The following is a 101,184-nucleotide window of genomic DNA, read 5'->3' as shown; positions in this document are numbered from 1 at the left end:
TTACACAAACATCTTCTTCTGTTTTTCTCCACATCTATTTCTTTCTTTCCCCGATACGCGCTATTTCTTCGACTAACATTTACGCCTTCACGGGTCACAACTCACAAGTCGACAGATAACATGTTTTTTTGCCAACAACTAATAAACATATTTTGTTTCATTTTCTTAAATAACATGTCTTGTCTTCAAAGAATCAAACTAGCCTTCTACTTCTTCTAAAGAGTATCATCACTTTAACACTTTTCATATAGATTAAAATATTAAAATATGTTACTATTTTATTAATTAAATCTATTTAACAAATAATATTTGAGATAAATAAAATTATTTATAGAATCAATATATTTTATAATTAATATTAAACTTAAAATAAGTATAAATTGCTTTAAAATTATAAATGTCAATCTTTGTGTAACAAAAAAGTATCAAATGATACTATTTGTAAAACAGAGAAATAATTAGAAATGGCTGATTAACGCCCTCGATTAAAAAATTCTCTAAAATCAATCTATTTTTGAAGAATAAGTTAGTTGTAGAAAAAAAAAAATAGTTGCATGTTTGTCTATTTAAATATATTGATTTATCTTGAATTTGTATATTGCAACTAAGCGATGGATGTTGGGATGTTGCATCAAGTACATACAAATTGGATTACATCAAATGTGTTATATCAAATTGTTGTGGATATTACATCTGATTGTGAGTTTAGGTCCATGAGGTTGTATGTACTAAGGTTTTAAGATGCAAGATACTGGTATATATATCTTGTATTCAAAATAACTTTTATTTTGTACTCGATAAGCTTAATATCAGCTATAATAATAAAATCTCACTTTCTCTGTGGATGTACCCAAATTGATGAACAACGTTAAACCTTTGTGTCTTTGTTACATCGCTTTATCCATCTGTTTTTGCATATGTTCCTTTTCATGTATGTAACGACAAAGTGGTATCAGAGCTTCGAGTCTATGATCTGGTGAGAAGATGGCTGGTATAAATGCGAAGATAGAAAAGTTTGATAGGAGAAATAACTTCAATTTCTAGTATTGCAAACGTTTCTGAAACACCATGGCATCTGCGGACCGCTGTCGGGGAAAGAAGTCTAATGTTGCTGATTTGGATACTTAGGAAGAAAAGGCATTCTCAAAATTTTGGTTGTGTTTAACAGACGAGTTCATCATCGAAGTATCAGATGAGAAAATTGTTGTTATTTTGTGAAAAAGTTAGAGAGTTTGTAAACAAGTTATTTCTAAAGCAACGCCTCTTTGTCTTGCATATGCAAAAATGTATATATTGAGATTTGCGACCATCCTGGCAAGTTAAATTTGATACTATGCGTAACATCGATGTTAAGGTGGAGGATGAAAACACTACAATAATCATGTTGGTATCTATGTCGAACTCATTCGAGAATTTCGTGCAATCGTTCATTATTGACAAAGATATAATGAAACTGGAAGAAGTTAGATCATCGTTTCATAGTCGGAAATTTTATTAAAATAATCCAGTTGAAAACCCAAAATAAAAATAACTTAGGTATTTTCTTTATATATCCCAAAAGAAGAGAAGTAAAGAAAAATATTTACTTTTGAAAATCTTTATAAGATATTACTTGAAGAGATTTGAAATGTATAAAAGAAATAATGGCTATGAGAATTGAAAAGAACCCGCAATATCTGCTAGTTAAGCCCTCTAGTACACCAAAATCTAGTTTTAAACAATTCAAGGAATATAATGTTAAGTTTATGGTATTATTTATAGAAGTGACTTGAATTTAAAGCCTTGTAAATTAAGATCTTTGAAGAACTAACTTGTATATAAATTCTTGTAAAGAAAGTTTTCTGGAAATCGTCAAGCCTCAAAACTCAGATCTAACCACTAAATGAGTAAATGTACAGCCATAAGTGAGTTTTGGCACTTTTAGGGACGACTTTGTTTGTGTTCAGAAAAAAAAAGACGGGATGACTTTTTTTTAGATCACCAGTGTGATGATTTGTTTGGCATTTATATTTTAGATCACCAGTGTGATAATTTGAGAATAAGTGATGCATATGGTGAGAAAGTATGGCATACTTATAAAAAGAAACAAACCGAGCATAAGACCACCTCCATCAGGGACTTTTAAGAGGGGTTCTAAACCAAAAAAAAATAAAAAAAAATGAAAAAGGATAAAAAGCCATAGAACCGCCTCTAAATATGGGATTTTTAGAGTTGGTAAGCACCCTTACGTGTCCCTTTCGTATTGGATTTCTCATTTATGTCTTTCTCTCTCCTTCGTGCGCGTTTTGATCCGAAATCAGTTTTTCTCTTCCTCCTCCTGTCCCGATCACTCCATCTTCTCTCCAGATTCTGATCTCGATCTCCTTCTTGATAAGTATTCATTCTCTTTTGGATTTCCAGTTTTTGTAATCCATAGATCTGTCGATCTAGTTAGGGTTTGATTGATGTTCGTTTGATTCGAGAGCGTTCGATTTTGTCGTATGATGCCTCCGAGGTTGTTCCACGAGGGTCGACTCAGTCTTGTCCTAGCTCACCCGAGTTTGATTCTAGTGTGGATGATTTAGCTTCTCCGAAGAAGTATATTGTGTGGAGCACACAGATGAACACACACGTCTTGCCTGACTTTCTTGTCTGCATCAAAACTCCATTTAACATCAACCGTAAGCAAAAACAAAACTTAAACTGTGTTTTCTTCTTTGTTCCTCTGTTATTGATTCCTTATTGACTTTTGCAGGAAGTCCAAGGAGATTGAGATCGCCATGGATGCCATTTCTGTAGTTAAACTTTGTTTTGTTTGTGATTTATCAGTCAACCAGGAGCAGATGATGTATGTGAGTCTAAAGTTGGGGCTGATCTTTTGGACATCTTTCGTAGAAAGGTTTGTCTCTTTCTTTTGTGTTGCATCAATGCTAGGCTATATTGTTGCTTCAAGTTTTTAACCCATATATTTATACTGGCTTCATCAGATTTCATCTGTCTGAATATATGGTTCTTATTGTGTTTTTTCTCTACCGAATGGTTTACAAAGCATCTCCCTTGTTTTAATTTTCATGTGAATCAACTCGTAGATAGATTGATTTTTTACTCATATTTTGAAAGGATTTAGTATCTAAACTTTGTTTCTCTTGTCTTGTTCTTTTCTCTGTAGGAAGAAACATTAGCTCTAGATGCACGATTTGGAGATAGCAAACTAAACCTTGTCTCGCCCTCACTGTCACCATTAATCCCATCTCCATCTCGTGTCAAAGGAGGAGGTTGTGGTCGAGTAAAGTTTGGGATTAAATCTGCAGCTGTTAGAGTAGAAGGATTCGATTGCTTAGACAGGGACCGCCAAAACTCAAGCATACCTGCCATGGCTTAGGAACGCCAAAACTCAAGCATACCCACAGGTTTTGTTATTTATCCCTTCAAGTAGTTGTTTTCATTTTTTTGTGGATTGTGAATGATCTTTATAACTTTCTTTGATCCTGCCGTTAAACGAACACTCAACGTTTTGAACTCGTCTACCAATTTTTATTTATGCTTTTCTTCCATATTTGTTTAAAATTTATAATTATAAATTTGTATTTCTATTTTTAATATGTTTTTATGTCACATTTGTTTAAATTATATGAAATCCAATAATTTATAAATTTTGTAAAATTTAAATTTAATAATTCACCTTCTAATTTCTTTTTAAGAACCTTAAAGGAATTCTTCCATTGGACCTTCACAAAACTAATTATAGTAACAAGGGATCTTAACTTCATAAAGTACTCATTTAATAATTAAACTAATGGTTAGAACCCATTAAGGGCTCTAGCCATTAGATATGCTCTAACAATTTAAACAGGTAATATATTAAAAATAATATTTTTGACGTCAGATTGAACTTTTCACATAGGTTCAAGCAGACGGCTCATAAGAAATGAAATTACAATCATATCATCAACTTGTAAACGCCTTTTTCCGTAAATTAAATAGGAGAGAAAGACAGAAGTAAAGCATCAAATATTAGAGATTGAAGGAACCAACACTAAAGCCTCTTTGTGTCCCGTGCATTCTCTTTTTAGTCACTGGTGTTGTTCCTGTATTCCAAACACCAAATTAAAAAAAAAAGACCGTCAATATACAATAGTATTACAAACCTAGACAACCGTTCTAGTACTTTTTGCAAAGAAAAAAAAAATCTCATCATGAAGGAAAGTTAATAGTTTTCATTGGTATAATTATTTATTTTCCCTTTATGCAAATGCAACCTATGGTGCTTTTGTTTCCCTGAAATTGACATCATTTTTTGAATCAAGATTATAGTGATAGATTGTTGCTCCGCTGCACTTGAACCAAATCCGTTTTTAATCCATCACACTTTAAATCCAGTTCGTTTCAACCTTTTTGGCACGCTACATGCCTAGTAGACTCTTTTTTTTTTAATGAAAGGCCCTTGCACTTCCATGGTGAGGCTCAAACAAATCCGGAAAAATGACCAAACCATATTCGAAGGATGATAACTCAGCTATCATGTGGACCAACCTATTTAGGACTAGGTTTGCCCTCACAAAGATATTCATCACCACCATAAATTTTCAAATCAAGTGGATATGCTATATGAGCTCAAGATATATATTTACGTTATAATAACCTATAGGAAGATAGGAAAATGGTTAAAGATGAAATAGTTGACCTTAGGTTTGAGGATGCCATACTTCCTAAACTGTTCCCTCACGACTCTGTTGTATATGAAAGCTGCTCCTCTGAATTGCGGCAAAACCAACCATGCTACCAACACTAGCTTCGCCGTGTACCATATCGGTATCCTATATACATTTTCACACAAAAATTCAAAAAAAAATTCTCACATTATTTCCAGGACAATAAAAATACATAGTTAGTATTATTGTTACCACTCTAGGAGCGATTGAAGGATGAGTTCTGAGAGAGTTAAAAAAGAGTAGAGAATCCAATAAGCAAGCCATTGCTCATCATCTGCTTTTGATGGGCTCTCTATTGCTAGCACCGACGCATATCTTACCAATATTATTAATATAAAAAAACAATTTGAATTTAATCTTTGAAATTAAACGAAACAAAATGTGAATTTATCAAAGAAACAATAGTAAGTTACTTACAACGGATAAAGCAGCATCACCACAGGACTGCATATGGTCGTAAAAAGTAAACAAAACACGAAATCACGTTGTTATTATAAAAGAAAAACAATGCAGCCATTTTGATGGAGATAAGTATTAAATCGAGAAAATAATATGAAAAGTCAAGTAAGTACCCAGCGATGGAATGAAGAGCAGAGAGGAAAGTCCAAAGCTTAGTCATTGTAAGAGAAACACACAAAAATTCAAACCAATCAAAGGAAGAATAAAAGAGAAGTTTCGAAACCCTTTTGTTTTCTAACCAACACGACCAAAGATGGAAGGAGATCTTCTTATTTATAATATCAAACTTAGACATTAAAACAGTTTGGCACGTGGTTCAGCCCCTGGTTTAAGCCGGGACAGCCATATTTCAATATTTTGGATACCAAATCGATGAAAATATTTTTGTTAGAGCATCTACAATAATGAAATTACAGGTGTTAAAATAATTGTCATCTCTAGCAATGACACCAAATTTTACACCAAAAATAATATTATATATTATTGATGTTTTTAATTTTAAAATTTTTAATTTTTTATTATTCGTAATTAATAAATATCTAGATTATTATTTATATTTTTGTTATATTTAAGTGATAAATGATAATAGTTATTTAATAATTTATTTTGAAAATAAAAAATTAATTATGTGAAAATAAATTTAAAATACAAATAATACAATATATTTATGTCTAATTACAAATTTGATAGTAATTAAATTATATTATTAAATAAAATATAATAAAATATGTATTTTAAAGATTTTGGCGTGCTTTACATCAAATTTGGTGAATATCAATTTTAATATTTTGTTAAAGATGAAAATAACATCAAATTTGATGTTTTGTGAGACGGCCTTAATCATATAACTAGGCGATCAAAATCGAGTTTATTAGTCCGGTTTACATATTTTGGTGGCTTAAGTTTCAATGAGTTACCGGACACGTGGGCTGAAGAGACAAGAGGTATCAGATTCTAACTTGAGCGTGTCCGACATGTCACCGGCCAATAGAGTCCCGGTGTCGGTGGGATTCTCTTTATTGTGATTTTCCATGCTTTCTCTACTATTGATTTATCATTAATTACACGTACAAATATTTTTGTTTTAGCAACACTCATAAAAATAGTTTAATATGCTATAATATTTATAAAAATATCAGATATATGCTAAACAATTTTGTTAGAAATTATGTACAAATTTTTTTCATATACTTCTTCCATTTTCTTTTTTGAAAGTATTAAATATTTTTTTTAGTTTACAAAAAAAGTATTAAATATTTTTATCAACTAGATACATGGAAGAAAGACACATGAAACCAAGTATCTATTAACGCATTTGAGATATACAATACCGTAAAAAAGACAAAAAAATATTGAAGATACAAATATGCTTTTCAAATGAATGAATGTTAATAAATATATTTTGAAAAACATGTTGAAACTGTATCTAAACGATAAGCCTTTTCTCAAAAAAAAAAACTGTATCTAAACGAATGAAAATTATATTTTGGAAAAGGTGATCGATCTTTGAGAGCATCCCATGATGATGTGATAGAAAAAATTTCTTGGGAATTCGTAAACTCAATGATGTATACCTCCAGGTTTTCTCTATGTTTACTAGTTGATATCAACGATCAGAAACCATCACCACAAGGTGTATTCGCAACTGTAAAACCAAACAATTTTTTTAATAGAATGTAACACCCAAATATCACTTTAATAGACAAAGCACTGCGATGAGTTGCATAAGTTGTTTGGAAAATATGTATTGAGGGTTTTGCAGTGGAAAGCTCAAAATTTGTATATATTAGTTACGAACTTCCATACATTAAACTACATGCAAAACAGCAAAAGTATTTTTCTTTTTTTGGAACAAAACAGCAAAATATTTAATAGAACGAATATTCCATACATCTCAAATGGAGGAAGCAGCGAGATAAGTTGCAAAAAAACTGTTTGGGAGTGTTTTGAAAGTTTTGCAAGAAAGCACAAAGATAGTATATAGTGTATTAGGACATTTTAAACATGACGTAGTATTTACTTTTACTATTTAGAGATAAGAATTTTAGAAACATTTAAGAAATAGGGGTGGGGAGTTGATCAAATGTTCACACATTCATTAATGGTAAAAACATATACTCTCTCCTTTCCTAAATGATAGACTTTTTAGTATTTTCACACATATTAAAAAAACACATTAAACTATCATAATAAATGTATTGTTTTCTGTAATTTTCAATTTTCAATAACTTTTAACCAATAGTAATTCAATAAAGTCAATTAATTTTCTTGAAGTTTACAATTTTATCATAGAAAACACAAAAAATACATCTTTCTGAAACAAACTTTTTTTCTAAAAGTTCTATCATTAAAGAACGGAGTGAGTATATTATAGTGCATTTATATTGAGTTTGTATCATGTGTGCTTCAACAATGAGTTCCTAAGAAAGTTCAAATGAATAAGCCGTAAAAATTGTGTATTCTTGTTTTCAATTCATTTGTGCGAGTGAAACGAATTAGTAAGATTAAGCCATCAATTTCGTATTTTTGGAGATCGATTTCGAGGCTCAAATCTCTGCATGGAGAATTTTTTATGTTACAATACTAACAATAACATGATCATGTAATAAGCTTGAAATAAAATAAAAAATCCATTTAACGACATAAATAGAGTAAAAATTCTAACTTCTTAAGAAAACGATTTACTACATCATGGTACAAGCGTTGGGGTTCTCGTCACTGAATATCTGTGGTGGATAAGCAAACATCTCCACAGGATACCTCGGTGGCTGGTATTGATATTCATTCTTCTTTATATCCACCACTTTGTCACCTCCCTCCGCTGCAGCACCTCCATCTCCGGCCGCCGATTTGGCCACTCCACCACCGTCTTCCTTAGCCTCTTTGCTTTCTTTGGGTTGTTCTTCTTCCTTTTTCTTCTCGTCTTTGTCTTTTGTTTCTTTCTCTTTCTCCGGTGGCTTTAGCGACGGATCTTGCTTGACAATCGCAGCATGCTTCCCGATTTTCTTGTTAACGTACTCAACTAGCTTTTCCGGTGTAAAAACTCCTTTCACGCTCACTTGTGATGCTTTAAAGTCTGGTTCCACAGACTCCACTCCTGTATATGTAAAATGTCATTGCTTTATTTTTTTATAATACAATATTCAAGGAATTAATAATTGAAGAAAGTTGAACTTTCAAATTGCATTACAAAATGTCGAATCCACTATGTACAAAACTAATTTCAGTTCTTAAGCCACTAATGTTATTCTCTGGCCCTCAGAACTCGATTAGTTGATAGCATTTCTGTATATATCTATCGAGCATAAATATCCACACTTTCTAGAAACAACTATTTGTACAACTTATAGTTAGCATATACACATACGTACTGGAGTTTTAGATAACTCCGCATACGAGGAATGTGTACGCTAACAAAAAAAATAGTGTTTGGAACTTTGAGATCCTTGGGAAATATAATAGGTGAAGTAAATACAAAGCACTTGACTTTAGTTGACTCGATTCAAACCCACTACAGTTTCACGTAACCTTGAAATACTAAAAGAAACAGAAAAAATATTACTCCAGTAAAGAGGAAAATTTTGTTAAAAAATATATGATTATAGTAACAAATAATCTGGTGAATGAGTTTCTTTTTAAAGGAGGAGAGAATGAGTTTCTTTTTAAAGGAGGAAATGCTCTAACGGTCTAAACGCATGGTCTCGTATATTGCTCTTTTTAAAGGGCCTACATAGTACACACAATTTTAAAGATGGAATCATCTTATGACATACATAAGAGTCCAAAACATAATGTCCCAATTAAGTGAAGTGAGAGATAAAACTTCGATATAATAGGAGTCATACCCAGTTGAGAATATTATAATTAAAATTTTGAATAATAAGATGAAAAAGAAAACAAACCTTTCATTCTCATGATTCTCTTTTGGATCTCCATGGCACATGCTTCACAATGCATGTGAACTCTCAACACCACTGTCACTACCTGTTTTTCTCGGTGCCCACAAATTTTTTATGTTAATTACACAAAACCAGCTTACTTTCTTCAAATTACAAATCTATCCTCAAAAATCTTAACCTCTTCTTTTTTTTCCTGAGGTTTTGGTTTCTCCTCTTTTTTCTCCGGTTCATCTGAAACCGGTTTAGGCTCTGGGATAGGAGAAAGGAGTTCCACTGGACGGTGGCTCTTTCTTTGCAATCTCTGCAACACTTTTAGTGGATCTGCCTTCTCTCCTTTCACCACAACTTTACTAGTTTTACAATCAGTTGTTACATCCTCCACCCCTAATCACATTTTCAATTATCCCAAAATTAACTAAACCATTACACAAATGGATATGAAAGAAGTGTGTTTAGTTGTACCTTCAAAGCCTTTAAGACATCTATGGATTTTTTTAGCACAACCTTCACAATGCATAAAGATCTTAAGAACAATCTCTTGAGGCTCTTTCTTCTTCTCTTCTTCTTTCTTATCATCTGTTTTTTTCACTTGTGGCTCTTCAGCTTTTTTCTCCATTTTCTCTTCTGATTTCTTCTTATCTTCCTTAAAATGGTAAAAAAGGAGAAAAAAGTTTAGGAATAGTGTTTGGATTTGTGAATCTGAAAGTTTGAAATACAAACCTCTCCCATTGATTTTAGTGTCAGTGTTGACTGTTGAGACTTGAGAGAGTTTTTTTAGTGGCTCACTTATTTAAGTTTTTTCCTCTTCTTTCTACGGACTTGAGAGAGATCTGGTTATGTAAAAGACGCATCCTATTTCTTTTATTTCTTTTTTTACCCACAATAGCCCTGGGACGGATCCATATATCTGGAAAATTTAGAATATCCGGATCCGGATTCGTGGTTTCCGGATATCCGAACCGGATATCCGTCTCGATATTCTATTATCCGCGGATATCCGGATCTGGATCCGTCAAAATAATTAAAAATAATTTTTTTAACAAAAAAAACAATTTTTTTAAATATAATTCATAAATTAAATATATTTATATATGTTTATAATATTGTAAAAACTAAAATATAATATTATAAGATTAATTCATGTATAAATTTTAATATATCAAATATAAATATTAATAAAATATAAAAATTTAATGTATTTTAAAAATACGGATTCAGATCCGGATATCCGGACTTAAAATTTAAGATATCCGGATCCGGATTCGGTTTGCACGGATCCAAGATTTTACTATCCGGATTCGGATCCTGGCACTCCGGATATCCTATTTTCGGAGCGGATCCGGAGCGGATCTCAGATCGAATCCGGATCTCGGATAATAAATCTCAGGCCTATCCCACAACCACAAGTACATAGAACTTATTAGTATTTTTCACATCCAATTATTCATAGATTTTGAAGATCTTTTATAAAATGTTTCCTTCTCAGTGTTTTGTTTTAACTGATTTTTTTCTCAGTGTTTTTAGCTATTTTGTATATTTGACCAATATTGGGTACTCTCTAATCGTATTGTTTCCAAAATTTGAATACAGTTTTAGACCTTATCTACCATAATTCAAATCTTATCTGTTGAAGTAATTACTCGGCTTGATTGTCAACATATTAAGTCTTCTACAAAAAAATAATTGCTTTACTATTCGGCAGAACCTACATATTTAACTGAAATATACTCTTTATGTTTTATAAAGATATCACTTTGACATTTTTTTAATTTAACTTCTAATACTCCACATGTTTTAAAAAGATCCATGTTTTATCACATAATAATTGGTAATTATAAAATTCAAAAAATAATTGTGATTATTTAATTTATGTTGACTTAAAATTGTGTCAAATAGATAATCACAAATAATACATTTTCATCAAAATTTATGTTTTCTTAATATATGTAAATTTTTTAATGAATATTATTTTAGTGAAATGACATTATGAAATCAGTCAATATGTCTCTTTCTTCGAAAAACCCAATAAATCTAGTGTTTATTATCATTTAATATTGCTGATATTTAATATTTAAAATTATTTTGATTGTTTTATTACATTATTTTATTTTTTTAAATAGTTATTATCATTTACTTTCATCTAGCTTTTTATTATCTATACAAATAAATATTCCTCTTAGTTATAAATTCAGATTAAATAATTTTATACAATCTTTTCAAAGATAAAATTTGCTTTTGGAAATCTATTCTCTCATGTTGCATATGCACATTTTTATTGTAAAAACAAAAGCACTTATTTCACCCAAAATATTTTAGAATTTTCTTTGTATAGTTTTATATATATTTCATAATAAAAATTTAAGAATGTTGTGTTAGTGTCATTTCATTCATTCATTCATTGTATTGTTTACTTGACAAACCACAAAGAGTCATGACGTAGTTAATTTTCGGAAAATATTCAAAGTTTTTCAGGCTGAAATAATTGTTTCTAACAAAATATGATAATAATAATAATAATAATGTAGTTTTATTAATAATTACAACAAAGTTTAACACTAAATGTTTTTACGTTAAAATATAATGAAGGTCATACTATTTTCTTTTCTTAATGCTAGACTTTTGTTGATGTTGTAGACTTCATTAATGTTTGATTCAAGTCACGACTACTAAGGCTGGCTATGCACAATAGGTGACTTTATTCAAGGCCATAATTTACACTTACACATCATCTTTTATTTCGTCTACCTATTAATTTAATATTTTCTAATTTTTATATTTACGATAATTTATTTAATAAAACAAAACACTATAATCCACCATTTTATCTCATATTTTCCTTTTTATAATTATATTTTTTTTGGTAAAATTTTATATTTTATATATTTTATAATTATATTTTGTAAGCAAAAAATTGAAAAATATTTTTTTAAACTATAATAACTAAAACTTAAATAAATTGTAAAATTTTAATAAAAAGTATTTTTGTTCCACTTAATATAAAAGAGTAATTTCCTAAAAAAAAAATATTGATATTATATTAAAAATAGACTTCTTATGTATCAAAATAAAAAAAAACCTAGTCTCTATTTAAAGAGCACAAAAATAATAAATTTTGATATAATTTATTTCTACAAAAATATTATTTGATATAAAATAATTGATCTCAAGTTATTAGGATGTAACAACCAATAACACAGTTATACATGTATCAACGTGTATAATCTTTTATTTTTTAAAAGAAATTTGCTCATATTCGATCATGTTTTTTCCCGAACGTAGTTTAAAGGGAAACAAAACCAACATAGTGGATCTTACATAAAATACTTTCAACATGTAGAAAATATTCAACAACAAATAATCCACCTCATTTTTTTTAGGTTTTCAACAGATCCATTGCAATGACATTTGTATACAATGGTGCGTATATATTGTATATTTATGAAATTTGTTGGCCCAGTGTGTTTGTAAAGTATGCTACATAATTTAATATATATATATAGGAAATTTGAAGCACATACAAAATGTGATTTGAAGAAAGAGTTCATAATGCTAGACGTTAACGGCTTTATAATTGAGCATGAAAGTCTTGTGAGAAGTTACAAAAAAAAAAAAAAAAAAAATGAAAGTCTTGTGAGTACACTATTTGAAACCTAGTCAACGTACATGATTATGGGTGTGATTGTAAGTCATTTCTAGAGTAAATAACGAAGGAAAAATATCAGTTATTCTTATTTTTTCTGAAATCTTATCAATCAGGTAAAAACATTTTTCTTCCTCCTACCTCTGGTTACTGTTTACAAGAGAATAAAACACATTAATAGTTTTGCTCCAATTCAAACAAGAGTAAATGTATTTACCCAGTTTATTCTCTCTCTCATTATTTTCTTCTCATTTTCATTTTTTTTTCTTTTCCTCTTATTTACTTTATATTTTCCAGCCACGCTCTATATGTGACAACGGTTTAAACGTTATATTCCTTACGAATAAATTTTTTTGGTAAAAATGAATGATTTATTCCATATAGTACTATATATTAGATCAAATTTACCCTGTCAAAAAATTAAGTTTTCTAAGAATAATTGCATTTAATATTTGGCAGACCTTTCATATTTAACTGACATATACCCTTTATGTTTTATAAATTTATCATTTTGATATTCTTTTTGATATACAAATATCGTCACTTTAATTTTTTAATACAATTTATACTCATTTTAAAATATTAATTATAGAATTTTTTTATTTATAAATAATTTTATTCATCTGAAAGATTATTAATTAAACAAATGTAATTATTAAAAATATATGCATTTTAATCATTTCATTATTTATCTAAAATGTTAAAATAATATTTTCATGAAATGAAAGGAACATAATTGTCTTTTTCTTTGAATTCTCCAAAATGTCCGGCAGACCGAGACTCAATCGACTAATCCATGAGATATGTTTACTAGCGTCGAATAGATCTGATTGTTCCCAATGAACATTAGATACTTCTTTTGCATGACCACACAAACGACATATCTAAAATGGTAAGTTTTAAATATGAAATGCCTACTGATATAATTGTTTTGCAAATGGCAGAACAGAAAACTAGATGTAAATTCACAATGCAAGGGGCAATGCGATGATAGATGGTATTCTTTTTTTTTTTGTAAAAAAAAAGGGTTAAACCCGGGTCTATTAAAGACACAGACCTAACTTCCGGGTGGGAGGTATTCTTTGGATGTCCGAATAAGCCATGATGTAACTACTGTCCCCTTAAGATGATTAGAAAAATCTTAAATGAGTAAAATCCATGAATTCTACTTTAACCCTTTTAACTGGAGAAAACTCTATTAAAAACAACGAAGCTACACGAGATTTACTTTATTTTAACATGCATAGCCGACATCTCGAATATTTCTGGAGCGGTAACTAAGGCATTCCTGCCTACGCCAATTAACAAGATAAAAGGGTATATATTTACTTCTTTTTTACAGATAACAGAAACAGACTAATAGTAAAACAAGAAATCACAAAATAAAATAAAATACAAAATTACACAAATTCAAAGAAATTTTTGGAAAAGTACTTCCGTTTATTTTTAACTTTTTTTTAAGAAAAACCATTGTTTTTCATTTGTAGTACTCCCAGATAAATGTAATGTACATAAATGCAGTGCACATTCTGCATATTAGATTAAACAATTTTTGTTTTAACTTCATTATAAAATTTTAAACTTAAACTAGATTTTGACCCGTGCTTAAAAAGCGTGGATTTTTTTTCATTTATTAATAAAAATAATTTAAAAATTGTTCTATAATAATGTTTGGATTTAAAAAATATCTGATTCAGACCCGTGGTTGAATCTATAGATTCAATACCTTGTATATAATCTGGTTCAGATTTAATGAAAAAAATCATTAATTAAAAATAAGATAAACTCCGATAAAAACTCAAAAATTTGCTATTAACCCGCAATCTGATACCATTGATCCAATAAAAACATAAAATATCTGATAATATTTTTATTTTTTAGTTGCATTGCTCATATAATTTTTAAAACTGTATAAACTTGTGATTCTTTAGATTTTGATGAAATTTTTATCATAGCATTCAACTAAAAATGATAATATAAAAAACTTATTGATATGATACTATTAGTTTATTTTAATTATTGATAACATATCATAAGCTTATACTTTATTTTACATTTAAAATTTAATTTTTATGATAATTTTTAAAATACTCTTAAACACTCATAATTTTCATATCAATTTTATGTATAAAATAACAAAATAAATAATATTTTTAATTTTTGTATATATATTAATTTTTGATTGATGAATAATATTATACGCGAAAAATAATATTCAAATATGTAAATGATATATATGGTTTAGGATATAGAGTTTTGGTTTGTATTGAAAATATGCATGATATTTGAATGATCTATTTTGAATATTGATACATAGGTTTAATAAAATAATATTTTGGTGTCATTATGTTAGTTTTCATAAATATTTATTTTCCAATTCTTTTACTCCAGATTATGTTGCAAATGAACAACAAATGATCGATTGTGCTAATTGAATAGTAGTATGAGACTAATATTAGGTGTATGTTAAAAAATGATTAGTTGTATATTATATACATGCAGTGTAGTCCAAGCTGTGAATAACCGTTTGTGCATGAATTAATTATTGTTTTGACTAATGTATATAATACAAACCGGCTTGAATTCACGGTTAAAGAAAGTATTATAAACATTATTTTAGAAATTATAAGACGATGGTCGTAGATAATGGTTTAAGTTAATAACTAAATGGTCTAAAACTCTTTGTCTTTTAATAGTAAAGATTCGGTTTAACAAAAGATATTCAAATTAATGCAAGAGAAACAAGGGAGTTTACACAAGGGCCCTTACACAAGCCCATTAAACTTAACAGTTGAAAACAAAACCAAAATGGACCAAACATATTAATGTAAGGTCTCGATCTCCATCGTCTATATATTATGGTGTCATGCGGACTTCAATTTGCTTTGTAGTATAATCTTGCGGTGAATATAACATAAGAAGTATCGGTTGGTTTGACCAATGTGTACATGTGAAAACCCTCTCGATTGTACATGGTCTACCAAAACTTATGTAACCAGCTTGCATACAGCACTATTAGATGTAATGTGATTCAATATTACCAATTTGTTTATAATAATTTTCGAAAAAAAGTTCTTCAAATTTTGCATCTTTCACATAATATATATACTAATACTGTGGAGATTATGCACACATAATAATTAGTTACAAGAATGTCATAGCAGAATACAAATTTATGTTTATGCTTCAACGTTTATTTACAAAATTTGAAGATACTATAACACTAAAAATGCATAATTTATCAGTGAATTAATACAGAGCATGTTAAAAGAAAGAACCTCTTCTTTATCCAACTTCTCTATAGAATTTTTTTTTATCAATGTTCTTTCGATTTTTGGTCTTTCCGATGGGCGATGGTAAATAATACTTTACTTTTTTGGTTTTTCTATATGAGCATATCTGGTAGCGAACCTTGATCCTTTCAGTTTACATACTTTGGTCTATAGTTTCTTGAAGGCAATAACTCTTTTGCGGTTCTGGTGCTATGAGAACGGTTCCAGATTTTTATTTCCAGAAGTTTTCGTTCTTTTGGTTGTTTACTATGCTCTTATGTGATGTCAACTCCTCTTTTCATCAGTGGAAGTGGGACGGTTTGCTCATCAGTGTTGTTGTTGATGTGAAGATTGGCGGTGTTGTTTGGGGTAGAGTCTGTTGGACCCAACAACTTTATCTAGTAAGACTCTGTTTTGGAGGACAGTGTTGATATTTGAATGGAGGGTTCATAGTAGATGTGTGACAGTGTGAGGTTAAGGTTCTATAACCAGTTTGCTTGCTCTGTTCATCTCATGTCGTTGTGCTTCTTTAGGTTTTTCTTTCCTTTGTAGTATTTTGTCGGTGGTCTTTTGGGCGCACGCACTCTCGATGGTTTCTCTCCCATTCAGATCAAAGTAGTGGCTCTCTCACGGTTCGATTTCTCCTTCATCGTTGTGGTGTCTCTAGATTCATCTTGATAAGGTGGCGCTACAGTTTCAGCTTCTGTAGTTGGACTTATCAACTTTTGTCTACAAGACAACCAGACCTAGCTTGTTGGTCTTTCTAGTAAGCTTTTATTTTAATTTTTTATATTGTTTAGTTTTTTTTTTAAAAAATTGCTACTTATTTTCCAAAAGCCCCAAAAGTTTAATTATAGAAACTCTTAAAAATCTATAATAAAATAGAGACATTGAATTCTCACTTCTCAGGTAATAGTTAATCCTTCATTTTGAAAATCCTATGTGGTTCACTATCTTATTGTGAGTTTCTTGTAATTTTGTGACGTTTCAACTCCCTTTTGTCATTACTTTCAATTGCTAAAATATATGATTTAGGCCAGTTAATTAACTAGAATTATTGATAATTTTTAAATTTAATCTTTAATTATAGATAGAATTGAGATTTTGAGAGAATATATAAAACAACAGGAAAATGGATGGAAAATATAACTCAATTTAAGGAACTAGCTATATATATATACGAAAATTATAATATCAAGAAACAAAGACCAAGTTTCAAGATATATATTGATATTTGATTTGATTTTAAGCTTTTGTTGGCCCACTTAAGCAATTACAGTATTAGTTTGTGAATATATTTAACAATTTGATATATATCCTATCGTTGTTTGGTCGGCTTTGGAGAAATGTACTTCATATATAAAGTGGATTGGTTACTGCGCTATTTGACTTGAGTTTGAAATGTTTTTTTTTTTTTGACTAATACGAAAGATAAACCGGTCATCTGTCACGATCCACCGTGTTAACTATCTAGTCGGAAACTTAAGCTGAGACTGACCAAACATCGACAATCATTCATAAAGGTGCAACAAAGGCAAAAAGTTTCATTTGATGGTTTAACCAAAAAACATTATTTTGTATAATGTAACTTAGGTTTAGGTATTGCATCTAGGCTTTCTTTTTTGAAAAATAGTGTAAGTAGGTTGAGGGCTGTAGTTTATTCCGTTTGGTTAATGGTCATTTGTATACCCAAAATGTAACATGTTCTGTATATAAACAATAAGACAAAAAAATTATATAGACCATAATTTCGATCAACTAAATTTTCTCGATAACGAGATTTAACCTATATAATTCACAAAAAATATGTAAAAAAGTTAGTTGATCCTGTCATTTGTTTTGGTAGACGCTGTTTTGTGCAAATCCTTTGACTCTCGGTTTTCCTAGAAGTCAAAAACAAAATTGGGAAAAAAGTGAAAACTAGAATTTGATCTGTTTTCACCTTTTTATGCACATGGTAATAAATTGGAATTGGTACAGAGTGATCCAAGTCAATCGTCTGATGAGTGATTTGTTTAAAGCAACACTTTTGTATAATTCCTAATTTCCTAGCATTCTACCTATTTACGCTAGCTCCGCTTTTGTATCTAAACCGTTATTAACACATGATTACTGCTCTAACAACACAAGTAAGACCCCTATAAGTAATAGTTTATTGAGCAGTGTTTTCACATGTGGTTACTTGATAAAGATGTGGATAGAGAGTCCTCGATAGTGCGATTTGCAGAGACTTGTAATAATCACAAGAACATAAGGCAGTTAATTTCCGTATAAGAATGACTAAAAACACTTTTAAAAATGCAGCCAAAATCTTATTGCTTGATGGTGCCCAGAGAGAAGTTTTGCATTCTCTGTCGCAACCTCACATGAGAGCTTTCCACCTCTCATGGTTTCAGTTCTTCTGCTGCTTTGTCTCCATTTTCGCAACTCCACATCTCCGCTCAATCATCTAAGAAATTATTAATCTGCTGCCTCAACTTTTGAGGTCATGTTCTTTTCAAAAACATGAAGAATATACATATACAAAGTTAAATAGTTAAAAACATGACAAACGAATTAAATTAACCCGAAACTATTATGGTCCAAGGAGCCAGGAGATATAAGATTTAAACAAACAAATTAAGCCTTAATAATATATACAAAACAAAATAAAAATCTAGGACTTTAGCATCTCTGGTCTCTACAATAGTCCTTGCATATATGTTGATGCAGTGATGACAATCCCAAAACGTGTTCTGTACCCATGTGTGGCATGAGTCTTGCTTTCAATAGAGAGCTTGTTGGACCAGCGCCTATTTCCCGGTACGATGACATGTGGCTGGTTGGGCAGCTAAAGTTGTGTGTGACCACTTGGGCTTTCGGGGTCAAGACCGCTTTGGGCGCAAGGGAGTACAAGGAAGACCGGTTAAAGCAAAGCGATTAACACGTTCGTGAACCTAAAGAAAGAGCACAAGTGAGGTCATTGGCAAGAAGATATGGTTCCTTTCTGCCAGAACGTTTGTCTCTCCAAAGAACCCTACACCGATGCTGGTCCTGAGATATTTTAGGTCTAATACGAAACTAAAAATATAAACTCTAAATAATTTAAAATTTGATAAAAATTAATTTTACGATTAAAAATTAAAAATTCTTCAAAAGTAATACATAGCTACCAGCTTTAAAAGTTATTTTGTTTTCTTTTTATGTAAATAAGAAACTAAACTTCAAAAATTATTTTGTAAAGTGTTTGAAATATATTTTAGATTCATTTTTTTATATTTTTCTACTAACAACAATAACAAAAATAAGCCTTAAAAGCTTTAAAATTAGGGGCCCCATACCCATGTTTTTTAGTTATAGGCTCAGGACCGGGCCTGCCACCACTAGATGCTATATGGAGTTGTCCAAGATGACAAAACAGAAGCTTGCTAAAGTTGATCCTTTGAGAAATTGGCTGATGCAATGATCGCTTGGACTGAGGCGTGGGAGGAGCTTAATCCTTCAGTTGGTGGAAAAGATGTCACGGCCAAGTGATGAAAAATTGACGATTATGAGTGATGCCTGTTATTGCTGCATGAATAAGTACGTTGTGAGTTTGTTATTGTTGTGGTCTTCTATTTATATATATCATTCTGGAAGTGTGCTTCGTACAATAACGTAATACTGTGTTTTATTGTTGACGTTAACTTTGCTCGACATGTATTAAGCCTTATTGGTGAAATGATGGGTCCTACTTTAAATTACATGGATGAAATGATTGTTTTAACAGGAAAGTACCAGAGGACTTGATACCACTATCATATATCCAAGTAATCGTTTGTCCGGGACGTCGAAATACTCGTTTATGTTGGCCTCCGACAAGCTTCTAAGCCTTGATTATTTCATTGATAATGATATAAATGTTGAAATTTACAAAATTATGCTTAGAGATTTTTTAGAATATTACTTGTGATCAGTTTTAAAAATAAATTAGGTTTGATTAAGAAAATTAAGAGAAAACATTAATTTTGTGACTGAGATGGAAGAGTTCATGTGATCCAATGGTCAAGAATCAACCACTTAAGGAGGCATGTGTCTTTAACTAAAGAGTTTTGTTTGTTTGTCAGGTTTAGGTGGCACTAAATTGGTGGATATTTGCCTCATCATGCATGGCATCCTTAGAGCATGGTTAACGAGGGAGACTCATTTGAGATTCTTAGAACATGATTTGATATTTTTTCTGTTAAAAATCATTTCTTATATTTTTTATTTAGAAAACGTTTTTTAGTGTTTCTTAGTTAAAAACTAAGAAATATATTTTATATTACATTAAAAACTCCTTCCTAAGAACATGCATTGATCATGGTTTATCTCTCTAAACTTAGTTATAGCTTATCTGTAACATTTATATCCCTCTTACGTAAGAAAATCACTTCCTCCGACCTCCCCCACTGGCGTATCTCTAACACTCGAAGTTTTAAGTAAACCAAAAAGTAGATAGATCATGTTCGTTTGCATGCCACATCGACCTATATATAACCAAATATTTGTTTGTTTTACGACATGCAACTGCAACATTTTTTTTTTTTTTTTTTTTTTTGAAAATTACAACTGCAACATATCATGTTGCGTAACATGCGACTTGTGACATTCATAGAATTTTTGCTTATAGCCACAAAATAATCTCGGAGAAAACATAGCTATTTTCGAATTAATGACATATCGTGAAATACAAAACGTGACTAACCATTTCAAATTCATTATTAAGAAAACCACCAAATATTTACTAAGAATGTGACAAAAGCAGACATGATTTTGGTCACGAAATATTCTTATAGCAATTAGGTTAGTCATATTCATATAGCTCCTAAGAAATATGGCACAATTGTGATTAAAATGATAAGAATGAATTCATGCCAATTGCCAACTATGAGTGTTACCGGCCATAGAAAATGCTTTGACTTCTTTTTTTTTTGCTAACTAAAATGCTTTGAGTTCTAAAAACTGCATATGGCAACTCACAAAGATCATTTTCCACTTCTATTTATGAACAAATGCTTGAGACATTAGCTAACCACCCTTACTATTATTTTTCAAGTGGTTATTCAAGTTTCTTTCAAATTCTCATCCCTCTGGATGACAACAATAAGAAGATGATATTTCTTTGTCCTTATGGCACTTACTTACCGTAGAATACGATTTGGCTTGTGCAATGCACCAACATACAATGTTTATTTTTACTTATCCGATTGAAGATATAATGAAAGTTTTCAAGGAAGATATCCCCTATATATTATTTGAGAAGAATTTAAAAAGTTATAACCTGAATTTTGTAATAATTAAAAAAAGGTCCATTCCTATGTGGCAGTTTTATAGAACTTAATAAATCTGACGTGGCGCTTTATTAACGAGTTTCGGTGGAGCATAGTGTAAAAGTAAGCGTCCTAGGAAAATATAATTTGAATGGGTATGGACAGTCATATATATAGTGGTAAATATGGACAGTCATATATATCCTGGTGAATATCATAACGTTAAATTTAATAGCTCAAACGACGCCGGTTAACTTGAATTCGGTTTCGATGTAGCTTTCGTCGTAGAAAAAGGTTTTGCAACTGTTCTGCTTCTCAAATCTCTCCTCATCTCTGTCAAATTATTAGTAGTCTTTCTTTTTAATTTGTTGAACACAGTTCATATTAGTCTATATGTATCTATATCTATATACGTGATACGTGTTTGATAGAAATAAGTCGATGTCAATATGTCAAATTCAAAGTGTTTTCATAGTACTGACATGGTCGAAGGTAAAAACCTTTTAACTTTGTACCGGGTCCAAATCGATTATATAATCAGACCGGTTTATAATATTAAAGACATTAATACAAATACTAATACATCCAGTTTAGGCAATATATAATTATGTAGATTATTAAAAGGTTCGTGTATGAAGCATTGGTCGTATTTGTATGAGTTTATTAAAAAAACGAATATATTTTCCTTGCTTAGCAATTCAGTTTATGTTCAATTTAATATTTAGCAATTCAGTTTATGTTCAATCGAACAGGGATCCACCATTCAAGGAACTATTAGTGATGAAATCATGAGATCAAACCGAACCATTATGGGTGAAGGTGAATGGTATGAAATTTTTAATTTCAAATTGAGGTTCAATTTCAGGCAATTTAGGACCACCAAAAACCGATTCCATGTTATAACGGGAGAAAATACGGTGGTTCGAAAGGTTACAACAACAGCACCATGCAACTATTATGGTTTTAAAGAATTTAAAACCATACTGAGAGGATTTAAAACCATACTGAGAGGCCTTGCACATCCTATGTACTCTGTAGGTATGGTATATTAAATGGTTTAGTTAAATATTATCATCGTACTTTAATTAGCCTGAGACAATGATATTTTCCTGTATGTTTTTCAAATCATAATCCTAATTCACGTGCTCTATATTTTATCCAATAGACGTCTATGGAGCTATGGTTTGTGTGGGTCAACTAGAAGAAGTTGGAGAGCCTGGAGGGCCAATGAAACCAAAAATGGTTTTTAGTTTGGTAAATCCGGGGTTAGTTAGACAGTTACTTTAATCCCGTATTTCAGTTTAGTATATATGTAGTATATTTTAAATTATAGAACTCTTTATATTTTCAGCTATAAACATCTAAAGTGTGTTGCATATGGAAATAATGCACCAGAGATTGATGCTTATTGGAATTCCACAAGAGCAAATGTTGTTTTGTGTGTTTTGAGTTTTTGGCAAATTGAAAGGGGCCAAGGTATAAAATAGTAAAATTTTTATTTTAATTGAAATGTTTACTTACCTTTAACTTAGTAATCTAAATATTATTGTTTTTTTTTCATTAGGGCGACTGACATGGATTAAGAACATTGAAGGTTGTTCAAAGATAGAATTCGAACCTAACATCCCACAGATTCAATCTCTTAGGCAGCTGTAAGAACATTAATAATTTTTGAAAGCATGAGTTTGTTCTTCAAATAAAAAAAGGTGAATTGTGTGTTGACAAAATATTTCTTTCTTTGCAGGATTCCAGCAAATTCTTATTGATGACTTCTGAGAAGAATTCCAGGGATTGAGAAGGACGTATGCTCTTTAGTGTTATGGCATCTATCTATTTTAAATTTATAGTTTAAGTTTTTCATGTTGCTTTTCAATATTCGTTGGTGTTTAACGATTACTTATGTGATTTGCTATCTACTTTATACATTCAATTATATCATATTGAAGTTTTTATATACTTTTCTGGTTTCTGTTTTAATAGAAAAAACAACAGAGTAAAGATCGTTCATTCTAACCTGATTAGTAGACAACGGCTGAGCTTTCAATCTACAATCTTTCTCTTGATTGTCAATCTCTCTGCAATATAACTATTATCCATTACAGAAGCTTTTAAGATTACATATACTGACTACCAAATTATAATACTTATATCGGCAAGTACACTTTATTTATGTTTCGCTGTTTAATCCGAGACCTTTTGTTTGTCTAATCCAGTTGAAGAACTCATTTACGTAGTTTTATAACAATAAGAACCGATGAAATGTTTGTAGATTACAGGAAAACATAACACATTTGTTATAAAGATGGACCCTTTTCATCATAGATTTGGAGGAAATTAAATCCTACTCTTTCCATTTCGGTTTGGATTGTGCGTTTGATCTGATTCAAACCCGCATATCCTGTACAGAACATACCTTATTTACATCGAAGGAGTGAGGATTTGTACATGATCTGAAGGTGTTATATGAAGCTGATCCAGGGAAAAGACACATGTTCTGAGGTTGAACGAAAAGAAATTTATGTCAATGAAATTTCTGTTTTTGAGTGTTTGTTTTCTATTTGCAAACATGCTGAGGCAATGAGAACTTAGCTGAATGACTGAAGCTCCATGTGCTTTTTTGCCGCATCTTCTCTTATTTCAGAACAAATGTATCGGCTCCATTAACAGACACCGTGAGTTTGATCTGATTTATTTGTACATTCCCAGGGATCTGATGCAAAAATTAATTTCACAAATGAATCAAACTTCCATAAATTAAGAACGGATATTCCAGATCTTTGGGGACAACACAATGAGACTAACCTTATGGCTTTTGATTGACGAAGCTAATACATAACTCGGTAGATCTGATAGAACCTTCGATTCATTTCACTGAAGATCTGTGGAAGGTGAATTCATTTCGCATGTAGGTTCGAAGAAGATTTGAGCGTCGTTTGTTCCGAAGCGACGAAATGGAGACGAAGGATAGGGTATATTTTTCGAACAGAAAAGAAAAAAAAATGGTTAATTATGTATTTGGAAAGTGTAAGTGGATTATAACATTGGGCCTCAAAGATTTCATATTACAAAATTGACCTAATGAAATATCTTGCCTTATTAGTTGGCCCAGAATCAACAAAAATATTTTTTTTACTAATCTATCATGTATTTATTTTTTTACATTAACAATATCTATTTAATGATGTAAAAACATTTTTTTAAATTTCAATTTGTATAAGTCGTCTTTTAGTTTTTTAAATCATATATAAACCAGATAAAAAATCATTTAGTAAAAAAATTGAACAAAGTTTTAATTGTATGACTTCACATATTCAACAAAATTTGCGAATGAATTTAGAATTTGAATGAAGCTCCACAATCCCAATTACAATTAATTTCGCTTCCCCCCCCCCCCCCCCCCCGAATTTATAAAATATTATTTAAACAATATATTTTATCTATTTATATATACAACAAACCGACTAACATATCATTTTTATTTTTTTCATTACCGTAATAAGTTTTTTTTAACCTCACCCCGCGCAAGGCGCGGGTCTTATCCTAGTTTTCGTCTATAAGAACAACTTTTATGTTTATTTATCAAATTTATGCAGGATGTTCCAACGCTGTGAAAAAAAAAAAACATTTTCTGCTAAATCGGAAGAAATGCACTTTCACGGTGAGAGATAGGATCGTGTTGAGACATCAGACTTCAAAAAATGACTGAGGTGAACAAAGACAAAAATCAAGGTTATGAGAACTCTATGACCAACGAATTCTATTATAGCCGACGAATTTTATTAAAGAGATTCAGAGGTTTTTTGGGACATGGTTTCTTTCATCAAGGATTTCTTTAAGATTGCAAGACCTTTCACCCAGCTGTTGTGCAAGAATTGTTTTTCCATAATTAAAAGTACTTTTTATATAAATGCAAGTTATATCTATTTATTTATTTTTATAAATTTTACAACATTAATGGTTGTTTTCCTAAATTTGATAAATATATTATACATATTTAGAAATATATATCTTCATAAATTTTAGAAAGTGTTATATATTCAATATTATTTTTCTAAATAACAATATTGGTCAAATTCAAGAAGATTTTATACACATTCATGAAGATTTTTCCTAGAAAATGTTATACATATTCTAAAATATTTTACTAAATATACATATAATTCAAATTCATTAAATTATTCTTATATATTCATGAAAATTTTCTTACACACATTTAAGAATGTTTTATAAATACATATTTGAGTTTACCTAAATTTCGTGAAGATATTATATATATGTATTAATATATTTTTCAGTAATATTTTTATAAATATGCATATAACTAAAATTCAGGAAGATATTATCATATATATTTAGGAATGTCTTCCTAAGCTTTTTGATAATAAAAAACATTTTTCAAAAAAATAAAAATTAAAATTAAAAATTAAAAATATCATCTTTGAGAAAATTCATTTAAATATTTATTTATTTTATATATCTAAAAAAATATTGTCATTTACCTCATTAATGAATGCTAACTTGGTCATTTTTACCGTTATAGGATCATTTGAGATTGTATTTAAGACCATTTGAAACCATTTTTCAAACTAAAATATATCATACATATTTTATATTATGCAACATAAATATTTTAATAAACTTTCTATTTTTTTTTTTGCGTAGGACACTAATCATTACTTAATTGTATACTAGGATAAGACTTGCGTCTTGCGCATGTTAAATTTATATGAAATTATTTAAAAAATATTGTATGGGAAAAATAAATGTATATTTTTGATCGAATTAATATTTTGGCCATTAAACAATTTTTTTAACTTTTTGTTAATTACATAATTTTGTTTACTGATGAGGTGATCTCATTTTTTAAAATATTTTAGGTCAAAAATCACTTATCGAATATGAACCTAACGTTTAGGCCGAAGAATCTCAGGTCTACTATTTGGTTACAATGAAACTATGTCAACTCGGTTTTATATCATGATTTGACAATTTAAAATTTAATTATGGATATGAGAAGTTTACGTTCACGTGTCAATCCTATCTATCATCAATATTTTTTTTTTGTGTGTCTCTTTTTTATTTTGGTTATTGCTCAATATAAATATTAATTTTAGAGTTTATTCTTATTTCATTCATTTGTTTTGGTCTGAGATTTAGAAAATGTTTAAGATTTAAAAGTATTTATATTTATTAGTTATTTTATGTTTTTATGCATATTACTTTCATCTTTTCAAATCTTCATCTGTTAATATATAAGGGATTATAAATTAAGTATTAGGATACTACATAAATTTGGTTGCGGGGCGCACATTTAGTACCGGATATTCCTTTTTCTCAAAAGTATTTAATAATACCAAACATAGCAAGTTGCTTTATACTGATTTATAACGGACAACTCGCAAGTAGAAAATTTCCTTTTTACAAACATCAGCAGTAGTTAGCCGGTGACGGGACAGGTGTGTCGAACAATATCCAAAAAAAAAACCGGAACATTAGAATACAAATTTGATAAAAACAAAAACTTCCAAACAATCATTTATCAATGATCTATCGAATATCACAATTCACAGCAAAATGATATCTTAACCTCTTTGAAATGTATTTATTTGTAACTTGTCATTCTATTATCCATCAAGACAATGATTTTTGGTTTTTGGAATAATTCCGCTTTTTATGTTTTAAGTATATTTTATATCAGTGATTTGTGATATATAAAAATGTCTATATATGATAGAAATATTTAATATTCCCTATGTTTTACAATACATGATGTTTTGAATTATTTCACAAAAATTAAGAAATCTACTTTTCTCCAAAAAGTAACTTTACAAATATAATTTAAAAATCATTCAACCAATTAAAAAAATGACTACAAAATTTGATTTTACACAGTTTTCAATAAAATTAAAAATAATATAAATATATCAAAATTTTATCTATTTTAAAACAACAAACATCTTCTAAAACATCAACTATTATGAACGGATAAAGTATTTTATAATAGTTACATATATTAACAATTGTTATAAGTTTCCATTAAGTAAATTTATTGTCTTATAGTGATCATTTTTGGCTCAACAAACTAATTAATTTTAAAACAGAATTACAAAATTATCAAAATAAAAATTATTGCATAGATAATAATTACATGCGCCAAATATTAAGGTGGATACCACTTTAAAAAAATTAGACCCAAAAAAAAACTTTAAAAGAAAAAAAATGGTGGATACAACTTTTGTGGATACAACAAACAAAGTTCGCATATGCTTTTTACAAATGTTCGTCAATTCATATGAATTTAAACAAGTCAACACGCTCACGTTATCACCTTCTCCTTCGGTACTCGGTAGTGTCTTTCTCGGGTAGCTGTATATGAGGAAGGTTTTTCACAGCTGTAATTTTTTCTGTCAACGGACAAAGTAACAAATAGAAAAAAAGTTAATTATTTGACAGATGTTGACTTTTTTGGTATTTATAAGATGAACTTGTGGAAAATGTGGAAAGCATAAACCTTTTTAGTGCCTCTCCCTTATTACAAAATAATAACTATAGGTATTTGATTCCATATTAAATTGGACTAGAACCAACCTCGAACATTGACGGCAAAAATTTAAATTTTTTTAACACTGATCATCGATTATATCATTATATAATATCTATTTATGTTTCATATGATAATTACAACATATGTAATTACGATGAGAATTTCAAAGACAAAGATTTCACAATATAGTTTACCCTGTAACATTCGAATTGATTGGCGGTTCTACGTGTACTACATATGACCATAACAAATGATTCTGTATTCAGCACTGAAATTTCCGATAATCTTGTGTTCTATAACTGTAAGAGATTATTTTTCTGAAATCGAACCCCAAACATGGTATAGAAACCTTTAAACTTTGACAAATGAATTACAATGCTTTCACAATTTTCTTTATCATCTACCAAAAAGAAAAAGAGAATATAAGAAGTGTTGGACCATAGTTACACAGATTCAAAGGAAAATAAAGTATATAATCTTTTTAATAAAGTCTATACTTATCTATCAAAAATTGTCTTTGGATAGAATCATCAAAAACCATTTAAATACCCATTGAAATGCTTAAATATTTTAAAAAGCCCAGGAGAACAGATGACGTGTGTTATGTAGTTGTTAGATATTGAAAATAATAGGTATGCACGAAAGGAAAATCAGGTGGTATCCATCTTGGAAAGGCCACTAAACCCTTTCCGTTGACAAAACTGAATAAAACAAACATACCAGATCACCAATAAGCTTGAATATATATATCTTTTTTTTATCAAGGACTATATTATAAAAAAAAACTCAATTATTAGACCATGAGTTCGTATATGGTGAAGTAAGGGTTATATGGAAAAGTTAAGGCCGCCCTCTTCTAATTGTCATTGACTTCAAAGTAAACCTATATCTCTTCTTTTCCAATCAAGATTCTCTATATATAAAAGAGATTCAAGAAACATATAACTTCAGAAAAACAAAAACAAAGAAACAAATGGAGACATGGAGAAAAATGAAATCTTTTGGGCATAAGAGCTCTTCAATCACGGCTTCGATCACCAAGAGCAAGTCATGGAATGGCTCTGCTCATCTCGAGAATGCTAATAACAAGGAATCAACTGGAAATATCAAGAAAAAATCGCCGCCGCCGCCACACGGGTGTTTCACAGTTTACGTGGGTCCCACGAAACAGAGAGTCGTGGTGAAAACGAAACTGTTGAACCATCCTTTGTTCAAGAACTTGTTAGAAGAAGCAGAGGCTGAATATGGATATAGACGTGATGGGCCTATTGTTCTTCCTTGCGAGGTTGACTTCTTCTACAAGGTTTTGGCTAATATGAAGTTTAATGGTGATGAGTATGATGAAGAAGAAGAAGATGATGATGGTATGATTAACCCTCCGATTTGCGGTTTGGGTAGTCCCTATAGATGTGCTGGTCTCGATTCCATGGGAGTGAGACGTAGCGGCTCGTACAAGCTTCTTCGATCTCCATCTTTGTTCAAATTAAATAGGTTTTGATTTTTTCTTTTTTTTGAAAATGATATAGGTTTTGATTTTTTTTTTCCCTTTTCCATAATACTAGATATCTAAGATCTTGTTCATACCATTACCTTATGCATAAAAGAAAAAAATGTGAGGAAAAAAAAGAACCCTCACATTTCCCTAAATTATATTCCATTTGTTTTTCTGAGATTTTGATGTCTGATTTTGTATCTTAATATACATGTGAGTGTTTTTGGATGACGCAGACTTTGAATTAAAGAAATTACTAAAAGCACTAAATTTACTGAAACAAACGCTTCCTTGTAAACCGAATTGTTTGTTGTTTAACATAAAGCCACTACATCAAAGACATTCACAACATCAACGGTTTATTAATCTTTAAGAAAATCGACAAAATATTTTCTCCATTCTATAATAATATTTTTTTCATATTTGCTTTGGGGGTTAAGCAAATTAATAACACAGATGGGGTCTAAATGATTGTATATTTAGACTAATAAAACTTGGTATGACAAAGCATTTTCTGGTTTTTGACATTTATGTTGAATAAAAGCTAGTGAAATTAAACATTTAAAAATCCTTTGAGTTGAAAATATAAATTAAAAAAAATTCAGCTAGTTCCTTTAAAATAATCTGGAACTACGATTTCCTCCACTATTCTGCAGACAAAACAGAAGAACGAATAAGAAGGATTTGATTGTTAGTAATCACAAAGATTCACAACTATTTAGATCCATAAAACATACAAAACATGTTATTAAATTAATAGAACATCCTAGTCCCAACATTATTAATTTATAGAGTTTTTATTGTATATATGTGTACATATACAAATAGCATATTGTTTATTTTAGAATATATTTTTTATAAAATAAGAAAAATTGATTTTCCGTATATATATATTGATTAAATTTTATTCTATTTTTATAAAAAAAAAGTTTGGTGTGGTTTTAGATATAATTTTACTAAATATTATCTAAATATATTGAAGGTTTAAGAAAAAATAAAGATGAATTCTATTGAAAATATAAATCAAAGAATACAATGTTTTGTTTGAACTTATATAAACTGCATATATCTAAATTACTAATTTGTAATTTTAATGGGACTATGTATTTCCATATGATTGTCTAAAAAGCTATTTTTATTGTATCTTATTTTGAACCAGTCAAACTCGAAATCGATCGATTTTATTAATTTATTGTGTTTATTAATTTATCTTGAAAATGATATTTTAGATCAATAAAAAGAAAAAGAAAAAGATCTTGTCAAGGTACATTAGACTAACAGTTGAAATAAAAAGACTCCTCACTAAGATTTTGATTGGTAGAACCTTTACAAAAACATTATATTCTTTATCTAATCACTATTTTTATTAACGTGATATATTACTAAAGCTTGAGGTGGTATGTAAAACCAGACCGGAATTTTACATATTTAAAATATCATCTATTAGATGTAAATGTTCTTTATGTAATGATCTTTTATGCTTTTGATGAGAGCATTTAACTTAACAAATATAAAATACTAAATAAAAAATAAAAAATATTTAAATTAAATTAAAAATATACTTATATAAAAATTAAATGGTATTTAAAATAAAATTTATAATTAATATATTTAAATCATTTAAAATAATAATATTTTAGATTAAGAATATAATATATTATATGTAACTAACTATTATTCTTTATTCTAGAGATATATAATATCTATAAATAAACAAATTTTATATTACATAGTAATTTTTTATGATGATTTTGTTTAGGAATCACTTACCCTTACTCTGCACTCACTTATAATAAAAAAAATTGTCATCCACTTTAATAATTTTATTAATGAAATTATATAATATTTGCAACATAGTACTTTTATAGCATAGTGCTAGAATTTTATCAGCAACTCCATATCTATACGGATACTGGGTCATTCGAACATCATTATATTTTGCTAGTTATATAATTGTTCTTTGAATAAATTTAGTGCATATTTAATTTAGCTGATTTCAAGTTTATATTTAATCGTATCATATCTAATTAATTTTAATATGCTATCCTTTTAGCCAATTAATTTTATATTTAGATTTTCTGTAAATAAATTACGTAATTTTATTATCCTAAAGATAAAAAGGAGTTAAATTTCGTATGATTCATGAATTCAATCCTGATTTACTGAGAAAACAACTATAAAGATTAATCCAATTTGTGGATTCTCTGTTAGATAGGATGTCTCAAGGCAAGCATCATAGATTGAATTCACCTTTTGCAATCAAACCTTTATAAAAAGAAAAATGAATTAAATTCCGTATGGTTCATGAATTTAATCTAATTTTATTGGAAAAACAACTAAGATACTGGTCCAGTTAATTCTTTGTTAATTAGGATGTTACGAGGCAAGTATTATAGAATGAATTCACCATTGCAATCAAACCTTGTGACAATTCATCTTATGTTGGAAAAGAGAGCAAAGCCACTAATAAATTTGGGGATAAAGCAAAAAGTGCATTCAGTTTATGAGATTATGTGTTGAGAAGATCCATGGATCTCAACAATGCTTGCAAGTCTTGTTGAGTTATTACACATGTTGTTCATCCAATAATGATAGTGAGTGACTTAATGGAGAGCCAAAAACATGGAAGATGGAAAAATAAGGAACTTTATCGCGGAAGATGATATTTTATTGATACAATCCTTGCCTATAAATCAATTGAGGAATCAAGATATTTTTGTTCGAGTTATACGGATAATAGTCTATATATAGTCAAATTGAGATATTGAGTGGCTAATAATACACTTAATCACGAAGTTGATGTCATAAAGTTAATACAGCTTCAAACATTTGTTTAGAAAACTAATGATATGTCATCTTACATGACAAGTCATAACATGAAACTTTATGTAACTATGAATTTAACAAATCTCCCATGAGATGTGATAATCATTGTCTTCAATGCGGGACTAAATATGAATTCATAAACAATAATATTTTTGAGTGTCCATCAGTTCTTCAAACTTGGCTTTTAACAGCAACACTTTCTTCATTTTTGGTTTTCTCTATTTTAAGTTTATATATAAATATGGATTATTTATTTTATCATAAGAACAATATTGAAGACTAAAAAATGGATAGATATCCTTACCCATAAATAATCTGATATATTTGAAAATGTTCAAAAGGCTAAAGATTTGATATCAATGATAAAAGACTTAGTAACGTGGTATAGCTTTCCTACAAAATTAAAGGAGTTATATATCCTGAAGAGTAGATTTGTGTAGAAATAAAAGTTGTAGATTCATTAGTTAGAAGCCACGTTCGAAAAAGCGGCCGCCTAGCTCGCTTAGGCGCAATCCGGACATCAACCGCGGCGACTTTAGCATAATCGGCCAACAAAATTGGGGATCAGTTATTCGGCCCATTTAATAAATTAATCGGCCCCTTAACCAATTAATCGACCTATTTGACCAATTAATCGGTCCAATTAAGAATTAAACATGCCTAAATTTTAACTTATGAAAGTATTTATTGGGCCTTCAGAAATCAGGAAGCCCAACTACTTTACCCTTCTCCTACACGTTTGTATTCTATATATAGGGTATGAATGGTGACCAGGGAACGGTGAGGAATAATACATTCCTAACGTTCCTAAAAAATATCACAATTCATAAGGAATAATTTTTTTTTTCATTCTCTAACATTCCTTTTTTGTAGAGAAATAAAGAACAAAAGTATTCCTTATTAAATTTGGGAAGGAACAACTATTCATTTTCATTCCTGCAATTTTATTCCTTTACGTTCCTCTTGTTTCTAGAATGATCACCAGTCGGAACCCATATGTAAGCGATATGGGACTTTTGTCCATTTTGATAGTAATAATGCGAAATAATTAAAATGTAAAGAAGAAGCGTTGAACCCGGGGTTATTCAGAGAACCAGAAATGCTTTGGCAACTAGGAAACATTGAATGCTTTGTACATTTGCGCATATGTTAATATATATACATATATACGTATAATAAAAATTCAAAAATCTAGATTAATTTGTGTTTTAATTGTATTGCTAACAATTAACATTTTAAAAATCAATAATAAATTTCAATAATAACATACAAAAACTATTAAATTCTAATATATTTATATTTTATATTTAATTTAAATATTATAATAAAATAAAATAATAATTAAACTAGTCCCCGCATATATCCCGCTTAATCCCCGATTTTTTGGTAACTCGCTAGGCCCGGGATTGCCGCCCGACTAAAAGACATAAAAATTTCAGAGATTATATTCCGTTTGTTGTGTTTATTTCGATATAGTTTTTCAAATACTTTAAATTCAAACTGGAATAATAGATGAGTCATATGATTTGATCTTTTTTAAAAAAAATCATGGTAAATGATCTAGCCATATAAAAGAAAATGGTTTAGTACAATTCTTTTTTTTTTTTAGCAAAGTTTAGTACAATTCTATGTTACCTCTTTATTAAAATTGATTAACGATCGGCTCAGTTTCTGCCTAATGTTTGAAGTAGCCCTGCGGTTTTGTCCGAACCGATAAGTAGCCCTGAGTTCGGTAAGCTTTTGAAAAATAATTTGATTCTCGGTTCGGTTTTTTATTTTTCAAAAAAAAAACTAAAAAACCAAAAATAATTGAGAAAGTTTAGTACAATTCTATGTTACCTCTTTATTAAAATTGATTAACGATCGGCTCAGCTTCTGCCTAATGTTTGAAGTAGCCCTGCGGTTTTGTCTGAACCGATAAGTAGCCCTGAGTTCGGTAAGCTTTTGAAAAACAATTTGATTTTTGGTTCGGTTTTTTATTTTTCAAAAAAAAAACTAAAAAACCAAAAATAATCGAAAAACTGAACCAAAATAAACCGAAAAATAAAAAAAATTCGAATTTAACCGAAAATATCAAAAACAAATTAGAAAATTTTACCGAAATTAACCGAAAACCAAAAAGAAATCGTTTATTTCGAAAGTAAAAGTGAAAACAGAAAATAACTGAGAACCGAACCGAATCAAAATTTAGTTCGGTTAATTTCGGAATCGGTTTTCAAAATTTCGGTTAACCGAAAACTGATGATTGCTGGCAGGGATAGTTAAAAGTGTCGAGGAGAAAGAAAAGTTTAGGAAACGGCACCGTTTCGTATCATTTTTTTTGGGCACCGTTTATTTTCTTATTTACATTTGTTCAACTTCCAATTAAGCTTTTTATGCAGTCGCCGATCAATTAATTCTTTTTGTTCCAATAAAGTTCTTTTGAAAAAAATCGACTCATCAATCTTTCTTAACCTAAAAATGGATGATGTTAAAATATATAAACCAATATATAAACCCAACCAATCACCCCCATAGTCAAATTGGGATATTGAGTGGCTAATAATACACTTAATCATGAAGTTAATACAGCTTCAAACATTTGTTTGGAAAATTGATGATGTGTCATCTTACATGACAAGTCATAACATGAAACCTTATGTAACTATGAATTTAAAAAATCACCCATGAGATGCGATAATCATTGTCCTCAATGCGGGACTAAATATGAATCCATAAACAATAATATTTTCGAGTGTCTATAAGCTCTTCAAACTTGGGTTTTAACAGTAACATTTTCTTCACTTTTGGTTTTCTCTATTTTAAGTTTATATACCAATATGGATTATCTATTTTATCATAAAAACAATATTGAAGATTCAAAACTAGATAGAAATCCTTACCCATAAATACTATGATATATTTGAAAAGTGAAAAGGCTAAAGATCTGATATCAATGATAAAAGACTTAGTAACGTGGTATAGCTTTCCTACAAAATTAAAGGAGTTATATATCCTGAAGAGTAGATTTGTGTAGAAATAAAAGTCGTAGATTCAATAGTTAGAAGACATAAACATCTCAGAGATTTATATTTCGCTTGTTGTTTTATTTCGACATAGTTTTTCAAACGACTTCAACTTCAAACATGAGCATATGATTTGATGTTTTTAAAAAAATCTTGGTAAATGATCTAGCCATATAAAAGAAAATGGTTTAGTACAATTCTATGTTACCTCTTTATTAAAATTGACTAACGATCGGATCGACGATTCGGTTTCTTGCAGGGCTAGTTTGAAGTGTTGAAGAGAACGGAAAGTTAGGAAACTGTATCGTTTCATATCATTTTTTTTTCGGCACCGTTTTGTATCATTAAGGAGATGTTATTGGTTTATATATTTTAACTGATTTAAAAATCCATGTAGTATTCATAAATCCAGTTAAATTATACAGATTTTCAAATTATCTCGGATTAGTATTTACAAATCCAGATATTTTTTCTCGGATTTGAGTCTCTGTATGAAATCAAATCTATTACTAGTAAATATGTATGATTGAATAACACTTAATTTAGATTAGAATTTATAAATCATTAAACCAATGAAACATGATTTCTTTAAAAATTATTGAACGAATAAAATACACTAACCAACCAATAGCACCCCCACTAAGCTTTTTTAACCTTTTTATGCAGTCTCCATTCTCGGGAGATCAATTAATGCTCTTTTTTTCCAATAAAGTTATTTTGAAAAAAAATCGAGTCGCCTTCCTCGTCATCAATCTTTCTTCTTCACCTTTTTTTTTTCTAAACCTAAAAAATGGATGATGATGCTATTCGCGTAAAGCAAGAGATTCTACCGACTCCTACTTCCGTCAACGGAATCAAACCCTCCGTAATCGATCTCTGCAGCAGCGACGAAGAAGACAACGACGGCATCGGTGCTTCCAGAGCCGTCGGCGAGAAGAGAGCGCGAAGCGGTGATATCGATACTCCGGCGAAGAGGGTAGCGGTAGAGGAAGGGATTGGGCAATCGTCGTCGATAGTGGCTCTCCAGGCTACGCCTTGTAACGTCGTGAGGCCTTCTTCTTCCTCTTCGTCGGCACCGTCTTGCAAGCAGTTCTGGAAAGCAGGGGATTACGAAGGAACATCCGGTGGTCACTGGGAAGTCTCTGCAGGTAGCGAATCTCGAACCCTAAGTTGTATATTTGGGGGTAAAGTTTGTTGAGATGTTAATGGGATTGGGAACGCAAACCCTAATTGGTTCAGGTGGGTTTGATCATGTGAGAGTACATCCCAAGTTCTTGCATTCTAACGCTACAAGTCACAAGTGGGCTCTTGGAGGTATCTTTTTTTTTTTTTTTTTCCTTTTAGCAGTGTTTTATTTTAGTTGGATTAAGAATGTTTGTTTGATATTTTGCAGCATTTGCTGAGCTTTTGGACAATGCTCTAGATGAGGTGTGGAATGTTTTGTTTCTATTTTTAATATTTTTCTATTTGGTGGTAATGTTTTTTTTTTTTTATGTTTTGGTTAATCAGGTACACAGTGGAGCTACTTATGTTAATGTCAACATGCTAAACAATAAGAAAGATGGAAGCAGGATGCTCTTGATTGAAGGTATATATATATTTGATTTAGTTTTTTTTTTCTTTCTGTTGTATTCACGTTTTGAACGATGTTGTGTTTAAAAAATTTCAGATAATGGAGGTGGGATGAATCCTGAGAAGATGCGACACTGCATGTCTTTGGGATACTCTGCCAAGAGCAAACTTGCAAACACCATTGGACAGTGTAAGGCAACTCTTCTACCTGCAATATTATATTTTTAAATGCTTCTTACACCAAGACACTTAAAGTTCATTGCTTTTTTTTTTGTAGATGGCAATGGATTCAAGACTAGTACAATGAGACTGGGAGCTGATGTTATTGTATTCTCACGTTGCCCTGGAAAGGATGGAGATAGGTTGGTTGGTTTTAATGATTTTACTGGGATATGTATTGTGTATTGAAAGAGATCAACAAAAGCTTTACATTGTTCTGTTTACTTGATGGTTGGTTTTAGCTTTACACAGACAATTGGGCTGTTATCATACACGTTTCTGAAGAGCACAGGAAAAGAGGACATTGTTGTACCCATGGTAAGCTTCCGCAGTTTTAACTGTATGGAATAACCCTTTATAATCTGGAATATTTGATAGCATAAGAAAGTTAAACTGTTTGTCCACGTATCTCTCATTCGATTGACATAGCCAATTTTATCTCTTCTAATCTTCTTCTTCTGGTGTTGATTTTGAATGAAAGCTCGACTACGAAAGGGACGGTTCAGAATGGAGTCCAATAGTACGGTCTTCAGTTAGTGATTGGAATAAGAACGTGGATACGATTGTTCAATGGTCCCCATTCTCTACTGAAGACGAGCTTCTTTGCCAGGTAAAAAACAAAGGAGTTGTTTCATAATATTTATAGCTATTTTTTATTTTTAGAATATTTCCACTAATCTATTGGCTGTTGTAGTTCAATCTAATGAAGGAGCATGGCACAAGGATAATCATATATAACCTCTGGGAAGATGACCAAGGACTGCTAGAACTTGACTTTGACACGGATCCACATGTACGTGTTTTTTTTACTGTGATTTTGATCTGCAACGATGCAAAAGCTTTCTGTGTTCGTATACCTGATGACACACGTTTTGTTGCAGGATATCCAACTTAGAGGGGTCAATAGGGATGAGAAAAGTATCAGTATGGCTGCTCAGTACCCTAACTCTAGACACTTCCTCACATACAGGCATTCACTCAGAGTATGAATCTTCTATCCGTCTTTCCTTAACAGTGGCAGTTGAAATTGTTTTTTTTTTTTTTTTTTTACCTTGTGGATTGTTGTCTCCAGAGTTATGTATCTATTCTATACCTGAGAGTTCCACCTGAGTTCCGTATCATTCTCCGAGGAAGAGATGTTGAGCATCACAACATTGTGAATGACATGATGCACACAAACCAAATCACTTATCGTCCAAAAGAAGGTCCCGGTGGACAATCTAATTTCTCAAATGTAATGTTTTTCACAACTTAGTTATACTCAAAAGACCTCTTCCTGCAAATTTTATTTGAAGAACTTGCGCAGTTTCTAAATATGGTTGTGTGGCAATATTTATAACAGATGTCTGCTGTTGTGACGATTGGATTTGTTAAGGATGCAAAACATCACGTTGATGTTCAAGGCTTCAATGTCTACCACAAGAATCGCCTTATTAAGGTTTCTCTCGTTCTTTTCGGCCTATATTACCTTTGTTTCTGTCAGTTTTTTTTAACTGTCCCACTTTGTTTTTGTCAGCCATTTTGGAGGATATGGAATGCAGCAGGAAGTCAAGGTCGTGGGATCATAGGTAATCGTTATTTTGCAGGAAGGTCTATAATACATGATTGGCTCTTTTAATTTGAAGTCTAATGCGTTAGTTTATTCTTGGTGCTAAAAGGTGTTTTGGAAGCTGATTTCGTTGAGCCGGCTCATGATAAGCAAGGTTTTGAGCGTACAACAGTTTTGTCTAGACTCGAGACACGTCTTCTTGTAATGCAGAAGAATTATTGGTTTGTTGCTTTCTTCTCTTGCTTTTTAGAAAATTGTCGATGCTTCACTGAACTCTTTGCGCTTCTGATTTATTCAGGAGGTTGAACTGTCACAGAATTGGATATGTTTCAGCACATGGCAAAAAGTCCGCTAAAGACTCTGAAGACAGAGGTACTAACATCTTTTTTTTTTAAACAATCGGGGTTTTAAAACGTGTGCTAATAAACAAATCTCTTGGACATTTGTGTAGAATCATCACCAGAGTATGCAGTCTCAACCAGGAAAAGAGCTGCTGCTGCATCGTTGAGCTTTAAAACTCCAACTGCTGCAAGGACAGTTGTGAATCGAGGAGGAAAAGGAAAAGGATCTGTTAGAGATTCTAATGGGGTCGGTTCATCAGAGAAAAGTGGTAAACATGGAAACACCTCTTCCAAATTTAATGGACGAGCAAAGGCTCGAGTAGCTCCTCCAGCTGTAGAAGATATCAACAGTGATGAGGACTCTGATCACGATCCTCCGGGTGAAGAAAATGTCACTGAGCCTCCTGAGAAGGTCCTCCAATGCTCTTTCTTTGATTTTTTCCCTATTTTTATCCGGTGAATAGGATTATGAACCTTTGTGTACTTGTTCTCGCAGAGCTTCGAACCACCAGCCAAGCCACGTTCTGCTGATTCACGTACCCTCAGTCAACTAGAGCAAGAGAATGAAACGTTAAAAGAGAGGTTTTGTTACCTTACGTTACCATGTTATGATTCATGTTTCTCACTTGTTTGAACAACACCGTAAGCTTTGTGTTTTCCTTAATTCTAGGCTAAATAAAAAGGAAGCTGTTTACTTGCTATTGCAAGAAGAGCTGCGACGTGAGAAAGAGCTTCGCAAAAAACTTGAAGCTGAGGTATAAATTCTACTCTTAACATGTTTACTGTATCTGCTTGCAAACCTATAAGCAACAATCAGTCAGTCACCAATGGATGATTCCTCTTTGGTATTGTCAGGTTCAAAGAACAAAAGATGAGTTAGAAGACGTGAAGAAAGAGCAGGAGAGTTTAATCGACATATTCTCAGAGGATAGAGACAGACGCGACAAGGAGGAAGAAGATCTCAGAAATAAGCTAGAGGTTCCTTCTTTCTTCTTATCACCTTCCTCTACTAAATCTTCTCCTGAGATTCAGGAAATTAAAATAATTTTTTTTTTGTGGTTGCAGGAGGCGTCAAACACGATCCAAGCGTTGCGTGGGAGACGTTAGAGGTCTGGAACTAGCTCGGAAGGATGTCACTGCATGGAGGAGGATACCATTGACTCGTTAGGTTTTTTTTTTTTGTGGCACAGTGTTGTCTCTGACCCAACCACACCGGAGTTGGTAGAGAAGTAGGGGTATTGTAATAGAGTTAAATTTCCAACAAATACTCACACATTGGTTATTGCAGTCAATGTAAGTAGGATCATCAAATTGACATTTACAAATTGAATTACATTTGCTTTTGAATTTAATCATAGATATTATAAATTGCAACTAATGAAACCGGAAGGCCATGCCAAAAGCATCAGACTGACTCTAGCCGAGAGCATATAATCCCGGAGTTGCTCGCTTTCTTTTTCTTTCTTTTTTTTTCAATTTTGAACACCGAAAGTAGTTACAAACGCCGTGGGGACAACATGGAAATCCCTGGAGACGATAGCAAATGGGAGACAAGGAGGAAACAAGAAACAAACATGAACACCAAAACTAATACAACCTATAACCAGATCAACTGAAACCCAAACTTCAATGAACAAACTTGCACTACAACAAGACTTCTTTGATAAATATTTGCTAATGTGCAAATATTTACTAAATATTAGAAATACCATATATATATATATACTAAATATGATATTATTATAACTTGTTGCTAAGTGTAAACTTTTTAGTATAAATGACAAGATGAACAAAATTAATATAGTTTGATTTTGGATTTTACAACTGAAAGAAAGATAATAGACAAGTCGATCTATTTTTGTTACAAAGGACACCCATACACAAGACATATTCATTTATTTAATTTAATAGAAACTTATTTTACATTCAAGATGAGAGAGAGAGAGAGGCCACACATGCAAATTAAACATTAACTTAGCAGACAAGCAACTAAAACACACAACTCCACACTTGATAGTTAAGAGCTTTATTAATTCTTGGATATAAGAAGCATTTCTTTGCTCTCCTTCATTTTCTCAATGTCTCCTTTGATCTTCTCGTCAATGGTTATGGTGTCTTCCATGTCCGCACTGTCCTGTGGCACCAAAGTTCTCATCTGTGAGGAACAAACCATCGAACTAAGCCTCACGACATCGACAACATGGTCAGATATTTCCTGGAGGTTAATCACTGGTGGTTCCAAAACCTTTGTCCCAGGTTTCTTGTATATCATGTAAAGTATCATTTGAAGCACTCCAAAGATGAAACCCAAAACATTTGGAAGCTGAAAAAAATAATTAAAGAAACATTAGCTTTCAGAGCTCGAGCATAGAAAAAAATAAAAAAAGCAAATATGAAGACTACTTAGACGTACCGCTATATTCATGTCTTTAAGGAGAAGACCGTAAAAGAACCACATGACAGCCGATAAGGTGAGGAAGAAGGAGAGACCAAACGGCATGAACTCTGCACTTCTCGTTTTAATCACTTTCCTCTGTGTTTTCAAGATTAACTTGACCGATTAAAAACAGTTTTAATGAATGAATGAATGAATGAATGAGTAAATAAGAAAGAGAGACTTACAATGATGCCAAGGGGTGCGACAAAAACACATAGAGAGAAGACCATACAAATGTATCCAAGTATTTGAACACGTTTTTGTCCATGAAGCAGAAAGTATGTAAGGAAGAAAATAAAGCCGAACGCAAAAACATCCACAAATAAGACGAATTTCACCGTTAGAGTCTGCCATATCGAAACACAACGGTCAAAAGATGTAGTCATTCTTGTGTGTACATTCAAGATAAGAAGTTATGTTAATATTGAACAAGTACCTTCTCCTTCTTAGGCGCGTAGAATAGGTAGAAGGAGATGTAGAAGATTTGTATGACCAGGGAAACGGCGTTGATAGTGATCATAATCACTACATTCGTCTTTATCATTGCGTAGTATATCCATAGCATCGCACTGAACAGCGCTATCACGTATGGGATAGACTGATACCCTTCAGATGATTTTCTCTTGTAAATACGAATGAACGTCGGTCTAATACATAAACAACACGTATATTTAATGTCTGATGGAAACCGTTATCTATATAAGAGGAACGTAAAGAGAGTCATAAAGCATTTACATTGGGGCAAGACAGACGAGAAAGGAGATGATATTCCCTACAAAATAATTATCCTTATGTTAGAATTCACGATAACTCACGTACATGCATGCATCATGAAGACATGAACGTTTACGTAAACGTGAGAAGATTTACCTAGAATGCCAAAGACCGTACGCAAGACGTCTATTGAAACCGCCATTTTATCTTTTTAATCTCTCTCAAAGTAGTGAAATGCTACTGTGAAGAAAATATTAATAATAATCTATTATAAACTCTCCCCCTCTCTTTCTCTATGAAACCGAAGGCAAGCAAGGAACGAGTAAACACTATGAGAATCTGTTAATGTAAGATGCAATTGTTGATTGAGAAGGGTAGTGATTTATATAGGGAGGAGAAAAGTGTATCAACTTGCAAAATGCGTCTGTGAGTGAGAGAGGAGAACGAAAGAGTTTGAACTCAATGGGATGTAGATAGTGGGCAAAAGGAATCAGAGAGCATTATCTCTACTTTACAGTTGTTTACTGCATGCCCCGAAGGTTCCCCTTTTTTTAATCTAATTAAGCTTAATCTTACCCTTCGTCTATTGATTTTTATGATTCATCTACTTATAAATATGCCTACGTAGTTTCTGCGTTTTGTGTGAGCGGTTAAATCCTCTCTGCGACCTTTTAGTTCTGCAGATGTGAACATGACTAAGTTTAATAGAATATATATCCGTCTTCTCAAAATAATATATTGGTCAGTATATATATCATAATGTAAATCATATACTTTACTTTTCTATTAAGAGTAATTGCGTGAAATTTTTTTTGACAAACAAATAAATGATTGTGTATGAATTGGGTCTGATCAGTTTTTGAGGGTGGCCAATATAAAGCAGTAAGCCGCTTGAAAAACCACGAAAAATCATGTGAGGAATATAATCCCTCTCCCTTTCAAAAAAATATCCACATATGTTTATTCGTCTAATGAAACAAGACCTAACGAATGATGTTGTGCGCACATTGATGTCGGCATGCGAAGTTAACCTAGTCTTATGATATCTCATAAATCTTGTGGCAAATATAATTATCAAACCCTAAAACCTAAAATGGGTGGGTATCTATCCAGCTCAGCAACTTATGAGCACTAAAATCTTATATCTTGTAAAAGTACCATTCCGGTACATTCTATTGCACCAAATTGTCGTTCTTTCTGACGTGTCACCAACCAAGTAGGTGTTGAGGATTACTACTGTCTACAACTCTCTAGTTTAGGGGTTTACAAGTGCAATGAGAGAATAAGTTGGTCTTTTACCTAAACCGAATTGTCATGCATATAGTTCGTTTTCCGAATTGCAATTACTCATTTAGGAAATCAGGAAACCCCCTTTTGAAATCTTTACCCCAACATATTAACAACAAGGAAAATAGGGAAACCTTTCTCCCTCAGTATTTTAATTATAGTATGTAATCTCGCTAAAATAAATATAAGTGAATCCAAACGATGCAACTGCAATAATCACTAATCCCATTCTGTATAAAAATGAGAGTAATAATCCGTAGTCTATAGGTGGATCCAAAATTTGTAGAGTAATTTGGTTTGGCATTTGTTGTGATGTACAAAACATTTTCTTGAGTGCAGTATAAATTGATATAGAGTATCATTTTGCATTTTAGTTTATTTTTTCTATATAAAAAATCACGTTCATTATTACCAAACTAACAAAGATATCGATATACAATGGAGCAGTTTTCTATCTGGCCTGATTTGTCATTGAAATGAGAACAAAAATGTATGCCTATTTTTGTGACAGTAACGCTACCAATCTCATCGTAAATAATAACGTTTTCTATATGAACATGCTAAACATTTTAATGCACGTTTGATGATATCATTGTATCATTGTTTTCGTCCATATTCTTATAATTTTTTTTTTTGTGCATTTGGACCAGTCTACCGAAATTGAACCATGTACAAGTTTAGAAAACGAGACTTTTTTAATATATATTTTTCGTTAGACAATATGAGATATGTATTAGTAAAATTTTCTAGTTCTTCTGAATTTTTACCCACTGTGTTTAAGATACTCTTGGAATAAAATCTACTCGATCGGACTGTCTTTCTTTTCATGAAAAGTTAATAGTTGTGGAATATTATTACATTCATGCTATTGAAGTTCCGACCCATTATATGATTTCGTTTTCTTTAATTTGCTTGATGTACATGCTCAACCAGTGCATGAGCAATACAGAGTTCGTTTGGACAGTGACTACCGTCGTTATCTAAAAAGATACCAACATTTTGGCATGGTAGCCATATACTGATATACCTTTTGATCTTAAAATTTATAATAATTTTTTTTTGCTTTGTAGTAAGAGTCGTTTAGGATATAACTATCGTTTTATATTTTCCCAGTACAAACAATATTTTCTGTTTTGTCTGTATTAAACAAGAAATTAAACTTATCTGGTGCTTGCAAATAATCTATAAATTTCTTAATATGTATGAAAAATATAAATGTCAATTTTCTCTTAAGAGATTGCAATACATTTGTCAAATGAATAGTACAATACGTTTTTAGTTAAACACACCCAACTTGAATTACTGACTAGGTAACAAATAATCAAAGGATAAGTAAGTTAGGGTCCGATTGGTAATGGCTGTAGCTTTAAAATTTTTGCTGTAGAAAAAAATCTGTAAACTTTTTGCTGTGATTTTAGATTTTATTGCTGTAGAATTTTATGGAAAGCACTAAAAAATTGCTTTGGATATTTGGTTCTGCAGAATACTTGTACAGCTGTAGGTTATTTCAAGAGCTGTGGTTTCAAAAAAAAAATTAAAGTTTGATTGCTCTGAATTTGGTGTTTTAGAAATAAATAAGACTGTGGACAACACCTACGGCAACTACCAATCACCCCCTTAATTGTTAATTCTGAATGCCGATTGATAGATCACATAAAACTATAAAAGTTAATTAGCGCAAGTAACCAAAAGGAATCAAACTGTTTTTTTTTAAAGAAATGAATCAAACTGTTAACCCCTAATACTATGAACACCACAAATTATACAATGAAGGTAACATGGTTTTGGCGATTACCACTTAAGAGTTAGCTTTATGTGTAAATCAATGACGTTAGTGGGAGATACTAAGAATCTTTACTCTAATCCTAACGGGAACAGATCCAATGGCTTAGAGACGATTTGGAATATTTTCCCATTGTAAGAGAATGTTCTGTTTTATTTCTACACAAAGATTCCCTTATTCTTCTTTTCCTCGTCGGGGTAAAGCCACCGCCCTCAGATAAGATATTTATTCCAAAATAGATGTGCTTTTTCTTTTTTCTTTTTAAGTTCTTGAATAGTCTATCATCATTGACATCTTCGCACGATGGAAAAACTCAAAAACTTAAGTAGTATCTTTGACTCTCTTTTTCCATGAATACTTTTTCAGTTTTAATGAAACTAGCCACATGATGATTTCTGATTTCATAGAGGGATTTGCAGCAACTTTTACTGCTTGATTACTAATTACTTCCTTATCGTAATGATTTATGAAGCTTATTTATTGTTTTTAGGTGTATGAAAGATTGCTTAAGCTCTTATTTTCACGATAGCAAAATGCTAAGGTTTATTTTCTGCTTTTTGCATAATTTCAATCAAATTGGTTTTGGAGGTTTTTTCATAATAGTGCTTAATTATGTAAAACTTGTATTTTCTAATTTGCTTTGATTTCTCTAATTGGCTTAACATCGTCTTTGAGGTTGGAAATGAGTAGGGGTGAAACTTAAATATTTTATGTGGTTCATAATCAGAAGCATCCACTTTCTCTTTGAAAGCCACTTTCTGACACAATGTACATAGACAATAATCATTGTGAACGCAGCCCTCCATCGGTTGGTGCTCCATCTCCTTCACACGGCGGTTTATTGTTCTGCTCGACGTCTCTGGTTAAACCTTTATCGGATGTTGACACGGGTTTGCTATATTGTCCAGGGCCTTAGCCCAACTTTCAAAGCTATGCGTGTTCATTGAATAAAGGGTTACCCTTAGAGTCTTCTCTAGCTACATCTCATTGGAATTTTAATCCCATTACCAAAAATTAAGGCCTCAGTTTCTCACTTGTAGCTACGGTTCTGGAGTCTTGCAACTTTTGTCACCAACAGTAGATCATCATCAGAGATGGTCACTAAGTGATTTCAAATTTTTTTGGATTGGGTTCTTCAACGCTAGTTCTAAATTCAAATTCTTCCTATTATTCTAATAATAGGTTTAAGATTTTAAGTGAAGTTTCTTTACAACTCTCTTCTTTTCTTTACTATCTTTATCCATCGTCATGTTTTACCTTTTTCACTTATCGTCTTGTTGTCGAATGTATACTCAGCCCAGTGAGTTTTTAATATAATATAGTATTTGGTGTTAAGAAGTATAAGAGGTTTTCTTCGCTTATCGTCTTGCAATTGCTTCCGTTCATGTTTGTATTCAATTTAATTAGGCGTTGTGAGAAACAGTAGGGATTTTCAGTGTGGGTCTGCATTTATTCGACTATGTGAATAAATCATGTGATTTTTAAGTAGATTTGTCAATTAGGATCGAAACGCGCAGCCGAAACCGCCTAACTCTATAAATTACTAGGTTTAGGCTTAATTGTCTAACCTCCAAAAAAATTGAGATTTTTGGATTTAGTCCATTTTGGTTTTAATATTTTAGACTTAAATTCGTTGGACTAGGACCAACCTAAAAACCAAAATTTAAATCTAAATTTATTTAATTATTTAGAAATGTTGTTCATGTCTTAGACAATATAGAATTAGTGCTAATATTTTAAATAAATATAGAATTTCAATAACTATAATGACATCAAAGTCTAGTTTTAGCATGGACAGTCATTTTCTTAAATAATATAGAAATTGTCTCCTATTAAAACATGGTAAACATTGATTTGTACACATACGTATTGGAAAATTTTATGTTTTGCGATCCAAATATTTTGAAATTTTTATTTTATATTGATATATGTATATATATCAAAATTAAATATTTTATATTCTATGTAATTTTTGGTGACGATAAGAATGTAGAAGTTAGTAAAGAACATCATGATCTTGGTCCTACAATTTTTACTCCTAAGACCATCATTAACTTCAGTCTCTTAATTGAGGTTCTTAGATTCGGTTAAAAGACGGTTTTTAGCTTTTCTTAGATTTTAGCTAAGAAAAGTTAAGAACCATCTCTTAAATAAGAGATATAAGAGCTGTTTCTTAGCCGAAAAGTGTAAAAAAAAATAAAAAAAAACAAAAAAAAGTCAAATCATGAGTTAAGAACCCCGGCTAAAAGACCGGGGTTAATTATGCTCTAAGAGTTAAAAGAATTTTATTTTATTTCTATTTGTTATTACTGTTTATTTGGTTTATTGCTTGAGATATTTATTTTAGTTTAGGATTTTATAAACATATATGGATGATTATTCAAATTTGGAATTATATTAATTCTGGTTCTAAATTTAATGGATTTAATAGTAGTTATCTTTTCTTAAAAGCCCAAAAAATCATCCCTTATATACTAAATAAATCACAAGTCACTCAAGCAATAAGATTTTGACATGTGTAATTGTTTTACAAAATTCAAGTAAATCAAAACCATACCACGTTCTATTGACTTCAAATATTTGGTTAACTGCAAAAATTCCTATTTTTCTCTCACACACGTACAAAAGTGACTTTAGTAACTTTTTCAATATGTAGCCGCTTCATCTCTCCATTTTTTTTTAAAAAACTATATATTTCTTTTTTTTTTGGTGTAAAAAGAATATTAAGAAGAAATGAGAATCTTTCTCTCCCTTGCCCTCCTCGACAGTCATCTTTTAATGGTTTTATTTTAGTTTTGAATGTGGCAAAATTTGATTATTTAAATCATTTATTCTCTTTTCCTGAACACATTTATACTACCTTTATATTTTTCTGCATGATTCAAAGTTGAAGATTTTATTCTTCTATTTTGTGGCTTAAACTTTCACAATGATGAAAAATCAGAGATTTTTTTCACAAAATACTACTATCAGAAGCATGAAATTATTCTAAGTATGGAAAACTTTTTTATGGACAAAGATAAACACATGTTTAAGTATGTTTAATAGTCTTCTTTTATATAATAATGCCCATACGTAGCACAATGTATACTTTTATGTGTTAGAATATATCTTAATTTTTTTTTGCAGAAACAAGCTTTCAAAAACATGTATGTTGTATATATTTCTCAAAACTAACATCATAGAAATTGGTTCAGTATTTCCAAATTTATGTATTAATGTGTTATCTAGGTTAAAAAATATATATAAATAAAACAATAATTTATTTTGATAGTCATTAAAATTTTATGATCATATAGTTTAGTAGCACCGGGGATAATACTAGTATAATAGTAATTTTGCTGTTGTCCTTTTTCTACTGTTTAATTTTGCTGTTGTCCTTTTTCTACTGCTCAATCACTTTTTGTCTAATTTCAACATCCAGTGCTTCTAGTCTATATGCAGATGTGGAGCAGAGAGGTTTTGCTATGTGGACCTCTTTTGTAAGTTACCATTCAACATTAATGTGGTATGTTTTTAATTTGAGAGGACAAATAGTTTCAACAAATGAATGCACCAAATGTCAAAATAAATGTTAAAGAAATTATTCAATCTAAAACCCCCGTCTTTTAGTCTTCTCGACTAATACACTTCTATTTTGATTTTTTTTTTTTTAAAAGAGAGTAGTCTTTTATCGGAGTGTTACAAAATCCGGTTGAAATCCAAAAATATATACCAACATTGCAATAAAGAATTATGATCACCATTGAATTTTTTAAACCGCTGGTACCATTCCACCTTTCCCATCTTTCTTTATATACATATTCTGATTTCTTACACAAGTTCACATTGGGTGGTCTCATTCAGCCCTTGTTACTGATGGTTCCTCTTTCTTCTCCCTATAACTGAACCCAATGCTCACAAATGGATTAAAGAATATATAAATCCTTTTATAATCCAATCAGTTTACCCAGCTTATAACACTGAAAGAAGCGAATAGAATAAGTTGTTTAGAGCTGGTTTCAACTTTGCTGACACATTGAGATTATGGTGAAAAGGGGCACAATATATCCAACGATGTGCCCGTTTCACCGTAATCTTAATAAGCTGAACATTCCACACTGATTCATTAGTCCATGAAATAAAAATCTCAAATCACATTACCATAAACTAATCCCACAACAATTCATCCAAGAGAAATATTATCGCAGGGGTTCAACACCAGTTGCCATGAGAAGAGAAGAAAAAAAACGGTTTTCATAATAATAATAAATAAAAGGGAAAGAAGTAACATCATCATGATCATGATGATAATGAAAATCACTGCTGCTGAAAGCGTTTCATGATGAGCATAGTCATGTCCATGTATCGTAAGGCGCAGTTACTGAGGCAAGAAGTCTCGCTGGAGCTGAATTTGCTTCCTGGCTTGTCCACGCACTTGTCCCAGCACGAGCTTGTTATCTTCGCCACCACTTCGTTCGCCATTGCCCTTTCTTTCTCTTGCTGTTGTTGTTACACACATAAACACACACACTCATTTCAAACACATCTCATGAATCGATCCAGTCATGAAATGAAGACAGCTACTAACTAGTTCATGGTTCTAACTCTTCAAGCAGAGAATATGATGAGCTATTTAGATTTTATTGAACAAGAGTAAAGTAGACTTACGCTGAGGAATTGAATCAATTGGGGGTTGTTTGCGAGGTTAGGATCCATGGCGGTAGAAAGCTTGACTCTGCTCGACGACGACGAAGTTGGAGAAGAGGAATCGAATTTCTTTAGCAACTAAAACCCTAAGTATCCCCAAAGTCACATTAAAACAAGGCGCCGCTTGCTTGCTTATTGGGTCAAAGGCCCATTCGAGGCCCAATTCTTTGTTATTTCCAAGGCCCACAAAAATCATCCTTCTTGTTTTATTATTTTCACAATATCACAGTTCGAGATTTACTTGATAAAATCAAAATATTTTTCTCGATTACAAACGAATGTTACTTGAATATTTCAACTAGCACTCTCTTGTTAGTTGTGTTTGAGTTCAGTTTATCAATAGAACTCTTCCCGGATGGTTAACCAAAAATAAAAAATTCTTCTTCATTTTATATTATAGTGTATTTGTATAAAAGAGCTTCATAACTAATACAACACGAATTAGTTAAGAAGATTCTCTAAAATGCAAGATCAAGATAATTTGAAGCAATACGCAACGAATATATAAAGTAATTGAGTCGCTAAAGTTTATCTGCAAATTTAGGAGAGGCTAACTGCAAGTCAAAAAGGACAACAAGAATGAGTAGGTCACTTATTAGATAAAAAGTTAAGAACCAACTCATGCATATGTCTAAATAAATCACTATTTACCAAATTTAGCAAATAAACTGCAACTAACCAATCAACCCATCACCCAATCTCAGCCCTTTAATAATCTTCTCTGATTCCTAAAATGATCTTCCATTCTTCACAAACCCAATCTCTTCTCTCCTCTTCTTTGCCTTAATTCAAGAATCTTCTCCCGCCACCCAACCGCCGCTGTATGATCTTTTTGGTGGCGGCGATTACCCCATCTATTTGATAGTTTTATTGATATGGGTTGCGGTAGCTCAAGGCTAGGAGGTGGTGCGGCGGCGAGAGCGGGTGAGGGCGGCGTTGTGCCACTTCCGGAGGGAATACGTCCGCTTCTCAGGAGGAGATTAGAGGAGATGAAGAAACGGAGCCATGCAAGCGTCTTGAAAGGAAACCAGACGCAGTCGACGAAGGAGCTTCTAAGGCACGGCTCCTCTGAGGACGGAGAGGAGGCGGAGGAGAACGACGACAGCTTGAAGCTGTCGGCTAAGGTGGCTCCTGCGCCTGATCATCACGTGGAAGATAAGAAAGAAGTTATTTATGAGAAGATCTCTTCGATAAAAAATGTTAAAGAGGGGGAAAAGGTTGTGAAGAAACAAGATGAGAAAATTGATGATGTCATCTCTATTAAGAAAGAAGGAAATGATGAGGACATCATTGTTAAGAAGCAAGGAGATGATGGTCTTGATCATGATGATCATGATGAAGGGAGGATGAGTAATTTTGATGAGAGGATGATATGTCCTGGATCTCCAAGCTTTAGGGTTTATTGCATTAATGTTACTTCTTCTGATGATGACGATGATGATGATGATGATAAAGGTAAGTTATATACGTTCGTTTACTATATTTACATAATTACATATATACAAGTATACGTACCAAATAAAAATCTAAAAGAAGAAAAACAATTTACTCTCTATATATGTGGAGGAATGATGATGCATGCACATCACACATGTGCATATGATTGGTAGATATGTTTTTATTTCTATAGAGAATGCTGATTTTTTTTTTTGTCAAAACAATATAGATATTACATTGATTTTGTCTAATGTTAAGTTTTGCTTCATTTTAGATCCATAGTAAGATTCATAGTAAAGTGAATTTATTAAATTATCCATTATCTTGGCAGAAAAAGATGGTGAAGACAAGAGAAAGTCGATGGAAACCCAAAGTGTCATCATAGAGCCAAAAGAGGTAGAGCCAAAAGAGGTACATATATCTCTTTACAACAATTTAAGTAACTTACAATCTATTTAAAGTGAACCACATTCATCTATCTTCACCATTCATATGATATACGAAGCTCTCTAATATTGATATATTTGTATTCTATGAATAGATTACGACACAGGAAAATGAAAGCATTGTCAAAAAGGAGAAAAAAGAAAGAAAAGGAAAGAGATTCGGAATGGCATTGCCAAGGAAGTATTTAGCAAATGTAACTGCACCGTGCTATGCTGGTGCTGGTAGAGGATGCATGGGCAACAACACTGATCATTCTCGTGTGGTGCAAGAAAAATCAAGCCAGTGATCAAACGTACAAAATATGTTTGCCATCTTTGTTGAAGGACGAACGGTGTGTGGTGTAAACGTACGGGGCGATGAATAATCAAAAAGCACCCAACCATGGAAACTACTATAAGCTTTTAATTAGACGTTTGTTTTGTGTTAAGATACTCTTGTTTCAGAATTTGTACAACCTCTTGTTCGTCTTTGCTTTCTCTGAGGATAAATTAGTGTTTGACGAATTTTACTGTTTTTTTTTTTAATTTCGCGTGAAAAGATGTAACTAGTTGAACTTGTGCAATAAACAAAATAGCTGTATATTTTGCTTTTGAGTTAGAAAATGAAAACTATTGTTCAACTACAAAATCATTTACAAGCAAAAGAAATATAAATAACTGAAATTGGAAAAATTGAAACTGTGCGAGAAAATGTTGTCTATTTTTAACACGTATGTCTAATTTATCAATAAAATTATTTAGAAATTATGATTGTCTACCACAATGTTTCCATTGTCCTTGTCCATATCACTAAATATATAATTAACGAAAAATAGACAACATTTTCTGCCCCTCACCAAATATAAAATCACACACAAGCTAATCTTAAATCCTTCGATCAAAGTTTTCACTTTCATCACTGTCCAACTTTCTCTCTCTATGACAATTCTTTCTCGAGTGATTGTCGTACTCTATCTCCGGCGATTGTAGCTGCCATGGCGAGTCTATGGAGAACTACACAAGTGAGTCTTTTCTTCTTATACCTTCAAGTCATTTGTGTTTAGATTTCATTAATTTTCAATTTCCTCTCACTTAATTTGTCTCTTTTTCAGTGTTTTATCTCAAATAGAAAACATTTAAAGTATGTGCTTGAGTCTTGGATTTGTTTGATTCTAAATATATTGTTTGTCTGATACGAACATACAAAGTTTGAATTACTTTATATGTGTTTTAGTTCTTTGTGCGGCATCCTCGATCTTAGTTTTAATCTCTTCTTCCTTCGGTTGTTGGTTATTAGATGAAGAGAAACACATGTATGCTCTCATTAGAAGAAATATATGGAGTGATGGAATTGCAATATTTGGGATTTTTTTTTTTAATTCGACGGATATTCATATATTTTAGTGTAGTTTCAGTTCGGGTTTTGGATCGGGTTAGAATGTTTCGGGCGCGTAGCAAAAACAATACAGAGGTAGTGGCCGTATTGGTGGTTATTATACTATTATTAGTTGAACTTTGAAACAACAGGTTTTTTAGTTTTTTGTTTCTCCATTAAAAGTAATGCTCAGTTTTCTTGTTGTCTAATTCTCCCTTCCGACACACTCGTAAAGTTGGGGGGTTTCTGTCCCAATCTCGCGCTCGCTGCCAGATCCAGAGTCAAAATGGAGTCACCTCACTCGAATTTGCTCCCCGAGGTCGATTCCCTACCCGATGGATTCGTCGACGGAGCTGCTGACCCGCCTCCGGTGGTGACCGACGAACAAAATCGTAACGATGATGTCCCGATCGAGAAAGCAGAGAAGCCCAGGACTTTCCCCGTTCCGCTCTGTGAAGAAACGGATGGTAATGACAACGGCGGCGGCGTTGATGACCTAATCAAGGTCTCCAGCAAGCTTAGCTTAGAGCAGAAAGAATCATCTCCTCCTCCTATTACTACTCAAGCATGTGAGAGAAGAATTGAATCTTAATTGGCTTTTTTTTTTCTTTTCGTATTTGTAACCTAACTTTGTTTCTTTGCTGAGTTAAGTAACAGAAGGGGCGTCTACTCAAAATCCAAACTTGTGCAAGGACAAGGCACCGGACTCAGCTCAGAGTGTGGATTCGGTCAAACCCAGAAAACAAGTTAGTGTTTTTTTTTTTTTCCCATTAAGCAAAGGCAGAATCATTTATGTTTATGTGGTGCTGATTGATATTGGAAGCAGGAGCGTAAGAATTCAAAAAACATGTTCAAATCTGAAAAGGAGTTTCTTGAATTCATGCTCAAGTATCAACAAGTCCTTTCTGAAAGAGATTCTGGTAAAATTAATTAGGACAACCAGTTTTGTTTGTGTCACTTCCATTGTTCTATGCTTTTGAGAGCCAGCAAAAGTCATTTGTTTTGTTTCTCCTTTATTTTATGTTAGCTATTACTGTCCGTGACAAGCTTGAGTCACTTTGTAGAGAGTTACAACGTCAAAACAAAATGTTGATGGTATGCATTCTTTTCTTCTTCTTATTCTGCTCTTTTTACTCTACTTTCTTTGCCTTATAGAGTGTCTTGTCTTGTTGTTGTTCCTTTGTATTACAGGAAGAATGCAAGCGGGTTTCGACTGAGGGACAGACTTTAAGATCGGATTTGTCGAACAAGTTCCAGGAAGCAATCAAGGTTTGATGAACATTTGAATTCTTCCCAGTGTTTTGATCTTTGCTGCTGGTTATAAAGTTTGCCACTAGTATTTGGTAGTAAGGACTTTTTAATATATTTGTTTATCCTTCCTCAGTAGGCAAATCCCGATGCATCTCGTTCTGAGTTATTTGCTCATGGAAATAATCTAATCCTTTTTCTTCTTCCTTAACATGTGAAAGCCCGCACTAATATTGGCTGGCACATGTTAGTTTCACGTAGATGGAGACTCTGTAACAGACTGATAGAACATTAATTTGATTACTTTGTAGGCTTTTGCAATATTCAGAAACTTGTAAAAATGAAACCATCCTTTTTCTTTTTCTGTTATACTCTTGACCTTACTAAATTCACTTTGGTTAATAGGATGTGAGCATTAAGTTGGACGAGCAAAAGGATGAAAGCCTCTCACAACTAAAAGAAAATGAGATGTAAGCCCATAGAACACAATCCCCACAGTTTAGATTTGTAGTGGAGCAGGAAATGTTATAGCACATGTAGTATTTTATACATATCATTTTGTTACACAAAATTAAAATCATTATGACTAGGCTCAGTCACATTCTGCAGACTATATTCTAGAGGTCCTTTGGCAATATCATTGGGTTTTGTTCACTTAATCTCCAGGTTAAGGACGAAGTTGAAGCATCTGGCTGATCAATATATGCTTTCAGAACAACAACATGAGCAAAGAGTACAATTTATATTCTTTCTTCAAACTATATATATAAAGCATCATTTAACTGTGACCTATTTATTTATTTCCGTTTGTTGAAATGAGAACAGTTGAAGCAGAAAACACTGGAGCTACAGATTTCTGAATTAAAAATCAAACAGCACGAGGAGAAACTCATCCATGAGCAGTCTCAGATGAAGGTTTACGCAGATCAAGTTTCTCAGCTTTTAGCAACGGAGAAAAACTTGCGGGTGCAACTAACATCTGATGGAGAGAAGTTCCAGCAGTTCCAGGTCTGCTCTCTTCCCCCTTATTTTCTTGCAGAGTATTCATCTTCTTTTCTTCCACAAGATCATTTGTAATAAATGAAAACATGATGCAGGATGCGTTGGTGAAGAGCAACGAAGTGTTTGAAACATTCAAACAAGAAATCGATAAGGTAAAAAACATATCTTTGAAATGCTACTTTCTGTGATCCTTATTGAAACTGATCCTATCTTGATTCATATAGATGTCAAAAGCAATAAAAGAACTGAGGAAAGAAAACGCATTCCTGAAGAGCAAAACCGAGAGATCGGATCTTACTCTCATAGAACTCGTTGAAGAGGTAAACCAAACCACTTTTAAACCATTTTTGTGAACCAATAGAAGATAACAATGGTTTTGGTTGAACAGCGTGAAAGATTGAAGAAACAGTTGGAGAAGACAAAGAATCAGAAAGATAAGCTTGAATCGCTTTGCAGATCCCTTCAAGCCGAAAGAAAGCAAAAAGAAACTAATAACACTAGTGATTCTTCTGCTCAAGCTTGAAGCAGTGAGAGAGATTGATTATGATTTTAAGGTTTTTGTTTCTTTGTTTTTTCTTTTTCTTGTGGTAAACTAATTAGCAATTCGGGGGATCATTCAGAATGTTTTTTAACCGGAACCAAAACGAATAATCATATTATTGGTTATTGTTTTTTTCTTATATTCAAAATATCTGAACTAGACCAAATCGATGTCTGAATAAACATTTTATATATTTACACAAAAATGTGGGGGAATCTTGAGCTACCGAGAAATTGGTTACAATTTCAGTTTTTCCTTGTGGAGTTATAAACTAATTAGTATTCAGATTAAAAAATTTAATCTGCAATTCCAATTAGTCAACTTTAATTTCAAATATAAAAAGCAAACTAAAAGTAAATAAATAATTAACTAAGAATAATATGTCTCTCCATATTCGTATTCTTTTTAAGATATAAAAAGCGTTTCACAGTGTTACAAAAAAAAAAAAAAAAAAAAAAAAAAAGCGTTTCACAAGTCATTATGATCAAATGGAATAAATAATAACTCCAGTTGAGAAAGAAAAAGTAAAAAGGAGAAAACGTCAACCATTTGATCAAGACCTATGTAACTAATCGTACGGCTCATGTGATTTGAGACGAATAAAAAACCTACTACTCTTCTTCTAATTGAAATCGAGCTGTGTTGCTGTTGTTACAAGAACAACAAACAAACAAAAAACAGTGCCCTTTCGCGCAAGCTTTGAGTCGTCGTCCCTTCTCTCTTTCGAATCCGCCGTCTCCGATACGCTTTTTCGCCGGCGCGGTAGATCGTTCAAAGCTAAGGTAATCAATTTCCCTCTGCGTTATCGATCTTCGATTCCTTTTCTCCGGATTGTGACCCGACGATTGTTAATACTGCTGATTTTTGGTTTTACCAGTAAGAGAGAAAATGTGGGGAATCTTGAGGCGAAGTGCCGTCGATGGAGGAGGCTTCTCTGCTTCGGTAAAAAGAGTCTTTTGCTCCTTTGCTTTTTGTTTTATCTCTTCATTGACGATACGATTTGAGATTCTGATTTTTTTTCGAAACTGGATTTTTTGAACAGTCTCTCAGAAGGACGCGATTCGCTTTGGTTTCCGCAAGGAGCTATGCAGCTGGTTCAAAAGAGGTAAACGTGTTTATCGAAATCCACCTACTTACACATATGCCTTGTGTGCTGTAGTCTCTCTTAATCTAATAAGCTGGTGAAGACAATTTTGGATGATTAAAAGTTTTAATTGAAAGACAATCTTGGATGATTAAAAGTTTTAATTGAAAGACAATCTTGGATGATTAAAAGTTATAGCTAGTTCTTTGTGTATGTAACGTCATTTACATTTTTGTATGTATATCCTTGTTTAGATGACAGTCAGAGACGCTCTAAACTCTGCAATCGACGAGGAGATGTCTGCAGATCCTAAAGTATTCGTCATGGGTGAAGAGGTTAGTTGCAGCTTACATTATTGATTATATCATCTGGCGTTTATAGTCAGATATTGATATTGATATTTCATCTTTTGTCTTATTTATGTAGGTTGGACAATATCAAGGTGCCTACAAGGTTAGAATTACTTTGACCTGGTGGAAATATAGATTTTTAGTTTTTACTTTCTCTTCTTCTGACCCTTAATCATGTACTCTCAGATCACTAAAGGCCTATTGGAGAAGTATGGTCCTGAGAGAGTTTACGATACCCCTATTACCGAGGTTTGGATTTCTTATATTACTTTCCTTGTGTCCGTTTTCAAGAATTCTAACAGTCATCTTTGTATCATGTCTTAGGCTGGATTTACTGGAATTGGAGTTGGTGCGGCCTATGCTGGCTTAAAGCCCGTTGTGGAATTTATGACGTTTAACTTTTCTATGCAGGTTAGCGTTGGTTTTGTGTTCTATTTTTCTAGTACTACATTGACCTTGACCTTGCGTAGCATCACTATTGCGTTATGGGATTATGCACTGTTGTGCAAAGACATTCTTTTTCTATGTATCCTTACATCTCTGTTGGAATTTGTTTCAGGCAATTGATCATATCATAAATTCTGCTGCAAAGTCGAATTACATGTCTGCTGGACAGATAAATGTACCCATCGTCTTTAGAGGACCCAATGGTGCTGCTGCTGGTGTTGGTGCTCAGCATTCTCAGGTAAACGCTAACGCAAATTCTGTACAACATACCTTTTCCTTCACACAAAAGAAAGATAATGATAATCAAATAGGATCTTTGGCTTTAACGTTGATCAAATTTTCCCTTAATAAATTAGCCATTTAGCTGATTGATTATGATAAAAGTTCTTAGCACAGTAATATGCAAACTGTTTTCTCTTGAGCTTGGTAATGAACACATGAAACCATGACTGTCTCTCTTAGAGAAGGGCCTAGAATGTATGACTAACATGATTGGTAGATGTATTTATGATTGTAGTGGTACCATTCATTGTTTAAGTAACATGATAAATACTAGGATCCAGGAGTAATCTGTGTTTACGACTGCTTGTGGCATTGTATATGTATATGTGGATGTTAAATGAAGGTTTTTTGTTATACATTTTGCAGTGCTATGCAGCATGGTACGCCTCAGTTCCTGGTTTGAAAGTTCTCGCTCCATATTCAGCTGAAGATGCTCGTGGTCTTCTTAAAGCTGCTATTAGAGACCCTGACCCTGTTGTCTTCCTTGAAAACGAGTTACTGTAAGTAGTACGTCTAATCTGAATTCTTGTCTATATGATTAGAGCCTAAAGCCACACACATAACAAACCCCTCTTAATTTGATTACGTCATACAGATATGGTGAATCATTTCCAATTTCAGAAGAAGCACTTGATTCAAGTTTCTGTCTTCCCATAGGCAAAGCCAAGGTACTTGTCGCTTGATTTATATCGCCCTCTTTGTTTTTTTTTTTGTGTGTGTTTCTCTTTCGTGTTTCTTCAGTCTAGCACTAGGATGCTTTAATGATGTATTGGCTATAACAGATTGAACGAGAAGGAAAGGATGTAACCATAACAACTTTCTCGAAGATGGTCGGTTTTGTCCTCAAGGTTTGACCATCTCCTTTCAGTAATTATAACTGAGAACATTTTTGCTAGTTTTCTGTCGCTAGATCAAGTATTACTCTCAGAGGATTTTTGCCTCGCATGTTTCTTACAAAAGTGGTGTTCCTCTTTGTTCTATCTCTGAATTAAACTTAAATGTAAATGATTCCAGGCAGCTGAGAAGCTCGCAGAAGAGGGAATAAGTGCAGAGGTATGAAGATTTTCAGTTTTTTGATCTTGTGATTCTACATCAAATACGTAAGCTCTGAATTTTTTTGTGGTAATAAAATGGATAGGTAATAAATCTGCGGTCAATCCGTCCGCTAGACAGAGCAACCATCAATGCTTCAGTGAGAAAAACAAGTAGATTGGTAACAGTTGAAGAAGGTTTCCCTCAGCATGGAGTCTGTGCAGAAATCTGGTTAGAAACGAATCTATTTTTGGATTACTATATCGCTATTGTCAGAATCATTGATTAATGTTTGTGTTATGGTGGTGGGATCAGTGCGTCGGTTGTGGAGGAGAGCTTTTCATACTTGGATGCACCGGTGGAGAGGATAGCAGGAGCTGATGTTCCAATGCCTTACGCAGCTAACCTAGAGAGATTGGCTCTTCCTCAGGTAGAGGATATCGTTCGAGCAGCCAAGAGAGCTTGTTACAGATCCAAATAAAGAAAATGATCATCGTCAGAAACCACCACCAACACATTTCTTCTTTGATCTTTAAAGGAAAGGAAAATAAGAAAAAAAAGGAGAAAATGATGTCTCTTTTGCTACAAAACACCCGTTACTCGTGATTTTATTTGATCTCTTGCTATTGTTAATCCTCTGGCTGCGGTTTTTCATTTTTCCTTTTTGTCTTGCGGATTGAAAATTATACATCTTTGGGAGTCTAGGAAGAGAGTTCATATAACACCTGCCTTTTCTTTTGTGAAATGGTTGGGCTGTCTAATCCCAACAAATAATGAATGAGGTGTTCCTAATCCTGTTTTATGTTCTATAATTGTTCAAGTATAAGTCATTTCCAGAATAGTTTAATTTGATTTCCATTTAGTGTGTTATCCTGATACGGTTGACACCTGCTAAAAATTGATATATGAAGTGAAAACTTCTCAGAATTTACAATATTAGAAGATGGATGGCTTAAACTCATCTGGGTGAAGTCAAAGTGTTTTGAAACATTCCAATCTTTGAAGCCTCAAAACACATTTCACCAACTGTACAATTTATAAAGTAGGATTCTAAGACTACCTGAACTGTGTTTTTTTACACCAAAGTCAAACCACATTTTCATTTGTGCACTCTCTCGCTCTTTCAATTCTGCTACAAAGAATATGAACTTCTTCAACCAATACTTTATTATTGATGCACTAATAAAACTGTCAACTCATTTCCCCCTTTCATCTAATCCTATCTCCGGACCCCAAAAACTTCTGATCTGCTCCTGAAAAGCAAGTCCATAGAGAGCCCAAGCACTGGAGGAGGTTTAAGACCCCATATGTACTTTCTAGAAGAAGAAGACCCGTCTTTGTTTGAAATCTTTCTCATCGATGATGTCCCTTCCCCAACCTTCAATGATCTCGATGACCCGAAAGAAGCCTCATGCGTTGCACTAAATACTGAGCTTTTCTTTGATTGATGATGATCTTCTTCCACTGGGTGTTGCCCAACTGCACCATCCTGGTGAGGAGGAGGGAATTTCTCGCTCTTGCTCTTCCCATTTGTGTGTGGCAACACTCTGCATCTCTGTAAAACACAGTGGGAAAGGGTTACGTTACATACATATTGTGTCTCTATGTGTGTGTGTGTGCATGAGTATGAATGAGATGAAAAGAAGAATGTGCTCACATCTAAGGTGGCTTGATTCTCGGCATTAGCTTCTGGAGCTGGAAAAGCTCGCCCAGTGCGATCCCCGCGAAACCTTATTCTTCTAGCTCCTTCTACACCATTAGCTTTTTTTGCAAGACTCTTTTGCCTAACAAATGAGGAGATCAGTTACAAATGAATCTAATCAAATAGCATCCAGAAAACACATAGAAGAAGATGTAAACGTTAGTACCTTCTTGCCTCTTGGTCCCTTAGCTTTATATTAAGTTCTTTGGAAGGTGGATATTTTGGTAGACTTGATGGATCACACGCTAATGGTTCACTCGTAAAGAACTGTACACACAAACCAAATTATAGAAACTTTTGCTTGCATTACATATCTAATCACAAACTAACAGTCTCATGTTTTATATGCCACACAATTAAAAGATTAGAAAGCTAAGATGACTCACTTCACTATTTAAAGCTGAGGTAGAAGTTCCACGATCATCAGGATCTATAGCGAGAAGTGTCTCCACTAGATGCACAGTTGATGGAGCGAAGCCGCTAAATGCTTCAGACACACAACGTTTGTACGGATGCTGCGGCTTAAAAAGGGTAGCGTTGGGTAATTTGTACTTCCTCCAGTACAAATCTGATGGGGAGCCACATAACTTAAATATCTTATGAAGTTGTTCTACCTAACAAAAAAAAAAACAAAATTAGTTTTAAAAAAACAATAGTCTTTATTAATTATGCATTTATATGGTCCCAAGATCATGAAGTTGGTTTCCAAAGATAAAAGTTAAACTCACCAAGCAGCATTAATTTTACACATCTGTATCTGATAGCTAAAGGTTTTGGTTTTACCTCGGTTCTTCCTGGCATAACGGGTTTGCCAGCAAGTAACTCAGCCATGATACAACCAGCACTCCAGAGATCAACACCAGTGCCATAGTTGGTAGCTCCAAGAAGAAGCTCTGGGGGACGGTACCAGAGCGTGACAACACGACTAGTCATTGTTTGCTTTTTTTGCTTTGGGTCGTAAAACGTAGCCAACCCAAAATCAGCAATCTTCAGTATTCCATTGTTATCTATCAGCAAATTAGAGCCTTTTATGTCTCGATGTAACACTCCTCTACTATGACAATGCTCTAGCCCAGATAGTAGCTGCTTCATAAAGCACTTCACCTGAATAACAAACAAAATGGACGTTAATAATTATCTAGAAATACTTTTTGTTGCGACGGACCAAATGTACTCTTGGGCCAGACGCTCTACTAGAGCCAGGCCAGATGTCCGTGTTGGAGGCTATATACTCAACTAGAGCAACATCTGGTGACGGACATCTGGCTCTAGTAGACCATCTGGTCCGTTAAAACACTTTTCAGCACTTCTTAAAGTAAAAAAAAAAAGAAGACAACAAACCTGAGAAATATCAAACTTGGAACCTTGAGTAGCAGCAAGACCAGTGAGATCATGGTCCATATACTCAAAAACAAGGTAGAGACTACAAGAAACTCTGGAAGCAACTAAGCCTTGAAGCTTAATAACGTTAGGATGATCTAGGCGTCGCAGCATAAGAATCTCTTTGGCCATGAACTTTACACTCTCAGCTTCCAAATTATCAAACCTAACTTTCTTCAATGCTACAATATCTCCAGTCAATAGATCCTTAGCTTTGTACACATTGCTGTAAGTTCCTTGCCCTATCTATTAAAATTAAAGGGAAGAGTATTTATTATAGGAAACAACTATATAATTATATTAGTGTTTTGATTAATACTTAATTTAATGGTTACCTTGTCGAGCTTCTCGTATGTGGTGGCTCGTCGAGGAGTGAAGTCTTTGATGGATTCGCCGCAAGCAGCAAGCAGCCACGGTGGCCATCCTTCCGGCGCAGAGAGACTCATCCGTAACGTACGGCGAGAAGAGCCGCCGGAGAAGTCGCCGGTGTGCCACGTTCTTGCCGTCTGAATCTGACTCTTCTTTCTTCCTCCGATGTCGACTACCTCCGGTACAGATACAGAAGAAGGCAAATGATCCGTCTTAGTATCACGGCGGAGGTTTCCAGGAGGAGGTTCACCTTTGGCCCCGGCGGAGTTTTTGCAGAGAACGCAGCCCATATTGTTTGAATCGCCGGAAGCTCTTTTATCGCCGTGAACGTTAAACCGCTGTAACACAGTGGAAATCGGAAGTTGCCAAAAACGACAGTGTTTTGAAGCAGACGAGTCTTTGGCACGTAGGAGAGTGGAGCACGGTGGTCTTCCGTTAATAGTTATTAACGGTGTGGTTTCACGTCAATCTGAGATGTGACGTCATCTCTCTGTAACTAAAAGAGTTCTGAAGAATATGTGCGCTATTTATTACGCGACATGCCATAGAGTTTTGGTATTTGTACATGTAACATGCCTGAAGTAAAGTTATAAAACTGATCAGCTTAATGAAGCCTTTGTCATCCGTAATATGCTGAAGCCCAAAAGTTATTCTACTTTTTTTTTGTTCAAACGCATTTGACTTTTTGTGTATTTTCCTTTCACTAAAGTCTATTTATGATCCCTATCTCATTATTATTTAATTTTGGATACCGTTTTGTCAACGAAAATAATAATTTTAGAATCAATATTTTTATATGAATATTAAAATATCTACGTTGTATTCCGCCAATAAATTATTTTGTAAAGGTGAGCATTTTTCAGATAAAGAGAACAATTCACGACGCTAAAAATATTTTATTTTCAGTTATGTTAATATTTTGCTACATCCTTCCATCGAAAGATAAACAATTCAACAAATTTTAATTTTCAATCATGTTATTTTAAATGATTTTTAAAACTACATCTTCATATGCAACTTTTGTACTTCCATCATTTAGATTAATTTTGTTATCTATATAATTTATCAACATATCATTAAAATCCCTAATGTTTTGCAGCTTCGCTTTTCAGTAACACAACATACAATACACACTTGATATTTGTACCACTTCACCTAAACCCAATTGTACAACCATACAGTTTAGTAACAAGTGCATCGTAGCTTCAGTGCGCATAAAACAAAATAAAAGCATAGATTTAGTACAATTGTACACTCAGACAATTTTTTTTTTTTTGTCAACTTTGTATTAAGGCTTAAAGCCAATTTAGAGTACAAACAGTTCAAGCCCAAGAGCTAACAAAATTACATTCACTCTCATGAAGCCCGTACAATAAGATAAGGATGATTACATGCTCTCCACGTGTTGCTACGTGGCTTCTTCTCCTCGTAAAACGAAGATCGAGAGTTTCACCGGACTCTAGCCAGTCGGACAGCGCCGATCTCGAGCCATCGTTTCGCTTGAATACTGTTTGTAAGCTTTTCCTTCATCATTCGCTGCCAATTCAATGGGTTCTTCATCCGCTTGCTTGATATGAAGACCAGTGGAAAGCTTCGATTAAAGAGAAACAAAACCTTGTTGGAACACCTTCATAGAAAGCTCCATCTTATCTGATTCTGTTTTTCTTCAACAAAGCACAAACCAAACTCACAGAGACTTGATTTTCGAGGATACTTTGTCCATACAAAACAGAGATAGATTCATTCCTCTACAACACATGAATCTGAGCATATCTTGCTTACAGAGAAAAACCCTTTTAAATTGAACAGAATAAGGAATTGAATACCCAAAGGAAAAGCAACCCTATAGCCAAAAAACTTGACCGCTTCCTCATTAACAGCCTTGTCCTTAACCTATTCCCCGCATGCTCAACCTTCTTCCTCCCTGCCCTCTTTTCTGACCACAGTCCTTGTATTGTAGACCTTTCTTTTAAGATGCCTTCCTTTGGAACCCGTCCTTTTAAATTCTACAACTACTTAACCAGCCATCCGGACTTTCACTTGGTGGTCTCTGAAGCTTGGTCTTGTGCCGGAAGCACTGTCTCGAACCTTACTAGCCTGTTCTGGAAACAAAAACAAATAAAGAGTGTCTTAAAAGCGTTAAATAAAGATAATTTCTCCCAAATTCAAAAGAGGGTTGGTGAGGCTAACTCTCTGTTGCAACATGTGCAGGGTCAGGTACTTACTACTCCGACTTCAGAATTGTTTGAGATGGAACAGCTAGCTCTCCAGCGATGGCATTTTCTGAGGAAGATCGAAGAAATGTATTTCAAGCAGAGGTCACGTATAAATTGGTTGAAAGAGGGGGATCAGAACACTACTTACTTTTTCAGAGTGGTTCAGTCTCGACTGAACTTCAACACAATTCGATCCTTCTTGCTGCCTTCAGGAGTATTGATAGTGGACCCTCTCCTTATGAGCCAGCATGCGATTAACCACTTTCAAAGCATCCTTGGGCCTATACTCCTTCCAGCCATTTCGTACTCATCAGCTTCTTGGTTCCACTCCCTCTCTTCATTCCGCTGCTCTGAAATTCAGTCTACTATAATGGTTGCAATCCCCACTCCTGAAGAGATCACGAAAACTCTGTTTAAGCTGAACCCAAATAAGGCACCGGGTCCTGATGGTTTAACCTCTGCCTTCTACAAAGCTTCTTGGGATATTTTGGGTACAGAGGTGATTCAGGCCATACAGTTCTTCTTCCACTCTTCATTCCTTCCAGCTTCAACTAATGCTACTATCCTCTCTCTGGTTCCTAAGCACCCTGGAGCTTCGCTGATCACTGATTTCAGGCCCATCTCTTGTCTCAACACTATCTATAAAGTCATTTCCAGGCTCTTGGTTAGGAAGCTCAAGCCAATTCTGCCTTTGATCATCGTCCCAAACCAAACTGCGTTTGTTAAAAACAGACTATTAGTGGAAAATACATCATTAGCAGGCCAGCTAGTTCAAGGGTATCACAAACATAATGGAGAAAGAAGGATCACCATAAAAGTAGACATAGCAAAAGCGTTTGATACCTTGTCATGGGATTTTCTCTTTTCTTGCCTACAAGGACTCAATCTGCCTCAACTCTATCTTGACTGGTTACGAGCGTGTATCTGCACAACAAACTTCACTATTGGGTATAATGGATCAGTCAATGGTTATTTCAAAGGTAAAAGAGGGTTGCACCAAGGCGACCCCCTCTCTCCTTACTTGTTTGTGATCGCCATGAATAACCTCTCAATAATGCTCAACAAGGCTGCTCAGGAAATGCGCTTTAACTACCATCATCGTTGTGCTTCTTCAAAGATGACTCATCTCTGTTTCGCTGATGACCTGTTGATCTTTATAGATGGTTCGCTTGATTCCTTCCTAGCAGTACTACAAATCCTCAAGGAGTTTGAATTACGGTCAGGCCTAGCAGTAAGTGTCCAGAAATCGTCATTTTTTGCCTCTGGCCTACCACCTAGCGAGACAGAGCTTATTCAGTTCTCCACTGGTATGCCTATGGGTACACTGCCAGTACGTTACCTAGGCGTTCCCCTGTGTACAAAAAAATTAACGCTGTTGAACTGTGAAGGACTTCTACACCAAATCAAGACTAAGTTCTCTTCTTGGAGCTCAAAAGCACTCTCCTTTGCAGGTCGGCTTCTGTTGATTAAAACTGTTATCACTGGGATCACAACGTTTTGGTGCTCCACCTTCATCTTGCCTAAATCTGTTGTGAAACGAATCAACTCCTTGTGTGGGATTTTTCTCTGGAAAGGCAACATAGAGGAACATCATTCAGCAAGAGTAGCTTGGACAGAGGTTACAAAGCTAAAGAGAGAAGGAGGACTTGGGATAAAAGACTTATCTACTTGGAATATGGCATGTTGCTTGAAGCTCGTATGGTTGTTGTTTTTTCAGTCAGGTTCGGTTTGGGTGGCTTGGTTCATTGAAGAGATTCTCCATGAATGTGTTAGCAACCTGTGGACCACAAAACCTAGCCCCCGTCACTCATGGCAGGTAAACAAAATTTTAAAGATGAGTGGTGAACTATTTACTTGGATCAAGCTCCGAGTGGGCAATGGTACAAGCTGCAGATTTTGGACGGATAATTGGTGTTCTTTAGGTAGCATTCGCTCTTACTTGGGTAACACTACTATGGGAATTTCTAATCATGCAACTCTAGCTTCTCTCTACTGTAATAACCAATGGCTGCTTCCTGCTGCGCGTTCTGAAGAACAAGTCAATCTCCTTGCAGCCCTAACAACTATCAACATAACACAGGAGGAAGACTACTATGAGTGGGAGATTGATGGAAAGGTTTGCAACCGATACTCTACTGGTGCAGTGTACAATAAACTTAGGGGAGAAGGGAGCGTTGTACCTTGGTTTGAGACGGTTTGGAATAGAGGTGGTATTCCTAAACAGAGCTTCATGACTTGGCTGTTTGTTCTTGATCGATGTCCCACAAGGGATAGATTGCTTCGCTGGGGCCTTCAGACAGACCCTTTATGTCTTCTCTGCAATTCATCACCGGAAAGTAGAGATCACATGTTCTTTCAATGTGGATTTGCTTGGGGAATCTGGGAATCTTTGGCTCCTCGTACTGGCTTCATACCCAGACGCTCTTGGTCACAAACGATATCTCAGTTACAGCTACTAAGGAGACGATCAATCTTGGGAATGCTTACTCTACTCTGTTGGCATAGCTGCTTATATTGGATTTGGGCAGAACGTAATGGACGCCTTCACCGTCAAAACTTCAGATCCCAAGACGCCCTGATTAGACTCATTGACAGGCAGATTAAGGACAAAATTCTAAGCTTTCGCAGCTCCAACTCTTCTCTCTCTTCGAAGATGATGTAGCTGTGGCTTGCTTGATCATTCTTATTCTCCGTTCATCGTTAGTATCGGTCATCGTCCGTATCGTCTCATGACTTTTGATTATTCCACTAGGCCATTGGGCCATAAACTTTCACTTTATTTTCTAAAGGCTCGTGGGTCTTTAGCTTAGGAAATTAGGATCTTTGATTTGGGTTAAACACTACTGGGCTGGGCTCTGATAACTAGCTAATGCTTGTATTTTTTCTTTCTCATGCATTTTAATATGAAAGCTTTGTTCAAAAAAAAAAGGAAAAGCAAAACTACAACCCTAATATCCGCGACGAAAGAAAAGATCGGACAAGCCGAAGTGATATCCGCTATACGGAAGTTATATTACACCAAAAAACAAAAAACAAAAGATCGGTGGTGACCGACGACGGAGATCGCCGCCGGCTACCGGAAACCGAAGATAGTTTGAAGAGGTTTCTAGTGAGAAAATGGAGAAAATTGATGTAGAGAGAGAAAGTTCACTCAGACAATTTAGTCCTTGAGATTTGATAGGCTACATTTGTCCGTATAAGACATTTGTCTATACATACATACATACACCAGCAAAGACATTTGTATGTATGTATGATTGACACGTGGACTAAACCAACCCACAATCTGATCTAAATAGATCAAGTTCCTCTAGATTCCTTCCTCACTGCACTTCAGTTACCACCAAATTTTTAATTTATTAGTATTCCAGAATTTATTGACAAATAGCAACTTCACAGTTCACATAATCATTTATAACAAAGAATGCTCCCCCTATAACAAATTGATTTATACAAGCAAAAAGTCATATAACTTTGTTGACGATGGACAACATGTTGAAGTTGTAAGTCTCCCACCAAGACTAATTCAAATTCAGTGTTATCAAAGAGCCAAACAAGGAACAAACAAAGTAAACAAACCAAAGACCACGACAAAAACTTATGCAAGAAGACCCGTGAGTTCTTCTTCGAAAACAATGATCGTAGAAAGATATAAATGAATGAATGGTCAACATTAAACTTGACGGGTAGTTGAGTTTCAAACCAAACGAAACGTCTAGCTTTCGTGTTCACTAAATGCAATGTCTTTAATGGTTCGACCTCTATCTCTTTATGCATTTTACAAAAGGGTATTTCTCTCGAATATCTATTTTAAAAATTTTGTCGCAAAAATAGTATTCGAAGAAAAAATGACTAAAATAGCTCTTTTTTTATTTTAAAATTTTTAACATTTATTTTTTATTTTTAAAATTTAAAACTATATCTTTAAAACTCAACCTTTTAACTCTAAATCTAAACCATAAGTCTAGATTAGTTAACCTAAAATAAAAATGTAATTTTAACGTTTAATAAAACTTATTTAAATTATTTTCTTCGTTGAATGCTATTTTTGTGAAGATAAACTAAAAAAGACTATTTTTTCTTTCACAAATTCTCACACAAGGTTTAAGTTTTACCTAAAACAAAACACTAAAATCCCTTGCAATTTGAATTTCAGGTGGGTTTTAGTTTGGTTTTGTTCAATCATTCTATTACTTTATTATGGGATCATAGACACACTTTACAGAGTAAAAACCTGTTCTTGTATATCAATATTTTAATTTTTGACCAAATATATTAAGATTTTTTCTCTATTCAGGATAATTGAAAAAGAAGTTAAACCACCTTTTCAATATTTAGGATAATTGAATATGCCAAGATTTTTTTTCTCTATTATAATCATCTTGGTATGTAGTTCTGTTATTTGGTTTGGTTTATAGGGATTGAAGAAATAACCGGTTCTATCACGAAAACCGATCTTAAACCAACCAACTCCATCAACACTCAACCATAAGAATTAAGACAATGATCATGAATAAAACCTGACAATGACACACTTCATGCCCGATGATCTACTAGATAAGATCCCTTTTATGGATGTAAGCATTGCATTTAGTATTTTTTTTTAAAAAGCAGTTCACTCTTAATCATCAGACAAGAACAGAAACGCAACACATAAAGTTATAAACCAAATTAATATCATGTCAAGCGCCAAATGAAGCCTGGTTTGATGGATTCTAACCAGAACAGAGCTTTTCAAGCGCCACATTCTCATCTCCACCACTTGATTCAATTGCACTCCTAGCCTGAGCATCTCCAAAACCCATCTCGACGAGTCTCTTCACCTGCCACAATACAAGTCTCTTTAGCACAAAAACCAGACGTTGCATTTAACTCTCAAAACCTTTTAAATAGTCATATCCAACAACTCACTTTATCCTCAAGAGAAGAGTTCTTGGCGAATGTTTGGGTCCAGTAACGAGCTGTTGATACAAACACTTGATAGTTCTTCATGTACTGTAAAACAACAGAGAAAAACAGAACTGCTTACTAATTAAAAAACGAACATATAGCCGATGATGATGACTAAGGCAAAAACCTGTTCAGCAACAACAGCATCTTGAGGGTCTTTAGGCTCTGGTGCAGAGAGTAATGCCTGGACTGAAACAAGAGCTGTCTTCAAAGTAAGAGCTGGACTCCACTGGTCTTTCAAGACATCCAAGCATATTGCCCCGCTTTGGCTACTTATGTTCGGGTGCCTTTTTGGGTTTGGTTAAGATAATAAAATCAACAAAAATAAATTATTAATTAGCACACAATGCACTGCCCAGATACTGTTACAACTCAACAGAGAGTTGATATTATATAAGGTCAAAAGAGAACGTTACCAAAGATTGAAAGCTTCTGACAAAAGATAAGAGATTATCAAACCAACACCCCCAAGGAAAATGTAAATGATAGAGCCAAAACATTTACCCCAAAACCAAGACTAAAGAGTTATATCAATCTCCATAATCAGAAAACTAAAGATAGAGACTTTGAAGTGATTGACATAAGAATGAATGAGAGTGAATCTGCTTACCAAACTTTGGTTGAAAATTGCATCTTTGGAGGCTCAAAGGGATACCCTTCTGCAATTTTAACAAAAAAACAATAAACTTTTTAATCATGAAATAACACAATACCAATCATGCACCCATAAACCCTAGATAGTAAAGTAGCCAATCGAGAAGAATTTCACATTCCATATATGAAAAAAATTCAACAAAACCCTAACTCAGTTCGAAGCAAAACCAAACCAAGTAAAGCCCCAAACTTTAGCATCACTAATCGAAAAAAAAAAGCAGGAAAAGAGAGACCTGGAATGGTGATATCGATCTGAAAGGTTCCGCCTTCGTAAGGAGTTCCGATTGGACCCGGGATGGTTCCGGTGAGTCGGGTAAGGTTATCGGATTTCGGGCAGACCCGGATGCCCGAGGAGTCTCTGTCTTTCTCGCAATCTTGGAGCTCTTTCTGGACTCGACTGATATCTATCATCTTCGCGATCCGATTGAAAAAAATAATCCCCAAAAGAGAGAGAAAGAAAAAGAGATAAGATGTTGAGTTAAAAGAAGCTTCTTTTCTTTTCTTGCAGGAACAGACACTTTTTCGGGCATATTAACTTTTTTTTTATTTTACTTCTTCATATTCCTGATTTTTTTTAGAGTTTCGGGCATATTAAAAGTACAATGAATAGTTGAACAAAAAAAAAACAATGAATATTTTTATAATTTTTTTTTTTACCATACTTTTAAATACAAATCAATCAATAATATTTAATTTACTAAAGAAATTTTAATTAATGTTTCTTAATATATATAAATACTTTGAAAAATATATAAAATTTATCTTTATATAGAACCAAAAAACTTTTAAAAATCTTATTTTCAGGTATGAGAGAATATAATTTAGTGTTATTCAATTGCTGATTTTAATTATTTTGTTTATATTTACTGTTATTAATTATTGTAAATAAATTATTTCTATTAAATTTTTTAAAATATATAATGTTATTGGTTTTTGTATTGACAATCCTTTCAGTAAAAGAATTTAAAATCTGTTTGTCAAAAGAAAAAAAAATCTATTGTTATTCAATTAAAATTTTAAATATGTAGCAATAGATTTGAATATAACATTTAAATTTTTTTGTGTTATTCAAATTTGATAGATTCTTACAATTTATTTGACTTGGAAGAGTTTGAAAAGATTCTAATAAAAATTGTGTTTAAATATGTTAATCAAGATCTAACCTTTAACCTTCGGATTTTATAAACAGCCTTTACTATTATTAAAGGAGATCCAAGTCTTAAATTACACGAAAGAATAAGGAACTCTTAACCGAAAGCTTTTTCATTTGGTTTAATGGCAAAACATACCGAGTCCAGACCAAAGAAACAACATGTCCACGCATTGCTGAAGAAGTCACAATTAAGTTCATATCAATGTTCACCAAAACTAAGCTGGACTGACTTATCAATTTATCATCGGAGAGTCTCAAAACTCTGATACACATCGGTTCCCAAGATCCCCAACAATGTAAATGTTAGAATACTTGCGTAAGTCGAGCTGAGGACCAGCTTCAAGAATGGCCTTTAAACCCGTGTTGGCTAGTCTGTTACTTAAAAGCTAGAAGTGGCGAACTTGGGGAATGCTTTCGGCAATTGCTATGGCAAACTCATCATCATCATTATGGTTGATCAACGAGATATGTAGCTTCAATGTCTTGAGATTGAACAAGACTTGCCTAATACTTTCAGAGACACTCCTGACAAATCACAAGCTGAAACCTCGAGCAATGGAAGTTTCACAGACTGTGGTTACACTCCTGACAATTCGATGCACATCACTTTGGTTCACCAGTTTTCATTTAGCATAATGGTAACAGTAACCACGGTTTCTCTATCTCTTTATGATTTGATCTAATAACACTTTTTTTACGGGAAATGTAACACCATAAATGTAAGAAAGACAACGTCTTTTACATCATTGGTGATTAGAATAATTGGATTGTGCCAAAGAACTTAACGGCCGTAACAATCATACGGGACCACAAACAATCAAGTTGAGAATTGGCCAAAAAGGTATAAACAAAACAAATGCCATGTGCTTTCCGACCAACATTGTTTGATTGATGTTCAGACAGGACATACCACCAGAATCCAACTCAGATATGCAACACACAGAGTTTCAGGTCAGACACTGAAGAGTCATTACACAGTTCCTAGATTTAGATAAATAAAGGTTCTTGAAGTTTTAGAGGACAAGAAAGAAAGTTGAAAGGATCAAAGTCTACAAAGATATTATTATTATTAGTCAACAGAGCTAATCAGCAATTAAACTCTCCCTACTCCAATCAAACCAAACCTTATGAACAACCAAAATCATCAAACAAAACATATAGAGAAAAAATCGAAAAAAGACAAGAATCGCCCATGTTTCTTTCTTACATACAAATGTTAATCCGCAGTCTCTTACGGCCTTGCAAAGACGCCCCAAATCTTACTCCGTGCGAGATTCTCTGCTAATTTCTTAGCTCCTTCAACATCCATTTCCACAAGCTTCTGCAAATGCAAGCAAGCCCCAGCAGCAACCACTCGTTTCCTACACTTCTTACAAGTCACAAGCAGTTCCAACGCAGATAATGTATATCTCTTATCGAACTTCTTAACCTTCGGGTCCAAAAGCTGAACAAGACTTAGTATCCCTTTGTCACTCTTCTTGAAAATCTTCCTGTTGCTTGCGCACACCAATAACGTCGACAAAGTTTTCGAAGCTGCTTCTTTCTCTTCAACAGCCTTACCATCTAACAAATCAATCAACTGACTAATGCACCCGCCGCTTTCGCCGATCTCTTTCCTGCTTTTCGAGCTGAAACTTAAGGATGAAACCGCTTCCGCGGCCGCGATTCTCACACCGAGAACCCCACAGCTCAAAACTGGCACCAAACGAGAGATAAACCCTTCCGAGACAACAACTTCTCTCACAACAGGACACGAAGCCATATTCTTGAGAAGCAAAACTCCCACCTCAAGAGACTTGGCATTACAATCCGAATCCCAGAAGCTCTTTAACATCTTAATCCCTCCTTCTCTAACAACAAGCACCACCATCTCCTCCTCATCCTCCCCGCCAGACGTTAAATTACCCAAACACCCTATCGCATTCTCTCGAGCGAGAGGCGTACCGGAACAACCGAGAGTGACAAGACTCAAAACCGCATTCTCCTCCACGAAATTCTCTCTACTCTCCGCGAACAAAGCCAAGTTCCTCAGCACGCCCGCCGCGAAGGCCTGCGACCCGGGAGTCCCGGTTCCGCAGATTTCGAGGAGGGACGAGATCCCTCCTCTGCAGCCAATCGCTCTAGCGTTCTCCTTGGAGAAACTCATAGCTTGCAAAGCAACACAAGCCTTCTCTCGAGCGAACGCGCTTCCCGATTCGAGCACGCGGAGGAGGTGGTTGAGTAAAGACAGCCCCTCAGCTGTCAACACGTGTCTGCTGCTCTCAACCGTCGAGATTCTCGAGATCGCGGCCACGCTCTTCTCCTTTAAACTCGAGTCCAGCAACCGAACCAAAACGGGAACGACTCCTTGCGCCACGGCGATCATCACGCTCTTGTCATCTCCCTGGACGAAAAGCTCGAGCAGCGAGTCCATCGCCGAGTTCTTCGACTCGGTTGCACCGATCTGCAACCGTATAACGAGACTCCTCGCCTCTGATCTCACACTTTCCTTCTTCGACGAAACGGTAAGCTTCTTCGAGGAGTCGTCGTCGTCCTGGAGAAGGAGGAGACCGCTCTTGATCAGAACGTCGGCGTCTCTCGCGTGGCGATCGAGGCGAGACGCGACGGAGTCGACCTCGCTCTGCGTCTTGAGCTTTCCGTGTGATAAATCTCGTCCCTCGCACCTGGAGGCGACGGAGACGGCGTCGAGTAGCGTCTCACGGACGGAGGCGAGGAGGTCTAGAGATAGCTGGTTGGTGGAGGAGGCGGCGAAGTCGGAGATGTCGGCGAGGTGAGTGTCGAGATCGGAGAGCTTGGCGCGGATCGAGGACCATTTGGACTTGAAGCTGAGAAGGTTGGGGATGAGGTCGATGAGAGAGGAGATGAGCTCCGGTAAACTCCGGTCGCCGTCGTTTAACGGCATCGGAGGAGTGAGGTAGGGTTTGGGAGGAGAGAGAGAGAGAGTTAATGGGAAGTGAAGCTGTTTGGCTTTCGCCAGTCGGGAAAAAGCGAAATACAGGGAGGGGAAAGTGTGTTCCACGCGCTTTAGTTTCTAGTAGTATTTGTTTACAGTTTTATTTATTCGTCAACCCCAATGATCAGAATCTCATGCATGTTACGTGGAAAAACACAATATCGATGTCTTTATTTTATTATAAAGTTGCTGCTTTTTATTCGGACCTTTTTGGGGGTTAATGTTTGGACATCCTCTCCAAGATTTTTTTTTATTATTCAATGAATAATACATTAAAAATAAATAAAAATAAAATAAATTGGTTTTATTTAGGAAAATGCATTATAAATTGGTTTAGAATTATACATAGGCAGGCAAAAGCTTTTTTTTTTTGGTAAATCAAAAATATTTTGTTGCCTTCTTTGAATAATTTACAGTATAAAGGATTTTTAAAGGCTGTCACAATATATAAAGGATGTCATAAATACAAGTGTCTGAGAATGAATAATATTTCTTAACTGGGAGGTTTACAAGTAGTGAATGAGGTTTATAATAATAAATTGATATTTATTAGAAGCTAACTTTATAATTAAATTTAGTTTATAAAAGAAGTAGACGTATATAAAATTGATAAAGTGTATTATGTTCTAATGATTTTAGAAGTTAAAAAATAATTTTCGAAGTTTATTTATTTGAGAATTTTGCCTCACTTTTATATTTTTTTCTTAAAATATTTTTTCTTAAAATATTTTTTCTTAAAATATTTTTTCTTAAAATATTTTTTCTTAAAATATTTTTTCTTAGACTCTCAAGTCTCAGCCTGCTCCAAACTACTAATTTGGCTTGAGCAAAAGAAAAGACGATGGCGTGAAAAAGACGTGGTAATAAATGTTACAAAGGCAAAATGTCCTAATGAAGCAAAGGGGCTGGTGCGAGTTGACCAGTGACTAAACTCGGCTCAGATTTTTAAATTATTTGCTTGCACCTTTCACGTATTTTATTACAGGGTCTTATCATAATATAATCTTTTTTTTTGTCAACCATCATAATATAATCTAAAAGTCATTCCTAAACATTCTAACTTAGCAAGAACTTTTTCAGATAGAAAAAAAAAACTAATAAGAATTTCAGTACACTACTAAATCTGTAAGAATCATTTTTGAACAAGTTTTCATAAGCAAGGATACCAACAATAGCACACCATTAACCATAACTTATATGCAGTTTGGACATAACAGAAGAAATGATACAAACGCATTCATTAATCATAAGTGGACCTAGTTAATGCCTGATAAGGAGCACGGTTCTTCACTCAAAAACTCGCCAAAGGCGAGTTCTACTTCTACCTTTTACCATTAAAAGGATTTGGATATTTGGACTAGCCCCATTATATAAAAACTATCAACAGCAACAGCGCAACAAAGCCGTTTATTCGGATCAAAGCCAGGAATATTACGTTGGAGAAGAATGTATGACATTATCTTGTGTTCTCCTTCGCCCTGAAAATTTGATAATCAGAAAGAATTACCTTCAAATAATAATCCATGTAAACTTATAGGACACAAATCAACTTGAAAATCATAAGCAAAGGGGACAATGCTACTGGAAAAAGTAGGGCTGGGCAAAAAAATCTGAATCCCAAGAACCGAATCCGATCTGAAAAAGTAGTACCGAATCTGAACCGAAATTAAATAAATATCTGAATGGGTTCAAGATTTTGGTATCTAAAGAACTAAAACCGAACCCGATCCAAACCGAAGTATTTCGGGTACCCGGATGTATCCGACATAGATTTATCTACCTAAATATATTAATATTTTAGATTTGATGTATATTAAAAAACATCCAAAATATATAAGATAATTTTAAGTTGTCCAAAAATACTTGAAAATATATACAAATAGTCAAAAGTAAATGTATAAAATAGCTAAAATATAGTCAAAACACCAAATATACTTAAATTATTTATTGATTCTCTATCCAAAAATTCAAACCAAACCAATTCATATATTAAGTTTAAGTATTTTGACATATGTTATTCAAATGTATATGTAATATATGATTTTGTTTATAGATTTTGAGAAATTTAAAGTATATAATGAATTTAAATTTTTTAAAAATAATTTAAATGGGTTATCCAAACCCGAACCGAACCCGCAAGATCCGAACCAAACCCAAACCGAAATTTAGAAATATCCGAATGGGGCTGAAATATTTGATCTCGAAAATCCGAAACCAGAATAGATTCGAACCGAACCCGAACGGGTACTCGAACGCCCACTCCTAGGAAAAAGAAGTGCAATCAATAAGACCTTACTTAACAAATCCCCAACCAGGGTTATGATTTAACCTAGATATATTGTACGTAATACTGAAGAGCTATACAGCCATAAACGGGGTCCTAGGAGTAATGACATTTGAATCTGAGGTTTCTGTTTTCTCTTTAGCAAACAAGATTTGTCCCCCAATCTCAAAATCCTGCCTCAGCCTTTCTTCCTCGGTTTCCTATTCAAGCAGAAATAGTATAAACAACAGTAACCCACGGCAAAGCCATGTAAAATAGAGAGAAAAAAAAACATCAGCTGAGTAAGAGGCCTCACTTTTTTTAGCACTATTTTAGAAAATTCCTTGATAACCTCCTGTAAAACCTAACATGATCCAGAAATTTTTTGAATTCCTTTAACTGAAATCGACAATTGTATGTTTCATCATAACCTTGATTTCTGCTTTGTCCCACGAGGATTACTTGCCCCAAAATCCGATGTCTTAACACAATCTCATCTCTTACATAAAGTGGCACTTTCCCAGTTTAACACAATATGTTCCTCCTCACCGCACTGCAAGACAATGTACAAGTTTGACAAACAAACAAAAAAAGAAGTTTTTTACTACAGAAAATTGTTTATGAAATCCTCCATTATGTCTTAAATCAGGTCATTAAAATGGGCAGCAGCACTAGAAAGTCGTTGAGGCATTGCACAAGTCAAATAACATTATGTGAAAAGAAAAAAATGTCATAAGAAAGTGAATGTCATCTTCTTCGGGTCGTCGGGATGTATGGAAATCAAGAAGAAACATGAATAACCATCTCGTAAACAATAGTTCATCTGATCAAAATAAGGCAAAGGAAATAGTCCTTTCGAGTTGCATCATTCAATTTCCAGTATTTATGCACACCGTATGGCATGTAACAGCTAGTTGCAAGCAATTCATTTTTGTTATTTTTATCCACGATTATAAAACTTTTTTAGGAACAACATGAACATGACTAACACAAATACTATCGAATATCATATAAATTATACAAGCTTCTAACAAGTTTCATTATTTCTTTCCTAACAATAGGTTCAAATATAACATCTTCTGATGATCTAGTGAAATCATTGATTCATCTTTTAAATGTGTACCATGCATTCAAAGATGGAGAAATTTCATTGATATTGTCTCGCAATTAATCTAGAGCTTTAAAATACTTTATAAGTTCACACAAAACAATCTCTACACTGTTCAGATCAGAGTAAATAATCACACGGTAACTGGAATTGAGTCTTAAAAACACATCCTAACCCAATATAAAGGGATTTGAGTTCGACCTTTGGAGCGAGTTCTTTGGAGCTGTTAACTCGCTCCAAAGGCAATCAATCACTTTGTCTAGAGAAGTCACTCCATCAAATTCTGCAACACTCGACTCCATCATGGCCAAAAATATTTAAATATTATCAAGGTCATGCTTCTACTGCTTCTGCTCAGGCTTCCACTGGTTCATATCTTCATTTTGCACCAAAAACATTATTCCACAGATTTTTTATTTGCAGAGAACAAGTTATTTAATCTTGTTTGCTTTAGGCAAACACTTGATCTTGGGTATGAACATAAATTATTTAATCCAGCGTAAACCACTTTTTCAATATGATACTTGGAATTATAGACTAAGAGTCTGTGTAGAGGGCAGGAAAAAGACTGGAGAGACACCTAGACGTGCGAACTGCCCTAAGTTCGCCATTCAACTTTTTAGAACTAATTGTAGATTGATTCAGGCTTCGAATGGAGAAAGTGGATCAAACATTGCGGATCTAGCGGATCAAACGGATAGAACGGAACAAGACTAGATCAAGCGGATCTAGCGGTACAAATGTTGATTAAGCAGATCTAGCGGTTCAAAACATATGTTTGAATGATTAAAATGTGGATAAAAAGTGGTTCAAGTTACTGTACAAATTTAAAATTATTTAAATAAATTTATATTACTAATTATATTTCATAATTAAAAGAATTTTAAAATAATATATATATAATTTTTGATAATTTAAAAATATATTTTTTGGTAAAATAGTATAAAGTTTAATATTAAGTAATGCATCAATTAAAATATTCAAAAAAAAATTGAAAGAAAATAACACATTATTAATAAAGAAAATATGATGTCAAATAATAGTACATTGTAGCTATTATCAAACTTCAAAATATAATACAAGATAAGAAACTATAATATTAAGTTTAATATGTTACAAAAAAATATCATGAAGTATAGTAAATCTATGAATACGTTAAATAAAATTTAAGGTTTTTTAGTAAACCATTTTGTAAAACAGACGTAAATTAAAATACTATAATATTTTTTTTAAGAAATCAGGAAAAAACAATATCCACCGCACATTACACTTATTCCTACTTGTTTTTGTTTAATTAGTTAACTCATGTTATTATTCCATAAAAAACTATTATTATTATTAATTCTAAAAATAGTTTAAAGATCCATGTGTGAACATCTCATTGTACGAGTAAAAAGCGTTTTTTTACTTTTCCTTGTGGGTGCTCCACTTTATTTGGATCACTTGTGTATGATTCACTCTCTTCTACGATTTCTCATATGCATGTGTTGAATGAAACTTAGGCTCCGAATGGAGAAAGCAGATCGTGGATCTAGCGGATCAAGCAGAAAAAGAGTAGATCAAGTGGATCGAACGAAACAAAAGTGAATCAAGCAGATCTAGCAGTTCAAAACATAAGTTGAATGATGAAAGTGTATAAAAAATTGTTCAAAATAGTGTAGAAATTTATTATCATTTATATAAGATTTAAATTAATATTTATTTTTGTATTATTATTTTTTTATAAATTAATTAATTTTAAAATAAATATGTACATGCTATTTATTTTATACTGTACGGTTTAATAAACTATAAATTATATATGATATGAATAAGTACTATACTGTAAATCAATATTAACCAACTCATCAATTTAAAAATATTTTAATTTTTTTTTCAAAGTAAATATTACATTATCAAAGATATTATTTTAAATAATAAGATATATAGCAAAAATAATATAATGAAATATAATGATCCTATGTATATAATAAAGCTAAGTCTAGAAATTAATAGTTAAAATAAGTTGCATATATGAATTACTAAACAATACTTTGTATTTATTTATAGGTAGATAAATTTGAACTACTCTTAAATGGGTGTTGATGAAATGAACCACTTGTGGTTCTTAAAACAAGAACAAAAAATAAAACGTTTTTTTTTAAGAAGTGGTCGAGACACTTTACACATAAATTGATCACATTTTTGCTAAATGGTAAGAGTATAGTGGATGCTACACACCAATGCGGTTCCTCCATCAATTATCCGCCTCCCATTATCAGCCTTTGACATGTATATTAAAATTCAAAGGTGACTGCCTACTCATTGTGTATGAACCACAATTTTATTCATCTCCCATTTACTTTTAAAACAATGAACTGCCTAGTGGTTTAAATTTGTGAACAAAACTCATGAAACACTAACTACAATAGCTACTCAGCTAGATGTGAGTGGTTCTAGCGGTTCTTTTCTTCTTCCCTTTTTAAATAAATTATTTTTGTTAAATTTTTTTTTTTTGGTCAACTTGTTAAAATAATATTTAATACATGCTAATTTGAAATTTAAATGGTTTTAGTCATATAAACATCTACAAAAATTCAATCTTAAACAAAATAAGAATTATATAATATATAAATTATTCAAAATCAAGTTTTAATTCTAGTGGCTATAATATATATATATATATATATATATATATATAGTTATATAATATTTGACTTAACACTTTATTTTCTTAAGAGAAAATTCTATAAAAATACTCCAACTAAATTTCGTTAAGCTTTTTCATATCCATATTTTTCGGTACCCACTTTAATACCCAACTAATTATTTTGCCCATTTAAATACATAAACTTATAAAACTATGACCATTTTAATACCTAAACTTTATTTATTGAGAATACCCTATGATAGCACTAAAAAAAAGACAATTGTCACAAATATAGACCCTAAAGATCAAAATGATCAAAATGTTTCATTAAATAGGTAAATATACACTTATACCCTAGGATTAACTAATCCAAACCTTACGGTTTAGAGTTAAGGAGTGGAGTTTTGAAATCAAGTTTTAAAATTTTATAAAATAAAAAATAAATATTAAAAATTGGAAAATAAAAATTTGAAAAACAGTTTAAAAAAGTATTTTGAATTAAAAAAAGAAAATTATAAAAACAAATAATAATAAAAAATAAAAATTTTATAAAAAGTTCGAATTTAAAAACATATAATCTGAAACTAATTTTTTTTATTTTTTTATTTAGTTATTTATTTATTTGTATTTATATATCTAAGGTATTAAAGTCTTTTTACCTATTAAATAAAACATTTTGGTCATTTTCCTCTTTAAGATCTATTTTTGTGATAAAAACTTGAAAATGGTCTATTTAGGAGAATTTTTCATATTTATTTTAATCAAAGATAATAATAAGTTGAAACGAAATTTAAAAAGTCTCTAAAATTTTAAAATTATATTTAAAATTCCCACTTTTATTTTAGGTTATAGGAAGAAAGTAACTAAATTATGGAGAAAATTTTAAATTAAGAAAAACTTAATTTTGAACAAAAAAATAAATTTTTTTTCTATTTCCAAAAAAAAACTAAATTTGATATTTATAACTTAAAATTTTTATTACACAATTTAAGATTGTCCACAATTTAGTTACTTTTATTAATAAGACTAAGACTTATACTAAAATTATAATTTTTAAGATTGTTTTCTAAATTTTAGAGATTTTTAAAATTTTATTCGGAACTTATTAATATTTTGATTAAAATAAACATAATTTGGGTATTAAAATGAGCATCGTATTAAACTTTTTTGTATTAAAATAGACAAAATAATTAGTTGAGGTATTAAATTGGGTAGAATAAAAGTTTAGACATTATAAAGCTTAATAAAATTTAGTTGGAGTATTTTTATGGAATTTTTCATTTTCTTAACAATAAATTATTCTTTAAAAAAGAATCCATTATACTATTTTAATTAAAACTACAGTTATTTCTAAATAATCAAAAGTATATATTACAATTTTAAAGCTTAAAATAATTATATATATAAACTTCAAAGTATATTTCTTTTTTATTTTAAATTAAAATTTATATTTATTGAATTTATAAATCATTTAATTTTGTTTATGAAAGTAAGTAGTTATATAAAACATTATATAAATTATTTCAAATTTGCACAGTATTTTAGACTTTTTTTAATCCATTTTTACCGTTTAAACATATGTTTTGTACCGGTAGATACGCTTGATCCACTTTTGTTCCACTCAATGTGCTTGATCCCATTTTGTTTCACTCGATCTGCTTGATCTACTCTTATTCTGTTCGATTCGTTTAGTCTGTTAAATCCGCAACGCTCGATCCTATTTCTTTATTCGGAGCCTAAGAAAACCTTGTTAATCACTTTGACTGTGATTCTCTATGCGAACACATAAAGTTCTAAACATTTCGCAATGATAATCACTTAAAAACCACAAGTTGTTATTGATATATAAATAAACAAACTACTACAAAATCAATTAAAAGTTGACTGTGACATCTGCCACCAAAATTTCTCCTAACGAAAACAAGAAAACATATATTAAAACAATAATAAAAGGAAGTAAATTATTATATTTGTATATAAAACAATTTTTTTTACAAATAAGACAAGGAAATCAAAATGAAGAGATATGTAATGGGGGCAACATCGAGCAGAGCCATATGGGTTTGCTCCACCGTCCGCAACCCAACCCACCGCTGGGCCCCGGCATTTTTTAGTCGGCAGATAAATTTCTCCGGCAGCAAACGTCCCACTCGACAGCCACTCAGATTTAATATCTCAAGACGACTAATTTTCTAAATAATAACTAGTCCGCTCATCTCTGTCAAAAGAAAAAACACACTAATCCTTTAATAATTTCAATAATTTATTTGGTTACTTTTCCATTCACAAATAAGAGTTCGTTTTCGTGTATAAGTTTTGACTAGTATTTATATTTTAATAATGATTGTAACTATACGAATTATAACAATCTTTGTACCTAGGTTTAGACAAAGTAAAAATTTGAAATGAAATACAAAAAACTTGAAAATTGAATCGAATCAACTAAATCAATAACAAAATTATACATTTTCTTATGTTCCTCATTTAATGTTTGTATTAACTTGCTATATATATTTTTAAATATATTGTAATATTTCTATGGTCATTTAGTGACGCTTATATAGTCATACAAGACTATAGTCTCAGAAGACTTTACAAATACCTGAAAAGTGTTTTTGTGCATTTATTATTATATATATACTTTAATTTGCATGGTATATACATATTTAATTATCCAATCAATAAAAATACTTCGGATCAACTTTTTCATTGTGCAATTTAGAGATAGTAAAATTATCAATATTTTTGCATTTGGATATTGTTTTGATTCTTGTAACCCACAAAAGTATATGTGCATCTGGTGAAGACCATGTTTTTGATATTGATTGTGTGAATAATTTTTATAAGAAAACATAACTGTTTATTAAAATTTAACAAATTAAAAATATATAAATTAAAAAAATACTGTAACTGAAATTTTAAAATACATATTAGTACCCGTTGTAATAGAAACAAATTAATTAATTTTAATTATTAAATATTAACTATTTTCTAAAATAAAAATAACCTAAAATTTTACCTTTAATCAAGAAGAGAAATGTCATTCTTATACATTTTAATTTTATTACTTTTCACTTTCTCGTAATGATAATAACGTTTTAATTAAAATAATTTAATGTTAAATAATTTTTTTAATTCATTTTTTCTTGATGATATATTTCTAGATAGCCAAATTAACTACTATCACATATAGATATCTCATATACAGATGTATGTATTTAATATTTCCTTAAGAAAAATACCATCACATGATTTTATATTAGTTTTCTTATGTAATCTTTTTCGTTTAAAAAAAAGAAGAAAAAATCACTATTAAATTTATATATATATATGTATTAAAAATATTTTTAACACATGTCACTATCTTAAAAAAATTTATTGCCATATGTTTCTAAAACCCTAATTAAACAAAAAATAATTGTAAAGATTATTCATTAAGTTAATTATTATTTTTCAAATTTCTTGAATTCACTGTTTTCTTGATGATTTCTGATAACAAATTAATTAAAATTTTGAGTTAGAAATAAATAAACATTATGAAATAGAAATTATTTTTAAAAACTTAATCTTATGCTTTTGTGATAAAAACGTCTAATTAAATCTCATTGACATAATTTCTTTGATTGTTAACTTATCATAATCATAAGAATTATTGTTGATTTTCAAATAATTGACAAACATGTATAAACGTAACAAAGTTACATTTTTCAAATCATTAACAAACAATCATTAGGGGTTTTGAGATGCTTAGGAAACTCAATCAACGTGTCTCCCTAAATCATAGTCTTGCCAGAAAGGTTGTATAATATTCCATATGAAGTAAAAACAAAGAGATTCAAGGTTGTATTATATTGTTGAATAAGTTTCTAGATTGCCAGAAAGGTTGTATAATTTTTCAAGTCTCGCTTGGAGACTGATTTCTCTTATCTCCGTCTTCGGATTGTGCGTCTTTACAAAAATGGTACCAAGATGTTCACAAGTGTTATAGAAACTCTCCTCCAAACTCGTGATTCTCTTGTCAAGATAGTCATTCATCTTCTTTGTGGTGCAATTGGAATTTTAGTTGGTGTTAGTTGTTGTCCATAATTTAAGCATACCTCCGCTTCTTTTATCAAAATTTCTCTCATCCCTTTTTAATGATTTGAACTTGGGCTGAGAGATTGTCGAAACTTTAAACAAATCGAGCTTCATGTAATCCAATTTTGCATTGGAGTCTTGAATAATCTGCTTTGAGACTTATATATTCTTGCATCACAGCTTCATTTCTATTTTTTTATAGTGATTGGAGTCTGGAAATCTAATCATATGTTGGATTTTGGCCTTGTGTTGGTGGCTAATGGTAGTAGTTGTGGTTGCTAAATGGTTATTGTTGGTGATGCTAGAAGGTATCTTGATCAAAGTCTCGGAAAGTAGAGTTTTGTTGAGATATGATCTTGAATAGACTTGTAGTGAATTTAGTTGGGGGCTGTGCTTTTTTAGACTTCTTGAATAAGAAAGAAAAAAGGGAGAAAATGTTGAAGATTAATGTCATTAGTAATCTCTAACTATTTGGTAAGTTATAGTTATAAGGAAAAGAAACGTTCTAATATAGCCGTTAGTGGATTTGTGCAAATCTCTACTATCTCTCTTGTTGTGTATATAAAAGAGAAGGCAATGTATTATGTAGTACAGATAAAATGAATAAGATATATTGTGAAGTTTAATTTCAACAGTTAATAGTAGCCATCATTCAAGAAATACTGATCCATTTCGAAGTTCCTAAAACACACACAAAAAACAGAAATATACAATTAGAAAGTACTGAAAAAATTGACCTAAAGTTCGCTCTTATCAAAAGCTCGAAGGTAACACATCAGTCTCGGGAAACAATGCAAAAATATAGTATTTGGGTTGTCAAATCTATTTCGTCGACGGGTGTCAAATTCAATTAAGTATGCAATATGGACACTTCGAATCTACAAGATTTGCATTATGCTAGATAAAAAAAAATTGTGAGTAATGATGATACATGAAAGTTAATAAAAAGCACATAAACTGATTCTAAGTAATAAAAAAGGAAGTTAAGCCATGAAAGTTTCCAGAGAAACATCAACATGCAAATTTGATACTTAGAGTTGATTCGATTAAGTGTTTAAACTCAAAACACAAATGTATAACTATAATTTTGTGGCTCAAATCATTTATAAATTAAACCTACCAACCTAATAGACTAAACTTTTGTTACAAACTGAAGATACTCATAAAACGATTATTGTGCTTGATTGAATATGCTTGCATCATTGATTAATCATCAATCATACCTTGTCAATAACCTTAGCCTATGATCCGTATTTCTTTTATTTGACAATCTCCATTTTTTATTATTTGCTTGATTTGCTTATTACCATCTTTTATAGTTATTTGACTTTGCATTTTTCAGAAAACCTTAATAAAACACACCATTTCTTGCATTTTTAGTGTCTTGTTGAGCTTTTTAAGCTTTTGTTGAGCTTTCGTCGGGTTCTTTTCCTTCAAAATCTGGATTTAAGAGATTGTGAACATCAAATATTTACTCCTAAACACTTTTTACCATTTTTTATACTTATTACAAAAATAATAATTTGGTTTGAAATCAATGTAATGTAGGAAATTGGGTTTTATATAAAATTAATTAACAATATGTCTTCATTAAGTGTTTTACATATATGCACATCTTGAATCCTATTTCGATATTGGAATTTAAATTACAAGAGATAAGATGATTACATATGAGTTATCATAACTCCATTAATAACTTCAACACGAACTGAGTATACATAAATGATACATGCATACATCATACGTACTGTATATATGGATTCTCACTTCGAATGGGATATCATATATGCATAGGGCTAAAAACAAAAGAAAGTAGACACGAAAAAGCATGAGATGGGTCACCGATTCGAACAACAGCGACGGGTGAAGAGTTTAGTTGTCGTATCGATTTCAACAGTTACTGGTCCATATATATCACGTCTCACGCATGCCAACTTGTTTTCACAATATTATGGTCACTATAGATTTATTTTATTTTATTTTATTTTATTTTTTTTTTGTAAAATTCACCATAATTAAAAAAAAAGGCAAACCATTCTCCGGAGAAAGAATGTGAAAGCTCCGGTGGCCACGCGCTGTGAAAATCTGGTGTGGTGCGGATTCGAACTCGGATCCTTTGGGGATCCACAGAACGCCTTGACCACCCGACCACAGAGGCATGGTTAAATTCACCATAATTATATTGACAAATCATATATACTTTCTCCGTTTCCAAAATTTTGATTTTTGGCATTTTGATGCATATTTCAAAGTAGATAAATACATTTTTCTAATCATTTTATGTTTAAATGGTTACTCTAAAGTTCAAAAAAATGTTTATACTAATTTGCCCGAGTAGTCATTTGTTGGATTTTGTTTAATTGTTGTATTTAAACCACTAATGAGTATTGACATCGCATTTTTAACCATTCATAAGAACTAAAATTATCTTTACCCGAAACTTGCATTTAAGTAAGTTATAGTTGATTTATGTTTAAGAAAAAAAATTAATGATAATACACAAAATCTATTTTTATGGAATAAGGACAAAAATAAAAAAATCCAATTCTCGAAAATAGACCGAATATGTTCTTAACTAACGCTGCCTTTGTTCCAAAAACAAAATTCATATTTTATAAATATGTTATTTCAAAAAGTATTTTTTACATATTCAATATATTTTTATTAGATAATATTTGAATAGTTAATTGTGTGTGCTTAATTATATAAGTTAAAAGTTGTAGAAAAGAATTAGTTACAAATATAGTATTATTATCAAAAATTAATATATTTTATTAATATGTGTGACAGCTTCAGCTTTTTCACATGTATACTTGGTAAACTAAAACTGAGAAAATGTACTTATTTAAGAACCCTTATAATTCAACACCCGATCAAAATCAGTTATATGGTGTTGCTTTTTATTTATAAGTTGATTCGAAGGAATCCGGAGTTGATTATGCTCCATATAGATTATGTAAATTATTAAAAAAAAAATTGTCATCAATTTAAACAGAGTTGACTCTGTTAACCACATTGGGAGTTCCACATTCACGTGAACGACGAAAGACGGTTGCATCCTTACATTGCGTGATAGACAATCCGCTTTAGAATTCTGCGTTTATATAAATTATTAATATGAATTTAAAACAAAGCGGTTGTTTTTTATTTATAAGAACTGTTGTGGTAAAGATTTTAAAATCATTTTTAGCAAAGAAGAAAAGATTTTAAAATCATACCAACACTCAAAAACCGTACTTTTTATAGCAAACTTTAGTTTTACGCTAATTAACAAGGGAAATGTTTCAAATACGTACTATAAACTAAATAATATCAAATGTGTATAATCCATTTATATTAAACCTTTAGATATTTTTTTTAAATAGTAGTTTATTTCTTTTGTAACCGGAATTTATATGCAAAAATAATATGAAAAACTAGTATATCTAATACCACCTACAGTAGTGGTGTTGAAACCAAATATCAACTGTTGAATGTTTAACAATGATGGTGTTGACAATTTAGAACATATCTATGTGGCTTATACCTTATTATAAAAGATTCAACGGTTGAAAAAACACAATGTGTGGCCAATCTTAGCCACATGGCGCAATTTGATTGAGAAAAATGTTGGACAATTTTTATTTTTTTTATTTCCATTCAATAATACGAACTCATTTTTATATAATGAAACTTTTTTTGAATTCATGATTTTTATGATCTATAAATTAAAACTCATTTCATTTCAATTGGATACAGAAAAACGTCATTTTCATTATAATCAATATTAAGTTTTAGTATTTAAAAAAAAAATTAGGTAAATAACTAACTTAAAAATGAAGATGTTCTCAATTTTAATTGTTCTGATAATATTAATTCTAGTATTATTTTTAAAAAAATTAAGGAAGTGTATAAATAAATAAAAAATTACTAAAATTATATTATTTTAGTTTAAATTAATTTTACAATCAAAAAAATTATTAATATGTGGTTATTATATTGTAAAAGATAAAAATATGAATTAAAAATGGTGGAATAGAGCATTGAATTTTACTAAACAAACTATTGTATATGTTAAAAATGAAGTGTGTGTTGAATAATTAGGTGGAAGATAGAAAAGATGATGTGAAATTTAAAAAAGAAAAAAAAGAGTGTTGAAACCATTGTACTTGGTCACAATTTATCACCATCAACCATTTCTTAGACTTATTTCTTCACTTCATAATTCAAAATTACACACGTTGGTTATATCCATTGCTAGATACTCCCTCTGTTCCTAAATATAAGATGTTTAGGTAGAAACACACATATAAAAAACTAATTTTTGTTTAGAAAATATTATTAAAACTATAAATTAATGGTATTCAACCAATTACAAAATAAACTATTAAAATATGATTGGGTACACAGTTTTTAATAAAGTAAAATTTATCTAGAAAAATGAAAACATCTTATAAATTGGAACATCAAAATTCTGTAAAACATCATACTTTTAGGAACAGAGGGAGTATATCATATCACCTTTGATCCAACGTCATGTTAGACAGGGCCGGTTTAGGAGACTGTGCAATGGGGCATTGACCTAGGGCTCTAACTTTTTTTTTGGCATAAATATTACTCTCTCTATTCCAAAATAGTTGATGTTTTGGATGAATGCACAAGAATTAATACATACACATTTTCCTAAAAAGTAACACTAAAAATATAAAATAAATATAATTCAACCAATCATCAAAAATACTATAAAACATCATTGATCACATAGTTTTCAGTGAACTTTAAACTAATTAAAAAATATCAAACATCATATATTTTGAAACATCAACAACTCTTCAAAACATCATCTATTATGAAACGGAAGGAGTATTAGAAAATGACATATTTCTTTAACAAAAATAGGGACAAGGGTCTAAATTTTTTTAAATTACCCATAATATATAAAAAAATTGAAAATTATTTTGCCCAAAGGCCCACAGTTACTTTGAGCCGGCCCTGATATTAGAGATCATGTATTTTCAATTGAAATTAAAGAGTAATTGATCCATGCTTCATGAATTTAAATATACTATAACCCTGTTCGTTTGTACATTTGAAAGATGCGGTCCATCTAGATGTCTTATCCATATGCTCTATCTGGGTATTGTTCGTTTCTGTTTTTTGTTTATGTATCCTGATGAATCATCTCAATGCAACTATGTTCGTTTGCTTTTTATTTTTTAACTTGCATCTGGATCTTCATCCAGGTGAACTTGTTTTTTTTGCGGTTTGGGCGGAAAATGTTTTTTTCTTTGTGGTTTTGGCGAAAAAATGTGTTTTGCGGTTTTAGCGGATTAGTTCATTTTTCGGTTTTTGTGCTTTTCTCGGCTTTGGCGGGAAAGTGCGTTTTTACTATTTTGGTGGGAAAGTACATTTTTACGGTTTTGGCCGAAAAGTGCGGTTTTACGGGTTTGGCCGAAGAGTACACTTTTATTGAAATGTGTGTTTTATGTTTTTTTGCGTAAAAGTGCATTTTTACGGTTTTGGTGGAAAATGTGTTTTGCAATTTTGCCAGGAAAGTGCGTTTTCTGTTTTGACGGAAAAATGTATCTGCAAAAAAGTTAAGATTTTTGGTTTGAAAAAAATATTTTGGTTTAAAAAAAATATTTTTGTTATTTATCATTTTAGACTAAACTAGATATATATGCATCCAGATGCACAATCAAGACTCATCCTTATTTGGATGAGAATTTGAGATGAGTTTTTTAAAAAATCAGCTGGAAGATCCATCTGAATGTAGCATTTTAATGTACAAACCGAATATTGATTTGCATCTTCACCCAGATGGGATCACTTCGGTGAGCAAACGAACAACACCTACTACGTTAGATCTCATCTCACTTAGAATATGATATTAACACTAGCAAATCTTTAATTCGATATTTTCATGTGAACTTTGATCGTACTCTTTCATGAGCTAGTATTTCCAAGAGCCGAGACCATATCTCACAATACATTTGTGCATACTTAAATCATGAGGGAATCAGAAAAGTCCAGTTATTGCTAAATTCTTGTAAGGGAACTTATCAATCGAATGTAAGTTTGACTGGTTTTGCTTAATAAAGCTATTAGCAATGTGTTAAATTCGTGTTCATCTATCGGATCTGGACCGCTCTTTAGAAAGCTATAGCGCATAATCGTTTTACATGCTCCTTATTGTAAAGCAATCATCGTTAACTTTCTTTGAACGTACAACTAAGCTTCAAAGAAACACGTTAATCTTGCTTCTCTTGACTAAATTTCTTATAGGAAATTAAGGAGACTATACATATATATAAAAGGAATAATTTTTAATATTAGTTGGTCATCACATTCTTTTTGCTCTTTATAGTCTAGTCTAGTCAAACACTCTATCGTCATAACCTTTAAGTTAAGTCCATATTCAACCGCGCGCGGATGGTCCAATTATACAAGTACACAGATTAAACACACACTCTAAATCATTTTTTCCATTCATTACGTCAACAAATTTGAGAATTGTGGAATTTTGTATATAATGACATACTATTTTACTACAGACTTACCCAAGTATCGCAACGCATTCCTTATTCTGTAACACATGATTCATGATAGGAATTCGAGCTTTAAAACGCATGCAATTTTAACATCTTTTCTTTCAAATTTACTCTCGCTTATATACGTACGGTTCCCAAAATTTAAGGGACTATATAATTATACATTTTTTAAGGTAAATATTAATTAAAAATCAGTTTTAAAGGCATAAGGACGTGTTTATACTTTATACCAATTCTTTAAAACATAGAGGGCAAAGCAAATATTTCATCATGACTGGCTATGTAAATATATATATATATATATATATATTATATACATATAAATAGAAAGGTAAGATATTTATATTATTGTTATCGAAGTAGCAGGCAAAAGGACTACAACTGTTCACGGTAGATATTAACTAGCATGCATCTCAACAGTAATGTAGGGAACAAACTAAATCAATTCTAGTTAAAGAAAATTCTTGAAGAGAGACATGAGGCAGTGGTAATTTCTAGAGCAGACGAAGGCAAGATAATTTCATCAATCTATATCTTTAAAGATTCATTCATCTTTACATGTCTTTGTGTTTTATTGTTGTTCTTTGTACGTGGCCAACAAAATTTATGATAGTATTATGAAGATCCTGTTGCGTATGAGTTTCCGCGTATTTTACTACTATTTTGCGACCTAGAGCTTTTAGAGCATCATTAACTCAAAAACTCATTTGGGTCTCTTAATCATTTTTAAGTATTAAATGTTACTTAAAAAACCTAGTTAAAAGACACCAACATATTTCTGTTCCAATAGGAGTCTCTTATTTAGGGATTATTAAAAAAAAAAAATTAACAAGAACACATGTGAAAAAAGAACATGAGAAGGAGAAGGAAGAACAAACATATGAAAACATCAACGTAGACAATCCAAGTTATTACCAAACATCATTCATATTCATAGACAGAAAGTGATGAAAGGGGGAAGAAATAATCTGACTTGAAGGGTGGATTTGCAGTGAGAGCACTTGAAGCAAGACTTGCAGGCGCTGAGATATTATGGAAGCACAAATTGGGATGTTGTCTTGAATTTTCAAAAGCTCTGCCGCGAACCCATCTAATCTCTGTGAGTAAGCCATCTGTGAGACTCCATCAAAACATTTTCATGAGATTAAAGAAGTTTCATAATCAAGAATTTGGAAACAGAAAAAGGCACTACTCACATATCCAAGCCTCCAACCCATCATGCCATAGGTTTTGGAGAAGGAGAAGACGTTAACTATGTTGTCTCCCTCAACGCAACAATGTTTTAAACCGTCATACATGAAATACCTGCTCATTTTCATAATCCCTTACATCTCAACTAAACTAACATTCAAATCATAGCAAATGAGTTGAGGAGGAACTCACTCGTATGTGTTATCTACAATCAGCCAACACCCTGCATCTTCGCATATCTTTGAAATCCTCTTAAGAAGCGGTTCAGGGACATAGGTGCCGCTTGGGTTACAAGGATTCACAACAGTTACAACTTTTGGGGTCGGCTTAGACTCAGAGAGCGTCTTCTCTAACCAATCTGGCAAAAAAAAACTCACGAGTCAGAACTTCATGAAAAAATATGATAGACAGAGTCAAGGAGAAACCTGCGCCGGGGTAGAGAGTATCAGGATGGCCAGGACCAACGATGATGTTGGTGACACCAGTCATCTGGAAGGCCATGTAGGCATTGAAGTAGTAGGGCTGGAACATGACAACTGAATCACCAGGACCGCATAGTGCAAGAACAAGATTCACAAACGCCTGCAAAAACACAAGTATGCAAGAAAACAAGAAAGATTTTGTTTTATACTTGACCATAAACAGAACTACCTAAACCAAAACGCAATGCAGGAAATCAGAAAAGAAACTAACTCGAGTTCTTGGCGTAGAGCATCAAAGAGTTCTCGTTTAGTCTGTTTCTCAGCACCAGGTGTGTAAAAAACTTTGCTCTCCTCTGCCATCTTAATGGTTGTGTTCTTCAACTCTTCTTGTTACAACAAACATGCACTCGAACACATTACTTATAATGGAGTAACTTATACTATTAAGACAATCAAAATCTCCAAACTAAACTAGACCCTGAACGAAAGAAAAAAGAGTTGTCTTTTGGTAAGAATTTGGAATCGAAAAGAAAAAATAGGTTTAGTTGGAGAGAATACATTGGCTTTGAGTTGATTGATGATCTTTAATCGAAGGGCATCGATGGTGCCATCGTTCATAAGAGATTCAAGCACGTCTTCTGGTGTAATTACCGAAGAAGAGGACATTGTTCTCCCACCTCTAATCAAAAAAAAAACAAGAAATGTTTTGTTTTTATGATTGATGCTGCGTCTGAGACCTGAGATTCTGGAAAGTTCTAGGCTTCATTGACCTTAGAAAAATCGCGTTGATAGCTGCTTGTTGCTGCTGAGCCGCTTGAAAATCAGCCAGAGTACGATTCATGTGATGCTTGGAAGAGGACGAGAGATTCGACGGAAACAAGAGCCATCTCTTTTGTCTCTAAATCAAGAGACATCGCTTAAGATAATTATCTTTTTTCTTTTTTTTTAAATTTCAAAAACAGTAAGAGACGGGTTAAGAGACCCGGTTAATGATGGTCTTAGAACGTTTTTATGGATGTAAATTATTGTACACGTGGAAAGGTAGTTAGGTACATGCAAACAAAGGAAAAGATAGTGTAATAAAAGAGATGGGACTAGTCATATGTAGACATGAAAATCGTTGAAGACTAATGGACTGCTCATTTAATCATGCCTTCGAATTGTTTCTTTTGAATTTATATTCTTTTGGCTCTATTAATGTTTAAATATCGACATGCGGGTCAAATACAACTTTATTTTCACTTGTGTTTTATCTATCAATCATTCGCACAAAGACGTTGTCACTTGATATATACGGTTCGCCGGTTTAAACACAATATAAGTCATAGTAGAACAAACAAAACTATATGACTTAGTTGGAATTTAATTATCACAAAAATGTATTTGGTAAAAATGTAATGATGATGATGTTAGTTTAATAATAAACAAAACAATATGAGGAATACTTACGAGTGAAAACTCATACGTGTATTTTCTAGAAGTATACGAGGTCGTCGCGGCCGAAGAAACTCCAATCACTAGTTAATGTTTTTTTCATTTTGCTTTCTAGGATTCAAATGTGAATTTTTATCAAGGTTTTTAAACGCTTTTGTTTGTAGCAAATTTTATCAGACTTATGAGTAAAATTTCATACATGTATTTTTTTTTGTATTTTAATTTGAAAGTATTTTTTCAAAAAAAAAAAAATCAATATTAGTAATACGTCCCCTTTGGCTTTTGAATGTTAAATTAAAGTAGAAAGTGTGACTTCACATTTATCGGGGGAGAAAAAGCCAAATTGGATAAACAAAATAAATAAAAGACTTTTTTTTATCAAATAATTATTTTTATACCGTTAAAAAGATTATACTGGAAAATAATATAACAATAAGAACACAACAAGAAAGCACAGAATGTACCTAAAGGACAGAGACCAAAAAAATACTGACTACTTGGTAATACCCAAGTCTTATCAACTGTTGAAACAGAACCAATCGATGCCTGCATATTGTAGATGTTTATTTTACGGTCGGCTACAATCATTATACTTTAGGTACCTGTAAATAAAATAAACCAGTTAGATCTAGTGCAAGAAATTTCCATTTGTTATATTATGGCTGCATATGTAATTGTTAGATAATTCAACTAATCACAATAATGAGATGAGAATTCTGCTAACTTATTCAAGTGTTTACTTTCTGAGCAATTTGTATAATAATAACTATTGCACCCAATTTTCATTAGTTTCTGCATATCATTTGTGGTTTGGATTCTTCCAATAGTGCTGCTGCTGTATTAAGCCATTTTAGTTGAAAATTTTGATATATACTATACTTTCGATTATTATCCATAAGTATCTTATGGTTTCTCCTTTCCCAAGAAAGTATCTTAAGTTTGCTCTAATCAGTATTTTTCCTATTATCTATTTAATTTGAATTATGAACATCTGTGGAATATATATAGTGACAATTGTTTAAGGGTTGTATATATAGTGTTGTAAGATCTATATCCGTTAAATAATCTTTTACAGTAAAAATATGGAGAAAATTCTTTTTTTTTTGTTATTCCAGTTCCCTCTAAATCTAACCAATCAAGTGAAAATGAAAAAATGTTTTACTCTCATTCTCGCCAAGTTTTTTGCGTTTTTAAGCATATATCGGATTTGATTGGTAATTTTAGAATAAACTAGAGTAAAAAAAAGTGAATCCGAGTGGAAAAAAATTGGGGAAAAACAAGAAAAGAAAACACTTTTACTCGAGCAAAATGTAGAGTATACAGTCTATGTTTTCCTCCATTTTAAATAGTGTAAGAGTGAAAAATGTATTCCACTAAAAATTTTGTGAGATTTAGAGTAAATTTATTTTTAGAGTAAAAGTTTACACTAAATAATACAATCCAGTCGCATTCATCATTATTTTCACTCTTCATTATTGAAGGGAAATCCAGAGTAACTCATCATTTCTTTTCTTCTATTTTTTCCCTAACTTTTTTTTGTTTTTCATTCTTCTCAATTACTACATATTACTCTGCCTATGTTACTCTAATATTTACCTCTCAGACCCTAAATAAAACTTAGGATATGTGTAACATATACGTATGCATATGTATGATGCATGTAATTTGAAAAGACAGGGGAATGGGAGTTATCAATGCGTGACAAGTGAGAGCAGAAAACTATGACCAAACTATTCAACTGTACATTAAAGCGTTCCAGGAAGGGAAATCTAATATTTCTGACATTATGTAACAAATGAATTGACAGGAAACGAATCTTAATATATATATATATATGGGTTTTCACCCGCATATTATTTATGCTGAAGAAATATAACATGAGTGTCTTGATACCAGTTTACACAAAAATGAATGGAGAAATAAATAAAACAATATTTGTCCAAGATATACTTAACAAGTGAATAATCGAAAGTATTCAAATTTAAATTATATATTATAAACACAATAAATAAGCTAAGCGGTCTTGTTTTATATGTGTCTGTTTCCTCCATCGAATTGCCTCTGCCCTTTCCTCAGATGACCATCTCTTTTATCATTTGACGATGATGTTGATGATTATGGCGATGAATGTATGCTATGAGAGCATGCATGCAAATAATGATGTTGAAAATCTCGGGGCCACATATGAAAATGAGTTTTTTATTTATTTTATTTAAACCCTCGAAAAGGAATAATTAACTACATCCTCTAAACCAGCCCTGGCTTACGTAGATTTTATCCCCTCCCTGCATATTTGAGGATATTGAATCAACCTACATCCAATACAATAGCAATAATTACGAAACCAAAACCAGCTTTTTGACAATTATATGAGAAATGTTAAAATAATAGTAACAATAATAATTGTAACATGTATTAGGTTCGTTGAAGAGACAAGATCAGAAGAAACTCACGAAAGCAGGCTTTTGTGTTTGTGTCGACATGTGATTAATTAAGAGAAAGAACAAAAGCTGTTGTTGTTGAACCCACTTCTGTCTACAATCTTCTCCCTTTCCCCTCCATCTTCCTAAATTAAGAAACACATAATTTATCAGTTAATATTTAATTGATCCTTATCTATTCTTGATTATCCTTACTATAATATCTTTTTTACAATATAATTTTTAATTCATAAAAAGGAAATAAAATACCTGAAGATGTGCCTCTGCGGGTATTATGGAATCATCCAATAGTGAAGAAAAGTTAGTAGTAGTTGTTGGCATTGCATTAGCAAACGACGTTCCAACGTCTGCGGATCCTATCTGTTCATCAGCACGATACTTAATTGCGATCGGTAACCAACTTTTGGTATTACTAAAACCGGATTTTCGTTAACCGGGGTTTAAGTAATTAAGAGATGGAGTACCTCGGGTCTAACTATGATGCCATCAAGGTCCGAACCGAAGTCATAGACCACTGGACTTATGGAAGCTAGCTTCATCGAGAGAAACTAATGAAAAAGTAAAAATAGTTATAATTTATATGTATGTAACTACTATTTCAAACTTAAAATGTCATAAGAATAAGATATATAGAAAAATGCACCTCAACTTGATTCTGCAAGGACTGCACATAATTTATAATCTCATCCAACATGAGGGCCTTCCCTGTTACCTATTCGGTTTTATGTCACATTTGGATTATAAAAATCATTTTAGAAATAAAAAAGGATATCAAAACATTATCATTTCATAATTAAAATGGTTGTCATTTCATAATTAAAATGGTCTCTAGCTAACCTTATCACATCCTGGGACAAGGTTTTGCAGAGTCCTCATCCGTTCACTTATCTTTTCCCTTCTCGCCTATATTTAATTATTTAAACATCCAACTTATTTCAATTAACTAGTTTTATATATATTTAAAGACATTAATGAAATAAATACAATTTAAAACCAAAAAGACCAATATACCCTCTCGGCGAGGCTGTGGCTATCAGTAGCTTGGCCTCTTCTAGCTCTAACGTGAATGTAATCTTTGGGAGGCTCTTGTTCGTTCGCTCTCTTCTCTTTTACGTCGCTTGAGCTACCATTTCTTGGCTTTTTGCTTTTTCTTCCCTCTACTCCTTCCTGATTTGTAAACCACCCCAACATTTACGTTTTTGTCTGTCACAACCCCGTCCAAAACATGAAAGCACATTACAAGTTGACTTAATTTACCTTGGACTTAGACCCATTTCTGGTCTTCCTCCGTTGTTTTTTTCCTGCGGATGGTCCGGGGCTGAGCTGGTCGCTTGTGAGTGCTGCAGTTGCATTAGTGTTGATATGTTTCTTAACATCAGAGCTTTCGGTTTTCTCAACATTAAATGAATCAAGAAATGGGTTCAAGGAAGTATCTACTATTGTAGAAATGTTTGGTGGTGGATAGAGAGGGTTCTGGTCGATGAAACCAGAGAGCTTAGTTGAGGAGTTGGGTGAGGAAAAGAGAAGAGGATCAAGAAGAGAATGAGGGTAATGTTGGAAATAAGAGAAAGATGCCATTTGAAGAATGGAAGCTTCAGATTTCTTATCTTTGTGAGAGTGTGTTTTCTTGTTTGTGGGAAGAACAAGTAAAGACATGAAATAGTTTATATAAGCAATTGTGTTTTGTATTCAGAGAGGCATGGAGAAACAGGGGAAATGGTAGTTGGGACCACTTTTCTTCATTGGATTTATATTTTACCTTTATTTCGGCGGCAAATTTTTTTGCGAGTCTGTTTTTTTTTTCTCTTCCTTTTTGTTGAATATCAATATTGTATACTAACAATATTGTGTGAAGAATAACAAAGCATTATATATTAATATTGTGGTAAAAGAAAAGCTTATATGGTATATCACTAACGATTCTTACGTACTGTTACTACTGTATCATAAGTTTTCACGTGAAAAATATTTGGAAATAACACCAAGATTTTGAAAACAAATTGTTATAGTTTCTTTTTTACCAATTATAATTTCTTGCATTGGTTCATTAGTTACATATATTCAATCTCGATGAACCACACACTATTTACAAGCACGAGTACATACGTAATAGATTTGTGTGTACGAAGAGTGGACCACAATTAAAATTACTTTGGTATTTTAACATCAGTTAGAAATTTTAGTTACTAGGTTAATTTCTTGATTTTATCTCAAAATAAATTCACCCACCAAGATAATGATAAACATTACAATAGAAAAGATGGACTTAGAAACCTGTTTGACTTTTAATGACTGTTAAAATATAAAAGTCTGATTGAAATCTGATTTAAAGACATGAAAGTTAAAAAAATTATTACAGCCTATATATAGTTCATCCAGTCACCCCTTAGATTATCCTCCTACCCAAACATTTAGTATATGAAGCTTTTTTTTTTTTTTTGTCACGATAGTATATGAAGCTTAAAAGAAGAAAATAAAAATGTTTTTGGACGCGTGAATTTAACATTAAAAATCTTTACGTGGATACGCCTGATACTTAAACTTTTGTCCATTTTTGTAAAAATGAAATAAATACTTTGTCCCTTTCTCACTTTGGATCGACATGGGAAGTTTCCTATACAGAAGAAGACAAAATTGAGAAAAAGAAGTAAAAACAGAAATTTTGAATAAGTTGTGAAGTCTAATCCCATGATATCGTTAACCATACAAATAAGACAAACAATCATAAATCAATATTTTGTTTTGATATAATCGGGTACTTAACTCTTTAAATCTATATCCCTATGTTTAATCTAATATACATTCTTAACGCTGTAATGTATTTAGTGTCTGATTTCTGTGATGTATCTTTTCGCATGTATTACAATTATGTTTTACAGAAAAATGCCACAATACAATTTATCTATAGTGCTACATTTAATCACTTTTTCCCCGGCAGTAACTCTTTCTCAGTAAAATTCCGGAAGTCTTACTGATTGAATCAACATATACCATTTGTTTCTTCTTTTTTGTTTCCGCAAGTATGAGTTAGTTAAACTCGAATACTATACACATATATAACTGTGTAAATCACCACAAATCAGTGCTTAGTGTCATTTGTTATTAAATGCATGCTACATACCTTTTTGGTATATGTTTCTACGCATGTACGTTTCTTACATTTTTCTCTATTAGTATAGTGTTTTGTGTCATTCGTTTCCTATCAAATGCATGCTACGTACTTTTTTGGTATCTATTTCTAGGCATTTATGTTTCTTATATTAGAATGTTACTGTTTAACTGAAAACATATACATTACACCTAATTTTGGCAGAATCATATATCACAAATGATATATATCTAAAGCTATCATGTTCGATAATGGTGGAATTGCGCGTAATACACACGCGCCCCCAAATATCCTCCCAAACCTAACTTTTCGCGACTCCACCGTCACGACCTCCGCTTGCCTCTCCGGCGCCAATCGGCGTTGCGAGAGGGCTCCTACTGCTCCCACCTTGTCCATATTCCTCTCCGGCGTGGTTGATGTTGGTGAATGACTCTGCACTTGGTTTTCTTCGGCGTGCTTCGTCGAAGGTTTGAGATGTGCTTCGAGTTCTGGAGCCCTAGCGACTGCTCCATCTCTCTGAACCTTTCTTAGCCAGGTTATATGTCGCCTCTGCCAGCTTCTGTGTTATCCCGTCGGTGTGGTTCCTTAACGTCGCTTTGTGGCTATCTTCGTCAAAGGCTATCTCGGGTGGCTCCACTTGAGTTTTGAGGTCTCGAGACTTCTAGCACCGGTGAGGAAACGACACGTTCGTATCTTCGAAGGTTCAAGCTTAAGTGATTCTGCTATTGAGTGTAGCTTTAGTTAGCTCCTCGTCCCTCCTTTGTTTCGGAATTGGCGTCGCTTGTTGGTCTGAGTTTGATTTGCAGGTTAAACAGATATGGGTAACAAAGTTTCTTCGGATTCCTTGTGCTCGGGGTTCGCTTTGCTACTAGAGGAGGTAGTAAGGCCCATGAGTGGTGATGCTGCCCCTTGTTCGATACCGGCTTAGAGGACGAGTATGGATTGTGCAAGTTGAGCGCTATTAAGCTTTTGCGGTTAGTGTTGTCCCGTCTTTTGCTGGAACTTGGTTCAGTTCATTTTCCCTGCTCGGACCTAGAGGGCAGTCCTTGAGCGGGCGTGGTTCTGCTCTTCTGAGGAATAGCAAACTGTTCGGGTAACCGGATGAAACAACTTCTTGTTAGCGTTGCGTGTCTCGTCTCACTTGTTTTCGAGCTTCTCTTCTCTTACCCAGCTTGGTTCAGCCTCTCACTCAGATTTTTCAAGTTTGTATCGCTATCTTTAGTCCTGTTCGCTTTCAAGCAGAACGGCTAAGATATCGATTGATATTTGCATCCATGTTTTTATCTTTTTTGCCATGGAATCAAGACCAGAGGTCTTATATCTTGTCAAACACATCATGTAAAACCTCAACTTTCATTTTGAAATGATATTTACCATTTAGCAAAAAAAAAAAAAAGCTATCATGTTCGAGTCTCAGCAGTTGAGGGGAGAGAATTTAACAATCGGTTCTTATCACTAGTCATGATTTTTGGTCCGAAACTTCGTACAAAGAAACAATACAAAAATATGTTATGGAATTCGTTTTCTACCAAGTATCTGACTGGTTCAAACGCAACGGCTACGGTTGCGGGAGTTTGCGGACATGGGTGGTTGCGGTTCCTAGCGATTTTAAGAGATTTGTACGACTGGTTCTGCAGTTAGAAATTGGTGTATTCGCGGGATACTTATGACTGGTTAACTACTAAACACTA

General features: G+C 32.6%; 14 protein-coding genes and 1 long non-coding RNA gene across 21 annotated transcripts; 6 read left to right on the top strand and 9 right to left on the bottom strand.

Annotated features, from left to right (window-relative positions):
- Positions 1–611: 611 nt before the first annotated feature.
- Positions 612–3,632, top strand: LOC106383730. Its single transcript, XM_048749362.1, has 4 exons — positions 612–635; positions 2,435–2,577; positions 2,809–2,878; positions 3,149–3,632. Exons 1-4 carry the CDS (start codon positions 612–614, stop codon positions 3,359–3,361), a joined length of 450 nt encoding a protein of 149 aa, XP_048605319.1. The 3' UTR covers positions 3,362–3,632.
- Positions 3,633–3,817: 185 nt separating this feature from the next.
- Positions 3,818–5,389, bottom strand: LOC106385266 (HVA22-like protein e). The gene is made up of 5 exons (XM_013825189.3): positions 5,264–5,389; positions 5,109–5,135; positions 4,884–5,006; positions 4,664–4,796; positions 3,818–4,067 (listed from the first exon to the last, which is right to left on the bottom strand). The coding sequence occupies exons 1-5, from the start codon at positions 5,308–5,310 to the stop codon at positions 4,053–4,055; spliced, it is 345 nt and encodes a 114-aa protein (XP_013680643.2). The 5' UTR covers positions 5,311–5,389; the 3' UTR covers positions 3,818–4,052.
- Positions 5,390–7,745: 2,356 nt separating this feature from the next.
- On the bottom strand, positions 7,746–9,929 carry LOC106387515 (heavy metal-associated isoprenylated plant protein 7). The gene is made up of 5 exons (XM_013827382.3): positions 9,770–9,929; positions 9,512–9,692; positions 9,228–9,433; positions 9,053–9,134; positions 7,746–8,247 (listed from the first exon to the last, which is right to left on the bottom strand). The coding sequence occupies exons 1-5, from the start codon at positions 9,776–9,778 to the stop codon at positions 7,835–7,837; spliced, it is 891 nt and encodes a 296-aa protein (XP_013682836.1). The 5' UTR covers positions 9,779–9,929; the 3' UTR covers positions 7,746–7,834.
- Positions 9,930–18,047: 8,118 nt separating this feature from the next.
- LOC106386284 lies at positions 18,048–24,618 on the bottom strand. Of its 2 annotated transcripts, none has more exons than XR_002656338.2 (5): positions 24,034–24,618; positions 23,645–23,941; positions 23,246–23,306; positions 19,282–19,510; positions 18,048–18,988 (listed from the first exon to the last, which is right to left on the bottom strand). It is a non-coding gene; the product is annotated as an uncharacterized LOC106386284 (long non-coding RNA). The 2 variants fall into 2 exon arrangements; XR_001277461.3 differs by having other exon boundaries at positions 18,054–18,897.
- Positions 24,619–28,212: 3,594 nt separating this feature from the next.
- On the top strand, positions 28,213–32,035 carry LOC106386292 (auxin-responsive protein SAUR72). Its single transcript, XM_048752399.1, has one exon. It carries the CDS (start codon positions 28,749–28,751, stop codon positions 29,271–29,273), a length of 525 nt encoding a protein of 174 aa, XP_048608356.1. The 5' UTR covers positions 28,213–28,748; the 3' UTR covers positions 29,274–32,035.
- Positions 32,036–35,784: 3,749 nt separating this feature from the next.
- LOC106387516 (protein MICRORCHIDIA 4-like) lies at positions 35,785–40,131 on the top strand. 2 transcript variants are annotated; one of them, XM_013827383.3, is made up of 20 exons: positions 35,787–36,246; positions 36,338–36,412; positions 36,492–36,526; positions 36,608–36,686; positions 36,768–36,860; positions 36,948–37,032; positions 37,132–37,207; positions 37,371–37,499; positions 37,584–37,682; positions 37,771–37,872; positions 37,962–38,123; positions 38,232–38,327; positions 38,406–38,457; positions 38,548–38,659; positions 38,737–38,810; positions 38,890–39,191; positions 39,276–39,361; positions 39,450–39,534; positions 39,635–39,757; positions 39,845–40,131. In XM_013827383.3, exons 1-20 carry the CDS (start codon positions 35,889–35,891, stop codon positions 39,884–39,886), a joined length of 2,265 nt encoding a protein of 754 aa, XP_013682837.1. In that variant the 5' UTR covers positions 35,787–35,888; the 3' UTR covers positions 39,887–40,131. The 2 variants fall into 2 exon arrangements, with proteins under 2 accessions (XP_048608352.1, XP_013682837.1); XM_048752395.1 differs by having other exon boundaries at positions 35,785–36,246; positions 36,492–36,686.
- Positions 40,132–40,656: 525 nt separating this feature from the next.
- On the bottom strand, positions 40,657–42,293 carry LOC106385408 (bidirectional sugar transporter SWEET10-like). The gene is made up of 6 exons (XM_013825329.3): positions 42,087–42,293; positions 41,952–41,988; positions 41,653–41,863; positions 41,402–41,563; positions 41,193–41,312; positions 40,657–41,102 (listed from the first exon to the last, which is right to left on the bottom strand). Exons 1-6 carry the CDS (start codon positions 42,130–42,132, stop codon positions 40,809–40,811), a joined length of 870 nt encoding a protein of 289 aa, XP_013680783.1. The 5' UTR covers positions 42,133–42,293; the 3' UTR covers positions 40,657–40,808.
- A 6,823-nt stretch (positions 42,294–49,116) lies between these two features.
- LOC106385267 (mitochondrial import inner membrane translocase subunit TIM8) lies at positions 49,117–49,804 on the bottom strand. The gene is made up of 2 exons (XM_013825190.3): positions 49,651–49,804; positions 49,117–49,482 (listed from the first exon to the last, which is right to left on the bottom strand). Exons 1-2 carry the CDS (start codon positions 49,696–49,698, stop codon positions 49,300–49,302), a joined length of 231 nt encoding a protein of 76 aa, XP_013680644.1. The 5' UTR covers positions 49,699–49,804; the 3' UTR covers positions 49,117–49,299.
- Positions 49,805–50,412: 608 nt separating this feature from the next.
- LOC106385956 (uncharacterized protein DDB_G0283697) lies at positions 50,413–52,117 on the top strand. 2 transcript variants are annotated; one of them, XM_013825853.3, is made up of 3 exons: positions 50,413–51,144; positions 51,458–51,537; positions 51,668–52,117. In XM_013825853.3, the coding sequence occupies exons 1-3, from the start codon at positions 50,565–50,567 to the stop codon at positions 51,857–51,859; spliced, it is 852 nt and encodes a 283-aa protein (XP_013681307.2). In that variant the 5' UTR covers positions 50,413–50,564; the 3' UTR covers positions 51,860–52,117. The 2 variants fall into 2 exon arrangements, with proteins under 2 accessions (XP_013681307.2, XP_013681308.2); XM_013825854.3 differs by having other exon boundaries at positions 50,416–51,144; positions 51,458–51,522.
- Positions 52,118–52,321: 204 nt separating this feature from the next.
- LOC106387519 (beta-taxilin) lies at positions 52,322–55,883 on the top strand. 4 transcript variants are annotated; one of them, XM_013827388.3, is made up of 12 exons: positions 52,322–52,573; positions 53,162–53,495; positions 53,578–53,672; positions 53,750–53,846; positions 53,954–54,021; positions 54,118–54,195; positions 54,580–54,644; positions 54,841–54,907; positions 55,000–55,182; positions 55,272–55,328; positions 55,401–55,496; positions 55,565–55,883. In XM_013827388.3, exons 1-12 carry the CDS (start codon positions 52,547–52,549, stop codon positions 55,697–55,699), a joined length of 1,302 nt encoding a protein of 433 aa, XP_013682842.1. In that variant the 5' UTR covers positions 52,322–52,546; the 3' UTR covers positions 55,700–55,883. The 4 variants fall into 4 exon arrangements, with proteins under 4 accessions (XP_013682842.1, XP_013682843.2, XP_048608354.1 ...); XM_013827389.3 differs by having other exon boundaries at positions 52,323–52,573; positions 53,753–53,846; XM_048752397.1 differs by lacking the exon at positions 52,322–52,573 and adding an exon at positions 52,975–53,022 and having other exon boundaries at positions 53,753–53,846.
- Positions 55,884–56,279: 396 nt separating this feature from the next.
- LOC106387520 (pyruvate dehydrogenase E1 component subunit beta-1, mitochondrial) lies at positions 56,280–59,706 on the top strand. Its single transcript, XM_013827390.3, has 14 exons — positions 56,280–56,499; positions 56,595–56,659; positions 56,760–56,822; positions 57,056–57,136; positions 57,228–57,254; positions 57,338–57,400; positions 57,476–57,562; positions 57,711–57,836; positions 58,247–58,380; positions 58,476–58,548; positions 58,663–58,728; positions 58,895–58,933; positions 59,019–59,143; positions 59,228–59,706. The coding sequence occupies exons 2-14, from the start codon at positions 56,606–56,608 to the stop codon at positions 59,391–59,393; spliced, it is 1,104 nt and encodes a 367-aa protein (XP_013682844.1). The 5' UTR covers positions 56,280–56,499; positions 56,595–56,605; the 3' UTR covers positions 59,394–59,706.
- Positions 59,707–59,846: 140 nt separating this feature from the next.
- On the bottom strand, positions 59,847–63,008 carry LOC106387521 (probable serine/threonine-protein kinase At1g54610). The gene is made up of 7 exons (XM_013827391.3): positions 62,330–63,008; positions 61,956–62,240; positions 61,398–61,718; positions 61,001–61,228; positions 60,781–60,881; positions 60,570–60,696; positions 59,847–60,467 (listed from the first exon to the last, which is right to left on the bottom strand). The coding sequence occupies exons 1-7, from the start codon at positions 62,651–62,653 to the stop codon at positions 60,132–60,134; spliced, it is 1,722 nt and encodes a 573-aa protein (XP_013682845.1). The 5' UTR covers positions 62,654–63,008; the 3' UTR covers positions 59,847–60,131.
- A 6,122-nt stretch (positions 63,009–69,130) lies between these two features.
- On the bottom strand, positions 69,131–70,744 carry LOC106387523 (ubiquitin-conjugating enzyme E2 27). Its single transcript, XM_013827394.3, has 5 exons — positions 70,417–70,744; positions 70,140–70,188; positions 69,657–69,816; positions 69,491–69,574; positions 69,131–69,402 (listed from the first exon to the last, which is right to left on the bottom strand). Exons 1-5 carry the CDS (start codon positions 70,592–70,594, stop codon positions 69,295–69,297), a joined length of 579 nt encoding a protein of 192 aa, XP_013682848.1. The 5' UTR covers positions 70,595–70,744; the 3' UTR covers positions 69,131–69,294.
- Positions 70,745–72,384: 1,640 nt separating this feature from the next.
- LOC106387522 lies at positions 72,385–74,589 on the bottom strand. Its single transcript, XM_048752394.1, has one exon. It carries the CDS (start codon positions 74,236–74,238, stop codon positions 72,568–72,570), a length of 1,671 nt encoding a protein of 556 aa, XP_048608351.1. The 5' UTR covers positions 74,239–74,589; the 3' UTR covers positions 72,385–72,567.
- Positions 74,590–95,839: 21,250 nt separating this feature from the next.
- Positions 95,840–98,244, bottom strand: LOC106387525 (transcription factor bHLH137). The gene is made up of 8 exons (XM_013827395.3): positions 97,642–98,244; positions 97,396–97,551; positions 97,222–97,287; positions 97,028–97,096; positions 96,849–96,932; positions 96,634–96,744; positions 96,397–96,509; positions 95,840–96,255 (listed from the first exon to the last, which is right to left on the bottom strand). The coding sequence occupies exons 1-7, from the start codon at positions 98,038–98,040 to the stop codon at positions 96,435–96,437; spliced, it is 960 nt and encodes a 319-aa protein (XP_013682849.1). The 5' UTR covers positions 98,041–98,244; the 3' UTR covers positions 95,840–96,255; positions 96,397–96,434.
- Positions 98,245–101,184: the final 2,940 nt, after the last annotated feature.

This window comes from Brassica napus, chromosome C3, assembly GCF_020379485.1.
Source record: "Brassica napus cultivar Da-Ae chromosome C3, Da-Ae, whole genome shotgun sequence".
NCBI lineage: Eukaryota > Viridiplantae > Streptophyta > Magnoliopsida > Brassicales > Brassicaceae > Brassica > Brassica napus.
Note: the sequence above shows the minus strand (reverse complement) of the source record. Positions and strands in the feature narration are given on the sequence as shown.

Bases quoted from the DNA above. Each gene is read 5' to 3' on its own strand.
- LOC106387519 (XM_048752396.1), top strand. From the start codon at position 52,990: ATGTTTCGGGCGCGTAGCAAAAACAATACAGAG. The intron at 54,022-54,117 runs GTATGCATTCTT...TTTGTATTACAG, and splicing joins GTCAAAACAAAATGTTGATG to GAAGAATGCAAGCGGGTTTC. The intron at 55,329-55,400 runs GTAAAAAACATA...TGATTCATATAG, and splicing joins TCAAACAAGAAATCGATAAG to ATGTCAAAAGCAATAAAAGA.
- LOC106387522 (XM_048752394.1), bottom strand. From the start codon at position 74,238: ATGCCGTTAAACGACGGCGACCGGAGTTTACCGGAGCTCATCTCCTCT.
- LOC106387516 (XM_048752395.1), top strand. From the start codon at position 35,889: ATGGATGATGATGCTATTCGCGTAAAGCAAGAGATTCTACCGACTCCT. The intron at 36,861-36,947 runs GTAAGGCAACTC...TTTTTTTTGTAG, and splicing joins TGCAAACACCATTGGACAGT to ATGGCAATGGATTCAAGACT. The intron at 39,535-39,634 runs GTATAAATTCTA...TGGTATTGTCAG, and splicing joins GCAAAAAACTTGAAGCTGAG to GTTCAAAGAACAAAAGATGA.
- LOC106387521 (XM_013827391.3), bottom strand. From the start codon at position 62,653: ATGGGCTGCGTTCTCTGCAAAAACTCCGCCGGGGCCAAAGGTGAACCT. The intron at 62,241-62,329 runs GTAACCATTAAA...TAATTTTAATAG, and splicing joins CATACGAGAAGCTCGACAAG to ATAGGGCAAGGAACTTACAG. The intron at 61,229-61,397 runs GTAAAACCAAAA...TTTTTTTGTTAG, and splicing joins TTATGCCAGGAAGAACCGAG to GTAGAACAACTTCATAAGAT.
- LOC106387525 (XM_013827395.3), bottom strand. From the start codon at position 98,040: ATGTCTTTACTTGTTCTTCCCACAAACAAGAAAACACACTCTCACAAA. The intron at 97,288-97,395 runs GTATATTGGTCT...AATTAAATATAG, and splicing joins GCCACAGCCTCGCCGAGAGG to GCGAGAAGGGAAAAGATAAG. The intron at 97,097-97,221 runs GTTAGCTAGAGA...AAAACCGAATAG, and splicing joins TTGTCCCAGGATGTGATAAG to GTAACAGGGAAGGCCCTCAT.
- LOC106385956 (XM_013825853.3), top strand. From the start codon at position 50,565: ATGGGTTGCGGTAGCTCAAGGCTAGGAGGTGGTGCGGCGGCGAGAGCG. The intron at 51,145-51,457 runs GTAAGTTATATA...TTATCTTGGCAG, and splicing joins TGATGATGATGATGATAAAG to AAAAAGATGGTGAAGACAAG. The intron at 51,538-51,667 runs GTACATATATCT...TTCTATGAATAG, and splicing joins AAGAGGTAGAGCCAAAAGAG to ATTACGACACAGGAAAATGA.
- LOC106387515 (XM_013827382.3), bottom strand. The intron at 9,434-9,511 runs GTACAACTAAAC...AAATGTGATTAG, and splicing joins ATGTCTTAAAGGCTTTGAAG to GGGTGGAGGATGTAACAACT. The intron at 9,135-9,227 runs GTTAAGATTTTT...CGAGAAAAACAG, and splicing joins CTCAGGAAAAAAAAGAAGAG to GTAGTGACAGTGGTGTTGAG.
- LOC106386292 (XM_048752399.1), top strand. From the start codon at position 28,749: ATGGAGACATGGAGAAAAATGAAATCTTTTGGGCATAAGAGCTCTTCA.
- LOC106383730 (XM_048749362.1), top strand. From the start codon at position 612: ATGGATGTTGGGATGTTGCATCAA. The intron at 636-2,434 runs GTACATACAAAT...CGATCTAGTTAG, and splicing joins ATGTTGGGATGTTGCATCAA to GGTTTGATTGATGTTCGTTT. The intron at 2,578-2,808 runs GTATATTGTGTG...GTGATTTATCAG, and splicing joins GATTTAGCTTCTCCGAAGAA to TCAACCAGGAGCAGATGATG.
- LOC106385266 (XM_013825189.3), bottom strand. From the start codon at position 5,310: ATGACTAAGCTTTGGACTTTCCTCTCTGCTCTTCATTCCATCGCTGG. The intron at 5,136-5,263 runs GTACTTACTTGA...GACCATATGCAG, and splicing joins GCTCTTCATTCCATCGCTGG to TCCTGTGGTGATGCTGCTTT. The intron at 4,797-4,883 runs GTAACAATAATA...AAATGTATATAG, and splicing joins CTTCAATCGCTCCTAGAGTG to GATACCGATATGGTACACGG.
- LOC106385408 (XM_013825329.3), bottom strand. From the start codon at position 42,132: ATGGCGGTTTCAATAGACGTCTTGCGTACGGTCTTTGGCATTCTAG. The intron at 41,989-42,086 runs GTAAATCTTCTC...ATTATTTTGTAG, and splicing joins TACGGTCTTTGGCATTCTAG to GGAATATCATCTCCTTTCTC. The intron at 41,864-41,951 runs GTAAATGCTTTA...TTTATGTATTAG, and splicing joins CTCGTCTGTCTTGCCCCAAT to ACCGACGTTCATTCGTATTT.
- LOC106387520 (XM_013827390.3), top strand. From the start codon at position 56,606: ATGTGGGGAATCTTGAGGCGAAGTGCCGTCGATGGAGGAGGCTTCTCT. The intron at 57,255-57,337 runs GTTAGAATTACT...ATGTACTCTCAG, and splicing joins AATATCAAGGTGCCTACAAG to ATCACTAAAGGCCTATTGGA. The intron at 58,549-58,662 runs GTACTTGTCGCT...TGGCTATAACAG, and splicing joins TTCCCATAGGCAAAGCCAAG to ATTGAACGAGAAGGAAAGGA.
- LOC106385267 (XM_013825190.3), bottom strand. From the start codon at position 49,698: ATGGATCCTAACCTCGCAAACAACCCCCAATTGATTCAATTCCTCAGC. The intron at 49,483-49,650 runs GTAAGTCTACTT...TAACAACAACAG, and splicing joins AATTGATTCAATTCCTCAGC to CAAGAGAAAGAAAGGGCAAT.
- LOC106387523 (XM_013827394.3), bottom strand. From the start codon at position 70,594: ATGATAGATATCAGTCGAGTCCAGAAAGAGCTCCAAGATTGCGAGAAA. The intron at 70,189-70,416 runs GTCTCTCTTTTC...TTAAAATTGCAG, and splicing joins GATCGATATCACCATTCCAG to AAGGGTATCCCTTTGAGCCT. The intron at 69,575-69,656 runs GTTTTTGCCTTA...GTTGTTTTACAG, and splicing joins ATGCTGTTGTTGCTGAACAG to TACATGAAGAACTATCAAGT.